Source organism: Triticum urartu, chromosome 6A, assembly GCF_056163025.1.
Source record: "Triticum urartu cultivar PI428250 chromosome 6A, HENAU_Tu73, whole genome shotgun sequence".
Taxonomy (NCBI): domain Eukaryota; kingdom Viridiplantae; phylum Streptophyta; class Magnoliopsida; order Poales; family Poaceae; genus Triticum; species Triticum urartu.
In genome coordinates, this window is record NC_141878.1 from 67,878,904 (window position 1) to 68,023,082 (window position 144,179).

Below are 144,179 nucleotides of genomic sequence, written 5' to 3' on the forward strand. Positions count from 1 at the left end.
GTACTAAAGACCCCCCCCCCTTTAGTACCGGTTTGAGCCACCACCCGGTACTAAAGGGGGTGCGCTGGCGCAGGTGCGGTGCGAAATGTTTAGTCCCACCTCGCTAGCCGAGGGGCGTCCGCACTGGTTTATAAGCCCCAGTGCGGTAGCTCCCTCGAGCTCCTCTCCAAAGCAGGCCTACTAGGCCTAAATGTTCTGTGCTGCCCTGTGGGCCTACTGGGCCTTTGCGGGCCTGCATCCTGGCCCAACAACAGGTTGGGTTTCTAGTCGTATGCAGGCCGCTATGGCGCAGTAGGTGGGCTTTTTTTCTTATTTTTTTGCTTTATTTATTTTTGTTTTATTTATTTTTGAGTTGTTTTTTGCTGTATTTAGAGTTTCTTTGTGAATATTTTTGCTTTAGGTACAAAAAATTACAACCTTTCTGTTAGTACCGATAGTTTACAAATTTGAATAGTTTAAATTTTGAATTATTTGAAATTTGTGTGAATCACTAGTTTGTGAATAACTTAACTTTGAAAATAGATTTTTCAGTGATTCTTTTTTTCTTATGTTTAATATTAGTGTGTTTTATCATTATATTCAATTTGGTAATGCTTAGGTTATTTAAAAAATGAAATGCCTTTGTAACGGATGAGTTTTTGTCCGAAACCCTGATACTTCGAAAGAGATTGTCCATTTTGTATACGAAGTGCATCCAGTTTTTGCGGTAACCCTCTCTACTTTTTTGCACATGCTATGTGCGTGAAATTATGATACCATGCCAACTTTCAACCTTTTCTCAGTTCATTTGAAATGCTTTTCAATTTCAGGGTCATTTAGCTAAAAAAATCAGTAAATGCATGAAAGAATTTGCTTGCACATAAAATTTCTTCGCATTTCAAATGCCAAAACACATAACTAGCTACCCTAACTATTACAGAGATTCCCTCCTGGGTGTGAAACACAGAAGAAAGTGATGATAGTGAAGCCGATCACATCCCAGATCTTTGGGTGTGAAACTTTTTCTTCGCGTGTGTCCCTTTGCGTCGTAGCCATGGAAAATCTTCATCATTTAACTGGATGCTCGGGTCAATATTCACTGTGAATGGAGCAATTTCATCAAACTTTTCATAATCTCCTGACATGTCTGTCTTGTCATCCACTCCCACGATGTTTCTCTTCCCAGAAAGAACTATGTGCCGCTTTGGCTCATCGTACGATGCATTCGCTTCCTTATCTTTTCTTTTTCTCGGCTTGGTAGACATGTCCTTCACATAGAAAACCTGTGCCACATCATTGGCTAGGAAAAATGGTTCGTCTGCATACGCAAGATTGTTGAGATCCACTGTTGTCATTCTGTACTGCGGGTCTTCCGTTACCCCGCCTCGTGTCATATCGACCCATTTGCACCGAAACAAAGGGACCTTCAAACCACGTCGATAGTCAAGTTCCCATATGTCCTGTATATAACCATAATATGTTTCCTTTCCTGTCTTGGTTTCTGCATCAAAGCAAACACCACTATTTTGGTTGGTGCTCTTCTTATCTTGGGCGATCGTGTAAAATGTATTACCATTTATCTCGTACCCTTTGAAAGTCATTTATTCGAAGATGGTAACTGGGACAGCAAGTATAGGTCATCTTCAATAGAGGCGTCATGCATGGTACGTGTCTGCAACCAGCTGGCGAAACTCCTGGTTTGTTCACGCGTAATCCAGTGATCAGACCGCTTCGGGTGTTTGGAGCGTAGCAAATTATTGTGTTCATCCATATACGGAGCCACCAAGGCGGAATTCTGTAGAACTGTGTAGTGTGCTTCAGTGAGAGAATGTCCGTCCATACATATTATTTGTTCCCCTCCTAGCGTGCCTTTTCCATCTAGTCTGCCCTTATGCCGCGATTCAGGAACACCAATCGACTTAAGGTCAGGAATAAAGTCAATACAAAACTCAATGAACTCCTCATTTTCATGGCCCTTGGAGATGCTTCCTTCTGGCCTAGCACGGTTATGAACATATTTCTTTAAGACTCCCATGAACCTCTCAAAAGGGAACATATTGTGTAGAAATAAAGGACCCAAAACGTTAATCTATTCACATAGGTGAACTAGGACGTGCGTCATGATGTTGAAGAAGGATGGTGGGAACACCAACTCGAAACTGACAAGACATTGCACCAAATCATTCTCTAACCTTGGTATGATTTCTGGATCGATTACCTTCTGAGAGATTGCATTGAGGAATGCACATAGCTTCACAATGGCTAATCGAACGTTTTCCAGTAGAAGCCCCCTCAATGCAACCGGAAGCAGTTGTGTCATAATCACGTGGCAGTCATGAGACTTTAGGTTCTGGAACTTTTTCTCTGTCATGTTTATTATTCCCTTTATATTCGACGAGAAGCCAGACGGTACCTTAATACTGAGCAGGCATTCAAAGAAGATTTCCTTCTCTTCTTTGGTAAGAGCGTAGCTTGCATGACCCTGATGTATGCCGTCTTTTCCGTGCATACGTTGCTGGTCCTCCCGTGCCTCAGGTGTATCTTTTGTCTTCCCATACACGCCCAAGAAGCCAAGCAGGGTCACACAAAGATTCTTCGTCACGTGCATCACGTCGATTGCGGAGCGGACCTCTAGGCCTTTCCAATAGGGCAGGTCCCAAAATATAGGTTTCTTCTTCCACATGGGTGCGCGTCCGTCAGCGTCATTCGGAACAGGTTGTCCACCAGGACCCTTTCCAAAGACCACCTTCAAATCCTTGACTATATCATGTACATCAGCACCAGTACAGTGGCGAGGCTTCGTCCGGTGATCCGCCTCACCTTTGAAATTCTTGCCTTTCTTTCTTACGGGATGCCTGCTCGGAAGAAATCGACGATGTCCCAGGTACACATTCTTCTTACAATTAGCCAAATATATATTGTCGGTAGCGTCCAAACAGTGCGTGCATGCGCGGTATCCCTTGTTTGTCTGTCCTGAAAGGTTACTGAGAGCAGGCCAATCATTCATGGTCACGAACAGCAACGCCTTTAGGTCAAATTCTTCCCCCATGTGCTCATCCCACGCACATACACCTGTTCCATTCCACAGTTGTAAGAGTTCTTCAACTAATGGCCTTAGGTACACATCAATGTCGTTGCCGGGTTGCTTAGGGCCTTGGATGAGCACTGGCATCATAATGAACTTCCGCTTCATGCACAACCAAGGAGGAATGTTATACAAACATAGAGTCACAGGCCAGGTGCTATGGTTGCTGCTCTGCTCCACAAAAGGATTAATGCCATCTGCGCTTAGACCAAACCATACGTTCCTTGCGTCATCTGCATACTCCTTCCCGTACTTTCTTTCGATTTTTCTCCACTGTGACCCGTCAGCGGGTACTCTCAACTTTCCGTCTTTCTTACGGTCTTCTCTGTGCCATCGCATCGCCTTGGCATGCTCTTTGTTTCGGAACAAACATTTCAACCGTGGTATTATAGGAGCATACAACATCACCTTGGTACGAATCTTCTTCCTGGGGCGCTCGCCCTCGACATCACCAGGGTCATCGCGGCTGATCTTATAGCGCAATGCACCGCATACTGGGCAAGCATTCAAATCCTCCTACTCACAGCGGTAGATGATGCAATCATTAGGGCATTGTGACGCCCGGATAATTAAGCTACAATGAAACTCCGCTAATGATGCCACGTCATCTTGATTACTGTAACTAATCTTGCGTTAATTCAAAACCGATTCAAATTCAAATTCAAAATTAAGCAAACAATAAAAGTTTTCAAATATTAAAACTAAAATGTTCGGAGTGAACCAAATATTGCAAATGTAATTATGGTGGAGAAACCACACCTTTATAAAATGTTTAAATACTATAAGATGAATGAAACAGTAGCAAGACAGCCCCAAATTAAATCATTTCATTTAAAGAAAATTCAGATGAAACTTTCTTGCCTCAAAACCTTTTCATGGCAGTGCTAAATATTGCAAAGTATTTATGTGGCACACTTCTATATTTTACAGAAGTCTTTTTGTGGCCTGGCAATTTGCAAAACAGAAAAGAAATTACAAAAAGAAAAGAAACAGGAAAAGCTATTGTGGGTTGGGCCTAAGTCCACAGTGCAGGCCCAGCCCACCAAGGGGTTTTCCCCTTCCTACTGCTCACCGGCGACGCGGTGGACGGCTGTGCGACGTCCATGGCTCAGATCGACCATGGGGCAGCCATCCGCCGCATCCCCAGCGACCTACAAGATCCCCTCGACCCCCTGGCGAACCCTAGATCGCCACTCGTCCCCTCCTTCGCTCGCCCCCTTTGTTTTCTTTGTCACCCGACACTGCGGCCGATGCACGGCTGTCGATCCCGCGGCCACCATGTTCCCCGGGCCTCGCAAGGGCGTCTGATAACTGCGCCACCATCGCCTACGTCGTCTGCGAGGAGCGATTTGAGCTGTAGCGATCTACTTCATCCCCATCGTCTCGGTCTTCTTCTTCGGTGACCACACGGCGTCGCCGTTGATTCGCAGCGCCTCGACCCCCTCCGGCTACCCCGAGCCACTCCTCTGCATCCACAGTGAGCTGCCTCCCCATCTCCCATTTCCTTTCCTGCTCGTGAATCCGTCGTTGTAGCCACCTACGCTCGCCGAGGCCACCATGGATGGGAGCTTCGCTCTAGTGTGCGCCTGCGATGCTACTGCTTGATGCACCATTGCCGCCATTTGCTGCAACTGCGCCCCTGCTCACCCGCGCCATCGCCCGCACTAGCGCTCGCCTTGCCTTCCCCGTGCGCACTTTTGCCTACCCCTTTCTGCTGCTCGGGGCTGTTGGCTCGCCCGCCGCTGCGCTGCTGCCGGCCACCCGTTGCGCCCTGGCCGCGGGGCCTGCAACGCCCGGCCACGCCCCGTGCCCGTCGCGCCCGTCCTGGCCTCCCCCTCACCCACTCTCGCGCCCCCTGCTTTTCCTCCCTCGCCGCTGCCGCTGGCGACCGCAGCCGTCGCGTCCCGCTTTCCCCCTCGCCACCCCGCCTCCGCCGAACCACCGCGGCCACCCTCTGCTTCACCTCCGGCCTCCCCTGCCGCGCCCCGCCAGCGCCGGCTCCACCGGCTACCGCCTGAGCCCGGCCCCGCCTGCTTCTGGCCATGGCCGCCGGTCCTCCTCTGCGAGGCCGTGCGTGCTGCCCAGCCACCGAAGGCCGGCTGTGACCCCCCCGCCCCCTCTTGCCAAGTGGGGTCGGCCCCTAAAAAAGTAAATAAAAGAAATATTAGTGAAATAATTAATTATTTTAGTTAATTAATTATTTAGGATAATTAGTCTAACTACCCTATGACAGTGGCCCCTCACTTAAATACCCTGTTAAAATAAAGGACAAGTCATTCTATCAATGACATGTAGGCCCCGCTGACCCTTTTGACCAGTCAATGTTGACTGGTCAACTGCTGAGTGTGCATGCTGGCTGGACCCCTTGGCCCACTGTCATACACTCTGGCAATTTCAGCACTAGGTGGAAAAACTTTATTCTGCTTATTATTTGAATTAAACAATTTCAGAAATTCTAGAAAATCATTAAAACTTTGATAAATCATAGAAAATAAACCGTAGCTCGGATGGAAAAACTTTGTACATGAAAGTTGCTCAGAACGACGAGATGAATCCGGTTACGCAGCCTGTTCGTCCGCCACACATCCCTAGCATAGCAAACACACAACTTTCCCCCTTTGGTTCATCTGTCCGAAAACGCGAAACACCGGGAATACTTTCCCGAATGTTTCCCCCCTTCGCCGGTATCACTTACTACCGCGTTAGGGCATACCTAGCACCGCGTATTGCCTCGTTATGTTTTGTGATGCTTTGTTTGCTCTGTATTTACTGTTTCTTCCCCACTCTTCTTCTCCGGTAGACCCCGAGACCGGCGCTGATGCCACCAAGTACGACTATGTCACCGACGACCCTTCTCCCTGTACAACAGAGCTCCCAGGCAAGCCCCCCCCTTTGATCACCAGATATCGCCTACTCTTCTCTCTACTGCTTGCATTAGAGTAGTGTAGCATGTTACTGCTTTCCGTTAATCCTATTCTGATGCATAGCCTATCATTGTTGCTACAACTATTGATACCTTACCTGCAATCCTAATGCTTAGTATAGGATGCTAGTTTATCATCAATGGCCCTACATTCTTGTCTGTCTGCCATGCTATACTATCGGGCCGTGATCACTCAGGAGTTGATCACGGGTATATACTTATACATAATATATGATACTTGTGGTGATTAAAGTCGGGTCGGCTCGTAGGAGTCCCCGCGAGTGATTCCGATGTTGGGGGCTGAAGGGGCAGGTGGCTCCATCCCGGTAGAGGTGGGCCTGAGTTCCCGAAGGCCCCCGGCGGTTACTTTGTGGCGGAGCGACAGGGCAGGTTGAGACCACCAAGGAGAGAGGTGGGCCTGGCCCTGGTCGGCGTTCGCGGTTATTTCAAAATAACACGTTTAACGAGATCTTGATATTTGATCTGAGTCTGGCTACTGGCCTATACGCACTAACCATCTACGCGGGGACAGTTATGGGCACTCGACGTCGTGGTATCAGCCGAAGCCTTCGTGACGTCAGCAACTGAGCGGCGTGCGCCAGATTGGACTAGAACGCCTGCTAGGCTAGGTCTGCTTCCGGCCGCCCACGCAACATGCAGGTGTGCTAAGGGCGATGGGCCCAGACCCCTGGGCGCTTAGGTTTAGACCGGCGTGCTGACCTCTCTATTGGTCTAGCTGGGGCTGCGACGTGTTGATCTTCCGAGGCCGGGCATGACCCAGGAAAGTGTGTCCGGCCAAATGGGATCGAGCATGTTGGGTTATGTGGTGCACCCCTGCAGGGAAGTTAAACTATTCGAATAGCCATGATCTTCGGTAACAGGACGACTTGGAGTTGTACCTTGACCTTATGACAACTAGAACCGGATACTTAATAAAACACACTCTTCTAAGTGCCAGATACAACCGGTGATCGCTCTCTCACAGGGCGACGAGGAGAGGATCATCGGTTAGGATTATGCTATGTGATGTTACTTGGTGAACTTACCATCTACTCTCTTCTCCTGCTGCAGGACGGAGGTTACCAGAAGCGTAGTGTTCGAAAGGACTAGCTATCCCCCTCTTATTCCGGCATTCTGCAGTTCAGTCCACATATGATAGCCTTATTCCAGTTGATACCAATGCATACATATGTAGTGTAGCTCCTTGCTTGCGAGTACTTTGGATGAGTACTCACGGTTGCTTTCTCCCTCTTTTCCCCTTTCCCTTCTACCCGATTGCTGCGACCAGACGTTGGAGTCCAGGAGCCAGACGCCACCGTCGTCGACGACTACTACTACTCGAGAGGTGCCTACTACTACGTACAACCCGCTGACGGCGACCAGGAGTAGTTTAGGAGGATCCCAGGCAGGAGGCCTGCGCCTCTTTCGATCTGTATCCTAGTTTGTGCTAGCCATCTTATGGCATCTTGTTTAATTTATGTCTGTACTCAGATATTGTTTCTTCCGCTGACTCGTCTATGATCAAGTTCTTGTATTCGAGCCCTCGAGGCCCCTGGCTTGTAATATGATGCTTGTATGACTTATTTTATTTATAGAGTTGTGTTGTGATATCATCCCGTGAGTCCCTGATCTTGATCGTACACGTTTGCGTGTATGATTAGTGTACGATTGAATCAGGGGCGTCACAAGTTGGTATCAGAGCCGACTGCCTGTAGGAATCCCCCTTTCCAACTCCTTGGCCAAAGTCGAGTCTAGTCATTGAAAAAACTTTTACTAACATGGCTGTGCGGCTTACGGCCCACGTGGCCATTGGGTGGTAGTAGGATCTTTTATTCCTCGACCTTTACTCTAGGACTCTGAACTCTCTTCTATTCGGGTTAAATGATTTTGCTAAAATCTAACTTTAGGTTCTCGAAAATACTTCCTCCCGAAGAGCCCCTTCAGGCTAGATGATCGCCTGCTGCACCAGAAGATTCTGGAGACACTCTCTGATGCTTTCCCGAGACCCTTGTGCCCTTCGTCATTGCGATCCCTACCACCGATAAAATCTTTATGGATAACTACATACACTTGTCATCCATAGCTTCACTTCCAATTGTTCTTGTTATTACAAGATACCCTGAAATACTTCGGATATTCCGAGAATACTTTGTGCCTACTGCCTTGCAGTTACTAGCCACATAAATACCCCTACAGATAATTCCTCGCACTTGCCGAGTATCCGCTCATCCCTAGCCGTTCATGTGTCTCACATAAGTCCTCGAAATACCATTCGATTTTCTGAAAATCGACAGCAGCCCATTGCTCTTAATTTCCTTGCCTTCCTGCATTATGGTTAATTCCATACTTCTAGTAATCTCCGTTGACATCCTCTGTCACTATCATTTCGAGTCACTTGATTCGATATGTTGCAAATGCTCGCAATCCTCAATCAGATCCTAGGATTCATCCTTCCGGCTCAGACGTCATTTTGAACATGAGCTGCTCCTCGACCAATCAAGTTGTCGTAGAAGGTACCCCTAAGTCTATTCAACTTATCAATTCTTAATCAAAGCGTTTGCTTCTGATCCCTTGGTGAGAAATCATAATTCCTTTACATTTGAGCTTTGAATTAGATAGTTGTTTCTATAATCTGATCTCCTTGCATTCTTTCTTCCTCTGGTTGAGTACCGATGCTCACATCAGATCCCTTGTGGACCACCAGACCCTTTGTCGTGTTTTATCCGACAACGTCCTTCATATTCAATAATCTTGTGAGCCTTTCCTTGGAAACATAATGCCTTTGGTAAATTCTATCCTCTGCTTGCTCAAGCATGCTCTACTATCGATCTTGTGTTATTTATTCTTGAAATTTGTGGTATATGATCCTAAGATGCCCCGATGGATTGAACCTATGCCTTCCCCGAACCATATGAACCCGAAAGTTTTCACAAGTCATACTCTTCTGTTGTTTCGCCAGATAAAATTTCTACACTACAGCTTCATCAAAAGCGAGAAGTAAAATGAAAGGTTATGCATTGAAGAAGTGGGAGTCGACCTTGAACCCTGTGTTCATGCCCATGGACATGATATATACCTGATCATGGAAGCTTCTTTTAAAATAATTATTCCCTTATTATAAGTTCATCTTGTATCTATGGACGTGGTTCCGACCATGTTCTCCCTTAAATACCATTACTCGTGCAAGTTTAAGCATTTGTCTTCTGTAGAGCAATACCCCAGTCCAACCTCCACTTCGGTCTGTCGTCGAGTATTACCCCATGGTATCTCGAGATATCATGGGACATCATAACTTCTTATGGGTTCTTCATCAACTATTATTACTCACCGGATCCAATTGTTCCTAGGTTCTTGGTTGTCGTCAACCGAGAACACCGAATAGTGAATCGAGTCTGCACTCCGATTCAATAACCCTAAATAATTTTCATTGCTTACGAGTTTAAATAATCCCTCAAGTCATTCCTAGCTTGATCGGCTATACCCTTATCGTGCTGCTCTTAACTGTGCTACCTGGTCCTTCTTCCCGAAGCACAATTTTCGATGATGAACTAAGCTTTCGTCAATTTCCTCGTCTTATTGTTTCACCTCGAACAACAAACTTGACCCCGAGTTTGTGTAATATCTCTGGCTCCAATAATCTTTTGCTGCATCAGTCCTTTTGCTTGATGCAGTCGCTGATCAGTTGCTTCTTCGTGGATCCTCTCGACAACAAATTGTCGTGATCATCATCAACATTTTAACTCCTTCCAGGATATCAATGGAATTCTTGATGATAAGTGCCATCCTCGTTCCTTGGTAATTTGAGTTACCATCGACAACATCCTTACCTTCCTTTCATCACAAACTTGATCATGTTATGGAGCTCCTTGCTAACCAGCTTATGTTATGTTCTACCTTGGAGTATTGCCATCTTTTATGTCAAGGATATTGTGAGAATTGCTCCACCTCTTGAGAATTCTTGATATGGTAATACTTCTCGCCATCTCCATTCGTTTTCTGATCCCCGTGTTGTTTCTAACCTGAATACCGACAATTGAACTATGATGCGTGAATTCAAAACTTCTAGCAATCCTATTGCTTTGGAGTTAATGGTCGATAGTTCATTCTTAGACTATTGGTTATCGAATCACCGTTCCAACATTGATCATGCTACCTAAGCCCATATTTCGAGTGCACCTTTCAACCAATGTTTACTTGCGTATGTTTTCCTCGGGCATACATCATTATATCATTTGATCTGACAAATGTTATCTCCTTGTTCACATGATTGTGGAAATCCATCTTTTTGGAAATCTCGAGGAATTGTCGCTGAGTCCATCAGCCACCCCTCATCCTCTCCTTGGTTTACTGATGAACTCTTGTTTTGGAACTCGCTTCCATAGTTCATTTCCCGAGAATCTTACAATGTCATCCCGTCAATTTTTGTTGCACCTTTTCTTCTCAGATATCCTGAGTCTGAGGTATCTTGATTCCAATCAGATCTGAATCTCGGTCAGATATGACGGTTGGAACATATTTCCATGAGATATAACATTGGTCTTTATATGACCCGGCAAGGTGATGTCATGCCTAGCACACCTGGCCGAAGGACCTATTGTTATAGTTCCATTTTGGTAAGGCTAACCATTCTTCCATGAGGAAATTGTAAGACTTATTCTATGAGTTGTTCCTGATGGATTGTTATAGTTCCATTTTGGTAAGGTTAACCATTCTTCCATGAGGAAATTGTAAGACTTATTCTATGAGTTGTTCCTGATGGATCATTTGTGTATCCAAAGTCTTACCTTTGCTTGAAGACCATGTCAATGCTATATCGAAGCATGTCTATGGTACTCCGTTTTTTTTTCAACAAGAACATTTGAAGCACAATGCTAAATGTTTCTTGCTCAATTAACCAAAGCGCTGTTGCCTGGGTAATGTCATGAAATTACTCTTCCCTTACCTAAAGGGTTTTCTACATTATATCATGTCATGGATATCATGCTCTGCTTGTCCTTGGGGAGGATATACCCCCAAAATATGTGTGTATACACATTTTCCTTTCTGTTGTTCTGTTTAAACATGATAATCACTTTTCCTTCCCATTGGTTTGTTTAAACCTTCTTGTGATCTATATAAAATAAGCAGTAATAATTCCCTGCTTATGTAAACACCTCGTTGTACCACTCTGTCAGTAAGACCATGTTACTATTGTTGATGACATCCCGGAAGCCACCGATGGACGAGAACTTTGCCTATTGGTCCGCCTCGTTCAACGAGCAGGAAAATGGTTCTCTTCCTCCCTCACCCTTGGTACCAACGTTGTTGCCAACAAAACTATCAGGCTATTCCCTGACATACCTTGATATCTTGACCATGCAAATGTTAGCGCCTTCCTGCTTTTAACCCACATGGTGGGCCCATAACCCACCGTTCCACAGGATCGAAACCAGACTCTCCTATACCCCTGTACCTAAGGTTGTCCCTCACGCGTGGCCTCATATGTAATTCATGAGCTACCTTCCGAGAGATCATCAATTTTGGTATCAGACACCACACTTATTCTCGTTGCTTTGAACCTCTGTCACGCCCTGTTTCAGGCATCGAACAATTGCCTGCCCGCTCAAAACTTCCCATGACACCTCCTTACTTTGCTCTCGATATTTTTGTAAGTTTCAATTCGAGAGTTACTTCCGCCACCTTCCTCGATGTTATCGACCAGATAGTCGACCTTGCAGAGGTCTGTTCTCCCGTAATGCCCACCCTTTTTTTCTTTCGTAAGTACGATTGATTTCCTGAAGAAAGGACGCCGACTTCATCATGATGACCTGAAGCAGAGAAATGAAGACATCAATGTATTGGACCGGCCTGAGAAGACCCGCTAGATTCGTTACCAAACCTTCCCCCCTTTCACTACCTCTTAAATCTCGGGACGAGATTTCTTATAGTGGAGGAGAATTGTGACGCCCAGATAATTAAGCTACAATGAAACTCTGCTAATGATGCCACGTCATCTCGATTACTGTTACTAATCTTGCGTTAATTCAAAACCGATTCAAATTCAAATTCAAAATTAAGCAAACAATAAAAGTTTTCAAATATTAAAACTAAAATGTTCGGAGTGAACCAAATATTGCAAATGTAATTATGGTGGAGAAACCACACCTTTATAAAATGTTTAAATACTATAAGATGAATGAAACAGTAGCAAGACAGCCCCAAATTAAATCATTTCATTTAAAGAAAATTCAGATGAAACTTTCTTGCCTCAAAACCTTTTCATGGCAGTGCTAACTATTGCAAAGTATTTATGTGGCACACTTCTATATTTTACAAAAGTCTTTTTGTGGCCTGGCAATTTGCAAAACAGAAAAGAAATTACAAAAAGAAAAGAAACAGGAAAAGCTACTGTGGGCTGGGCCTAAGTCCACAGTGCAGGCCCAGCCCACCAAGGGGTTTTCCCCTTCCTACTGCTCACCGGCGACACGGTGGACGGCTGTGCGACGTCCATGGCTCAGATCGACCATGGGGCAGCCATCCGCCGCATCCCCAGCGACCAACAAGATCCCCTCGACCCCCTGGCGAACCCTAGATCGCCACTCCTCCCCTCCTTCGCTCGCCCCCTTTGTTTTCTTTGTCACCCGACACTGCCGCCGATGCACGGCTGTCGATCCCGCGGCCACCATGTTCCCCGGGCCTCGCAAGGGCGTCTGATAACTGCGCCACCATCGCCTATGTCGTCTGCGAGGAGCGATTTGAGCTGTAGCGATCTACTTCATCCCCATCGTCTCGGTCTTCTTCTTCGGCGACCACACGACATCGCCATTGATTCGCAGCGCCTCGACCCCCTCCGGCTACCCCGAGCCACTCCTCTGCATCCACAGTGAGTTGCCTCCCCATCTCCCATTTCCTTTCCTGCTCGTGAATCCGTCGCTGTAGCCACCTACTCTCGCCGAGGCCACCATGGATGGGAGCTTCGCTCTAGTGTGCGCCTGCAATGCTACTGCTTGATGCATCGTTGCCGCCATTTGCTGCAACTGCGCCCCTGCTCACCCGCGCCATCGCCTGCACTAGCGCTCGCCTTGCCTTCCCCGTGCGCACTGTTGCCTACCCCTTCTGCTTCTCGGGGCTGTTGGCTCGCCCGCCGCTGCGCTGCTGCCGGCCGCCCGTTGCGCCCTAGCCGCGGGGCCTGCAACGCCCGGCCACGCCCCGTGCCCGTCGCGCCCGTCCTGGCCTCCCCCTCACCCACTCTCGCGCCCCCTGCTTTTCCTCCCTCGCCGCTACCGCTGGCGACCGCAGCCGTCGCGTCCCGCTTTCCCCCTCGCCGCCCCGCCTCCGCCGAACCACCGCGGCCACCCTCTGCTTTGCCTCCGGCCTCCCCTGCCGCGCCCCGCCAGCGCCGGCTCCGCCGGCTACCGCCTAAGCCCGGCCCCGCCTGCTTCTGGCCATGGCCGCCGGTCCTCCTCTGCGAGGCCGTGCGTGCTGCCCAGCCACCAAAGGCCGGCTGTGACCCCCCCGCCCCCTCTTGCCAAGTGGGGTCGGCCCCTAAAAAAGTAAATAAAAGAAATATTAGTGAAATAATTAATTATTTTAGTTAATTAATTATTTAGGATAATTAGTCTAACTACCCTATGACAGTGGCCCCTCACTTAAATAACCTATTAAAACAAAGGACAAGTCATTCTATCAATGACATGTAGGCCCCGCTGACCCTTTTGACCAGTCAATGTTGACTGGTCAACTGCTGAGTGTGCATGCTGGCTGGACCCCCTGGCCCACTGTCATACACTCTGGCAATTTCAGCACTAGGTGGCAAAACTTTATTCTGCTTATTATTCGAATTAAACAATTTCAGAAATTCTAGAAAATCATTAAAACTTTGATAAATCATAGAAAATAAACCGTAGCTCGGATGGAAAAACTTTGTACATGAAAGTTGCTCAGAACGACGAGACGAATCCGGTTACGCAGCCTGTTCGTCCGCCACACATCCCTAGCATAGTAAACACACAACTTTCCCCCTCCGGTTCATCTGTCCGAAAACGCGAAACACCGGGAATACTTTCCCGGATGTTTCCCCCCTTCGCCGGTATCACTTACTACCGCGTTAGGGCATACCTAGCACCGTGTATTGCCTAGTTATGTTTTGTGATGCTTTGTTTGCTCCGTATTTACTGTTTCTTCCCCCCTCTTCTTCTCCGGTAGACCCCGAGACCGGCGCTGATGCCACCGAGTACGACTACGTCACCGACGACCCTTCTCCCTGTACAACGGAGCTCCCAGGCAAGCCCCCCCCTTTGATCACCAGATATCGCCTACTCTTCTCTCTACTGCTTGCATTAGAGTAGTGTAGCATGTTACTGCTTTCCGTTAATCCTATTCTGATGCATAGCCTATCATTGTTGCTACAACTATTGATACCTTACCTGCAATCCTAATGCTTAGTATAGGATGCTAGTTTATCATCAATGGCCCTACATTCTTGTTTGTCTGCCATGCTATACTATCGGGCCGTGATCACTCAGGAGTTGATCACGGGTATATACTTATACATAATATATGATACTTGTGGTGATTAAAGTCGGGTCGGCTCGTAGGAGTCCCCGCGAGTGATTCCGATGTTGGGGGCTGAAGGGGCAGGTGGCTCCATCCCGGTAGAGGTGGGCCTGAGTTCCCGAAGGCCCCCGGCGGTTACTTTGTGGCGGAGCGACAGGGCAGGTTGAGACCACCAAGGAGAGAGGTGGGCCTGGCCCTGGTCGGCGTTCGCGGTTATTTCAAAATAACACGTTTAATGAGATCTTGGTATTTGATCTGAGTCTGGCTACTGGCCTATACGCACTAACCATCTACGCGGGGACAGTTATGGGCACTCGACGTCGTGGTATCAGCCGAAGCCTTCGTGACGTCAGCAACTGAGCGGCGCGCGCCAGATTGGACTGGAACGCCTGCTAGGCTAGGTCTGCTTCCGGCCGCCCACACAACATGCAGGTGTGCTAAGGGCGATGGGCCCAGACCCCTGGGCGCTTAGGTTTAGACCGGCGTGCTGACCTCTCTGTTGGTCTAGCTGGGGCTGCGACGTGTTGATCTTCCGAGGCCGGGCATGACCCAGGAAAGTGTGTCCGGCCAAATGGGATCGAGCATGTTGGGTTATGTGGTGCACCCCTGTAGGGAAGTTAAACTATTCGAATAGCCGTGATCTTCGGTAACAGGACGACTTGGAGTTGTACCTTGACCTTATGACAACTAGAACCGGATACTTAATAAAACACACCCTTCTAAGTGCCAGATACAACCGGTGATCGCTCTCTCACAGGGCGACGAGGAGAGGATCATCAGTTAGGATTATGCTATGCGATGTTACTTGGTGAACTTACCATCTACTCTCTTCTCCTGCTGCAAGACGGAGGTTACCAGAAGCGTAGTGTTCGAAAGGACTAGCTATCCCCCTCTTATTCCGGCATTCTGTAGTTCAGTCCACATATGATAGCCTTATTCCAGTTGATACCAATGCATACATATGTAGTGTAGCTCCTTGCTTGCGAGTACTTTGGATGAGTACTCACGGTTGCTTTCTCCCTCTTTTCCCCTTTCCCTTCTACCCGATTGCTGCGACCAGACGTTGGAATCCAGGAGCCAGACGCCACCGTCGACGACGACTACTACTACTCGAGAGGTGCCTACTACTACGTACAACCCGCTGACGGCGACCAGGAGTAGTTTAGGAGGATCCCAGGCAGGAGGCCTGCGCCTCTTTCGATCTGTATCCTAGTTTGTGCTAGCCATCTTATGGCATCTTGTTTAACTTATGTCTGTACTCAGATATTGTTGCTTCCGCTGACTCGTCTATGATCGAGTTCTTGTATTCGAGCCCTCGAGGCCCCTGGCTTGTAATATGATGCTTGTATGACTTATTTTATTTATAGAGTTGTGTTGTGATATCATCCCGTGAGTCCCTGATCTTGATCGTACATGTTTGCGTGTATGATTGGTGTACGATTGAATCGGGGGCGTCACAGGCATGCATGTATCTTCTGCACCTCTAACCCTAGAGGGCAGACAGCCTTCTTTGCTTCGTATGTACTCTCGGGAAATTCGTTGTCCTTTGGAAGCATATTCTTTATCATTACCAGCAACTTTCCAAATCCCTTGTCAGATACACCATTCTCCGCCTTCCATTGTAGCAATTCCAGTGTGGTGCCCAGCTTTTTCTTGTCACCTACGCAATTCGGGTACAACAACTTTTTGTGATCCTCTAACATGTGTTGCAACTTCTTCTTCTCCAAATCACTTGTGCAGTTTCTCTTTGCATCGGCAATGGCCCGATCTAGATCATCAACGGGCTCATCCGATGCCTCTTCTTCAGCTTCTTCCCGCATTGTCGGCTCAGCTTCTTCCCGCATTACCAGCTCAGCTTCTTCCCGCATTGGTGTATCATCGTATTCAGGGAACCCATGGCCAGGATAGCTGTCGTTGTCCTCTTCTTCTTCATTGTCTTCCATCATAACCCCTCTTTCTCCATGCTTGGTCCAAACATTATAGTGGGGCATGAAACCGGACTCAAACAGGTGGACGTGAATGGTTCTTGACGTAGAGTAATTGTGACCATTCTTACAGCCAGCACATGGACAAGGCATAAAACCATCTGCCCACTTGTTTGCCTCAGCCGCAAGCAGAAAAGTACGCACGCCATTAATGAACTCGGGACAGCATCGGTCATCATACATCCATTGCCAGCTCATCTTCAATACACAGCACCGAAAACACCAAATTAATACAATACATAAAGTTCATACATAAAGATCATACAACACTTAAATGCAACAAACAAATAACTCTCTAGCTAAAGAATTTAAATGCAACAACAAATGCGATCAAGATCGCAACTAAGGTAACAATTGATCCAACAGCATAATGATACCAAGCCTCACTATGAATGGCATATTTTCTAATCTTTCTAATCTTCAAGCACATTTTCTCCATCTTAATCTTGTGATCATCGACGACATCGGCAACATGCAACTCCAATTCCATCTTCTCCCCCTCAATTCTTTTCAATTTTTCCTTCAAATCCTCGTTTTCTCTTTCAACTAAATTTAACCTCTCGACAATAGGGTCGGTTGGAATTTCTGGTTCAACTACCTCCTACATACAAATATCTATGTCAACTTGATGGGCATAATTTGTCATAAATACGAAATGCAATGAATAGTTTTAAAACAGAATATACCACATCCGAATCATAACCCGGACGAGGGCCGACGGGGACGGATATCAAAACCATGGCACTATGTATAACAAACAACGTATGGGTAAGATAATTATACGAGTAACTATATATCCAAATCACACAAACATCAATTTTTTATATAAAACTTCATGAACAAGAAGCTCACCACAAGGTGGTGCCGGCGACGGGACGTTGCGAGCGATCGACGGTGGTTACGATGGAGATTTAGAAGGTACTAAGTAAACCACACCTACATATGCAAACTAAGTGTTATTTTTTACCTCAAATTGCATATAAATCAAATACTAGCACATATATATAATTCCTCTCAAATTACTAAACTCAAAAATCAATCACTATATAAAGCATTGCACGAGCTAATCTAGCAATGAGAGATGAAAGGACAAAGTTGCTAACCTTTGTGATCATTTGAATGGATGGGGGCCTTCAAATCTTGACAAATTTTGGGCAAAATGTGTGATGAGCTTGAGAGGAAGAGGGAAAAGAACAGAGAGGAGAGGGGAAAGGGGAAGAACAGAGTGAGCTCAGGTGGACGAAGGGTCTATGTAGGACGACCTTTAGTACCGGTTCGTGATACGACCCGGTACTAAAGGTGCTGGAGGGGCCCCGGACTGACAACATCCTGCCACCACTCACTTTAGTACCGGTTCGTGGCACGAACCGGTAGTAAAGGTTCGCCACGAACCGGTACTAATGAGAGCGGCCAGCTAGCCGTTGGAACCGGCACTAATGCACACAGTAGTGCCGGCTCAAATTCAAACCGGCACTAACGTGCTTCACATTTGACCCTTTTTCTACTAGTGGCTGCTTTACTGCACCACCCTTTCCTCTTCAAGGGAAAACCAACGCAGTGCTCAAGAGGTAGCATTTTCTTATATCTGAAATAAAGTATATTGTCATGGATCATCCAACATGTTGAGCTTGCCTTTCCCCCTCATGCTAGCCAAATTCTTTGCACCAAGTAGAGATACTACTTGTGCTTCCAAACATCCTTAAACCTAGTTTTGCCATGAGAGTCCACCATACGTACCTATGGATTGAGTAAGATCCTTCAAGTAAGTTGTCATTGTTGCATGCAATAAAAATTGCTCTCTAAATATGTATGATTTATTAGTGTGGAGAAAATAAGTTGTATACGATCTTGTGATGTGGAAGAAATAAAAGCGACGGACTGCATAATAACGGTCCATATCACAAGTGGCAATATAAAGTGACGTTCTTTTGCATTAAGATTTCGTGCATCCAACCATAAAAGCATAGGACAACCTCTGCTTCGCTCTGCGAAGGGCTTATCTTTTATTCTTGTCTTATACTTCATACAAGAGTCATGGTGATCTTCACCTTTCCTTTTTACATTTTATCCGTTGGCAAGCACAATGTGTTGGAAAGATCCTGATATATATAGCTAATTGGATGTGAGTTTTCATGAACTATTATTGTTCACATTACCCTTGAGGTAAAATGTTGGAAGGCAGAACTATAAGCCCTTATCTTTCTCTGTGTCCGATCAAAACTTCATACCCATAAATATTGCATGAGTATTAGCAATTGTAAAAGACTAAATGATAGTTGACTATGTGGATTTGCTGAAAAGCTCTTATATTGACTCTTTCTGATGTTATGATAAATTGCAATTGCTTCAATGACTGAGATTATAGTTTGTTAGTTTTCAATGAAGTTTCTGTTTCATACTTGAAATTGTGAATGAATTGTTACTTTAGCATAAGAAATCATATGACAATATATATATGTTGTTATAAGAATGATCATGATGCCCTCATGTCCGTATTTTATTTTATCGACACCTCTATCTCTAAACATGTGGACATATTTTTCGATATCGGCTTCCGCTTGAGGACAATCGAGGTCTAAGCTTGGGGAAGTTGATACGTCCATTTTGCATCATGCTTTTATATCGATATGTATTGCATTATGTGTTGTTACTACACATTATGTCACAATACTTACGCCTTTTCTCTCTTATTTTACAAGGTTTACATGAAGAGGGAGAATGACGGAGCTGGAATTCTGGACTGGAAAAGGAGCAAATATTAGAGAACCATTCAGCACAACTCCAAAGGTCTTGAAACTTCACGAGAGCACGTTTTGGAATATATAAAAAAATACCGGCGAAAGAATTAACTAGAGGGGGCCCACACCCTGGCCACGAGGGTGGGGGCGCACCCCCTGTCTCATGGGCCCCCTAGCAGGCCTCCGGTGCCCATCTTCTGCTATATGAAGTCTTTCGTCCGAGAAAAAATCATAAGCAAGCTTTCGGGATGAAACTCCGCCACCACGAGGCGGAACCAATCTAGGGCTCCGGTGGAGCCGTTCTGCCGGGGAAACATCCCTCCGAGAGGGGGAAATCATCACCATAGTCATCACCATCGATCCTCTCAGCGGGAGGGGGTCAATCTCCATCAACATCTTTGCCAGCACCATCTCCTCTCAAACCCTAGTTCATCCCTTGTATCAAATCTTTGTCCCAAAACCTCAGATTGGTACCTGTGGGTTGCTAGTAGTGTTGATTACTCCTTGTAGTTGATGCTAGTTGGTTTATTTGGTGGAAGATCATATGTTCAGATCCTTTATGCATATTAATACCCCTCTGATTATGGACATGAATATGATTTATGAGTAGTTACGTTTGTTCCTGAGGACATGGGAGAAGTCTTGCTATAAGTAGTCATGTGAATTTGGTATTCGTTTGATATTTTGATGAGATGTATGTTGTCTTTCCTCTAGTGGTGTCATGTGAACATCGACTACATGACACTTCACCATTGTTTGGACCTAGAGGAAGGCATTGGGAAGTAATAAGTAGATGATGGGTTGCTAGAGTGACAGAAGCTTAAACCCTAGTTTATGCATTGCTTCGTAAGGGGCTGATTTGGATCCATATGTTTCAGGCTATGGTTAGGTTTACCTTAATACTTCTTTTGTAGTTGTGGATGCTTGCAAGAGGGGTTAATCATAAGTGGGATGCTTGTCCAAGGAAGAGCAGTACCCAAGCACCGGTCCACCCACATATCAAATTATCAAAGTACCGAACACGAATCATATGAACGTGATGAAAACTAGCTTGACGATAATTCCCATGTGTCCTCGGGAGCGCTTTCCTTTATATAAGAGTTTGTCCAGGCTTGTCCTTTGCTATAGAAGGGATTGGGACATCTTGTTGCACCTTATTTACTTTTGTTACTTGTTACCCGTTACAAATTTTCACAAAACTATCTGTTACCGATAATTTCAGTGCTTGCAGAGAATACCTTACTGAAAACCGCTTGTCATTTCCTTCTGTTCCTCGTTGGGTTTGACACTCTTACTTATCGAAAGGACTACGATAGATCCCCTATACTTGTGGGTCATCATCCACCTTCACCACATCTTGCTCGGTGCTGCCATCGGAGAATCATATGGCATGGACCGGAGCACCATCTCATCTGAATGTACAGAGGCGGTAGTGTTAGAAGAGACAACACAAAGAGACAATGGGCAGACTCATTTGGTGAGGAAGAGGGATGAGAACTCGGTGGTGTTGGAGCTTGCTTGCCACCGGGGGAGATAGCCGGAGCTGGTAGGGATCGGAAGTGAACACGAAGGCGAAAAGGGGATCACAGCTTCAGAGTGAGAGAGAGATCGAGGGAGAGACGCAGTTGTGGCCGGTAAGCCTGTGGCTCCTGTCATCTCCACCAATCGAAGAAAGCACATATGGGTGTGGACGTGCATATGCAATCCACATCATCAATCCGTGGGATGGTCACTTCGACCAATCAGAAGGAACCATTTTGTCCATGCCGGGTCACGAAGGTACCTGTGGCGGGCTCTAGATTGTGGTCTCCACTCGGTATTACCTAGTGGCAGGCGAGCCAGTGCACCCGCCACTGCTATGTTTTTTTACTAAGCGGTAAGAGTGTTTAAGCCTGATTTAAGGAAGAGTCATGGACAACAAGTGAGTAAGACTCAGGCTCCAACTTGATGATTATTGGCATTTTAATTCTAAAAAATTCAATCGAAGTCCGAAAATCATGAAATTTGGCATGGTCCCATGATATGACCCCTAGAGTCTATGGTAGAAATTTGAGTATGTCTCGCAAAAGTGTTCACGCAGACTGCTTACAAACCAGACGACAATCTCTAAGAAAGAACTAGGTTTCGAGATGGAATGGGCTAGGTTTCCATGTGAATCGACCACTTCTTTACACTTTGGTCTTGAAACTTTTGCCACGCTCAGTAAACAACATTACATGTATCGTGTCGAAATTTGGCATTTTCTAGAGTCCGTTTCATATATTTAAGCCATTAAATGCATTTCTAGGCATTTGAAATAAACCAATTTGCATGTGAAGCGACCGCTCCTTCCTCGGGTAGGGTTCAAACATTCTCAACATACACAATTACATGTGACATGCCAAAATTTGGCATCGTTTCGGGTCTGTCTGCTATATTTAAGTCTTTAAGTGGATTTATGTCCATTAAATACCTAGAAACCTATTTAATGTCCTAAAAATAGTTAATTAACATTAAAATGTGCCAAAATCTTACATTAAAGTTTAAATGGTGTACCTTTAATGTAGAAAAAAATTGGCCCGTAAGACTAAACATAAAATACTAAAATGCTAATGTTACTGGAAAATGACAGAAAAAATACTAGTGGTTGGCACAAGATATGGCACGCCACTGACTATTTCCTTTACTACCGGTAAGTTTTGGACAGATTTTCGGCGAGGCCAAAAAATACCAGTGGCGGGCACATATTGCGCCCGCCACAGCTATTATCGTTAGAAGTGGCGGGCATCTGCTACCGCCCGCCACTGATAGTTTATGAAAGATTTGCCGCCCGACATGAAAGTCGTCTGAGTTGGTTGTACCACACTATGTGCAATCCCCGTCAGCCGATTCATACCAACTTTAGTAAAAAAAATTGAAGCTCACATTAAGCAAACATATCGGTCGGAACCGCTCAATACGAGTTGCCTCCTCCCTCTTTGGCAATGCTACTTGTGAGCTGTGTTGGGATTTCCCCAAGGAGAAGAGGATGATGCAATACAATAGAGATAAGTATTTCCCTCAGTTAACAACCAAGGTTATCCCCCGCAAAAAAAAGAACCAAGGTTATCACTCCAGCAGGAGAACCACACAGAACCTCGTTAGCAGCACTTGCACGCACAAAAGCAAATACTTGCACCCAATGCAAACAAGGGGGTTGTCAATCCCCTCAAAGGTTACTCACAAGGATTAAACCTCGTAGTGATACGTAATAAGATAAATTGCAAAATAAAATAAAATAAATAAAATTGCAGCAAGATATTTTTGTGTATTTTATATATGATAAAAGTGGACCCGGGGGGCATAGTTTTCACTAGAGGCTTCTCTCTCGAGCACATAGCATACGGTGGTTGAACAAATTACTGCTGGGCAATTGATAGAAATGTGCATAGTTATGACGATATTTCAAGGCATTGATCATGTATATAGGCATCACATCCGAGACATGTAGACCGACTCCTGCCTGCATCTACTACTATTACTCCACTCATCAACCACTATCCAGCATGCATCTAGGATATTAAGCATAAAACAGAGAGTAACGTCTTAAGTAAGATGACATGATGTAGACAAAGTAAACCCATGCAATATGAATAAACTCTGTGGTTTTATCCTTAATGGCAACAATACAAATACGTGTCTTGCCCCCTACTTTGTCAATGGGATATATAGCCCGTCTCCCCAGATGCCACTGCAAAGACATATAGCAAAATGCTAGGTTGCATCATGCGAAATAACGTACCGGTCGGTTGCAAGGATTTCAGCGGAGAAAAACAGAAGCTACTCAAAGTGTTACACCGGAGCTATGCATTTTCACCTGACTCTAAAAAAAGCCTGAAGAGTATGCCCTCTCGAAATGGCCGAGGATGTTTAGGTGCTAGAAGAGCAGTGCTCGTTGCAATCTCCTGGGTAAGAACTTCGAGACCGTTAAGGGGCTCAATCCCAATATGGATCTCAATGAATGGTCCAAGTTTCATGAATCATTAGAAAGCGAGTCGAGCAAGGAGGTCAACGATCATTTCCGTAATTTATGGAAACAGTTGCCAGGTGATCACCTTCTGGGCACTGGTGGTTACAAAGATGCAATACCCAAGTGGGAGAAGGAGGCGTGAAGTTTGAAGTTGTGGGTAAACCACCCCCATTCTTGGAACATCAAGATCATCCGCGTTACTTCCGTCTCCTCAGGGCCCGTGCAGTTTGAGACCTAGATACTAATGAGTTGGTCCTCCCGATGCTGCAACTTCGCTCGACGGAGGAGAACCTAGTAACGTCACTAAATACTAATAATTTAGTAGCTGCTACAATTATTACCATACTAATAATTTACCACAACTTATGTATTTTTTGTAGAGCAAAATGAAGGAGGAATTTGGACCCGGTCCTGAAGAATCTTCAAACGGCTATAGGTATGAAGACCATCTTACACAGGTTGTGAACGAGGGCTTTCGGGTTAACAAGAAGCCTAAGACTGGGCGTGTGTCGGGAGCGGGTAGGATGTTGTGGGACTAGGCCTATCCCTAGACCAAAGAGTTAAAAAATATAGAAGGAAAATAGGGTTGATGACAAGATCGACGCCAAAGTAGATGAGAAAGTAGCTGCAGCAATTCAAAAGAAGTTAGCTGAAATATTTCTGCAAGGCACGCCGAGTCCTACCCAACATCATCTGTATTGTAGCACCCAACAACCACGAGCATCACAAGAAGTTTCATGTTGGTTTCTAGCCAAAGTGAACGGCATGCCGATGAAGGTTCCCAAGGGGCAAATAATTCCGTTTACAGATGGTACTAGAATTATGTACGTGGTCGTCCTACCACTGGACATGACGAGGGTGCTGGTGCAGAACGTAATGTCGGGCTTTGAATTATGTTCATTGCCTCACCCCCTGAAGAAGGCATCATTGTGATAGAACAAGTGACATGGGGCCACCTGCTTAAGTGGACACTCGGTGATATAGAGAAGATTAGTCCACACGGATTCTCTGGTACTGACGGCGATCCCGTCTTCGCGAACCTTGCCCCCCTTTTCAACTTTGTCGACACCGGAGACATAGCCCAGGATATTCCGCAATCAGCGAAGAAGGATCTACGCACCGATTGCGGACCATCCGCAAAGAAGCCACTTGTGCCAGTTGTCTTCCCTGAAGGACATAAATGGGATCAGTATAAGCTCGGCGAACCGTCGCTATCAGACTCTACGTTGATGACCCTCTCGACTAATTTTAATGTTCTACACGACGACGTGGTACATAGATCAAAAGAAGGTCAACAAGGTTACAGGGCCAAGGTTGTACAAGGTTATAATCTTGTCGTTCAGTTTTTAGCTAATATAATTGATCTACCATTTAATGAGGTGATCCATGCAAATATCTTCTATGTGAGTGCACTCTCCCCGGAGTTAATGAGGCTTTGGGCACTTCATCGAGCTTTCGGATCCCCTACTCAGGCATAGTAAAGTGTCTTTACATGATCTTTTTACATGCACTGCCACAACCTGGAATCCGAAATTAGCCAGGAGCTCATCTATGACTACCTGTTCTTGTGCATGATTACGACTCATCCGAAAAAGGACACCTTTCTTTTGCCATACTGCAACAAGTTGTTAATGTTCACTCATTTAGTAGGAAACATATATAGTTGACCTTCTAGTTTGATCTCATCCATGCTAATTTCTTTGTTTTATTGTGCAATGACCGACATTAGATCATAGTCGCACTATTGCCGACGCAGGGCTTGGCTTATTTCTTCGATTCGAAGGGATACCCTCAGAAGCAATGGACAAAATTGAAGGAGGTTCTAAATGATGCTCTACGCAAGTGTAAGAACTTCAACAATAAGGCAACACAGTATTCAGAATTCATGTTCATCACTAGCGCTTGTTGCTATCAAGAACCAAATGTCAAAACCTCCCATATGTCTGGCTACTTTGTCATGGCCATCATGAACGACTTTTTAAAAAAAAGAAGTCAATATTTGTGAAATCATAGTCGGATCATCAAGTGGTATTAGAAGATGGAGGATATTGACATAGGGGAATTATTAAGTGAGCCTGAGCTCATCCAAAAGGTGTTGGCCAAAATTATCAACAAGGAGGTTGTAAATGAGCATGGGAAGTTCCACTGCCAGCCAAAGTCAGATGAAGAACGACTTCACCGAGTCAAAGACACATTTCGGTCATCGATTGCCAGCGACTAGCCAAGTCGAGACAATTTTTCAGAACAGCTTCAGAAACTATTGATTATGTGTTCAGACACGCATGTTTGTTTCCCCGCACTTCTTATACTCACTGCCTTGCTTCACTATTACTCTTATTTATTGTGGCCACTTGTAATAATGTAATGTATGCATGTGTGTGCATGATTGTTTGAATGCTGAAACAACATTCTGTATTTGTATTGTGTGTGATGATTAAATGCAAAAATACCGTAACCGCGTCACAAATTCTTCTATAGGCCTAGACCACTACCAATAGCTGGTGTCAAGAGTGCCTGCAACTACTGCTACGAACAACAGTGGCGGGCAGAGAGAATATTTGTGGCAGGCAATATTTTCGCCCGCCACTAAAATGCGCCCGCCCACCACTGATGCCATGATAGCAGTGGCGGGAGGTCAGTGATGGGCGACCCTGAGAGCCTTGCCCACCACTGTTGGGCTTTCCCACCCGCCACTGCTAGGCAATCCTGCAGTAGTGGTCAGCACATCGATAATACTTGTATGCACACTGCTTCACCCACTACAAGACAAAAGTTTAAGCATGTGTCCTTGTTATGAATTTGGCTCAACATTATACAACGCCTTCACTAAGATTAGAAAGCGCTTTGCTTTTGTCCATCATAATGTACCTCATGATCGAAGTAAGAAATTATGCAGATTGTTCTCGTTATTCCGCAGAAGCAATATTTAGTTATGATTAACATAAAAAAAGAATATGTTATGCGTCCAGTACGTAGTATCCAGGCAACAATGCTTGCGCTCAATCATCTAATAAAATTCAGCTATCCCACTCCTAGTCCTAGATTGCTTTGTTTGAATGACCAACCCAATCAAAAGGGTGCATGGATACATGAGTGAAGATCAATATGTACCGGACATGCAAGATCAACCAACCTACGTTAAAATTGCAGTGCTTTGTGAACAAAATTATGTGGGCATCATGACACCTAGAATAGGATCCTTTGAATAATCTTCAGCCTTAGGGCATGCTAGCAGCAAGAATAGGGAGTTCAGATTGAATGGAAATGAAAAAGGCAGCAAGCACCCAGTCAATTCTCTAGCTATAAGTGTGCAAAAGGATCAGATTTTTTTTTTATTTTGGCCTCAAGGTATCTCAATCGGTAATTTAAAAACAGTAACCTTTTTACGCTATCGTATTTCACAAAACTGGTCTGTAAAGTATGCTACATTGTGTAATGAGAGACAAGACGTGATTCTCTAGTGTGCATAGGGCTAGATTTGAAGTACGCGGAGGGTTTTGATGCTTGAGTCGAACACATATAACCTAAGCCTATTATATAAATGCATCATAAAGTAACCAAAATAGACTAGACAAACCCGGTAGGCTAGAGACCATATCAAGAAGGAGACGGTCCGAGTGTCCATGGCAAGGGGTGTCTGGTCCGGCCGTGGTGCTGGCCGACATGTGTCTGATGACCTCGGCCGACTTGACACCGATCTTACTATGTCGATTCAGTACATGGGAAAGAGTGTTAGTGATGGTGAACCTCATTAACAAATATCGTCTCTTTCATTTTCTTTCTACAATGATATATTCGCGTATTTTCTAACACAAAGGAAGAACATTCTTCTCTCTGCCCCCTTACTGTTGGCGTAGGTGGTCGAACGCTTGCGCCAGGGTTGGCGCGAAGCGGGTGGTGTTGATGCGGACGTTCTGCTTAGCAAGGTAGAACTCAAACATGTTGGTCCAGCCGCTGCGGTGGATGGATTCGGGGTCCTTGATCGCCGGGTGCTCCGGCCCCAACGTCTCCAGCAGCGAGCTCTCCTCCACGCTCACGCTGTAATCCAGGTACTTGAGCCCCATGTCCGTCACGGGCTCGCTGAACTCCGCCCTCGCCAGGACCTCTATGTTCCCGTACGGCACCACCTGGATCACCACGCCGCCCGGCGGCAGGTGCAACGCGTTCGTCAGCCCGGCTCCGTGCATGCCCAGCAGCACGTCGAACGAGTTCACCACCCGCGCCTGCTCCGCCTCGGACGCGTTGGCCCGCAGCTCCATCATCACCGTCTCGAACCCCGCCGCCTCCGCCGCTTGCGCTATCTCCGGCTCGTTCAAGAACAGGCGGTAGTGCCCCCGGTGGATCAGCAGCAGCCGCGGCTTCTTGTCCGGCTCACGGGTCAGGCTGACCGCCGCGCCGCGTGGGAGACCGTAGGTCTCGCGCAGGAATCGGGTGAAGTCCGCCATGGAGAGGGGGCCCCCCGGCACCACCTCGGGGACGATCGTCAGCTCCTTGTCGACGCGGAGCCCCACCGTGACGTGCGGGAAGCACCGCACCTCCGTGTCGCCCTCCATGTCCACCCACGCGTGCTTGGACAGCCCCCGCAACAAGGTCTTGTACTTGACCAGCCACTCCGGCCTATACTGGATGTTGCTGATCAGGAACGTGACCTCGCCGCGGTACCGCCGCGACGCGACGAAGAGTGGCACCAGAATGTCGGTGTAGTCATGCCAGTAGTTGCCCGCGTGCCCGGCGATTGCGAACAGGACGGCCGGCATGCTGTGGGTCACCGTGCACGGCGGGGCGGTGGCCCGGTCCTGCAGCTGCGTCACGGTGACGTTCTTGACGATGATCTCCGCTTTCGAGTATGGTGAGATCATCCACTCGCGGCGCTCCTTCCAGCTCGCCGGGACGAGGGTCACCGACAAGGCAGTGCCGTTGGTGCGGACGTCGCCGTCGACTTCGCAAGTTTCAGAGTGACCGAGGGTCTCGCTCTCCGTGGTACACACCACCTCGCCTTTCTCTGTAGCACACGCCAAAGAAAGGGGACATTTTACGATGGTTAAACAAGCTTCATTCATCGGCATAATCTGGCCATACTAGTAATAAAGTTAGCTCTAAGTTCTAGGCTAGCTAACACCTATCCTCATCGTCAAAAGACACGGTCCAACCAGTGCTTCCTGCACGGGCTAGCAATTCTACCGAGAAGAAGATATCTATTTTAACAGAGATAAAAAGTATTGTTAGTTCATTTTAATTGAGGCTTGGCTAATCAAAATCTTTTCTCTCTCGTATTCATTTCATCTTCTAACACAACGTCTATAGATAGTTTGTAATCTTTGTCCGGTTGTAATATGTATACCGTTTTTACCACATTCGTAGTATAGTATATTTTTCCCGTTGCATCAGACTTCACACCTACGAGTGAGTATGTGTATTATTTGCCCTTTGCCATCAGACTCCGCAAGTTAAGTTTGCATCCGAGACACCGTTTACAGTGTTTGCTCTTTCCTATGCATTGACCTAGATCCCATAATGCACATTTGTCTTTTATGAGCATGGGGCAAGCGTTCATGGGTTAAATCAATATTGGATAGCTAGATCAGTTGCCTAATTGACACTCAAGTCGTGGTTTGGTACTCAGATCTGTCAAACTTTTACGTCTATCTTACTTTTATGTCAACACAGTAATTAACACCAGATCTTGATAAAAAAACATTTCTCCGGTCGGCCCTACGCTCAAAACAAATGATTTTCCATTTTACTATTTCCTTGGATATTCGAACTAGCAGAGCATGTTCAAATTTGATCAATACAAAGAACAAGAGTGATCTGCTCACCTGAATCATGAATCGGCTCTTTGTCCGAGATCGGCTGCACGTCAGAAGCGACATCTGTAGGTTAAGCAACAAGCAAGAGTATGATCTTCAGTTTATAGACTACTCCTGTGTGGTAGGAGTACACATAATGGAAATAAGCAGGGTTGTTGGCATGCACAAAGCAACACAGATTGGTAGAAGTGCTCACGTATTAATTCACTGGCTAGGCAACACATGCCTGTGTGTATTAATTTAGCCATGATCAAGATCAGATGAGATTAGTTTAGTAGTACATCGATTTACACTGTTCGTTCTTTCCCATGCATTGACCTTTGATCCCATAATGCCTATCTTTTGGAGTGCTTTCATGAGCTTCTGCCAAGCGTCCATCGGTTAATTCAATATTTGCTAGCTAGATCTGATATTGACTTCACTGATTCGCAGTTACATCGTGATTCTCGGTCCGATCTGTCAGACATTTAAAGCTTAAGTCAACTCCCATAATTACTGTCACGATTCTACAACCCACTTAGAGCAAGTATAATAAGGTGACGTAAGCATGCCATAAGGATTTAGATATAATATTTGTGCTTAGTTAGAGGAGAGAGAAAAAAAGCGGGGCTGTAAGCTTGTAACCGGCTGTAGCACGAGCTCCAACATACTTGTGAGACAAAAGATGGGTCATGTATTAATGGTATAATATACTAATATGACTAACTATTGTACTAGCAGACTATTAAATTGACTCTAGGGATGTGGCAACTTCATATAGCCGGATGTTGATTATACTATTAATCATGCTCTTAGTAGTGCATCTCACGGCCGACAATAGAGGCAGAGATTTTATTTAGTTATTTTGTGGGGGGAAAGGGAAGTCCTCAAAACAAAAATATTTTCCATTTAATTTTCCTTTTTCCCATTTCATGATTTCCTTGGATACCCAAACTAAGAGAGCATGGATGCAAATTTGATCAAAACAACAGGAGTGCTAGCTCTCACCTGGATCTTGAATCGGCTGTTTGTCCGCGATCCGATGCACATCAGAAGCGACAACTGTAGATTAAGCAACAAGCAAGACTTGATCTTCAGTTTAGAGAGACCAGAGATAGGCAACAAAGATATATAGGTAGAAATGCTCACGTATTTCACCAGGAGCTTTAATCTGTTGTATTTCACCAGGGGCCTTGATCAGCTGTTTATCCGTCATCCATTGTGATACTGCCGCCGTAGTGGCAACTGCGTGCATATTAAGCGACAAAAAATAAGTGTTGCCGTCAGTCAGCCTATGTTATGTACTCCCTCCGTTCCTAAATATTTGTCTTTCTAGACATTTCAAATGACTACTACATACGCATGTATGTAGACATATTTTAGAATGTAGATTCACTCATTTTGCTACGTATGTAGTCACTTCTTGAAATGCCTAGAAAGACAAGTATTTAGGAACGGAGGGAGTACTACTCAAAGTAGAAACATGAACATAATTGTTGATAGATAGTATTTGTCTGATACATCCGTATCTAGAGAAATCCAAGACAAATAATTCGGGATGGAAGTAGTGAAGATAGCCAAATTGGTCACTAAAAGGACAAGGATCCACACACACACACACACACACACACACACACGCGTCTCATGGTCTGTCTTTTGCTAGTTCGATCCATAGTGGTGATCGATAGATCACAGCATCTCTAACAATCACAGGTACACTAACGTAATAACACTAACAATCACAGTAATTAGCAAGATAAAGCAGACGCATGAAAGGAATGCATCCTTACCGCTGAGGCTGCTGATCGCCTCCTGCTGCTGGACGAGGAAATAGACGAGGAGCACAAAGAGGACGCCGGCGACGAAGCCGACGTTGAGTGAGGACGCGATTCTGCTCATGCTCGTTGCCTCTTGCTTCTGCTTGCTGGACTGGTAGTAGTGCTAATGAGTGACGACGCGCCGTGAGGGTTCGGACTGGGTTTTATATTCTGGAAAAGTACCTAGTAGGGCACATTGTTTCTCGCCAGCGGGAAACCCACACTAGAATTGGTCCAACTCCGAATGCACGTTGCTAGAAAGGTCTTGCATTCTGGGAGCGGTGATTTGGTGTCCAAGTGCATCTACACCTGGATGTCCACAGTAAATTCAACAAATAGAACTGGTTTTCTTGGCATCAGAGATGCTCTAATGCATTAGCTGTGTGCAAAATTTCATGGTGATGGAAATTCGAGGAGCTCTAAAAAAAATTCAGGTCTCAAAGAAACTTAAAGAAAAAACTGTTCAGAACTGATTTTGTCTTTACTGCTGAGGACTCCTCGAATGTTCATTCACCATGAAATTTTGCACTAGAGCATCTTCGTTGCAAAAATAGATTTAGCTTTTTTACTATTTTTTTGGAATTTACTTGGGTGCATATGAGCCTGGGCTCAGACGTGGATTGCCCTTGGATTCATACTTCATTTAGTAGGATATTATAGAGTAAAAGATTCAAAAGTGTATCTTTAAACCCAAATGCCAAGCAACCTTTGAGTTATCTAGATATCTGAGTCCCACTACGCACCTTATCTTCAACAAGATACTTGTGCATTGTTCACTAGCACAATGATCCGCGCACGTGTTAATCATCTACTCCCTGGTGATCTAAAACATCTTATTTTAGTTTATAGGGGGAGTATTATTTAATTTTATGTACAATAATTATAATTTAGCTACATGCATCCTCGATGCCTCATGAGGCTCAATATTCTCTAGCACACTGTGGTTACCTATACTATTTTTTTCTTTTTGAATATTTACTGTAGAGCAACAACCCCGCAGTCCTTTATTAAAAACTGAACACCGAAAAGAGGTTCTGTACAAGAACTACAAACTATACAAATAGCAGAGGAAGAGAGGGGGGATGGTTACCTGTACTATTAGTACATATTCCATTATTTCAATAAAAATTTCGGTATTATGTGTTAATATTTAATATGTTATTCTATGAACTAGCCAGGTGGCCCTTGATCAAAAATTGCATTAAAATAAAGAATGAAGTAAGACAATCATAACAGGGTTATATCTAATTGTACTAATATTGGAACTAGCCATGTAGCCCACGCAAATGTGTGGGCTTCATCTTAAATGTGTCAAAAGTGTATGAAAACTAAATTATAATGTGCTAATATTCATATTACATGATTACAAATAATATCGTTCTAATCCCATTTTATTAAACTATATTTGACTAGCTTGGATTTGGAAATGCATAATTCTAGTGTTCCATTGGCAAAAATAACACCATAATTTTAACCATATGTGGTGAATGTCCGTGACATTTGATTAGTACATACTACATATAATTAAAGTTTAGATTACATGCTTGATCAGTCAACTTGGTAAGCTACCAACAAAAAAAATTGCAATCAAAGGTTACACGCTTGAGACAGTTCTTATCTGATGTTTAATTGGTTTATGAAGGAAAAACTTAGATTGCTGGTTATTCATAATAATAAATTAATGATGAGGGTACGAAAGTTATTTTGAAGATCTATCATTTTTCAGATATGTTAAGTAATGTTTTTCTTTTTATGTGGGGTTTCTAGTTTGATTCTCTTTTTTGGGTGGCCATTTGCTTTTACTATAAAATAAGTATGGTATGTCATCAAATATTTGAGCCATATATTTTGAGACTCCCATCCCACTTTGAGGGCGGCCAATCACCTATGTGTAGTAGTCGACATTCTTGTTCACTTTCCCTTGAATGATCCCTCATCGATGTTGGAGAGATGCCACACTGCGGGTAGTCGCGATGGGATGTGAATCAGCATATTCCTTGTGTTCATGATAGTGCTTGTGGATTTTCCCCCAATACTTATTGCCCTTTTGATCTATGCCACATGTAGGGTCCATGCTTGTGGCCAACCTTTGTCGTGCTTCTTCAAAAGTTGTCAATGTCATGCTTCTTGCCTTGGCTACCTTTGTCTTTCTTTTCTTGTTGGGGTTGGGGTTTTATGTTGGACAATTTGGATCCGCCAAGTCATAGTCCATTTGGGCAGTTTCTTGATTGATCATGTCCGACATGATATTGTCCTAAAATTATCATGAATTGAAATAAACTCAGTGTGTATGCAACTAATTGATCATGTCCGACATAAGAATGCAAGGTATTGATCGAAAACGAGCAATAAAATACATCATGTCCTGCTATGTCATTTCGACGAACAGGATGTGGGCAGGCCGGGTGCCTCTACTGCCCATGCTTGTTCGCGCCCATTGGGACTGCGGCGACTGACACACATTGTTCCCTAGCGCCTGCGTAGACGGAAAACCATCTGGAGTTGCCCAATCGGCAGTCGGATCAACCTCTGTCGCTGGTGGGCCGAACGGTGCCTTCCTTGTCAATGGCAGATGGACGGGGTTTGGGGGGGCCGAGCGCACTAGAGGGGATACTTCCTCCTGGAGGTCCACAAGCGGAACTCCCTTCGACGTCGTTTCCCTCTCGCGCTGCCTCCGTCGGCGGTCCCTCCAAGCGACGTTCTCCGTCTTGCAGGCTAGAGCCAAGGACGGGAGACCCAGGGACGAAGCCGAAGTAACATTCGTGGCGGCGGTTGGGGACACCCTGGATGACATCTAGGGCGGCGGATGGGGCCGGCGGCACGGATGGGGAGAAGGGTGGACGATGGTGATGGCTCAGACGTGAAAAATGATGGACGAGCGCGAAAGGAAGGCGGTTGGTTTGGTAGACTTGGTCATTTTGGTACAAAATGTGATGGGTCCGGCATATCTGGTCCGACGTGACGGACGCGCCCGAGCCTCCTCATACTCGCCCCGGATTTAAGCTGAACATCACAGGTGCCGGTCAGCTCAAACATTTAAGGCCGGTATGAGAAACTCGTCCAAGTCATATTTTTAACTGTTCAGTGACTGGACCATCCACCCAAGCCGAGTGTATAGGGGTTTGGGGCGTCCAACTATAAATGCTTCAAGCAAACATGGTGAAACGTAAGAGAAAAGTAACTAATGGGGACGGCGGCCGTGGCGAGAAGTTGGTCAGCGATTGAAAGGGGAAAACGTGCGTAGAGTGTTTCTATCTTTTTCTAATCACAAAAGTTCATAGGGGTTGCACATGTACAGTGTACTGACCAGCCTCGAGCGGCCCTGCTGTTGTTTTTGTGCTGGACGAATTCCGGTTGGCCGCCTAGATTGTCAATGGTCAGTCACATGTAGTGACCAACTATAAGATCATATGCCCAAAAATTCTGCACGCATGGCATGCTGCCACACGAGTAGGTGCCTGCAGAAGACGCGTGGAGCTCTTGTGCTTTCCTTAGTGGGGTTCTTTTCATCCAATTTGGACTCAAACACAATGCCGGAATTATGTAGAAAAACATATATTTTTTAACACAGTACAGACGCAGATATTTATCTATATGAATGCATGCACATCCTATTTGTATGAGTACCTTTGAGATACTGAGTCAGCACATCATCTTAAGATTGACGGACATCGCTGGAAGAAATAAATAAATTCAGAAAAATGCGAGCACCAATGGCAAATGTTGAACCCTGATGAACTGGGCATACCATTGTCCTCCTAACCATCCAACTACAGGTTGGTTAAAAAAAATCTTAAGGATCAATTCTTCTATGAAATTTAAGGTGTGGTATTATCTTTAAAAAATTTAAGGTGTGGTGTCAAGTTGAATTTCTTATTAGGCCATCGCACAACCTGGGCCCCTCTTATTTGCACGACCGTCATTATTGATTGGTACTCTTCCCTGACCCGCTAGCCCGCACTGCAATATCGTACTCGAGGGCGCCGCCGCGTCTCCTTGACTCTCCTTCCAAGTTCCAACCAGCCACTAAGCATGCCACTGTTAAATTCATTGAGTTCGATATATACATAGGAGAGCTCGCCATGGCCGACATCTTCCCTGGTTGCATCGCCGATGAGCGGAGGAGCTTCATGAAGGACTAGATCGTGATGGTCACACTCTATTTCCGGCAGGCCAAACAAGGTATCCGCAAGCTCAACCAGGATATATAGTATGGCTGGTAACTGTAAGGATGGACACTTATACGTATGAAAAAGATCATCAATAATCTTCATTCAGTCTAGGTAAGTCAACTACTACCCAGAATACGACCAGTCCTGTTTGGCGCGTAGGTCGCTAAATAGTGACCTCGCGCGTACCCCCTCGCGCGCCTAGCCCTCTGTTGGGCCAGCACATTCCGCATTTCTTCTACCACTAGTTTTTCTTCATTATTTCTTTTTCTTCCATTTTTTTCATCTTTATTTATTTTTCTTTAATTCATTTGCTTTGTTTCTTTTTCTGTTTTCCATTTATTTTCTATTTTCCTTTTTCCATCTTATTTTTCATTTCACGAAAATCTTTCAAATTCATCAATATTTTTGGAATTTGTGAACTTTTTCTGAAAATTGTGGATATATTTCAAATTTTCTATCGATTTTGACAAATTTGTGAATTTTTTTCGTTAATTTGTGAGCTATTTTTGAAATCATGAACATTTTTTAATTAGTGAATTATTTTTGAAATTATGAACACTTTATTCAAATTCTCGAACATATTTTACAATTTTCAATAATTTTCATAAAATTTGAACAGTATTTTAATACGTGAAACTTTGTTTTTAACAATTTTTTAACATTTTTTAAAATTGTGAATAGTGGATTTAAACTTATGAACATTTTTATAATTGGCGATTTTTTAATTTGTGAGCAATTTTTAAAATGCAAGAACATGGTGTTTTGAAGGAACATTTTTTGAAATGCATGGACATTTTTCCAATTCATGAACAGTTTTTGAAACGATGGATTTGGGAAAAAAGTTGAAGTTTGTGAAAAATAATTTAAATTTTGTGAACATTTAAAAAAATCCCTAAAAATTGAATATCTAATGTTATTAAAAATGATGAACATTTTTTATTCCCCAAATTGGTTTTTCAAAATCGTGAGTATTTAAATATGTGATCATTTTTTTCAAAATCGTGAGTATTTAAATATGTGATCATTTCACATTTGATGTAATACCAACATACTTTAAGAAAGAAAAAGAGAGAAATAGGAGGGGGTGCAAACTTGGTGTCTTTCCAACGCGTTATGTGCGAAATAGGAGGTCTCCCAGAATACCTCTAACGCTTTGATATATACTCACACGTATTTATTGTGTGGTATTTCCGCATCGGGGCGGTTAAATCGCAAAAATACATAGCCCAAGATGATTAGATGTAGAGGCAAATGCAATATTCGTGCTTGAACTTGCCACAGATGATCACTTTAATGCTTGCAGTTGTCGAATTCGAAAATTGGTCCAAAAACTTGGCTTTCGGGTGCAATACAGTGCACTCGTTGTTGGTGAATGTTAACTAAGCCGACATGGCACTGTATTTTCGTTGCATGCACACATGGTGTGCTAGCGTGGCGTGGCGCACTTACAGTGGCAGGACAGGCTCTCTGTGGCCGTTTGGTTCCTCGTGAACAATAGAAAAGGAAATGAAAAGTGATGCAAAAATTTGGCTTTGGGGGGCAATATTGTGCGCTCGCTGTCCATATACCTTAATTTGTAGAAAATATTCGTGTATTTTAAAAACAATAATCATGTATGTTTTAAAAAATATTAATGGAAATAAATAATATATGTGAATTATATAAATGTATGTATAATTTAAATAATATTCAGTTGATGATATGTATTCTAGGGCACACTAGGTTCGTAGTTACTTTTGCATACATATTTTAATTTAGTTTGGCTTAAAAATATATATTTTTCAAAAACTCAGGAACTTTATTAAGCTTATGGTTTTTCAAAACAAAATAAACATTTTATTAGATTATGAACACTTTATTTACTACATGATTATTTTCATAAAATGTAGACATTTTTAAAACTATATGAAAATTTATTTAAATTTATAATTATTTTATAATTATTTTAATATTTTTAGTAAATATGTGAAATGTTTTTATAAATTTTTTAAATAATTCGTAAGAAATATTATAATGATATGATTGTTTTTAAATAGTATTTGAATATATTTTTAAATAAAATGGTTTTTTAATATGTCATTTTATTTGAATGTATATTTTATTCCTAACACATGAATATTCTAACTTTATCTATTGCAATGAATATAATTTACATATTTCTTTAGAAGTTTATAAAAAGAAAAAAAATACTAATGTGTGAAAAATGGTTTGCACTTTGCAGCACATTTACGCCCGCTGCCCACGCACATGTCCTCAACTGATGGGATGATCACTTCAAAAAACCTTGGATGTAACCACATTGGTTTCATTCAGTTACAAGATTTATAGTCTACTTCTCCTATCTAGTCATAAGAAATCATCATCATCATCTAGTCGGGTGGCTTGCACGACGGGCGGGATAGTATGAGGTCGCCGGTTTGATCCTCATATGCAACCATTTTTTTATATCAGTTGTTATTTTGTATTGTTCACTGATAGGTGAGACCCAACGGTCACCTACCTTGTCTCATCACTGCAAGCGGGCACCGCACAACACTCGCACGCCGCATGCACATACTAACAGAAATACCCCCATAGGCAATCATTTTTATTCAGTTATTACTTTGTATTTGTTCACAGACAAGTGAGACCCGATGGTCAGCCAATACCCTCATAGTCTGACATTTTTCATATGAGTTATTACTTTGTATTGTTCACTTATAGGTGGGATGCAACGGTCAGCTAACATGTCCTCCCGCTACAAGCGTGTCCCACGCCACTATGGCACGCCAACAGAAATACCCCATAAGGTATAATTTTTCATATCAGTTATTACTTTGTATTGTCACTGACAAGTGAGACCCAATGGCTAGCCAGCTTATCCCGCCACTACAAGTAGACCCAGTGTCACACAGCCATGCCAACGAAAATACCCCGTAGGCTACCATTCTTCATATAAGTTATTACTCCGTACTGTTCACTGACAGGTGAGCCGGCTTGTCCCGCCGCTACAAGCGCGCCTTGCGTCACACTAACACGCCAACGAAAGTACCCTATAAGCTAACATTTTCCATAACAGTTGTTACTTTGTATGTGACCCAACAGTCAGCCAGCTTGTCCCTCCGTTGCAAGCGGGCCCGCGTCATACTAGCATGCCAGCGGAAATACCTCATAGGTTATCATTTTTCATGTCAGTTGTTACTTTGTATTGTTCACTAATAGGTGGGACCCAACTGTCAGCCAGCATGTCCTGCTCTTGCAAGCAGGCTCTACGATACATTGACACGCCACGTGCGACACGTGAACAGAAATACGGTGCCTTCTCAGCGAGCTTTTTTTGCATGATAATACATGTCTCATTAATAAAATAAAAAGTCAGTTACAGGCCATGTAAACATCGACATTATAAGACTGAAAAAAATAGGATAATCTTATGAAAAAACCAGCGTATGTCTCTCTCCATTAAGAAAAAGAAGACAGATCACCTCTTCACCTGAGCTCGACGCGGCTCCATCGCTGATCAACATTACAGACCTCTAAAGTAGTTTGCTTGAAGCGAGCTATGGGCGGCCATTGCGACATATTGCACAAGTTTTTGCACTACCTTTCTGTATTGTACAACCACAAGCTCGAAGGTGACCATTCTGTGGCAGGTTCAAGCGTCCATTCTCCTCTCTGATGTACCTAGAAGACTGAGAAACGGAAAGGAGTACTACCAGGTAGAGAGACGGCGACGACCAAACGACGGCTGACCGAAGCTGACTAAGTGGAGCTGTCGTGCAGATAGAGCTAGAAATGGCGACGACCAAACTACGGCTATCCTCCTTCTTCCATCCACCCACACGTACGCTGCTATAAATTTGCCCTGGCCGAAACACACTTGTTTCATCATGCAACAACCTAGCTCGTAAGCGTGCCACCACACCGGCCACCGGTAAACAATGGAGCTTGTGGCGCTGCCGTTGCTCGGTTTCCTGGTCTCCCTAGTCGTCTTACTATTCAACCTCGTCGTGAAGGTTCACCCTACCCCGCCGGCGCCAGGGAAGAAGCGGCTGCCGCCGGGGCCACGGCAGCTGCCGCTCGTCGGCAGCCTCCACCACGTCCTGCTGTCGCGCTACGGCGACCTGCCGCACCGGGCGCTGCGTGAGCTCGCCGGCAGGCACGGCCCTGTCATGCTGCTCCGCTTCGGCGCCGTGCCCACGCTGGTCGTCTCCTCCGCCGAGGCCGCCAGGGAGGTCCTCAAGACGCACGACGCCGCCTTCGCCAGCCGCCACCTCACGCCCACGCTGGCCGTCTTCAGCCGCGGCGGGCACGACATCCTCTTCTCCCCCTACGGCGACCTGTGGCGCCAGCTCCGCCGGGTGTGCGTCCTCGAGCTCCTCAGCGCGCGCCGCGTCCAGTCCTTCCGCCACATCCGGGAGGACGAGGCCGCGCGCCTGCTCCGCTCCGTCTCCGAGGAGTGCGCTCGCTCCGGCGACGCCGGCTTCGGCGCCGTCGTCGAGATCGGCGAGGGGATGTCGCGCATGATAAACGACGTCGTGGTGCGGTCGGCCGTGGGCAGCCGGTGCCCGCGGCGCGACGAGTTCCTGCGCGAGATCGACGAGTCGGTGAAGCTGACCGCCGGCTTCAACCTGGCCGACCTGTTCCCGTCGTCGGCGCTGGCGCGCTGGCTCAGCCGCGGGCTCCGGGAGACCGAGCGGTGCAACCGCCACGTGCGCGACATCCTGAACGACATCATCCGCGACCGCACCGGCCGCGCCGACGGCAGCGACAGCGAGGACGACCTGCTCGGCGTGCTCCTGAGGGTGCAGAGGGACGGCGGCGCGCAGTGCGCCCTCACCACCGAGATCATCACCACCGTCATCCTGGAGATCTTCGCGGCCGGGAGCGAGACGTCGTCCACGACGCTCGAATGGGTCGTGTCGGAGCTGGTAAGACACCCGCGCCTCCTCCGCAAGGCGCAGGCCGAGGTCCGGGAGGCATGCAAGGGCCAGCGCACGCCGACGGAGGGCGACATGGGAAGGCTGGGCTACCTCCGCCTGGTGATCAGGGAGACGCTGCGGCTGCACGCGCCGGTGCCGTTCCTGCTGCCCCGGCGGTGCCGGGAGCGGTGCGAGGTGATGGGGTACGAGGTCCCCGAGGGGACCAAGGTGCTGGTAAACGCGTGGGCCTTGGGCAGGGACGGGGCATACTGGGAGGACGCCGAGCGGTTCAAGCCGGAGAGGTTCGAGGCCGAGAGCGCCGCCGTGGACTTCAAGGGCGGCGACTTCGAGTTCATCCCCTTCGGCGCCGGCAGGAGGATGTGCCCCGGCATGGCGCTCGGCCTGGCCAACATGGAGCTCGTGCTCGCGGGCCTCCTCTACCACTTCGACTGGGAGGTCCCCGGCGGCGGGAGGCCGGAGGAGCTGGACATGTCCGAGGCGTGCGGCATAACCGTGCGGAGGAAGTGCAAGCTCGTGCTGCACGCTACGCAACGTATTCCACTCGCAAATTAGTGATCGAATCCTCCTCATCCACTTCTTCCGTTAGGGTGTAATACGTACATTATTTCGAAATTATACTTGAGTCATCAATAAGATCAATAATATGTGAGAATGATATATGTCATACAAATTACGCCACTGTAAAAGTCTTTTTAAGTACAATTTCTTTTTTTTTTGAGGATCTTTTAAGTACAATTTCGATGGTATGCTTTTAAGTACAATTTCGATGGTATGTTTTTTTGGTCAAATCAAATCTCAAAATAAGTAATTCAAGTCCGGACAAAGATTAGAACCCTCAAATCCAACCCTTATAACGGAATATTCCCCATGAACGACGTTGTCGTTGCGCGCGGGAGGTCGACGGGACGGCCGCCGGCGACAGGGGCGACTAGCAGCGGCGGTCGCGGGCGTTGACGCGGGAGTTGGGAGAATTTTTCCCTCCCGCGCGAGTATAACCGCCAAATGAGGGTTGGGGTAGGTTTTGCTCTCCAACCCTTACTTTTAAGGATTGGGAGAGGGTTTGAGGGTTGGACCTTTAAAAAAATTTGAGGGTTTAAGGGTTAAGTGGTTCTAGTCTACGGCTTTTTTTCAACGAAAACTGTAAAATAATCAGTTATTTTTAGGGGTTTGAGGGTTTGAGGACTCTACTAGTAATGCTCTAATGCTCTCTCTTTTTTTGGGTGGAGAAAACATGTACTTTAGCTGTAATTATGTACTCCACCCAAATACAACTAAATCAAATACAACTAAATGACTCAATCTATCAGTGGAGCTCCGGTATATGTAGTTGCTAACTTACGCATGGGAAAGCTACTTCATTTATAAGTCGATAATCCATGAAGCGTCGGTATTTATTTCACACAACAGCAAGATCACTGAGGCTAGTCGTAATGGTAGTATCATAGCTAGTATCATGCATGTCAACTAGACAATTTTGATGAGGTGTCATAACATTAAATAAAGAAAGAGAGGATGGAGTATCATATCATGATACCGTATCATGATAAATGTTATGCTACTTTGTGTCATGCATGGCAATAAATAGAGCACTACATGATACTAATATATGATACTATGCATTAGAAATGTAGTATCATACATTAGTATCATATGCGTGATACTAGTATATGATACTCCCCATTACAACCAGACTGATGGTGTTTGGCTTACTCAAACAATTGATGATTTCTGTCCTGGTGCGTGCACTTGTAACTTGTCACTCGAGCAGGTCAAGCTCACCTTTCAAGGTCCCACACACTTGCAACGGCTCCTGTGCGGCCTCCTGCACCTCTGTGTCCTTCTCGACCATGAGGCTGCACATCGTATGTGATCGGCATGTACAATGGTGGCATATGGATACATATGTCCCATGACAAAAAGTAATTTGAGACATCTACATTCATTTTTTCTTCTCAATGTAAGCTATCATCAGTGGGCCTCATTAAGAAATAGAAAATAAAGACTCTAGTATACATGCATCTCTACTTTCACTCCAACCTTTTCAGCTTTTTTCACCAGACCACACTTTTTCTCTTCAAGCACCCGCCTCCTGAAGAGGATCCCGCTTCTCTATCCGAACCTATTTTACGTCATATCCGATCCTACATGGCATACGAGGCATCACCTTGAGGCTATGCATTGTACATGCCCTGAAGTGTCAGGGCCATGCTATCTATGTTCTCGTTTATTGACCCCCTTCATTTTTTGTGCTACATGTTGATCTTAAATTTAACTAACAAAATGTTAATGTATGCCATAAAAATAATATAATAGGAAATTATGTTTAAATATGAATCCAAAGATATAATTTTGGTGGCATGCGTTAATTTTTTTTGTTAAATCTTTGGTCAAAATTTGACACACAACGCGAAGGAGACCAATAAATCAGGACGGAGGTAGTACTTTGTATGTATCTTCTAAATCTGAACCAGAGTTTAGCCAAAACCAAAAAACACCCTATATTATGATCATGAAGCAAAAGGTAACCAAAATGCACAATTTTTCAGTTAGTCCTATCCTCTCAATAAACAAACAGAGTGAGTCTTCTATGAAAGCACATACTTGAAGCATGAAGCACGTGAGAACCTATCTTCAGCGAGTGTGTTCTATAGCACAAATCATTAGTTGGATAATAAATGTTTACCTACCAGCCAATGCATGTGTTTTCACAATAGTTTACCTTTCTATTGTCATTTACGAAGTTTTTTTACATATGTATGAAGTAGTTTGAAGCTTATTGGTAGATAATATAAAATTATGATGTGATATGAAATATGAGGGGATGCAATAAACTAATTATTGACACACTATAAACATTATGCACACTAAGGAACATTATGTGTAATCTTTCTATAGTTATTCCTACATAAAAACCTTTAAAGAAATATTTTCATGATTGGCCTCATTTAAATGGTCTCCTCACATGGAACATAAATGCTGAAACAAATCATCAATAGAACTTCTGTTCATAAGCTATGAGAGTTTCAAATCTGGACTCAACTTAAAATGCATGGGTTGTATGAGGAAAGAGAGAACCAATGTCGGGTTAAAGGGTGGAGTAGGTGTGTTGGCTGGAACATAATGCATGAGAGAGGACGCAAAACAACACATGCCAAAATTTACACGAACTCTATCTTACGTGTAGGCCCTACCAACATCTGACGCAAAACAACTCATTGTCGTCCTTTTTAAATAATCATGTGCGACAATACACCACACACACCATAGGACCCAAAATAGAGCTTGTTTTTTTCACACAAGGCATACAATTTTTTTCTGCATTTAGTCACACATCCCTAGGAGACCCCTGGGAGGTAGTAGAAGGTGATAGTTGATAACCTACAAGTATAGGGGATTGCAACAGTTTTCGAGGGTAGAGTATTCAACCCAAATTTATTGATTTGACACAAGGGGAGCCAAAGAATATCTCAAGTATTAGCAGCTGAGTTGTCAATTCAACCACACCTGAAAACTTAATATCTGCAGCAAAGTATTTAGTAGCAAAGTAATATGATAGTAGTGGCAACGGTGGCAAAAGTAACGGTAGCAGTTTTGGTTTTATAGTAATTATAACAGTAGCAACAGAAAAGTAAATAAGCAAAGAACAATATCTGAAAAGCTCGTAGGCAATGGACCAGTGATGGATAATTATGTCGGATGTGATTCCTCATGCAATATGTATAACATAGGGCGACACAGAAATAGCTCCAATTCATCAATGTAATGTAGTCGTATATTCCAAATATAGTCATACGTGCTTATGGAAAAGAACTTGCATGACATCTTTTATCCTACCTTCCCATGGCAGTGGGGTCCTATTGGAAACTAAGGGATATTAAGCCTCCTTTTAATAGAGTACCGGACCAAAGCATTAACACTTAGTGAATACATGAACTCCTCAAACTACGGTCATCACCGGTAAGTATCCCGATTATTGTCACTTCGGGGTTAACAGATCATAACACATAATAGGTGACTATAGACTTGCAAGATAGGATCAAGAACTCACATATATTCATGAAAACATAATAGGTTCAAATCTGAAATCATGGCAGTCGGGCCCTAGTGACAAGCATTAAGCCTAGCAAAGTCATAGCAACATCAATCTCAGAACATAATGGATACTAGGGATCAAACCCTAATAACACTAACTCGATTACATGATAAATCTCATCCAACCCATCATCGTCCAGCAAGACTACGATGGAATTACTCACGCACTGCGGTGATCATTATGAAATTGGTGATGGAGGAATGTTGATGATGACGATGGCGACAGATTCCCCTCTCCGGAGCCCTGAACGGACTCCAGATCAGCCCTCCCGAGAGAGATTAGGGCTTGGCGGTGGTTCCGTATCGTAAAACGCGATGAATTCTTCTTCCTTATTTTTTTCTCCCTGAACGTGAATATATGGAGTTGGAGTTGAGGTCGGTGGAGCGTCAGGGGGGCCACGAGGCAGGGGGCGCGGCCCCCACCCTCATGGACAGGGTGTGGGCCCCCTGACGTGGATTCTTTCGCCAGTATTTTTTATATATTCCAAAAATATTCTCCGTTGATTTTCAGGTCATTCCAAGAATTTTTATTTCTGCACAAAAATAATACCATGGCAATTCTGCTGAAAACAGCGTCAGTCCGGGTTACACTACAGGAATCAGCTATTTTGCCGTCTGCCACGGCGGACGGCAAAGGCCTTTGCCGTCAGCCGCGGACGGCAAAAGGCTCCGGCAAAGTAGGCTACGGTAAACAGCTACTTTGCCGTCTGCTTCCTGGCGGCTGACGGCAAAGGCCCTTTGCCGTCTGCGGCGGACGGCAAAGAGAGCGGACGGCAATAATTGCGCTGTCAGTCCGTTAAGTGGCTAACGGCAGGCCTTTGCCATCCGCCGCTGACGGCAAAATTTCTAGTGTCTTTGCCGTCCGCCGTATGATGTCATCTACACGTCACTACATGGCAGGTTCTTTGCCGTCTGCCACTGATGGCAAAGTGCAGGTTCTTTGCCGTCTGCCACTGATGGCAAAGTCTTTGCCGTCTGCCACTGTAGGCAAACTGACCAAATGGGTCAGCTCCCAGGAAGCACAGCTGGATGCCACGTGTCTTCTTTGCCGTCCGCGGCAGACGGCAAAGAGCCCGTTGCCGTCGGTGGCAGACGGCAAAGAGCCTGCATATTGGCTCTTTTATCTATTTTTTATTAAATCCAACAATTTTCATCACAAATATATATGACATATATAGATATATTTCAAAAGGCCATTACAGAGCAAACATATAAGATATCCAACACATAACTTCATCATCCAACCATATATATTACATGCATAGTTCCATCATACATAACAAGTTCAACATAGAGGCATCCAACCATATATATTACAATAGTTTCATCCAACGATACATGCATAGTTCAACGATACAAAAGAAACAGAGAAAGGGATAAGGAGCACTCCATCTAAGCAAGCTTTCGTCAAGTGAATGAAATCTGCAAAATGAAAAATAAGAAAGTTAGAACAAGAAGAGTAGAACAAGAAGAAGACTAGAGCAAGAAGAGTAGAACAAGAAGAAGACTAGAACAAAAAGAGTATGTCATTTATGAGCTAACTTACGTGAAATGGATCATATATGAGCTAACTAAGTTGAAATGGGTCGTTTATGAGCTAGCTAAGGTGAAATGGATCATTTATGAGCTAACTTAGTTGAAATGGGTTGTTTATGAGCTAACTAAGGTCAAATGGATCATTTTTGAGGTAACTAAGGTGAAATGGATCGTTTTTTAGCTAACTTAGGTGAAATGGATCATTTATGAGCTAACTTAGTTGAAATGGATCGTTTTTGAGCTAACTTAGGTGAAATGGATCATTTATGAGCTAATTTAGTTGAAATGGATCTTTTTGAGCTAACTTAGGTGAAATGGATCATTTAAGAGCGAATTTAGGTGAAATGGATCTTTTTTAGCTAACTTGGTGAAATGGATCGTTTATGAGCTAAATTAGTTGAAATGGATAGTTTATGAGATAACCTATGTAAGATGGGTCATTTTGGAGTTAACCTAGGTGAAATGGGTCATTTTAAAGCTAACGTAGGTAAAATGGATCATTTAGGAGCTAATCTAGGTAAAATGGGTCATTTTTGAGCTAACTTGGATGAACTGGATCATTTATAAGCTAACCTTGGTAAAATGGGTCATTTTAGAGCTAACTTAGGTAAAATGGATCGTCTATGAGCTAACTAAGCTAATTATGCAATTTTTGACATAAGTAAGCTAAGTACAGATCGTTTTAGAGCTAACTTAGGTAAAATGGATGGTTTTGGAGGTCAGTAAGCTTATTAAGTCATTTTGGAGGAGAAGAAGCTAAGTCTAGGTCATTATGGTAAGCATTGGAGGAAATAAAGCTAAGTCTAGGTCTTTATGCATGTGTTAAGCAAAACACTAGATAAACTTACCAAGATCCAGGAGGTGTAGGAGCGGGGTGGCTCGTGTCGGTAGCTGGAGAAGGATCGTGCGATGCTTGTCTGGAGTGACGCTGCACCAAAGATCATTTCCAATGTCTTGTTAGCATGATGACACTCAAATGTTAAGACTAGCAAGTAATGTCCATTCAAATAAAACTCACCGTGGTCCCAGGAGCAATCACTGGCATCGGCGGAGCGGTCTGACCTGTCTTCTCGCACACAGACTGCACATTTGGTTTTGACGACTCAGTCATACTAGTTAGTAATGAGACAAACACTACATGAATGTTTTGGCTAATCTGCAGAAGAAACTTACCACAAGGAGCTCGTACATGGCCCTTGCCTGCATGTCATTCCGTGCCCTCTCCTCCTCCATCATCTTTGTCGTCCTCTCCTCCAACTCCCGCTGCCTCTCCGCCGCCTCCGCCAGAAGTTTCTCCGTTCTATCTCTCTCACTCTGTATAGCAGCCTGCAACACCACTCACATGACCATTTGTAATCATTGATGGAAGCGCACACAATGTAATGGAGAAAGATAATTGAGTACGTATCACTAACCTTGATGGCGAGTTGCACTGGCCGTTCACGAGGCCTTATCTCAGGAGCGGAGCTCGACTGGCGCGCCTTGATCTCCGGGAGAGTGCTAGGACAACGGATAAGTCCATCTCCAATGGCTATGGAGCCATGGGACCTCCCACCACCAGATATCATCACCAGCTCTGGATCAATGGGACCCTGGCTCGGGTTAAAGTTCTCCCCTTTCCTCGCCTTCCCCTCATCTCTATATCTCACGAGCTTGTTGTGGGAGGAGATGTTGGTGAAGTTGTTTGCATCATCGAGGTCAGACTGAGAAAAAGCCTTGACTTTCTTGAAAGAGGCAGTGTGGGCCATGGCATACAGGTCGTACACCTCTGGCACCTTATCCGCCTTATTGTAGCGTGCCTGAAAGAGAGAAACAATGAAAATTAGTAATTAAAGGGCTCAAGCTAGCATGATGAATGAATTGCATGAATCATTAAGCAAACCACATACCCAGTTGCGCCCGAACTGATATAAGTTGGAGCTGCCTTGATGGTGTGGCACACCTTCCATTTGGGCACATTTGTCCTTGGCCTCGTTGTGGAGGGCTAGCCATTGTTTTGAGCACCACTCATCGACCAACACCTCCCAACAATCCATCCGATCCGCACACCATCTCGGAGGCGCCTAAGTTAGCAAATAGAAACTTGAGCGCTACGGCTAAGAATTACTAAATGAAGGAACTTAAGTAGAGAAGGCCTTAAGAATTACCTTCATGTACTGCTCCTTAGTCAGGAACTTATCGCGGCACGCCGGCTTGGTCTTCTTGATACCACGCAAGGCGTAGTAGTCTCGAACAGCCTGCACCCGAGCCTCGTGCCGTAAGTTCTGGAGTAGGCGCTTGCAGACGTTCTCGATAACATGTGTCGCGTCCTCCTCGTATCCCTCCTCACACCTGTAGAATGTCTGCAATCAAATGAGACAATATTGATTAGTACAATTAATAACTAGCTAGTTGAAGATTTTTAAATGTGTAAAGGAGAAATTACCCAGAACTTTCTGATCACCATGTCTGCCCTCGTGTCGCACACGACACCGTCGATAATCTCATCCGGCGGGGCCGGGGCAGCCACGTAGTGCTCCCAGCTCAATCCAAGCTCTGGAAGCCGACCCTCACCAGGCAACGTGACAAACCCCAGGAAGTTTTGCCGGCAAAGAACTCCAAGGATGGAGTTGGGCCGGCGGACACTATGATGGTGGTCCCAACCCCTGCAGCATGACAAGGCCAACGCATTAGTTATTTGAAGAAACGTGAATGCAGAAGGTACAAAAATATTAAATGCACTTACGTACCTCTCCCCATCAGGGAAAATCAACCACCTCTGCTCGCGGGTCACCGGCACGGACGGGAGCCGTGTAGCACCACGCTGGTAGACGTTGCCCCCCTTCTCCCCCTCCTCATCAGTCGGCTCCCCGCCATCATCAGCATGGCCACTCGGCTCCCCGCCATGCTCAGGCTGACCCGACCAGGTACCCCATCCAGACGTGTGCTCCTCCGGGGTCTCGTGGGCCCAAGTCTCGTGGGCCGAAGGCCCGTCGACCCGAGGCTCGTGGGCCGAAGACTCGTGGACCGGAGGCTCGTGGACCGGAGTCCGTGCAGCCTCCTCCTCAGACGAGTCCACCCTAGCAGTCACGTGCTCGGGTGAAACAGCTGGGGCCGGTGGCGAGGAAGGCGCCGTAAGAATCACCCTACCTCCTCTCCCGCGACCACGTGCTCCACCTCCTCTCTTCTTCTTACCTCGTCCCCTGCTGGGCACCGCGGTCGACGAAGAAGGGCCCGGCGGTGTCGCCATACTATCCAGCAACGCTCGGCGGAGAGGTGCGTGTGGAATGGAAGACCTCGCACCATGCGCCGACGAAGAAGGGGCCTCGGCGCGCTCCCGACCAGCGCCCACCATCTTTCAACACCTGCCATGACAAAGAATAAACGAAATTAGTACAACATAAAAAAAGTACCGACATGAATAATAATATGTATATCACTTAAGTGTATCATCATCAAGTACAACATAAAAAAATTGAATACCTGACACTACTAATAATCTCGATCAGTATCATCAATAAATGCATAATCATCATCATCACTATAATCAATGATGGGCTCATAGGGTTCATTGGCATCAACATGTGCAAGGCTACCTTGACGTAATCGGTCAAGCATTGACAGGTCATCCGCAGCAGTAACCTCTTCTTGTTCCGGCTCTTCTTGTTCCTCCTCTGGGGTGATGTCGGATTCATTGTCGCTGTCTACTTCAATGTTTTGGGGTGAAGTATAGCGGTTCTTGAAACGCTTTTTGGAAAGACGTGTCTCTTGGAAGAATTCTCCTTCATATGTGTCTGGGTTAATGTGAGGTTCATAATCCTCTTCCTTTGGGGGAGAAAGTCTAGCACGTGGGGGCACTTCATAAACGACATCCCAACCTTTCAGATTTGGATTAGTTTGGCAGGCCCACGATAGATAGAATACTTGGGTCGCCTGTTGAGCCATAATATAGACATCAGGAACATCTAAATGAGTGCTTTGGTTGATTTCAACTAGCCCTATATGTTCATGAGTCCTTCTAGTCTCCTTCGGCTGAAACCAATAACATTTGAAGACTACGACATTCGGTGGGTTTTCACCATAGAACAGAAGTTCATAAATTGCTTCAACTCTCCCATAATACTCAGTACCTCCTTCGCCGATAGCAGATACACAACAATTTGTAGACTTTCGGTCGGCCATAGATAGCTCTTTGCCATAGGTACGAAAGCAATACCCGTTGATGTCGTACTTGTCAAATGAACGGACCTTATAGTCAAAACCATTAGCGACTTGTCTCAATTCGGCGTCCATAGACTCTGAATTAGCCTACAAGTTTAATATGAAAGGATTGTTGCATTATGCACAAATTAGCGAATGAAATGAAATTGTCTAATAGAAATTACCGTTTGTTTGAACCAAGAGATGAAACCGGGATAGCCACCTCCTTGCTTTGCGAGAAGCTCATACTCTTCGACGGAATCCTTTTGGATCTCCGCTCCATACAAGAATATGGCGACGTATCGACTGTATGACATATCCAGGAATAAGAGTAGTTCAAAGGAAATAGAAGTTGCGAAACAATGTACCGAGAACTTACTCGATGTACGGCCGCACTTCTATCAGGTTGTTGAAGATATACAACGAAATGGTCCGCCATTCTTCGTTATCCAAAGATACTGGATGTGAAACACTAGCTGGTGCGAGATTCCCTTTGAATAGGCTAAGGTTGGATCCACCCTTTTTAGGCTCGTCAGCATTGTACCGAGGCTTCGGATTATGCAAATGACGATTTTTGGCTTCGTAGTGCGCTGTTACGAAGTTTGCCGCCTCCTCTATGATGAATGCCTCAGCCATCGATGCTTCAATTCTACGTTTATTTTTACATTTTTCTCGAAGCGTCTTCTGCATCCTCTCAGTTGGGTAGCACCAACGATTTTGCACGGGCCCCCCCAATCTTGCCTCGGTCGGGAGATGCAAAATCAAATGCTGCATTGGATTAAAGAAGCCCGGTGGAAAGATCTTCTCTAACTTGCAGATCAACTCCGGCGCCAACTCTTCCATTTCTTCTAGCATGCCAGGCGATAGTTCTTTCGCACAAAGAACATGGAAGAAATAGCTGAGTTCTGCCAGTACTAGCCATTCATCCTCAGGGATGAAGCCACGCAACATCACCGGCATTACCCGCTCAATCCATATGTGCCAATCATGACTCTTGAGACCAAATATCTTCAGTTTATCAAGATTCGCTCCCCTCTTTAGATTCGCTGCATACCCATCGGGGAACATCAACTGTTGTTGCACCCACAAGAGAATTTCCCTCATAGCTGGCCTTCCAAGATTGAGCCATGCCTTTGGCTTCGTCCAGTTCTGCTTTCCTTTCGGTTCTTTCATGTTTTGTAACGGCCTATCACATAGCGCCTCCAGATCGACTCTAGCCTTAGTATTATCCTTTGACTTCCCATCTATGCCGAACAATGTACCAAAAAGTGCCTCGGCGATATTCTTCTCAGTGTGCATCACATCGATGTTGTGTGGGCAAAGGAGGTCTTTGAAGTAAGGCAGATCCCATAAGCATGTTTTGTGAGTCCACGCGTGCTTAGTATTATACCCCTTGAAGTACCCTGGACGTTGTGGATCTGGCTCGAGAGCGTTTAACTGATCCAGGGTCTGTTGGCCTGTCAATGCAGGTGGTGTAGAGTTTTTGACAACTCTACCCCTGATGAAGTTCTTCTTGTCTTTCATGAACTTATGGCGAGGATCCAGGAACTGTCTATGCATGTCGAAGCAAGAAAACTTGCGACCGGCCTGAAGCCAACGAAACTCAAGAGCTCCCTTGCATGTGGGGCACGGGAACCTTCCATGCACACACCAGCCAACGAATAGCGCATACGCCGGCAAGTCATGCGTCGAGTACATGTACCAGACACGCATTATGAAGTTCCGTTTGCTAAAGGCGTCGTATGTCTTGAAGCCATTATCCCAGGCTTCTTGCAATTCGTCCTTAAGCGGCTGCATGTACACATTCATATTTTTGCCCGGATAGTTGGGTCCTGGAATTATCAACATCAGGAAAATGTTCTTTCTTTGCATAATCTGTCCGGGGGGGAGATTGAGTGGAAAGACAAATACGGGCCAACAACTGTATTGGGCTGCCGTCATACCAAACACACTGAACCCATCCGTGCTGATGCCGACTCGAGGATGCATCGGATCTGCCGCTTTGTCAGCATGTAATTCATCAAATTTTTCCACGCAACACCATCCGATGTGTGTACCATCATCAGATTCCCATCTGCATCTAGTTCGGTTCTTTTGCCTGTTTTGTGCCATGTCATCTGTCTGGCCGTCTCTTCGACCATGAAAAGACGTTGAAGTCTTGGTACGGTTGGCATATACCGAAGAACACTAACGGGGATTTTGGTCTGTGTCTTCTCACCCATACCGTTGTCTACCACAATATACCTGGAAGACTTGCAAATGGGACAATAGTTCAAGTCCGCATAGTCAAGCCTAAATAAGGCACATCCTTTCTCACAGGCATGTATCTTCTCATAGGGCATCTTCAGTGCACGGAGGATTTTGTCCAACTGGTACAGGTTTGCAGGCATTACATGGCCTTTGGGTAGAAAGCGTCCAAATACTGTCATAATTGCGTCATAGCATTCTCTGCCCAAGTTGAACTGAGCCTTCAGAGCCATTACTTGTGAGATGGCATCCAACTGACAAAGCTCAGTGTGCTCGTGGAGCGGACGTTTCGAAGACTCCAACATTTCATTGAAGGCCTTTGCAGATTCCTCCATCTCCTCGTCCGAATCCCGAGCATCATCATAGCCTTGCACCATGTTTTCCATCCCGGTACCATGCTCGTCGGTGCGACGACGATCCACCTCAGCTCGGTCACGTTGGGCAGACTCACCATGAAATGTCCACACCGTATAATCGGGCGTAAACCACTCTTCTACAGGTGTTTGCCCATTTTAGCCTCTGTCTTCTTTTCCCAATTGCCGCACCGGAAACAGGGGCACCAGGTTTTCTTTTGGCCATTTGCAAATGCGGCTTGCACAAACCCCTTAGTTTTTGTGAACCATTCAGCGCTCCATTTGTTCTGACCAGTGTGACCGGTATACATCCAAGCACGGTCACTCATCTTGACTTTCAGAGCTACTGGACACACAACAATTATATATGTAATTCACCATGTATATATTCATCAGTTGATCTACTTTGTCAATTTTATTACGTCCATGCAACCTACACTCTAATAGGTAATGATAGGTCCTAATCCCACCAGTGTATGTGTAGATTGGGTTCATTTTCCCATGCTATGCTCCGGATCCGACGCAAAATTTCGGCAGCACCTCCCCGCTGTTCTCCTGATACACGTCTCTGCAATAAACAGAGAGGATGTGTACCCGGAGAACAACAGGGGAGGCACTGACAAAATATATGCGTCGGATCCGGAGCAAAGCATATGGGAAAACGAACCCAATCTACACATACTCGGGCTGTCCATGGATAGCGTTGGACAATTCGAAAGAATCAAGGTTATAAATATGCAAATGCATGCATATTTATAACTATGACGCTTTCGAACGGGAGACACATATTGGTTACGCATACTGATGATTCAAGACACATATATAGCTAGCTATCAAGTTTCATCGGAATAGATCAAATAATTAATGGGGGAGGAGGACTTGTCATTTGTGCTCACCCACGAACGAAGGGGCAGAGCTCGTCAAACGCACGGCGAGGTCGTCGAACACCAAACCTCGCAGCGATGAAACAACTGCACATTTAAAACTACACGATCAACACAATTATATATGATGTTTTTCATAACAAAATCGAAAAATATATGACCTAACTAATAATTCACAAATATATGACCCCGTCGGCCTCTGGAAGGCCAAAGAACACCTTTTCGGGAGGTGTCGGTGGTCGAGGTGTCCTGTCGGTGTCGGGGTGCCGTGTCGGGGTCGGGGTGCTGTTTCGGGGTCGGGGGGTCGGGGTGTCGTGTCGATGTCGGGGTAGTGCCGTGTCGGTGTCGGGGTGTTGTTTCGGGGTCGGGGTGTGGTGTCGGGGTCAGGGTGTCGGGTCAGGCTCGGGGTCGGGGTGTCGGGTCAGGCTCGGGGGGTCGGGGTGTCGGGGTCGGGGTCGGGGTGTCGGGTCAGGCTCGGGGGGTCGGGGTGTCGGGGTCGGGGTCGGGGTGTCGGGGTCGGGGTCGGGGTGTCGGGGCCGGGGTCTCGGGGTCGGGGTCTCGGGGTCGGAGTGTCGTGTCGGGGTGCCGGGTCGGGGTCTGGGTACCGTGTCGGGTCGGGTTTTTTTTCCTTTTCTTCTTCTTCCTCTTCTTCCTTTTCTTCCTTTTTTTCCTTCTTCTTCTTCTTCCTCCTCCTTTCCTTTTTCCTCTTCTTCTTCTCCTCCTCTCCTCTTTTTTCTTCTTCTTCTTCCTCTTCTTCTTTTTTCTTCTCCTCCTCCTCTTCTTCTTCTTCTCCTCTCCTCTTTTTCTCTTCTTCTTATTTCCTAAAACTAAACTAAACCTAAAACTAAAACTAAAAAAACATAAAAAGGAAAAAACTAAATCTAAACCTAAAACTAAACTAAAACTAAACCTATAAACCTAAAACTAAAACTAAATCTAAACTAAACATAAACCTAAAACTAAAAAAACAGAAAAAAGGAAAAAAAGGAAGCAGAGACTCACCTGGGTGGAGGAGGGGGGCGGTGTGGCCTGGGGCGGCGGAGGAGCGGGGCGGGGCGGCGGAGGAGGGGGGCGGGGCGGCCTGGGGCGGCGGCGCCGGGCCCGGCCGGGGCGGCGGGGCGCGGAGGTGCCGGGGCGCCGGGGCGTGGCGGCGCCCAGACGGCAGGGCGGCAGGGGCGACGGGGCGGGGGGGCGCCAGGGCGGCGGCGGGATGGTGGGGCGACGGGGCGGGGGGCGCTGGGGCGGCGGCGGGGTGGTGCGACGGGGCGGTGGCGAGAAGTGGGAGAGAAAGAGAGAGAGAGAGAGAGAGAGAGAGAGGGGGTGTGGGGCGCGGCCGTTAACATTACGTGGGGCCCTCCCTCTTTGCCGTCCGCCACCCTTTGCCGTCCGCCTTCTTGCTCTTTGCCGTCCGCTAGCGGACGGCAAAGAGGGGGGCCGTTAGGTTTTTTTTTTGCAGCTCGTCAGTGGGGCCCCTCCCTCTTTGCCGTCCGCTAGCCGACGGCAAAGAATCTTTGCCATCAGCCAGTTCTTTACCGTCTGCTTTTTGGAAGCTGATGGCAAAGAGCTTCTTTGCCGTCTGCTAGCGGACAGCAAAGAACTGGCAGATGGCAAAGTAGCTGATTCCAGTAGTGTTAGTTCCATTCAAATCATGCAAGTTAGCGTCCAAAACAAGGGCAAAAGTGTTTGGAAAAGTATATACGTTGGAGACGTATCAACTCCCCCAAGCTTAAACCTTTGCTTATCCTCAAGCAATTCAGTTGATAAACTGAAAATGATAAAGAAAAACTTTTACAAACTCTGTTTGCTCTTGCTATTGTTAATATGTAAAGCTAGCATTCAAGTTTTCAGCAAAGATTGTGAACTAACCATATTCACAATAACATTTAGGTCTCATGTTTACTCATATCAATGGCATAATCAACTCGCGAGTAATAATAATAAATCTCGGATGACAACACTTTCTCAAAACAAACATAATATGATATAACAAGATGGTATCTCGCTAGCCTTTTCTGAGACCGAAAAACTTAAATGCAGAGCACCCCTGAAGATTAAGGGCTGACTGGAAATTGTAATTCATGGTAAAAGAGATCCAGTCAAGTCATACTCAATGTAAACTAATAATAATACACGAAAATAACAGCCGCTCTCCAACTGGTGCTTTTTAATAAGAGGATGATGACTCAACATAAAAGTAAATAGATAGGCCCTTCGTAGAGGGAAGCAGGGATTTTAGAGGTGCCAGAGCTCGATTTTGAAATAGAGATGAATAATATTTTAAGCGGTATACTTTCATTGTCAACATAACAACCGAGAGATCTCGATATCTTCCATGCTACACACATTATAGACGGTTTTCAAGCAGAATGATAAAGTTTATACTCCCCCACCACCAACAAGCATCAATCGATGGCTTGCCCGAAACAACAGGTGCCTCCAACTAACAACAATCCTGGGAGAGTTTTGTTTGCAATTATTTTGATTTGATCTGAGCATGGGACGGGGCATCCCGGTGACCAGCCATTTTCTCGTGAGTGAGGAGCGGAGTCCACTTCTTTTGAGAATAACCCACCTAGCATGGAAGATACAGACAACCCTAATTGATACATGAGCTATTCGAGCATACAAAACATAATTTTTATTTGAAGGTTTAGAGTTTGGCACATATAAATTTACTTGAAACGGCAGGTAGATACCATATATAGGAAGGTATTGTGGACTCATATGGAATAACTTTTGGGGTTTATGGAGTTGGATGCACAAGCAGTATTCCCGCTTAGTACAAGTGAATGTGTAACGCCGGATAATTAAGCTACAGTAATCCTTGAGGTCAAGCTAATCATTTTGCCAAAACCGTGCTTAGTCACTTTGATCAATTTCTCATTTGAAACTCCATCTGTTTTCAAATTCAAATAATATGTGAAATTTAAAACATCTCAACCAATAAAACTAAAATGTCCAAATTATTGTATAACTCCCCCTGATCATTTTCATGTTGCAACCAACATCATTTGAATCACCAAATAATTCCTAGGAAATTAACAAGTGGTCCAACAACAAAGAAAATGACCTTTTCAAAATAAACCATTATTTACTTAACTCCAAACTGCCTCCAAACTTTGTGTGCTAGCTCTGAATAATACACAGTATTTATGTGTCACTTTTCATAAATAACAACATTCTTTTGGCAACTATTTAAAATATAAAACAGGTGAAGTAAATAAAATAGTATAAAAAACAAAGAAAAGAGAAGAACCTAATCTACTGAGCATTGAGGCCCATATAGCAAAATGGAAAGCCCAGCCCACATCCACCACTTGTCTCCCTCCTCTGGCTACAGAAGACAGGCAGGGGATCGTGGCGGCCATCCCATGGCGCCCCGGTCTCGTGTCGACCATCCAACGATGCCCTAAGGGCATCTCCAGCCGCGCCCCCAAGAAGGCCTCCCCAGGCGATTTTTTCGCGCCGGCGCCAAAAAAACGGCCCAGTCGCGCCCCCAAGAGCCCGATTTTCGTCGGTCTGGGCCAAAAACAGCGCCGGCGGACCCAGGCCGAACCCGGCGCGCTGGGGGGCGCCCGGGGGCGCCGGGGCGAACTGTTTTGGCACGAAACAGCCGCAGGCCCACCGCGTCAGCGACACGGCGCCTCGTCTTCCCCCAACGGCCTCGGTTCCCGCGGGGAATCAATGCCAAGGCTGCCGCCGGTCAGCCTTGTCATTGATTCCTCACGGGCGGCGCGTCATGGGATGGCGTGCCGACGCCTCCCCTCCCTCGCACGCGTACACACGGGTGCGGCGCGGCTATATAGCCGGTGGCCTGCACTCGCCTGTGCCCACACCAGCCCCGCCCCTCGCCGCCGCCCAGCTCCTCCCTCTCCCTACCTCTCCCGAGCGCCGCCGCCCAGCCCCTCCCTCTATCTCTCTACCTCTCCCGAGCCCGTCGCCATGGCGGAACGCTACCCCGGAGACGAGGCGGCGGCCAACGGCTTCGGCCGCCGTTCGCTCCGCGAACAGGAGTCCTGGCTCCTGTTCCAGGCGAACATCCCGGCGCCGCCGGACATGCGCGCCGGGCCGACGAGGTGGAGGCTCAGCGCCGGGGGAGTGCCCATTCCCCCGTTGCCCGACGCCGTGGTGAAGCCGACGTACTTCGCCGAGGAAGTCGAGGTCGTGCGCGCCTCCCTCACTGACGCCCAACTCTCCCTCCCCCAGTACGCCGCCGACAACCACGCGGCTTGGGCGGCGTATTTCAAGCGCCGCCAGCAGCAGCGCTTGGCGTCCATCAACGGCGCGCCGGTGGTTGGCGGCCGGCAGAACAGCGAGGGGCGCCACCTGTGGTGGGGCGTCCCCGGCCGCACACTCGAGAGCGTGCTGACGTACCTCGAGGGCGGCAACGACCCGCCGTTGGCGTACCCAGCAAGGGTGGCCGCCCCGGCGCAGCACCGACGCGCTGGGCCATGGGAGCCAAGGAGGTTCGGGTCCTCCTCCTCTTCTTCCTCCTCCCGATCTTCATCGCACTCCTCCGGCACTCCGGCCCTGCTCGGCGTCAAGGCCGAGCCCGCGGCGGAGACGCTGCTCGGCCGGCGCACCCGCAGCGCCGGCATCGTCACCAACGAGGGCGGCCGGCGTGCCTCCTCGTCGGCTCCTCCTCCGCGCTTCGTCAAGCCAAAGACGGAGCCGGGGCTCGTGCCGGTGAAGAAGGAGCAGGCCGCGCCGGTGACGACAAAGCTCGACGACGACGAAGTGGCCCTGGAATGGGCGCGCAGGAACTCCATAGCGATGGAGAAGGAGCGCCTGGAGAAGGCGAAGGAGCGCCAGCGCGCCGCCCTGCTTCGCTTCGCGGAACGTCGACGCGGCCGCGACGAAGGCGGAGTCGTCGTCATCTGCGACAGCGACGAGGACGATGCACCGCCACTAGTCCGCCATGGCGACGCCGGGCAGGGGACCAGTAGGGGCGCCCGCGTCAAGGAGGAGAAGGCCGACGACGACGATGGCGGCGACAGCGGCGACTTCAACCAGTTTTTCCTTTAGATTAGTTTATGTATATGTGCTATGTAATGAAAATCCGCGAACTTCGCCGAAATGTGCCGAAATTTATCGTGTTTGGCCGAATTTTATCGTGTTTAAGCCGAACTTCGCCGAACTTCTTTTATTTTAAAACGTGCCTGGGGGCGGCCCTGGGGCCGGCGGCTGGGGACCAACTCGCCCCCAGGCCCAATTTTTGCGCCGACTCACCCCCAGGCGGCGATTTTAGGCGCCCCCTGGGGGGCCAACGGCTGGAGATGCCTAACGTCCACAAGACCCCCTCCTCGACCCCCGAAATCCTAGCCTCTGAAATTTCCCCTCTCCCTCTCGCGCTTCTCCTCTGGACCTCGTGCCCGAGCCACCGTCTGCGCGTCATCGCCGTCCCTGCGGCCACTGGCATCCCCGGCGACTGGGAGGTCGTCCAGGGCTTCCTCGTTGACGACTCCATCACCCCCGTGCATTCGTTCGACCGGAGCTGCACTGTACGCTCGGGATCGAGCTGATTTTCCGCCACGACCGTCCTCTCTCGTCGTCGAGCTCGTCGCATCCGGTCGCCCCCGCGCCTCCAATCCACATCTACGAGCTTCGCGGTGAGCTCCACGGCCGATTCCACCCATTTCCCCCTTCGATCCGTGCCTCGTTACGTTGTTGTATGTCGTGTCCCGAGCTCCTGTGTATGTGTGCGCTCACCCCGGCCTCTGGCTGCGACCGGCTCCCCATGGTCGTGCTCGCGCGCCCTGGCCACTCCCTGCGCCCCGACGCGCGACCCCGTGCGCTCCCTGCCCTTGCGTACACGGCGCCCCGGCCGTGCCCAGCGGGCTCAAGCAGTGGCCGCGCGCTGCTCTACCTGCTGCTGCTCCCGCATACTGCTTGCTTGCCGCTGCTACTTCCTCCTGCTGCCGCTACGACTTAGCTGCTGCTCCTTGCGCTGCCCTGCTACTTGACTACTTTACACTGCTGCTACTTTGTACTGCTCTAGCTACTGCGTATTGCTGCTGCTACTGCTTCTTGGGCATGGCCGCCAAGGCCCTGTACTCGGCCGTGTGTGCGTAGGTGTGTGTATGAGCCGGATCTTGTTTAGTCTAGTTTAGGATTAAACTAGTGCTAAGTGAGTCTAGTAGTAGATGACATGTAGAGCCCCCATTTAAATAAGTTAGATTTATTTATTTGTTTAGGGATAGCCTATGACATGTGGGCCACACCTTCTCTATATGACCAGTCAATTTGAGTTAGTCAAACTCGTATTAAACAATTTTAGAAAATTGTATAAACTTCGAAAAATCATAACTAATTCATACTAACCCGAATGAAAATAATTTATATATGAAAAATGATTAGAAAAATAAGATGAATCCGAATACGCATTTCGTTCGTTCATCATGCGCCTCTAGCATAGCGAACACGCAATTTTTCCCCTCCAATTAATCTGTCCGAAAACGCGAAACCCCGGGGATATTTTCCCGGAGGTTTCCCCCTTCGCCGGTACCACCTCATACCGCGTTAGGGCACCCCTAGCACCGCGTATTGTCTTGTTATGCTTTGTGATACTTTGATTGCTCTATTATTTATTGTATTCCCCCTCCGTTACTTCTTTTCGGTAGACCCCGAGACTGCCGGCGCCCCCAGTTCGACTACGGTGTCGACGACCCCTCCTTCTTGCCAGAGCAACCAGGCAAGCCCCCCCCCCTTGATCACCAGATATCGCCTATTCTTCTCTATACTGCTTGCATTAGATTAGTGTAGCATGTTACTGCTTTCAGTTAATCATATACTGCTGCATAGCATGTCCTTGCTACTACTGTTGTTACCTTTACCTGCTATCCTACTGCTCAGTATAGGATGCTAGTGTTCCATCAGTGGCCCTACACTCTTGTCCGTCTGCCATGCTATACTACCGGGCCGTGATCACTTCGGGAGGTGATCACGGGCATATACTATATACTTTACACTATTACATTACCTGTGATACTGTTCGGAGATGGGGGCTGAAGGGGCAGGTGGTTCCACCCAGGTAGTGGTGGGCCTGGGTTCCCGACGGCCCCCGACTGTTACTTTGTGGCGGAGCGACAGGGCAGGTTGAGACCACCTAGGAGAGAGGTGGGCCTGGCCCTGGTCGGCGTTCGCGGATACTTAACATGCTTAACGAGATCTTGGTATTTGATCTGAGTCTGGCTACTGGCCTATACGCACTGACCATCTACGCGGGGACAGTTATGGGCACTCGACGTCGTGGTATCAGCCGAAACCTTCGTGACATCAGCGACTGAGCGGCGCGCGCCGGGTTGGACTGGAACGCCTACTCTTGTATAAAGGAGGCTAGGTCTGCTCACCGGCCGCGTACGCAACGTGCAAGTGTGCAATGGGCGATGGGCCTAGACCCCTGCGCCATAGGATTTAGACCGGCGTGCTGACCTCTCTGTTGTGCCTAGGTAGGGCTGCGACGTGTTGATCTTCCGAGGCTGGGCATGACCCAGAAAAGTGTGTCCGACCAAATGGGATCGAGCGTGTTGGGTTATGTGGTGCACCCCTGCAGGGAAGTTAATCTATTCGAATAGCCGTGATCTTCGGTAACAGGACGACTTGGAGTTGTACCTTGACCTTATGACAACTAGAACCGGATACTTAATAAAACACACCCTTCCAAGTGCCAAATACAACCGGTGGTCGCTCTCTCACAGGGCGACGAGGGGAGGATCATCGGTTAGGATTATGCTACACGATGCTACTTGGTGAACTTACCATCTACTCTCTTCTCCTGCTGTAAGATGGAGGTTACCAGAAGCGTAGTCTTCGATAGTACTAGCTATCCCCCTCTTATTCCGGCATTCTGCAGTCCAGTCCACATATGATAGCCTTTTCCATTTGATACCAATGCATACATATGTAGTGTAGCTCCTTGCTTGCGAGTATTTTGGATGAGTACTCACGGTTGCTTTACTCCCTCTTTTCCCCCTTTCTATGCTCGATTGCTGCGACCAAACGTTGGAGTCCAGGAGCCAGACGCCACCGTTGATGAAGACTACTACTACTCGGGAGGTGCCTACTACTACGTGAAGCCCGCTGACGACGACCAGGAGTAGTTTAGGAGGATCCCAGGCAGGAGGCCTGCGCCTCTTTCGATCTGTATCCCAGTTTGTGCTAGCCTTCTTAAGGCAAACTTGTTTAACTTATGTCTGTACTCAGATATTGTTGCTTCCGCTGACTCGTCTATGATCGAGCTCTTGTATTCGAGCCCTCGAGGCCCCTGGCTTGTAATATGATGCTTGTATGACTTATTTTATTTGTAGAGTTGTGTTGTGATATCTTCCCGTGAGTCCCTGATCTTGATCGTACACGTTTGCGTGTATGATTAGTGTACGATTGAATCGGGGGCGTCACAGAATGCTATTAAGAGACTGGGAAGCGACCAGCTAGAGAGCGACAACAGTCATGAACATGCATTAAAATTAATCAACACTGAATGCAAGCATGAGTAGGATATAATTCACCATGAACATAAATATTGTGGAGGCTATGATGATTTTGTTTCAACTACGTGCATGAACATGCGCCAAGTTAAGCCACTCGAATCGTTCAAAGGAGGATACCACCCTATCATACCACATCACAACCATTTTAATAGCATGTTGGCACGCAAGGTAAACCATTATAAACTCCTAGCAAATTAAGCATGGCATAAGCAACTATAATATCTAATTATCATTGCAAACATGTTTCATTCATAATAGGTTGAATCAGGAACGATGAACTAATCATATTTACAAAAACAAGAGAGGTCAAGTTCATACCAGCTTTTCTCATCTCAACCAGTTCATCATATATCGTCATTATTGTCTTTCACTTGCACGACCGAATAATGTGGATAATAATAATAGCGCACGTGCACTGGACTAAGGTGGAATCTGCAAGCATTCAATACAAGGGAGAAGACAAGGTAATATGGGCTCTTTGTTAGATCGACAATAATGCATATGAGAGCCACTCAACATTTTTATCGTGGTCTTCTCCTCTCGATCCCAAGGAAAAGAAAGGAAATAAAACTATTTACACGGGAAAACTCCCAACAAGCAAAAAAAAGAACAAGAAATCTTTTTGGGTTTTCTTTTTAATTACTACTACTACAGGCATGGAAAGTAAACTAGCTAAAATCTACAACTAATTTTTTTGGTTTTTCTTAAGGTTTTTCAAACACACAAGAAGAAAGCTTAAAAAGAAAATAAACTAGCATGGATTATACAATGAAAAAGTATGAGCACCGACAACTGTCATGAGTGTGTGAACATGAATGTAATGTCGGTGAGAAATACGTACTCCCCCAAGCTTAGGCTTTTGGTCTAAGTTGGTCTATGCCCATGGATCAAAACTGCCCTCTCCGGTGTACTGAGGAGGGTCTTCGGGGTGCCACTGGTTGGCGATCTCCTCCGGATCCCACTGATAAACAGACTGACGGTGAGGATCAGATAGTGGCTCCGGCTCTAGAGCTGATGTCAGGCTCTGGTATGCCTGAACGGCCTCCGGCAAAACAAGGTACGTGCCTGGAAATATGTTGAACAAAGAAGGAGCAGGCAAGGTAATAGTCTCAAAATGATTCTTACCAAACATCAGTCTATAGTTGAGCATCTTCTTCTTATTCTTAATAATAAAATCATGTGCTACCATGCTTTTATAATCTAGAAAAATATGAGGCAGTAACTTTTCCTCTTTCTCACAATGCCTAATAGGTATGTTAAAGTGTGCAGCAAGGTGCGAGGCGAAGATGCCTCCTAAGACGGGACCCTTTGTACGGTTCAGATTTAACCGTTTAGCAACAATAGCGCCTAAACTGAAGGTGGTATCACGAAACAAAGCATGGCGCAAAATAACAATACCAGGGGCACTAAGATTTCCACAGTTCTCGCGACCACTTAAGCATATAGTAGCAAATATTGCAAAGTAACGTAGAACAGGAAAATGTATGCTAGTGATTCTTACATCAGAAACTTTCCTCGTTTCCCCTACAGCAATTATATCAATAAATCCCTCCACATCATTATAATGTGGTTCCTCTATGCTGCCCTCAAAGGGTATCCTACAAACCCGACAAAAATCATAAAGTGACATCTCCTTATGCTCATCATATAAATAAAATTCCACCGAAGGTGGTGATCTCCTGACATGGAAATGAAAATTTTGCACAAAATATTGGTGAGTAAGAGACACTATTCGCGCTGGTCGTGGAGGAAGTCGGTGAGGCCTCCGTAGCACGAGGGAGATTATACTTGGGCTTCTTATTTTCTTCACTTTGCTTATCCTTAGAGCTTCGGCTCGATGAGCCCCTCAAAAATCTCTTCATCTTTTTCTGAAAATTTCTGAAATTTTTAGTAACTTAAAATAAAAGTGAACCAAACTCAACAAAATTGATAGCAACTACTCCTACAAGTGTCTAGAGGCTATATCATGCATTAAAACTACTTTTGACCACATAAATTTAACATGCAAGCTCAAGAATAGGGTCACCTAAGCAGAATTTTTTTACAATAAATAAAGCACTAGAACAAAAACTAATTGAACCATTGGAGGAGTCACATACCGAAGAACAATCCCCCAAAGCAGTTTTGTGAATGGAGCTTTGAGCAAGGAGATCGAAAATGGCAGCAAGATGAGCTAGAACACGGGTTTGAGCTGGTGGATGATTTTTTTTGAGGAAGACAAAGTGTGTGGGTGCAAGAATAAGTGGAGGGGACCCACGTGGGGTCCACGAGGCAGGGGCGCGCCCTCCACCCTCGTGGGCACATGGTGAGGCCCCTTGGTGTGTTCTCAATGCCAATAATTCTTAAATATTCCGAAAAAAAATCATATTTCATTTTCAGGGCATTTGGAGAACTTTTATTTTTGGGGTATTTTTTATTACAAGGATAATTCAGAAAACAGGCATAAAATACTATTTTTGCTTTATTTAATATAAATAACAGAAAGTAAAAAGAGGGTACAGAAAGTTGTGCTTTCTAACTTCATGCATCTCATGCTCATCAAAAGGAATCCACTAACAAGGTTGATCAAGTCTTGTTAACAAACTCATTCCGAATCGCATGAAACCAGAGAAATTTCGAATACACTAGGTTACCTCAACTGGGATATGCACATCCCCAGCAATAAGAGTATCATAATTCTTCTTGACAGTATGAAGAGAAAATTCAAAACTTCCAATAATAATCGTTGAAATTTTTTCAATAGAATTGATACTATGGACTTGAGGTTGTTTTCTCGAAAAGTGTACCGTATGCTCATTACCATTAACATGAAAAGTGACATTGCCTTTGTTGCAATCAATAACAGCCCCTGCAGTATTCAAAAAGGGTCTACCAAGGATAATCGACATACTATCGTCCTCGGGAATATCAAGAATAACAAAGTCTGTTAAAATAGTAACGTTTGCAACCACAATAGGCACATCCTCACAAATACCGACAGGTATAGCAGTTGATTTATCAGTCATTTGCAAAGATATTTCAGTAGGTGTCAACTTATTCAAATCAAGTCTACGATATAAAGAGAGAGGCATAACACTAACACCGACTCCAAGATCACATAAAGCAGTTTTAACATAGTTTCTTTTAATGGAGCATGGTATAGTTGGTACTCCTGGATCTCCAAGTTTCTTTGGTATTCCACCCTTAAAAGTGTAATTAGCAAGCATGGTGGAAATTTCAGCTTCCGATATCTTTTTTTTATTAGTAACAATATCTTTCATGTACTTAGCATAAGGATTCATTTTAAGCATATCAGTCAAACGCATACGCAAAAAGATAGGTCTAATCATTTCAGCAAAGCGCTCAAAATCCTCATCATCCTTTTTCTTGAATGGTTTAAGAGGAAAAGGCATGGGTTTCTGAACCCATGGTTCTCTTTCTTTACCGTGCTTCCTAGCAACAAAGTGTCTCTTATCATAACGTTGATTCTTTGATTGTGGGCTATCAAGATCAACAACAGGTTCAATCTCTACATCATTGTTATTGCTAGGTTGAGCATCAACATGAACATCATCATTAACATTATCACTAGGTTCATGTTCATTACCAGATTGTGTTTCAGCATCAGAAATAGAAATATCATTGGGATTCTCAGGTGTGTCAACAACAGGTTCACTAGGAGCATGCAAAGTCCTATCATTTTTCTTTTTCTTATTCCTAAAAGAATTAGGTGCATCAACATTAAATCTCTGAGAATCTTGCTCAATTCTCTTAGGATGGCCCTCAGGATACAAAGGTTCCTGAGTCATTTTACCCCCTCTAGTCATAACTCTAACATCATTATCATTTTCCTTATTATTTAATTCATTGAGCAAATCATTCTGAGCTTTAAGTACTTGTTCTACTTGAGTGATAACCATAGAGGCATGTTTACTAATAAGTTTAACTTCATCTTTAACTCTAGACATATAATCACTCAAGTGTTCAAGCATATCAGCATTGCGTTTCAATTGTCTACCAACATAAGCATTGAAGTTTTCTTGTTTAACAATAAAATTATCAAACTCATCTAAGCATTGGCTAGCAGAATTATAACGAGGAATATCACCTTTATCAAATCTATAGAGAGAATTTACCTTTACTACCTGTGTCGGGTTATCAAGACCATAAATTTCTTCAATAGGTGGTAAATTCTTAACATCTTCAGCTTTAATACCTTTTTCTTTCATAGATTTCTTTTCCTCTTGCATATCTTCAGGACTGAGAAATAAAATATCACTTTTCTTCGGAGTTGGCTTAGGAGTTGGTTCAGGAAGTGTCCAATCATTGTCATTACTCAACATATTATTCAATAGCAATTCAGCTTGATCAACAGTTCTTTTCCTAAAAACACAACCAACACAACTATCCAGGTAGTCTCTGAAAGCATCGGTTAGTCCATTATAAAAGATATCAAGTATTTCATTTTTCTTGAGAGGATGATTAGACAAAGCATTAAGTAATTGGAGAAGCCTCCCCCAAGCTTGTGGGAGACTCTCTTCTTCAATTTGCAAAAAATATATATTTCCCTTAAGGTAGCTTGTTTCTTATGAGCGGGGAAACATTTAGCAGAGAAGTAATAAATCATATCCTGGGGACTACGCACACAACCAGGATCAAGAGAATTAAACCATGTTTTAGCATCACCCTTTAATGAGAACGGAAACAGCTTAAGGATAAAGTAATAGCGAGTTTTCTCATCATGAGTGAATAGGGTGGCTATATCATTTAATTTAGTAAAATGTGCCACAACAGTTTCACATTCATAGCCATAAAAAGGATCAGATTCAACCAAAGTAATTAACTCAGGATCGACAAAGAAATCATAATCCTTGTTGGAAATAAAGATAGTTGAAGTAGCAAAAGCAGGGTCATATTTCATTCTAGCATTCAAAGTTTTTTAAAGCTTAGCTAATAATTTCTTAAGATCATATTATTAGCTAAGCTTGCAATTACTTTATCCTTAAGAAATTATTAGCTAAGCTAAGAAGTCTCTAGCAGTTTCTTCATCCATAACATAACCCTCAGGCACAACAGACAATTCATATCTAGGGGGAGAATCTTCATCGTCACTTTCATCAATATTATCAGTTTCAATAATTTCATTCTCTCTAACCCTAGCAAGTTGTTCATCAAGAAATTCACCTAGTGGCACAGTATGATCAAGCATAGAAATAGTTTCATCATAAGTATCATGCAAAGCAGAAGTGGCATCATCAATAAAATGCGACATATCAGAATGAATAACAGGAATAGGTGTCGCAAGTTTACTCAAAACAGAAGGTGAATCAAGTGCAGAGCTAGATGGCAGTTCCTTACCTCCCCTCGTGGTTGAGGGAAAAATCTTGGTTCTTTTATCTTTCAAGTTCTTCATAGTGATTAGTAGATATAAATCCTAAGTGACTCAAAGAATAGAGCTATGCTCCCCGGCAACAGCGCCAGAAAATAGTCTTGATAACCCACAAGTATAGGGGATCGCAACAGTTTTCGAGGGTAGAGTATTCAACCCAAATTTATTGATTTGACACAAGGGGAGCCAAAGAATATTCTCAAGTATTAGCAACTGAGTTGCCAATTCAACCACACCTGGAAACTTAATATCTGCAGCAAAATATTTAGTAGCAAAGCAATATGATAGTAGTGGAAATGGTGGCAAAACTAACGGTAGCAGTTTTGGTTTTATAGTAATTATAACAGTAGCAACAGAAAAGTAAATAAGCAAAGAACAATATGTGAAAAGCTCATAGGCAATGGACCAGTGATGGATAATTATGTCGGATGTGATTCCTCATGCAATAGTTATAACATATGGTGACACAGAACTAGCTCCAGTTCATCAATGTAATGTAGGCATGTATTTCGAATATAGTCATACGTGTTTATGGAAAAGCACTTGCATGACATCTTTTGTCCTACCCTCCCATGGCAGCGGGGTCCTATTGGAAACTAAGGGATATTGAGGCCTCCTTTTAATAGAGTACCGGACCAAAGCATTAACACTTAGTGAATACATGAACTCCTCAAACTACGGTCATCACCGGTAAGTATCCCGATTATTGTCACTTCGGGGTTAACGGATCATAACACATAATAGATGACTATAGACTTGCAAAATAGGATCAAGAACTCACATATATTCATGAAAACATAATAGGTTCAGATCTGAAATCATGGCCCTCGGGCCCTAGTGACAAGCATTAAGCCTAGAAAAGTCATAGCAATATCAATCTCAGAACATAATGGATACTAGGGATCAAACCCTAACAAAACTAACTCGACTACATGATAAATCTCATCCAACCCATCACCGTCCAGCAAGCCTACGATGGAATTACTCACGCACGGCGGTGAGCATCATGAAATTGGTGATGGAGGAAGGTTGATAATGACGATGGCGACGGATTCCCCTCTCCGGAGCCTCGAACGAACTCCAAATTAGCTCTTCAGAAAGAGATTAGGGCTTGGCGGCGGCTCCGTATCGTAAAACGCGATGAATCCTTCTCCCTTATTTTTTTTCTCCCTGAACATGAATATATGGAGTTGGAGTTGAGGTCGGTGGAGCGTCAGGGGGCCCACAAGGCAGGGGGCGCACCCAGGGGGTAGGCGCGCCCCCACCCTCATGGACAGGGTGTGGGTCCCCTGGCCTTAATTCTTTCGCCAGTATTTTTTATATATTCCAAAAATATTCTCCTTTGATTTTCAGGTCATTTCAAAAACTTTTATTTTTGCACAAAAATAACACCATGACAATTCTGCAGAAATCAGCGTTAGTCCGGATTAGTTCCATTCAAGTCATGCAAGTTAGAGTCCAAAATAAGGGCAAAAGTGTTTGAAAAAGTAGATACGTTGAAGACGTATCAATAATGTGCACAGTCTCTTACGTGCATGATAGGAAAATCACTCTCGACTATACATAAGATGCATTCTCTAGTGGTTACATAACTCACGCAGATCAGGACAATGAGTCGAATGGTACAACAATAGAAAGCATGTGAGTGTATTATTCTCCTGTGGTCTTTTGTTCGCCTCATATATATTACATAGTGTGTCCTTTCTTGTTCCTTCATTCGGGCTTGAGAGGCATCAAAAATTCAGAGTGTGCATATAAACTATATAAAACTTGTAGTACACCTCCCGAGAGTATCTTTGTTAGCACTTTGCTTTGTGTTTACTCTATCTAGAGTAAACAGATTGAAAAATAGATAGCTAACTATCAGCAGAACCAAAAAGAAGAGTATTTAGCATGATGTTCGGATTTCCTTTGCTGTTGGTTGAATTAACCACATGAATCGCACTACTTAACTACAAATACTCAATTGCTTGATGCACCTCTAGATCGAGCATGTACTTCTTTCTTGGACTCGATCTCCAGTGTGAGCGGTTGATGAAAATTTAGGCAACAATGCCAGGTAATTGGATGATCATGTGGCGGCGCTAAAGATGATTTATTCAATGTATCTTCAAGCAGTTGCTTGTATTAATTTCTCAGTTAAATCTGCTCGTGCAACTTAAAGTACTTGGCTGATGCTATTCTCTAATTTCTTTAGCTCGATGTTGTTGTTCGTAGCTTGGTTTAGTCGATCTTCTATCAACGGATCGAGCATGTACTTATTTCTTATACCCGATATCCACTGTTAGCGAACAATGCAAAGGACGAGAGGTTGATCCTTCCTTTTTTGAAAAAGTAAACAAAACAAATATTGAGAGAATAGTGCGAACATTTGATTCGTTGGTTAAAGCTTATGACTTCTAGATTTTGGTTTGACGGCTCCGATGGGAACGACGACTAATGATACAACACATTTGTTGCTTTTGGAGTTCTGTCTTGTTTTATCATCAGCATGCTGGGTTGGTTTATCCAAGGCTAGCTCTGGGCCATGGCGATGAGTGTGATGGCCTAGGGCCAACTCGAGCAGGGACCACACCCAAGAGATGCAAGACTGGCCCATTAAGAAGGAAGCAAGTCACCATGAACAACAATCCTTAATCCTCCGCCTTCGCTCGCTCCTAGCAACACACCCTTATTTGTCTCTTGGTCTCCATCTTCTTCTTGCGAAATTGACTGCCTCGGGTTCCTAAGAGGCCAGGACCCCAACTCCCAAAGCTATTTAGTAATTTTTTTCCGAGTTGTATCACTAGTAGTATCACACTCCGATGGATTTCCTTGGTTCCATGCATCCTATAAACTGCGAGCAGAGGCAAGCTAGCGACACACCCTGGTCCCCTGGCAATAACATGAGAGTAGCAGCTGATAGTGTGGCCTTCCATAGTCTGAGTCATTGTCAAGATCTAAGGGTAGGTGATGGAGACATGGAGTCGAGGCACTATTCATGTGAAGCACCCAAGCCATTTCCCATTCATGTAATTATTGGATTTCAATTATTTGATCCTTGTCTATTTTTTTATATGATGAGTGGATGTAATGATGTTTGACCTACTTGACTCCTCCCTTTTTTGTAAGAATCACAAGTAGGTAAATTGTGCTGGTTGTGGCATTGCCTGAATTTGGATTATTGGATAGCTAGAGTGTGGAATTTCTTCTTATTTACTCCAAGATCATGGAGCGTGGGATTTCTTCTTATTTACTCCAAGATCAAGATTCGAGAATCCAGGTGTTCTCTTCTCTTTTTTCAACAATGTTGCCAAAAAGTACGTAATTAACTACTCCCTCCGTTCCAAATTACTCGTCGCAGAAATGGATGCATCTAGAACTAAAATACATCTAGATACATCCATACCCATGACAAGTAATTCGGAACGAAGGGAGTAGTTGTGAGAAAAGAAAAAAAAGAGCTAACATCTAAATATCTCCAAATGGTGTTGCATCCTTAACTGAAAGAAAAAAAATGATTCTATTATGAGGGCCATTATACGAAGTTCGCAGAAGGGCCTCTAATCATGGGAAAGTTGGCATCTCACACAAGGATTCCATTGAACCTGATGTTGTTTTTCCTGTTATTTATTGTGAACTGATTGAAGGGGTCCTCCTATTTAGTGCACAACATGTTGGGTGACGTGCAAACGCGCAATGTGCGGGCGCCTGGTGCCCCTTTTCCGTGTTTCCCTTTTTAACTTTGAAAATATTCAGGATCTCAAAAAATATCGATTCCAAAAAATTCAACTTTTTTCGAATTTCAAAAAGTTCATGAAATTGAAAATTGTTTTAGGATTTCAAAAAGGGAAAACTTTATTTTCGCCACTCTAGTTTTTGCCAATTTTGCTTATGCCACTTTAAAATTTGACATATCACTTTTGCTACTCTTAGCTTTTGACAATGTATCACTTTTGCCATTCCGTGGCAAAAGCAAAATTTTCATAGTGACAATTGTGATACGTTGTCAAAAGCTAACAGTGGCAAAAGTGAAATGAAAAATTATCGTTTTTGCCATGGAATGACATTTGTGATGTATTGGCAAAAGCTAAGAGTGGCAAAAGTGAGATGTCAAATGCTAGAGTGGCATAAGCAAAATTGGCAAAAGCTAGAATGGCAAAAACAAAGTTTTTCCTTTCAAAAAATGTTGGGCCTGCTGTTGCCTTCTCCCGTTTCGGCCCGTGCGCCATGGCCTCGTCGCCGCAGCCCAAGGAGGGCCCATCTCATCTCATTGGAGAATCACGGCGGACCAGCTGAGCGGCCTGCCAGTCTCCACTAAAAAAAAGAAACTCAAGCAGCCAGTCCCATGCTGCGCAGGGCGGTCGCCGCGGAGGCGCGGCGGCGCATCTCCCTTGCCCCGGCGAGACTCGCGCACGAGCTCGCGCAGCCGCAGGCTGAGTCGGTAGTCCCCGAGCGGCGCGGCCTTGAGCCGTCGTGGGTCCCGCTCTACAAGAGGATCTCGAAGGTGTCCCACGGCAGGCCGCCGGGGATAGTGGCGGCGGAGATGGACGAATGGCTCCGCCAGAGGCTCCGGCTCTCGCAGGACCAGGTCCTCGCGTACGTCCGCGAACTAACCAAGTTCAAGAAGAACGAGGGCGCGCTCGAGGTGCCATCCCCCTCCCCCAAATCTCTTCCTTTTGCTGGTTCGATGCTACATTAGCGGTAGCGTATTTTCGATAGGCTCGTGCGGAAAGTAGCGGGCTTGAAGTTTTCTTCGGGATAAGCGAGGAAAGGGGACGGATTGATATACTAGGGTTTTCATTCAACCTCTATGTCTGTTTTCTTTGTGGATCATTTTAATTTAAGGTCACTACTGGAAATGAACGGCGCAAACTTGAAGTTCCTTTTCAACTGAACTACTGAAGCGTAGGACAGGGTCAACTGATTGTGTTGCCAACCGCCATAATGGTATTTTGGTGTCTGATGCTAAGTGAAAATAGGTGCTATATATTGCACATTGCTTTGGTCATAACATGATCGTAATTATGATACCCTGTTCTGTTTTTCTGTATCTTTATCGAAGATGGTGCGCAGTATCTTGACCCCTGTAATTTTTGGAATATATGAAGAGATGCTGCAGCTTCCTATTCTTTCTAAATATTACTCCCTCCGATCCAAAATAAGTGTTGTGCTTTTAGTGAGTATAGCCTATATGTTTTCACTTCTCACTATTTGATAGTCATAGGATATAGTCTATGAAGAATTGAAGACAATGACTGCATATAAGGCCTCTTTTGGTTCATAGGATAGGATTATCGTAGGAATAGGAAATTTGTAGGAAATGAGATGACATGTATCTCAAATCCTATGAGCAGGAATAGGAAATGAGATGTCATTTGGTTCACATCAAAGGAATTTTTCCATTGAGTCTAGGCTCATTTTTATTTTCCTATAAAATGTGGAGGATAGGAACCAATCCTATATAGGAATAGGAATCCATTCCTATGAACCAAAGAGCTCTTAAGGAAAAAAATCCTATGAGAATCCTATCCTCTAGAATTCCTATGAAATTCCTCCAAACCAAAGGAGGCATGTTTTGAGCCTCAGACTCGGTGTATTGAGGTGAATTTTACTAAAGTGGCTTAATAATAAACATTTGAAAATTTTCTACTTAAATGATCGTAGTGAGTCAATGACTTAAGGTTCCATTGCTATTACGTTAATCTGCATTTGGTTGAGATATGAGGTCATGTATATTGATGCCTATCTATCTGCAGAGATTTAGCAATTGAGTTGAATTATGAAAACCCCATGTTTTGTTATGTTTACTTGTGGAAAACAACACTGGCATTTGTGATCTATTTGTTTCACAGCTCCATCCCCACCTAAATAGCAACATGAAGATGTGTTTGCCATGATCTATCATAGTAAATGTCATTATGATAAAGAGATAGTATGGGAGCATGCTTTTTCCTCCCAAAAATGATTCTTGTGCTAGTACTATTTGCAATCATTGACATACTCAATTATGATTTATAATCATGAACGAAGTTGCTGAAGGAAAAAATGATAAAAAATATGCATTTGCCATGAGCTAGTTCAGTTGGAACAACGAATGTTGTACTGTAGTTAACAGGGTTTATTGTTTCTAATAGACAATTGCAGGAAAGATTTTGATGGATAATTTGTCTCAAACAAACATGTCTTTTCATGTTCTTTACAAATAACCGCATATCAAACGTATACAGTCTGAGGTTTGAGCAATTAGGTCTACCACAAAAACTGCTGATGGTTAAAAATGGTCTTAAGCTGAGTTAATCTCCAATTTCTCGGAATTCATCTGTCATTGGTTGCTTGCCCATAACATACTCTACTTCTTAGTCGGGGATCTTGATTCTCGCACGTGAATAGGCAAAATCCTGGAGAACAAATGTTCTAGAGGGAAGAAAAGTAAGACTTCACACCAGAAAATGAAGGTTCATGTTCTAACATTAGAAGGTTCAGATGGTGATAACATTCGTCTCTCCTAAGGATCTTTTTATATTCACTGTAATATTGTGGTACTAAGTGTTCATCTGCTGTTCTGGTGCAATCTCTTTCTGAGCAAAGTATCTTTTCATGTTCACTGTATAATTTTCGGCCATGTTGTTTTGTACCCAGTTGCTGGACTGGATGGAAGCTCATGGAGCAAAGTTGAGGCTTGGGCATCACGCACTGCGGCTTGACCTCATTTCAAAAGTGCGTGGGATACAGGCAGTTGAAAAATATTTCTGGAGCCTTCCAGATATATGCAACTCTGTGAAAACTTATTCCTGTTTGCTGAACTGCTATGGTAAACACGGGTTGGCATACAAAGGTCTGGAGCTCTATGAGAAGATGAAGGCCAAAAACATTGTTCCAGATAAACTGGTGTACAACAACTTGATGGTTTTGTACCAAAAGGCAGGCCAGCCAGAGAAAATTCTCTCCACATTTGAAGAAATGCGAGGAAGTGGTGTAAGTGCTAATAAGTTTACATACTTCACCTTGATAGAAAGCTATATCACAATGAATGACCTGGACGCTGCGGAGAAGGTCCTGGCAGAATTGCAGAAGGTGGCTCCAGTTCACTGGTCCTTGTACACTCGGATGGCAAACAATTACATTAAACTAAAGTTGTTTGGCAAGGCAGAAATTGCCCTAAAGAAAGCTGAGGAAGTTATGGACAAGGCTGACTTGCGCTCCTGGTATGCCCTCCTCTCCTTACATGCCCATTGTGGCAATTCAACCGAGGTGAAGAGGATCTGGAAGTCTTTGAAGTCCACATTCAAGAAATGCTTGAGCAGAAGCTATCTTGTGATGCTTCAAGCTCTGAGTATGATTGATGACTTTGAGTCTTTGCAGCAAATATTTCAGGAGTGGCAATCAAGTCATGAACATTATGACACAAGGATAGCAAATGTTATGATCAAGGCTTACCTTGATAAGGGTATGATAGATGAAGCTGAGGCTATCCGTCAGAGCACAATGGCTCAGGGTCATTGCGACGAGGGGATGGTTTACATATTTGCTGAGTTCTATCTGGATAAATCTGATGTTAACACGGCACTGGAGATCTTAAGAGATGCAAATAACATGGTGACGACACACAAATGGGTGCCATCGAAAGAGCTTGTGAGCAGATTTCTGAAGCACTATGAAGAGTCAAAGGATGTTGCTGGTGCAGAGTCTTTCCTTGAGTGCCTGAAGAAGTTTGAATGCCTTGATCCAGACGCCTATGAGGCCATGATGCAGACCTATGTAGTTGCAGGTAGAACCTGGGACGATTGAAATTGCTGAAAGTGCCTCTGGCATTTGAAATAGAAAGAGGAAATTTTTGGCTGTAGAATTAGAGGCTGCCGTAGACCTTTTCCTAGAGCTGTTCTATAACTTGTCGAAGATGTGATTATGTCGTGAAAGCCCGGGAGAAAGCATCTGGTGTACATGATGAAATTGATGATCTTTGTCACCCCTTGCTGTCACCGGATTTCCGTATCATATGTACATTGCAAGGTCTTTTGGCATTTTACATTTGATGCCCTGCTAGCTCTTCCTGACTATTGTGTAACATCTATCTATACTGCTAATTTGATGCAGTTATTTGCAAAATAAAAAATTCTCAACTGCTTCTAAGTTACTCATGCAGTCGTTTGCTCGACTTGATAGTACAATATTCCATATAAGTTCTAATTACACATGAGTTAAGACTAAGTGTTAACTACCTGATAGAACTTTCGTTGTGGTTATGTTATTTGTCCATCCAATAGAATAAACCTGTCCATCCAATAGAATAAACCCTGGAGAACTGCTAGGCAGGACCAAGGCCTCCATGTCGCCTTTAAATCGCTATGAACGGTACTCGTGCCACCGCCCGTAAATTCCGTGCCCCGCCAAGGGCATTTTAGTCATTTCACGCGCAGGGATATAATACGCAGCCCGCTCGTGGAGAAACCCTAGCCGCTGCCTCCGGCCGCACTCGAGCCCGCACTCGCGCCCGCACCCACCCACTCTGCTCTCTTCCCCGATCCCCTCCCACAAACCCTAGCCTCCTGGTGCCGCCACCCCTTCCTAGGCAACCCGCACTCTGCTTCGGCTCACCTTTGCCGCGCTCTACTCCGGCTCGTCCTCGCCGCGCTCTGCTCTGGCTTGTCGCCGCCGTGCTCTGCTCCGTCTTGCCACCGAATAGGCTGTGCTTTCGGTCCAAGGAGCTGATGGGTCGCCGGATCCGTCGGCCACCCCATGGACTTCGCCTGGAATGCGGGCTGGGAGGCGGCGCCGCCAGCCTGCAACGCCAAGTCCGACCCCGACCAACCCGGCGCCACATGAGGTGGAGGCGGAGTCCATGATGCTGGTCTCCGGGCCGCGCGTCGCCGTCTCCGGGCTGAGGCGAGCCGACTGCCGCGCAGGTCGTGCTCTCCGCCATGTCAAGTTACCGTCCTTCGCTGATCTTGCCGTGGATTAGGCTGTTGCGGTCCGTGAGTTGACAAGTGGATTCATAAGGTCGGATTGATAAGAATTTGGATAGGAATCCTTGAGTTGGCTCGGATTGATAAGCACTAGGAATCGTGCAGCCCCCAAATCCTTGAGTTGGTTTAGAGTTAGCCTTGGCTGCTCCCCTGCTTGAAAATGGCCCTGATTTAGGTTTAGAGCTAACCTTCCTTAGGCTATTTCACACGCTATGACTGAAGTTTTTGTTCCCTGCTAAAAAGCCTTCATTTTTGTTACCTCCGATTCAGGTTCCCCTGATTCAGGTTCATTTTTGTGTACTGCTCCCTGCTAAGAAACCTTCATCTTACAATGCTTTTGTTAGCTCTGTCTGAACATTTTCTTATTACCCTTTCAGTGCCTGCTCTCATGAAGATGAATGTGTCCTGTTCGTCAATGCCAGTGGGTATATCTGAGAAAACTGCAAAGGAAGCAGAAGAGAATGTGCTCCCGAGAGAGATGGTAAGCAATGCCATCAATCTTGACAATTAATTTGCTAGAATTATCGCAAGACTTGTCAAAACTGAAAATTTTGACTGCATCGGGTAAGATTGACTGAAGAAAGCAACTAAAACTTCAGAGAATATATTGTTGTTTATATAAACTGAATACTGGTGTACTGTCAATATTCAGTAGCAGAAATTAAACTTCTGAGTATATTGTACTGTCAATATTCAGAAGTAGAAATTCATTGTACCACTAAAACTATGCTGGTTCCTCTTTGCTGTGCAATGTTAACATCAGATTATCCAATGTTCCATATCTCAGTACAATATTCAATACTCTTATGTCCCGCACAATGCACCGCACAAGGGGCCTGCTGAAGGAAATATGCCCTAGAGGCAATAATAAAGTTATTATTTATTTCCTTATATCATGATAAAAGTTTATTATTCATGCTAGAATTGTATTATCCGGAAACATAATACTTGTGTGAAAACATAGACAAACTAAACATCACTAGTGTGCCTCTACTTGACTAGCTCGTTAATCGAAGATGGTTATGTTTCCTAACCATAGACATGTGTTGTCATTTGATTAACGGGATCACATTAACCATCTTCGATGACCCATTCTATTAGCTTAGCACCCGATCGTTTAGTATGTTGCTATTGCTTTCTTCATGACTTGTACATGTTCCTATGACTATGAGATTATGCAACTCCCGTTTGCCGGAGGAACACTTTGTGTGCTACCAAACGTCACAACGTAACTGGGTGATTATAAAGGAGCTCTACAGGTGTCTCCAAAGGTACATATTGGGTTGGCGTATTTTGAGATTAGGATTTGTCACTCCGATTGTCGGAGAGGTATCTCTGGGCCCTCTCGGTAATGCACATCACATAAGCCTTGCAAGCATTGCAACTAATGAGTTAGTTGCGAGATGATGTATTACGAAACGAGTAAAGAGATTTGCCGGTAACGAGATTGAACTAGGTATTGAGATATCGACGATCGAATCTCGGGCAAGTAACATACCGATGACAAAGTGAACAAAGTATGTTGTTATGCGGTCTGACCGATAAAGATCTTCGTAGAATATGTAGGAGCCAATATGAGCATCCAGGTTCTGCTATTGGTTATTGACCGGAGACATGTCTCGGTCATGTCTACATTGTTCTCAAACCCGTAGGGTCCGCACGCTTAACGTTACGATGACAGTTTCATTATGAGTTTATATATTTTGATGTACTGAAGTTTGTTCGGAGTCCCGGATATGATCACGGACATGACGAGGAGTCTCGAAATGGTCGAGACATAAAGATTGATATATTGGACGGCTATATTCGGACACCGGAAGTGTTCCGGGTGATTTCGGAGAAAACCGGAGTGCCGGAGGGTTACCGGAACCCCCCGGGAGAAGTAATGGGCCTTATGGGCCCTAGTGGAGAGAGAGAGGGGCGGCCAGGGTGGGCCGCATGCCCCCTCCCCCTCTGGTCCGAATTGGACTAGGAGAGGGGGGCGGCGCCCCCCTTTCCTTCTCCCTCTCCCCCTTCCTTTCCCCCTCCTAGTAGGAGTAGGAAAGAAGGGAGTCCTACTCCTACTAGGAGGACTCCTCCTTGGCGCGCCCAAGGGCCGGCCGACCTCCCCCCTTGCTCCTTTATATACGGGGGCAGGGGGCACCTCTAGACACACAAGTTGATCCTCGTGATCGTTTTCTTAGCCGTGTGCGGTGCCCCCTTCCACCATACTCCTTGATAATATTGTAGCGGTGCTTAGGCGAAGCCCTGCGATGGTAGAACATCAAAATCGTCACCACGCCGTCGTGCTGACGGAACTCTTCCCCGACACTCTGCTGGATCGGAGTCCGGGGATCGTCATCGAGCTGAACGTGTGCTAAAACTCGGAGGTGTCGTAGTTTCGGTGCTTGATCGGTCGGGCTGTGAAGACGTACGACTACATCAACTGCGTTGTCATAACGCTTTCGCTGTCGGTCTACGAGGGTACGTAGACAACACTCTCCCCTCTCGTTGCTATGCATCACCATGATCTTGCGTGTGCGTAGGATTTTTTTTAAAATTACTACGTTCAACACCTGCTCCCTTCCCTGCTGCAGGTAGCACCCTCCCTTTTGTTCAGTTTCAGTATGCAAGCGAACATGTGCAGTTCATGTGCACTGATTCTCAAAACTGAAGCATTTACATGGCCATGTTGGTTTCTTCAGTGAGGAGACGAGAGAGGAGATTGCTGGATCTGGAAATGGAGGTCAGCACCACCTACAGGACAAGAGCGCCAGTCCTCTCCGACTCTTCAAGGTCTCTCATGCTCTGCTCTTGCTCTGGCTGAATTAGAAGGTTAGGTGTGACAAAAAAACTGAAACTTTATCTCCTAATATCCCTCCATTTTTGCAAAATCAAATTTGTGTCGGTTATGTGACCAATGACCATACACTTGTTTCAAATAATCATACGCTTATCAATTTCCACAGACAGGTTAATGGTGTATACCTGCTTCTGAGCCGCCATGCAAAGGCTCTGTTATCTCTTGAATTTATCCACTGCCAACTTTATCCTGCAGTCATGGATAAAGTTTGCATTAGTCTTTGCCAGCGAGGTTCCCAAAACTACAGGTTCCAGTCCTTTTATTCTGCCTTGGTCATAATGTTAAATGTTTTGTCATATGTAAGCCATCAGATAACTTGTGTATGTTCATCTAGCTGCAAAAGAAACTTATGACTTGTGTCGTCGGTAAAAAAAATAGTAGACCAGTTTACAGTTGAAAGGACCAGGCACTGCCATTTGCTTGCTGTGTTATACTCAATGAATCTTAATCATTTCTGATATGTTTCAGTTATTTAATTCAACAAATGACAAGACTAATCTGTCATTCACAATGTTTTTGCAGTTAGCATTAAAAGCTGGTGTGTTTTATGACAGAGTGACAAATATGACTATTTGGGGAAACCATTCAATAACTCAGGTGAAGATATGATTACAAACATGTCTACTCTGCTGGTAGTGCTTTGGAGTACTGATTTGATGATTTCCACTTGAGTAGGTTCCTAATTTCTTGAATGCCAAAATTAATGGGAGGCCAGTAAAAGAAGTCATCAAAGATACAAAGTGGCTAGAAGAGGATTTTCCTATAATTGTTCAAAAGGTACACAATTCCTGATTGATTGGGACAACTAAGAGAATATTGTGTACTGATTGATTGATTGATTTCTTGAATATTGTGTATTGGCTTGAGGTCATGCAGCTGCTCTCGTTGCTTACGCAGGTAGACGGAGAAGGTGGTGATGCCGCCGAGGCTGTTGCTCCCGGTGTCAGAGAGGGTGTCGCTGACCGATGCCGCCGGCTTGCCCGAGGTGGCCTGCACGTCTTCATGACCAGCCATCTCTCCAGGTGAATCCCTTCCCTTTAAGAAAATCTCTCTGGCTAATTTGTTTGTTAGGATTGCAGAACGTGAATCTTCCTTAGTCATCACCAAATTGACATGCTTCGACTAACTGAAAAACAACAAAGTATTGAATGGTGCTACTCAAATGGAGTATGAAATGATTTAGTAATCACTTGTATGCAAAAAGAGGTGCACAATTTGGTGTTGTGAGAATTGAACTAGAATGGAATTTTCATGCCTATATTTTTTTCCTGTCGACCTATCTCCACTCATATGCAGATCCACAGTGGATCAAGCGGAATTGGCACATTTGCTATACAGATTGCAAAGCGCCTTGGAATCAAGGTTTTTGTCACTGCAGGTTTATTAGTTCAGATAGATACAGTATATATGGTACAAAGATGTTTTCCGAAAGCAACTCTGTTATGCCGCTCTAGAAAGCCAAAGAGAAACTAGCCGCTTGCGACGTTTAAGGTGTGGATATATGCAGAAACTACAAAACCTTTGTAGCACGTATCGAAGAAGAAACTAATGGAAATGGTATTATCCTGCCATCCTCTTGTGACGCTTGATGCCCTGATGCAAAAGTAAAATAAAATTATTTGGCTTTACCAAGTTATACCCGTCAATTTCATATACATTCTAACTGTAATATGTGGAATATCTCTACCAGACCTTGATGTCATAGGTTGTATTGATTTATCTATATACAACCACGCCTCTTTCAGTTTTATGTGTTTTTTCCTGGTAACACATCTTACTCTCTGAACACAATGCTCATAGGACTGTTGATGCTTTTCTGTTGTTAGAATTTCATGCCTTGTTTTTCGGCAACTGATTATGCAGTGCTATGATGTAGATTTGTGTCTTCTGAATTATTTTTTACTCTCAAATAATTTATTAGACAACGGAAGAGCTAAATGTGTACTTTTTGTGTAGACTTACCTCCATTCACGTGATTTCTATTTCAGCATCTCGCACAATGTATTCAGAGAGATGCTGCCACTGGTGATACATCTGTGCGAAGCCAGATCCAGAATGAGTCGACAGAGTTGGGAGTAGCGATACAACATCTGGGGGCTATGCCTTTTGAGCTTGGACGGACAATGATGACGCTTAGAATGGGGCCTTCTCCTGTATGCATTTTTCTACTATGTCACTATCACACAAGTGATTCACAAGGTTTAAGTATTCTGATAGCTTTTTTATTTTGTAGGCTAATGCTTTTGTAAATGCTGGGCATGCTGTTTATACAAACCCCACTGGACCAAGTCCAATCATGGTTCAGGCTACCTGTATAGCTTTGCTTTCCTATCATGAACTGCTGACAACTTTGTTTTGGGCTATCATGCTAGCATGCACTGTAACATATATCACTATGTATTAACATGCTACCTAAGTATCTATTTCTTTATACTTTAAGGATCTTATTATCAGTCCTTAAGCAAATCTTACGTGCATGATTTGAATGCTTGGTTTGCTGTCGCCCTTTGCACCATCGGCGCAACGGGTGGTTAGCTGCTTTTTTATGTGTGAGAATGTCAGGAATGTTTTTATATGTGCCCAGATTTATTTGGTGTGCCTGCTATGTTTCACTTTCACTGCTCTTTGTTGAATAAATTGAGAAATTCTTGATTCTTTTTATGTTATTTCTTTACATGAAGGATCCAGATTAAAATCTAATGTGTTATTCTTGCTGGCTTAGTTTAAACAAATGCATTTTAGATCACCTACTTCTCAGTTCATGCATTTTGGATCCAAAGCCTCCGTTAGGTTTTTGGATGTGCTCTCTTAGGTAGGTTTTCTTTTCTCTTTCTTTTCTTCCTCTTGGGACTGTTTATTCTCTGTCTGTATATATTTGCTTCGATTGAAATAAAGGACCATGGGGCTTTTGCTCCACATTGGATAGTGGAAAAAAAGTAACATGTATTTGGTTTAAACTGTTTGAAGTTAACAAGGACCAAGTAACATACTATGTGCTTGCTCTGTTTGGTCATGGCATATGAATCTGATTAGATCATCGCAGTTGAATAATTAGAAACCTTGGGGAGGAATATGATGTGTGTTTCTGTTTCAGTTACAGAGACTTGGTCTCGTGTTATGCCTCATAAGGTCGAGGCATGTGTTACAGAGGCTAGGAAGATTATTTTGCTGTTGTTGATTAGGTTTTTTTGATAATGCAAAAACACCTATGTACTAATAACCTATATACTGATGTTGTACTAACAATAGTTTCCTTCTTTTCCATTGCAGTAAGTAGAAGTTATATTTTTTTCTGACCATTCCTTTCTTCTCCTAGGCCAGCGATTTGCTTTCCGCTCGGATTACACTGCCTGCAGCCTCCTATTTGTGACGCCGTGGAACCAAAGGTATCCTTCTCTCTGTACCGGATCTGATTCTTTTTGCCTGCTCTATTTGCGCTCAATCAACATATGTATCTGCACTGCTAGAAGTGAAATAGAAATTCAGAGGGAGATAAAAAGGCTACGTGCTCACAACAGGGGTGGTTAGTTCTTCGTATTCCTCTCTATCATTGGTTGGAATGTACCACTGGTTTCTCTATGTAAGCTTCCCACCTTCTTGTTCTACCTGATGCAGAACACGTGCTTTCATCACCTACAATAGTCAGTTGTTTTTGGCACTCTGTGCAAGCGGTACATCATCGATAGGCATTGGATCGCTGTTCTCTTACTTCAACGATTTTTGTTTCAGCTACCCAATTTTTGTCTTGATGGTTGTCTAAGATGAGTTTCACTTCCTTGTTCAAGTCATCCCTGCAGTAGAAGCCATGCAAGAGCCATGTAAAATGGTTTTGAATCGGAACCGAAGCCATCTGTTGGAAGTAACATCTGTAGGGACTGAACATGTATGTCACTCCCAGTAATATAGAGTGAAGGCAATAATAACAACATTGTTTGTTGTTGGTTTATAATGGGTGAGTTCCTACTCCTTGGATTCACCTGTTTATCGCCTGCACACCTTGGCTAGGATATGTTGTTTCTTAATATTACCTGCAAGTCTGAATCTTTTAATTATTTGTACAATATTTTTCATTATAGGAGTATTGGCCATCGTTTATTCTTGGTATGCACATCAAAGTTTCAGATATTCTTAATTGTGGATGTACCTTTAGGATTTCGTGAAATAGATATGCATCATATATTGATGCGTGTCCTAAGCAGCAGATCATTACTATAGTTTATGTAGTGTCTGAACCTTACATTATGTTCCTTCTTTTGAGTTTTCACATAAAGCTAGGGTGTTCCTCTGTTTAGAGAGTTTAGATAGAAGGCAATACTAAACCACCTCCGTTTATTGTCTCGATATGATCTTTTAACATTGTTTCTCAACTGTGTTCAATCTGGCTTATCAATAAAATATACTCACTGTCATGCATTCTGCCTTTATCCGTTGGCTACATTTATTTGGTTGGGTTAGTGCGGGTATCTGGCCAAGCTACTTGGCTCACTTTCGTTGCCTTTTGCGGGTCCTTTTGTGGGATGTTGTTGTTATTCTGGGCCTTAATGCTCGGAGGAGGGTCAGGGGCATTTCCTGCACGGGAAGAGGGGCATCTGTGGGGGTATTGGCCAGAAGTAGGCAAGGTGAAAAAAACTAGCTTCTATCTCTGCTACATCTGATCAGGCAACTAAATTTGGTCCCCTTACTCATTTCTTTTTCACTTACTGTATGTGAAGCGATATAATTTTATTTTCATTAACGCATCTTAATATGTTTTATCGATTGGTGAATGCACAACTTTAGCTCGGCAAATGCTAATTCTGATGGGGCTTTTGCCACTTATTGTTTTATGGTTGTTTAGACAGATGATGGCATGCTTCTTTCTTGCTAATTGTCAATTCTTTTGTACAGGGTCCCTCAGCTACTTATGATTTGCTAGACAATGAGGGTATGTAGGTAGCATGTATGGTTTTTACATTGTTTTGCACAGGTTGAGATGCATCACATGATGTTTTCTTTTTACATTTATGTGTATTACAAAGTCCTTTTTCCACAAGGGGCAGTAGCTGTGCCATTCGATTCAAAGGACAAAGAGTTGATCACAAAGGGGTAGCATTCAGGATATATACACAAAAGAGTATAGAACCAAATTATATGATGTAATTGACCATTATTTCTATTAACTTCTCCTGTACACAATGTTCACAAGTTCATGTATTAAGTACATTTTATTGTGTCACTTGTGTTTACTCCTTTTTAATGCAAGTTTACAGCTACTCGGAGTTCCTAATTGCAGACTAATCTCCACTCTCTGGATTTTCTTTGGACTCAAATTTACTTGTGGTTCTTTGGAATTAACTCATGCAAAGTTTTGCAACCATTTCTCTTACTCAAATATGGTGAAGTCAAACTAGGCATATCTTCCAAGACAGTTCACATATTTTCTTTCCGACATTCACCTTTGAGAATATGTTTATTTTCTTATTAAAGAAAATTCCTCTAGTTTAACCTCCTTTGTTAAGGAACACCTTTTTTTTTCTTCTTCTCGGATAAATCCAAAGAATATCCTCGTGGTATCCATAGTTCAGTATTTTCCCTCGATAAATATTTGAACTTTCTGGCCTAAACCTTCCAAAAATGGAATTATATATCTTGGCTTGTCCTTTTGGCTTGAAACTTTGTGGAGGCCTTGTATGCATCATAGGACACCTAAGCAATAGGCCATGATCAAAAGGGAATTCATTTGATCCTTGTTTCCCTCCAATGTGAAATAAGTGCACTCATGAGCATGAGCCATGTCAGTGTGGTGAAGAATCTCCTTTTCTCCCACTCTCACCTTTGTTGGGCTTACGACACCTAGAAACACACTCGTGTGAGAACTCAGCTCCAGGACTGACCCAGAGCAATCCATGCGATGTGCTAATGCCGACATTGGCATGCTAGCTCGTGGTCATGGAGTGTGATGGGGAGACATCAGTGCAGTCACAATGCTCCGGCACAATAGTGCCCATGTCGTGCACTTGCTGCCCGTTGCTGCACACGTCATGCACCCTTGCAACCGTCCCCCCCCCCCCCCCGTGTCACGCATCATCTATGCCGGGTGCTGCGACGCCGTCACATCGTAGACATGCACACGACATTGTCACGCTTGTCGTTTCCTGGGACCAAATCACCATGAAACTCTTTCCCTACCTACCCCGGGCCTATCCTTGTTCGCCTTGCCCTCTCTTGTGACCCCTGTTACGTCTTCAACGTATCTACTTTTCCTAATTCTTTTTCTCTTGTTTTAGACTCTAATTTACATGATTTGAATGAAACTAACCCTAAATTGATGCTGTTTTCAGCAAAACTATCATGATGTTGTTTTTGTGCAGAAATAAAAGTTCTCAGAATGGAACGAAACTTTGTGAGGATTTTTTATATCAATAAAGAGAATTTCTGGAGCCAAGAGCCACCTGAGGGGGGCACCTGGGTGGGCACAACCCACCAGGGTGCGCCTGCCCCCCCAGGCGCGCCCAGGTGGGTTGTCCCCACCTGGTGGCCCCGCGGACCCTGAAACCGATGCTATAAAATCACATATTTCTAGAAAAAATCAGGAAGAAAGAATTATCGTGATCCACAAGACGGAGCCGCTGTCACCTTATGTTCTTCGTCAGGAGGCCAGATCTGGAGTCCGTGTGGGGCTCCGGAGAGGGGGATCTTCGTTCTTCGTCATCACCAACCCTTCTCCGTCGTCAATTCCATGATGCTCCCCACCGGGAGCGAGTAATTCCTTCGTAGGCTCGCTGGTTGTTGAGGAGTTGGATGAGATTCATCATGTAATCTAGTTAGTTTTGTTAGAGCCTGATCCCCAGTATCCACTATGTTCCGAGATTGATATTGCTATGACTTTGCCATGCTTAATGCTTGTCACTTTGGACCGGGGTGCCATGATTTCAGATCTGAACACCATTATATCCATGTTCTAGATCCGATCTTGCAAGTTATAGTCACCTACTACATGTTATGATCCGGCAACCCTGGAGTGACAATAGTCGGGACAACTCCCGGTGATGACCGTAGTTTGAGGAGTTCATGTATTCACCTTGTGTTAATGCTTTGTTCTGGTACTCTATTAAAAGGAGGCCTTAATATCCCTTAGTTCGCAATTGGACCCCGCTGCCACGGGAGGGTAGGACAAAAGATGTCATGCAAGTTCTTTCCATAAGAACGTATGACTATTTACGGAATATATGCCTACATTATATTTATGAACTGGAGCTAGTGCCATATCGCCCTAGGTTATGACTGTCACATGATGAATATCATCGAACAAATTACCGATCCAATGCCTACGAATTTTTCTTATATTGTTCTTGCTAAGTTACTACTACTATCGTTACTGTCGCACTTGCTACAAAACCACTGCTATCACTGTTACGTTACTATTGCTGCTGCTACTATTATCAAAACTATCATATTACTTTGCTACTGATCACGTTGCTGCAGATAATTAATCTCCAGGTGTGGTTGAATTGACAACTCAGCTACTAATACCTGCAAATATTCTTTGGCTCCCCTTGTGTCGAATCTATAAATTTGGGTTGAATACTCTACCCTCAAAAATCGTTGTGATCCCCTATACTTGTGGGTTATCAAGACCTTTTTCTGGTGCCATTGCCGGGGAGCATAACTATATTTGTTGATGAAGGAAATATGCCCTAGAGGCAATAATAAAGTTATTATTTATTTCCTTATATCATGATAAATGTTTATTATTCATGCTAGAATTGTATTAACCGAAAACTTAGTACATGTGTGAATATATAGACAAACGGAGTGTCACTAGTATGCCTCTACTTGACTAGCTCGTTGAATCAAAGATGGTTAAGTTTCCTAGTCATAGACATGAGTTGTCATTTGATTAACGGGATCACATCATTAGAGAATGATGTGATTGACTTGACCCATTCCGTTAGCTTAGCACGATGATCTTTTAGTTTGTTGCTACTAATTTCTTCATGACTTATACATGTTCCTCTGACTATGTGATTATGCAACTCCCGTATACCGGAGGAACACTTTGTGTGCTACCAAACGTCACAACGTAACTGGGTGATTATAAAGGTGCTCTACAGGTGTCTCCGATGGTGCTTGTTGAGTTGGCATAGACCGAGATTAGGATTTGTCACTCCGATTGTCGGAGAGGTATCTTTGGGTCCTCTCGGTAATGCACATCACCATAAGCCTTGCAAGCATTGTGACTAATGAGTTAGTTGCGGGATGATGTATTACAGAACGAGTAAAGAGACTTGCCGGTAATGAGATTGAACTAGGTATTGAGATACCACGATCGAATCTCGGGCAAGTAACATACCGATGACAAAGGGAACAACGTATGTTGTTATGCGGTTTGACCGATAAAGATCTTCGTAGAATATGTAGGAACCAATATGAGCATCGAGGTTCTGCTATTGGTTATTGACCAGAGACGAGTCTCGTTCATGTCTACATAGTTCTCGAACCCGTAGGGTCCGCATGCTTAAAGTTTGGTGACGATCGGTATTATGAGTTTATATGTTTTGATGTATTGAAGGTAGTTCGGAGTCCTGGATGTGATCATGGACATGACGAGGAGTCTCAAAATGGCCGAGATGTAAATATTGATATATTGGACGGCTATATTCGGACACTGGAAGTGTTCTGGATGATTTCGGAGAAAACCGGAGTGCCGGAGGGGTTACCGGAACCCCCCGGAGAAGTATTGGGCCTTAGTGGGCCTGAGGGGAGAGAGAGGGCTGCAGCCCAGGAGGTGGCGTGCCCCCTCCCATGGGGAGTCCGAATTGGACTAGGGGAGGGGGGCGCAGCCCCTCTTTCCCTCTCCCTCTCCATCTCTTTTCTTCCCCCTTCCCTCTTCCTAGTTGGACTAGGAAAGGATGAATCCTCTTCCTAGTAGGAAGAGGATTCCTCCTCTCCTTGGGGCGCACCAAGGCTGGCCGGCCTCCTCCCTTGCTCCTTTATATACGGGGGCGGTGCGGGGGGGCACCCAAAGACACACAAGTTGATTATTCCAAGCCATGCGCGGTGCCCCCTCCACCATAATCCACCTCGATCATATTGTAGCAGTGCTTAGCCGAAGCCCTGCGTCGGTAGCAACATTATCACCGTCATCACGCCGTCGTGCTGACGGAACTCTCCCGTGAAGCTCTGCTGGATCGGAGTTCGTGGGATGTCATCGAGCTGAACGTGTGCTGAACTCGGAGGTGCCGTGCGTTCGGTACTTTGATCGGTCGGATCGTGAAGACGTACGACTACATCAACCGCCTTCTCATAACGCTTCCTCTTACGGTCTACGAGGGTACGTGGACGATACTCTCCCTTCTCGTTGCTATGCTTCACCATGATCTTGCGTGTGCGTAGGAATTTTTTTGAAATCACTACGTTCCCCAACAGTGGCATCCGAGCCAGGTTTATGCATAGATGTTATATGCACGAGTAGAACACAAAGGAGTTGTGGGCGTGGGTATATACAAATTGCTTGCCGTCACTAGTTGATTCTTGATTCAGTGGCATTGTTGGATGAAGCGGCCCAGACCGACATTACGCGTACGCTTACACGAGACTGGTTCTACCGACGTGCTTCGCACACAGGTGACTAGTGGGTGTCTGTTTCTCCAGCTTTAGTTGAATCAGATTCAATGAACATGGTTCTTTCTGAAGATCAAAAAGTAATCACTATACCGTGTTGTGGTTTTTGATGCGTAGGTAAGAACGGTTCTTGCTCAGCTCGTAGCAGCCACGTAAAACTTGCAACAACAAAGTAGAGGACGTCTAACTTGTTTTTACAGGGCATGTTGTGATGTGATATGGTCAAGACATGATGCTAAATTTTATTGTATGAGATGATCATGTTTTGTAACACAGTTATCGGCAACTGGCAGGAGCCATATGGTTGTCGCTTTATTGTATGAAATGCAATCGCCATGTAATTGCTTTACTTTATCACTAAGCGGTAGCGATAGTCGTGGATGCAATAGTTGGCGTGACGACAACGATGCTTCGATGGAGATCAAGGTGTCAAGCCGGTGACGATGGTGATGATGACAGTGCTTTGGAGATGGAGATCACAGGCACAAGATGATGATGGCCATATCATATCACTTATATTGATTGCATGTGATGTTTATCTTTTATGCATCTTATTTTGCTTAGATCGACGGTATCATTATAAGATGATCTCTCACTAAATTTCAAGGTATAAATGTTCTCCCTGAGTATGCACCGTTGCGAAAGTTCTTCATGCTGAGACACCACGTGATGATCAGGTGTGATAAGCTCTACGTTCACATACAACGGGTGCAAGCCAGTTTTGCACACGCAGAATACTCGGGTTAAACTTGACGAGCCTAGCATATGCAGATATGGCTTCGGAACACTGGAGACTGAAAGGTCGAGCGTGAATCATATAGTAGATATGATCAACATAGTGATGTTCACCATTGAAAACTACTCCATCTCACGTTATGATCGGACATGGTTTAGTTGATTTGGATCACGTGATCATTTAGATGACTAGAGGGATGTCTATCTAAGTGGGAGTTCTTAAGTAATATGATTGATTGAACTTTAATTTATCATGAACTTAGTCCTGATAGTATTTGCATAACTATGTTGTAGATCAATAGCTCGCGATGTAGCTCCCCATTTATTTTTGATATGTTCCTAGAGAAAAACTAAGTTGAAAGATGTTAGTAGCAATGATGCAAATTGGATCCGTGATCTGAGGATTATCCTCATTGCTGCATAGAAGAATTATGTTCTTGATGCACCGCTAGGTGACAGACCGATTGCAGGAGCAGATGCAGACGTTATGAACGTTTGTCGAGCTCGATATGATGACTACTTGATAGTTTAGTGCACCATGCTTTACGGATTAGAATCGGGGCTTCAAAGATGTTTTGAAAGCCACAGAGCATATGAGATGTTCCAAGAGTTGAAATTTGTATTTCAGACTCATGCCCATGTCGAAAGGTATGAGACCTTTGACAATCACCTTTCCTACAAGATGGAGGAGAATAGCTCAGCTAGTGTGCATGTGCTCAGAATGTCTGAGTACTACAATCACTTGAATCAAGTGGGAGTTAATCTTCCAGATAAGATAGTGATTGACGGAGTTCTCTAGTCACTATCACCAAGTTACTAGAACTTCGTGATGAACTATAATATGCAAGGTATAACGGAAGCGATTCCCAAGCTCTTCGTGATGCTGAAATAGACGAAGATAGAAATCAAGAAAAGCATCAAGTGTTGATGGTTGACAAGACCACTAGTTTCAAGAAAAGGGCAAAGGGAAGAAGGGGAACTTCAAGAAGAACGGCAAGCAAGTTGCTGCTCAAGTGAAGATGCCCAAGTCTAGACATAAGCCTGAGACTAAGTGCTTCTACTGCAAAGGGACTGGTCACTGGAAGCACAACTGCCCCAAGTATTTGGCGGATAAGAAGGATGGCAAAGTGAACAAAGGTATATTTGATATACATGTTATTGATGTGTACTTTACTAGTGTTTATAGCAACCCCTCAGTATTTGATACTAGTTCAGTTGCTAAGATTAGTAACTCGAAACGGGAGTTGTAGAATGAACAAAGACTAGTTAAGGATGAAGTGACGATGTGTGTTGGAAGTGGTTCCAAAATTGATATGATCATCATCGCACACCCCATATACTTTCGGGATTAGTGTTGAACCTAAATAAATGTTAGTTGGTGTTTGCGTTAAGCATGAATATGATTTGATCATGTTTATTGCAATACGGTTATTCATTTAAAGTCAGAGAATAATTGTTGTTCTGTTTACATGAATAAAACCTTCAATGGTCATACACCCCAGGTGAATGGTTTATTGAATCTCGATCGTAGTGATACACATATTCATAATATTGAAGCCAAAAGATGCAAAGTTAATAATGATAGTGCAACTTATTTGTGGCACTGCCGTTTAGGTCATATTGGTGTAAAGCGCATGAAGAAAATCCATGCTGATGGGCTTTTGGAATCACTTGATTATGAATCAGTTGATGCTTGCAAACCATACCTCATGGGCAAGATGACTAAGACTCCGTTCTCCGGAACAATGGAGCGAGCAACAGACTTGTTGGAAATAATACATATTGATGTATGCAGTCCGATGAGTGTTGAGGCTCGCGGCAGGTATCGTTATTTTCTGACCTTCACAGATGATTTGAGTAAGATTTGGGTATATCTTCTTGATGAAACAAAAATCTGAAACATTTGAAAATTTTAAATAATTTCAGAGTGAAGTGGAAAATCATCATAACAAGAAAATAAAGTTTCTATGATCTGATCATGGAGGAGAATATTTGAGTTACGAGTTTGGTCTTCATTTGAAACAATGCTGAATAGTTTCGCAACTCATGCCACCTGGAACACCATAGCATAATGGTGTGTTCGAACATCGTAATCGTACTTTATTAGATATGGTACAATCTATGATGTCTCTTACCAATTTACCACTATCGCTTTGGGGTTATGCATTAGAGACAGCTGCATTCACATTAAATAGGGCACCATCTAAATCCATTGAGACGACGCCATATGAACTGTGGTTTGGCAAGAAACCAAAGTTGTCGTTTCTTAAAGTTTGGGGTTGCGATGCTTATGTGAAAAAGTTTCATCCTGATAAGCTCAAACCCAAATCAGAGAAATGTGTCTTCATAGGATACCCAAAGGAGACAGTTGGGTACATCTTCTATCACAGATCCGAAGGCAAGACATTCATTGCTAAGAATGGAACCTTTCTAGAGAAGGAGTTTCTCTCGAAAGAAGTGAGTGGGAGGAAAGTAGAACTTGATGAGGTAACTGTACCTGCTCCCTTATTGGAAAGTAGTTCATCATAGAAATCTGTTTCTGTGACTCCTACACCAATTAGTGAGGAAGCTAATGATGAAGATCATGTAACTTCACATCAAGTTAGTACCGAACCTCGTAGGTCAACCAGAGTAAGATCCGCACCAGAGTGGTATGGTAATCCTGTTCTGGAAGTCATGTTACTTGACCATGACGAACCTACGAACTATGAGGAAGCAATGATGAGCCCACATTCCGCAAAATGGCTTGAGGCCATGAAATCTGAGATGGGATCCATGTATGAGAACAAAGTATGGACTTTGATTGACTTGCCCGATGATCGGTGAGTCATTGAGAATAAATGGATCTTCAAGAGGAATACGGACGCTGATAGTAGTGTTACTATCTACAAAGCTCGAATTGTCGCAAAATGTTTTCGACAAGTTCAAGGTGTTGAATACGATGAGATTTTCTCATTCGTATCAATGCTTAAAAGTCTGGCTGAATCATGTTAGCAGTTGCCGCATTTTATGAAATCTGGCAAATGGATGTCAAAACTGTATTCCTTCATGGATTGCTTAAAGAAGAGTTGTATATGATGCAACTAGAAGGTTTTGTCGATCCTAAAGGTGCTAACAAAGTGAGCAAGCTCCAGCAATCCATCTATGGAGTGGTGCAAGCATCTTGGAGTTGGAATATATGCTTTGATAAAGTGATCAAAGCATATGGTTTTATACAGACTTGTGGTGAAGCCTGTATTTACAAGAAAGTGAGTGGGAGCACTACAACATTTCTGATAAGTATATGTGAATGACATATTGTTGATCGGAAATAATGTAGAATTTTCTGGAAAGCATAAAGGAGTGTTTGAAAATAGTTTTTCAAAGAAAGACCTTGATGAAGCTGCTTACACATTGAGCATTAAGATCTATAGAGATAGATCAAGACGCTCGATAAGTTTCTTCAATGAGTACATACCTTGACAAGATTTTGAAGTAGTTCAAAATGGAACATGCAAAGAAGGAGTTCTTGTCTGTGTTGCAAGGTGTGAAGTTGAGTAAAGACTCAAAACCCGACCACAGCAGAAATTAAAAAGAGAATGAAAAGTCATTCCCTATGCCTTAGTCATAGGTTCTATAAAGTATGCTATGCTGTTTACCAGTCCTATCGTATACCCTAGCATCATTCTGGCAAGGGAGTGCAATAGTGATCTAGGAGTAGATCACTAGACAACGGTCAAAATTATCCTTAGAGGACTAAGGAAATATTTCTCGGTTATGGAGGTGATAAAAGAGTTCGTCGTAAAGAGTTACGTCGATGCAAGCTTTTTACATCGATCTAGATGACTCTAAGTCTCAATCTGGATACATATTGAAAGTGGGAGCAATTAGCTAGAGTAGCTCTGTGCAGAGCATTGTAGACATAGAAATTTGCGAAATACATATGGATCTGAATGTTGCAGACCCATTGTCGGTGTCAAAACTGGCGGATCTCGGGTAGGGGGTCCCGAACTGTGCGTCAAGGCCGGATGGTAACAGGAGACAAGGGATAAGATGTTTTTTACCCAGGTTCGGGCCCTCTCGATGGAGGTAATACCCTACTCCTGCTTGATTAATATTGATGATATGGGTAGTACAAGAGTAGATCTACCACGAGATCAAGGAGGCTAAACCCTAGAAGCTAGCCTATGGTATGATTGTTGTGTATGGAGTTGATTATCTATCGACTAGCCTGGCCTCGGTTTATATAATGCACCGGAGGCCTAGGATAACAAGAGTCCTAGCCGAATACGTCGGTGGGGAGAAGCCCTTGTCTTGATCGCCAAGTCTTGTGGAATCTTCCTTGTATGCGGTAGCCGTCCGAACTGGCCCATGAGTATACGGCCACGGGGGTCCTCGGCCCAATCTAATAGATCGGGAGACGACGTGGTGAGTACCCCCTAGTCCAGGACACCATCAGTAGCCCCCTGAACCAGTCTTCAAGTTAGGGACGCTCCTCGATTCTTTCGAACTGTTCTTCATCTTCGGTTGCCGGTCTTGAAAACTGGTTCAACAAATCTTCTTTATCTTCGATCTTGAGGATCGCCGAAATGCATTCGACGAGTTTACACGTCGGGTATCCGAGGAGCCCCTTTAAGTTTCCGGCCTTTATCAATGCCTTGTTTATTTTTATGCCACACCTCGGGTTTGAAGTTGTTCCCGGGAGGCAGGGTCCTCTTGCGTCCGAGCTCCAATGCCGGACTGCATTCGAGGTCTCTTTTGCAGCCGAGCACCAACGCCGGACCGCTTCCCAGCTCTAGCGCCGGAATCTATCCGAGCTCCAACGCCGGACTATGTATCCGAGTTCCAACGCTGGACTGTATATCCGAGCTCCAACGCCGAAATATATCCGAGCTCCAACGCCGGACTGTGTCCAGGCTCCAATGCCGGACTATATCTGAGGTGTCATATCACCTTGGTTCAAAAAAGTTGAAGGAGTTTAGCCGAGCTTAATGCCGGAAATGCCCTCTATGGAGCCAGCCACTAGCGCCCGAGCTTTATGCCGGACTGTTTCCGAGGTGGTGCACCACCCCGACTATGGGCCGATTTTTTTTCAATATTTTTTATTGGTGCAATTTATTCTCTGCCGAGATATATAGCCAGTAGCCCTCAAGGTGTGTATCGGTCTAAAACCCGAGATGCACATGAAGGATGACATAAGACCGCTGATCCCAGTAGCCACTGAGACTCAGGTTGATTTGCAAAATCGGCCTGAGGATCAAGTCCTAGCTCGGCAGAATACTTCGGGACACAAAAGCGGCGTGCTCAGTCCTCAAGACTCAGGTTGGGTGTGGCCGACCAACCTGAGGATCAAAATCTCCTCGGAAACTATATCGCACATAAAATTTTCTGCATTGGACAAGCAATGCAGTATCCCCCGAGACACTAGTCGGGTGGCAACACTAGATCAGGGGATCGATGTGCCCCTTTAATGTTTGTAAATAATAAGCCCGAAGCCCAGTAGCCCCCGAGCCTTAATGCGGGCACGGGTGGTCGAATTAAGGATCAATATCCATAGTAAAATCACAAATTATGTGTAATGACTCTATGTATCCAAGTACTTTACGTCATTAATGCTCGGATCTGCATTGTACAAAACTTTGTTGACCGACCATCGGCTTCCACCTCCTTGGCCAGTAGCCGAGGAGTGTTTGTCCTACTTTATAAAGCCTTTATGAGGGCAAAGATTTACGACAAACAAGGCAATCTGGCCACACGGTTTTATAAACAAAGGTACACAGAGAGATATGTTATATTACTGTTTAACAGAAGAAATGTATTCCAAAGAAAATAGTCCCGCTATCGGTTCCTTTCTTTGGGTTGTCATGCTAAGCATGATCATGAAACCTCAGCTCGAATGTAAGAGCAAAATATCGAGGATTTAGTTTGGGAGGCCAGTTAATAGCCCCCGGTAGTGTTCGACGACAGTCGGGGTCAAGCCGTAAACACTTCGGCCAATGTTATGAATGGCCCGTCATAGTCATCGGATCGCTGACCAGTTTACGCTTATTGTGACAGTCAGTTTTCGGCTTTCTCCACTAAGGTGCTTAACCATGTGAGCTAGAAGCACAATCGCAGTGGTTCTCCCTTTGCACGCCTAGCCGAACAAAACGGAACGTAGGAAGCAAGTGCAGGAGCCGGGCAACCCAACTATTGACCGAAGACACGATTCGAAACCGATGCATATATAGCAATATCTGAGAATGTTTTTGCCGAATCCCTAAAGGTGTCCGGCGTTGCACTGTGAGACTAATGCTGGAAAAGCATAAATAGTTTAAAAGTGCCAAAAATCTTGGAAAACCAAGAAACGTCAGTAAAAACATGACGTCCGAACAAGATCAAGTGTTCGGTGCCAATCCGAAAATTGGTCTTAGAAAAAAGAAGTGCTTCTGTCGTCCTTTAACATGACACATCCTATCTCAAGACTCCGAGCGGGTCAGCCTACGGCTTCAACCTCCTATCCCGAGGGCGGAGTACTTCTCATTAGGCTAGTTTAGCAAACTAAACTCTAGCGGCTTTGAGAGAGAAATTAGGCTCCCCGGCTAGTGACCGCACACTCGCGTCGAAAAAAGGAGTGATAAATAATAATAATAGAACTTTGCAACGACTGAGAAGAAGAACACTTATTATAAAACGGCTCAAATAAACTTAAGAGACCCCAAGTGACTTGGGTAGAAGAATGATTGCATGTACCGAAGTACTTATATCATATCTATGTTCAACCGAACTTCAAACGCGTCTTAACCGACCGTCGGCTTCTCCCTCTTTGGTTAAGGACCGAAAAGTGTTATGTACTCCATCGGTCGAGAATATCGACGGTGTTTCCAATACCCAGGCAATCAGGCCATAAGGCTGTAACAGACAAAGCGCGCTCAGGGAACTTATGCTATATTACTACGAAGAGTAAGAAGCATCTTCGAAGAAAATAGTACCCCCACCGATACCTTTCTTCGGTGCTCATTGTTATTATGAGACTTGTGCAATAGATTTTTTGTACTCATGAGTTCCGTTGTGTGCCGACCATCATTGAATAACTATAAGAGCGCTAGCTTTCGGCTTCACCCAGTCTGAGGTCCGGCTCGGGTGACCCGATCGTGACAATCGCAGAGGTGCTCCCTTTACTCCCTAGCCGAACGATCGGGAACGTAGGGGTAAACACAGGAGCGAGGCAACCCAGCTTGCAAATCGCTTAAGTCAATGTGGTGCATATTGTGGCGTAATACACGAACAAGGAACGAAGCCGTACAAGTATAATGATATGCAACAGAAAAAGCTTCATAAAGGAAGCCCCCAAGTAAACGGGGTATTTGAATTTATGCATCACAAACAAAGTTTGGACAAGGAAATTTTTTAGAAGCAACTTTTTCCCAAAAAAGTATAATGCTTGGTCGAACCGAACGCAAGTTAGAAATTAAAGCTTTGAGCATGAAAGCGACTTAGCTGGTTAATGTGTTCGGTATTGATGACGCGGTCCGAGCTTGATGCGGGGCAAGGTTCCATCCCTCAAGGCGGTCCCGAGGTGGCGGAGTGGAGAGCTTGACACGTCGAAGTGGTGACATAGCACGATCAATGCAGACCGGCAGAGTGACGCCGAAGTCCCCGGATCATTTTCCTGTGCACAAAAAATAGTGCAAACCGGAGATAATAGTAATAATGATAATAAAAAAATAAAAAAAATCGTTGCATAGTAAATAATTTATGCAAAGTGAGTAATAGAAGAAATATGGCCTGGCGCCGAAGTCAATGTCGATGCAGGGCGTCGGCGTGATGCAGTAAAGGCGTGGCAAAGCCTGAATTCACAGGTCGGTCCGAGCTCCGGAAGCGGCGTTCGCCGGACTATGCACGGAAACTGCTCGAACCACCACGCGACCGTCGTTAATGCGGCCACCATTTGATAGACCTGTGTACATATGATGGACAAACCAGAGTAATAATTCCTTCGGAAAAATGAACCCAAACAAGCAAAAAATACTGGGATTAATAGCACCTGGTTTATTTGTTGTAGCAATCCGAAGGAAGGTGATTCCAAAAATTGGGACTCGCTCCGCACACCCATTTCCTGATGGGCGATAAAACGACGGCATGGCAATGCTGGTAAAGGTTGGCTCGCCGAGGCAAAGCCCTCGGCCCAGCTAACGTGACGGAGCTGGTCGGCTAGTGACGCCGAAGTGTCCGGAGTAGGTTGATGAAGAGATGGCGAAGCCCCCGTCCAGCCGAGATGTCGAAGCCTCGATGTCAGCCGATGAGTCGAAGTAGGGCGGCGTGATGGACACCAACTTGAAGAAGCAATAGTGCGGCCCTGTCGATGCAGGTCGTGACGTGGTCGATGCCGGCTTGATGAAGCGACCGTGCGGCGATGCCGGTATGCCCGCTCCGTGTAATCCGTGGGGCGGCGATGTTGGTGATGATTGATCCTTCGCGATGCCGGGCTCTTGTTCGGCTTGCCGAGATGATGATCTGAAGAAGTTGAGCTCGGCTCAACAAAGTGACGCCGTGTCTAGCGCAGATCGGCAGTCGTGGAGTAATATTGCCGGACTGGTTTGACACCAGCATGATGTTGGAGATCATGTTCAAAAGATCTTACAGTTAGTGGGGTGTGTTTGGGAACAAAACACAATACCCCATACAAAACTTCCTTCAAGAAGGATGTCCGAAATCCTGTTCATAAAAAAGATGAACTCGGGTCGGATTCGTTTTCGCGCAGAAAACAGATCTGAAAAGTGATGCACTAATCGGAAGGTTCCCGAAGTTTGGACGGTCGGATCGAGCCGAAATTTTGAGAGGTGGTAGATATAGGAATTCCGCAGCCGATCAACGGTTGGATATTTCAAAGGACGTCCGAGCTAGAAGCTGGACACCACGCCCTAAGCTCATCCAAATTCCCGTCCAGATTTGACAGGGCTCCGGTATATCGTGGACTGCTAGAGATTCCTCCATCGGAACTCGACGAAATTTTCCAGGGTTGTTGTAGACTCAATTCCACACAATTCCACCAAAGCGATCGTCAAAGCGATACTCAAGGAGGTGGTGGTGGCAGATACGAGTTCGCTGTCCAGAAAAACAGCACGGTCGCTTGAGGGCAATGTTGACGTTGAGCCCCCGAGCTCCATAGATGATTCCTCCGTGATCTTGATAGAGATCGGAGTTGATGTTTGATGAAGGCCCTCGTCCGGACATGATGATCCGAACACGGGGCGCAATTCTTGGTCGAACCAAGGTGACCAGTCGAGCTGGTGATGAAGATGCCGAAGTCGCAGTTGATCTGCAGGCGAGCCATCGATCTTTTTGTCGATCACACAGCGGAACTCTCAATGAAAGCACCAATGTTGGTGTCAAAACCGGCGGATCTCGGGTAGGGGGTCCCGAACTGTGCGTCAAGGCCGGATGGTAACAGGAGACAAGGGACAAGATGTTTTTTACCCAGGTTCGGGCCCTCTCGATGGAGGTAATACCCTACTCCTGCTTGATTAATATTGATGATATGGGTAGTACAAGAGTAGATCTACCACGAGATCAAGGAGGCTAAACCCTAGAAGCTAGCCTATGGTATGATTGTTGTGTATGGAGTTGATTATCTATCGACTAGCCTGGCCTCGGTTTATATAATGCACCGGAGGCCTAGGATAACAAGAGTCCTAGCCGAATACGCCGGTGGGGAGAAGCCCTTGTCTTGATCGCCAAGTCTTGTGGAATCTTCCTTGTATGCGGTAGCCGTCCGAACTGGCCCATGAGTATACGGCCATGGGGGTCCTCGGCCCAATCTAATAGATCGGGAGACGACGTGGTGAGTACCCCCTAGTCCAGGACAGCGTTACCCGTAGGCTAAACTTCTCTCACAAGCAAAACATGATCATTGTTTGGGTGTTAATCACATAGCGATGTGAACTGGAATATTGACTCTAGAAAACCCTTTGGGTATTAGTCACATGGAGATGTGAACTAATCACATAAAGATGTGAACTAGATTATTGACTCGAGTGCAAGTGGGAGACTGAAGGAAATATGCCCTAGAGGCAATAATAAAAGTTATTATTTATTTCCTTATATCATGATAAATGTTTATTATTCATGCTGGAATTGTATTAACCGGAAACTTAGTACATGTGTGAATATAGACAAACAGAGTGTCACTAGTATGCCTCTACTTGACTAGCTCGTTGAATCAAAGATGGTTAAGTTTCCTAGCCATAGACATGAGTTGTCATTTGATTAACGGAATCACATTATTAGAGAATGATGTGATTGACTTGACCCATTCCATTAGCTTAGCACGATGATCGTTTAGTTTGTTGCTACTGCTTTCTTCATGACTTATACATGTTCCTCTGACTATGAGATTATGCAACTCCCGAATACCGGAGGAACACTTTGTGTGCTATGATACGTCTTCGTCGTATCTACTTTTCCAAACACTTTTGCCCTTGTTTTGGACTCTAACTTACATGATTTGAATGGAACTAACCCGGACTGACGCTGTTTTCAGCAGAATTGCCATGGTGTTATTTTTGTGCAGAAATAAAAGTTCTCAGAATGACCTAAAAATCAACGGATAATTATTTTGGAATATATAAAAAATACTGGAAGAAAGATCCACATCAGGGGGGCCTCCACCTATCCACGAGGGTGGGGGGCGCGCCCCCTGCCTCGTGGGCCCCCCTAATGCTCCACCGACCTCAACCCTGACTCCATATATTCACTTTTGGGGAGAAAAAAATCAGGGAGAAGGATTCATCGTGTTTTACGATATGGAGCCGCCGCTAAGCCCTAAACTCTCTCGGGAGGGCTGATCTGGAGTCCGTTCGGGGCTCCAGAGAGGGGAATCCGTCGCCATCGTCATCATCAACCTTCCTCCATCACCAATTTCATGATGCTCACCGCCGTGTGTGAGTAATTCCATCGTAGGCTTGCTGGACGGTGATGGGTTGTATGAGATTTATCATGTAATCGAGTTAGTTTTGTTAGGGTTTGATCCCTAGTATCCAGTATGTTCTGAGATTGATGTTGCTATGACTTTGCTATGCTTAATGCTTGTCACTAGGGCCCGAGTGCCATGATTTCACATCTGAGCCTATTATGTTTTCATCAATATATGAGAGTTCTTGATCCTATCTTGCAAGTCTATAGTCACCTATTATGTGTTATGATCCATTAACCCCGAAGTGACAATAATCGGGATACTTACCGGTGATGATCGTAGTTTGAGGAGTTCTTGTATTCACTATGTGTTAATGCTTTGGTCTGGTACTCTATTAAAAGGAGGCCTTAATATCCCTTATTTTCCAATAGGACCCCACTGCCACGGGAGGGTAGGACAAAACATCTCATGCAAGTTCTTTTCCATAAGCACGTATGACTATAATACATGCCTACATTACATTGATGAACCAGAGCTAGTTCTGTGTCACCCTAGGTTATGACTATTACATGATCGATCACATCCGGCATAATTCTCCATCATCGATCCAATGCCTACGAGGTTTTCCTATATTGCTCTTCGCTTATTTACTTTTCCGTTGCTATTGTTACAATCACTACAAAACCCAAACATATTAATTTTGCTACCATTACCACTACTATCATATTACTTTGCTACCTAACACTTTGTTGTAGATATTAAGTTTCCAGGTGTGGCTGAATTGACAACTCAGCTGCTAAAACTTGAGAATATTCTTTGGCTCCCCTTGTGTCGAATCAATAAATTTGGGTTGAATACTCTACCCTCGAAAACTGTTGCGATCCCCTATACTTGTGGGTTATCAAGAACATTTTCTGGCGCCATTGCCAGGGAGCATAGCTCTATTCTTTGAGTCACTTGGGATTTATATCTGCTTACCATTATGAAGAACTTGAAAGATCAAAGAACCAAGATTTTTCCCTCAACTACGAGGGGAGGTAAGGAACTGCCATCTAGCTCTGCACTTGATTCACCTTCTGTTTTGAGTAAGCTTGCGACACCTAAACCTGCTTCTACTATTAATTTTAATATGTCGCATGTTACTGATGATGCCACTTCTAATATGCATGATACTTATGATGAAACTACTTCTATGCTTGATACCACTGTGCCACTTGGTGAATTTCTTGATGAACAACTTGCTAGGGCTAGAGAGAATGAAATTATTGAAACTGATAATATTGATGAAAGTGATGATGAAGATTCTCCCCCTAGATATGAACTACCTATTGTTCCTGAAGGTTATGTTATGGATGAATAAACTGCTAGAGACTTTCTTGCTTGCAATGATAGGAGTGATCTTAATAAACTATTAGCTAAGCTGAAACAAAAATCTCTGAATGCTAGAATGAAATATGATCCTGCTTATGCTACTTCACCTATCTTTATTACTGATAAGGATTATGATTTGTCTGTTGATCCTGAGTTAATTACTTTGGTTGAATCTGATCATTTCTATGGCTATGAATCTAAAACTGTTGTGGCACATCTTACTAAATTAAATGATATATCTACCCTGTTCACTAATGATGAGAAAACTTGCTACTATTATATCCTTAAATTATTTCCATTCTCATTAAAGGGTGATGCTAAGATATGGTTTAATTCTCTTGATCCTGGTTGTGTGCGTAGTCCCCAGGATATGATTTACTACTTCTCACTACAACAGGAACCCCCCTTCAGCAACGCATCAATGCGTTGTCGTATGTCCATACATGCGTTGCTAAGGTCTACACCAACGGATTATTATGTGTTGTCGTTGGTGGCGTTGCTAGGGTCTACAACAACGTATATACATTCGTTGGTAAACGACATGTAGAAGCGTTGTAAGGTAGCAACATATAGAGTTAGAGCCTAACAACACTTCTTATGCGTTGGTGGATACCCTGCACAATGATGTAGCATATCATTGTAACGACTAATGCTTCGCTACATAGCATGAATAATGGGTGATATTTTGTACGTCACCATCCAGAATTATTAGGTCAATATAGATGATTTATAGGAGTCACAATGTAATAAATAGAAACATCTCATATATTAAATCAACTATGTTACATTACAAAGAATATGATTGAAAGATTACAAGATGTGAAACTATCTATAGTAATAGCCAAATTCTCAACCAGCAATCGCTATAATGTTTTTATCTAGTACTAGCCAAATTCTTGACCTTACAATCAACTATTGAAACATTGTCCTGAAAATGACAACTCTAATTATCTAATAGTAGCCCATTCTCAGCCTTGCAATCAACATCTGAGCCATGCACAATCCATTTATGTTGCAATCTACAAAAAAATGAGATGAGTAACTTACGGTAGAGAAAATTAGGTTAATAGAGCAGCAAAATATAAAGGAGGAGCAACATAAAATTTTTGAGGGCCATGACAGTAGGTGCTTTGCATGAAGAGGAAAATAATAGCCTACATCCGACAAGTGCTTTTGATCCTTGTTTTCTTATGAACAAATCTGCTATCTGTCAATTGAGTTAACATAAACTTAGAATAGTATACAAGAAATGACATACTTTGTTTGAAAAAAACATGTGCTGACATACCACACATCATTCTTTTTCAAAGAAAGATGTGCAGTTCTCTAGAAAATACAAATAGATGCAAGGTTTCAACAATTTTAAAATACTTTAGGTTCAAAGAAAATGATTCATATGTCATGCAAAATATGGATGTACCTAAATTAGGTACTGTGTTACATGCTCACAAATATGATTTACCAAGACTTTTATTAAATATACTAGGAAATTGCCAGTGTGTTGCAACCGGGGTGTAATTATTCTAGTGCTTCAACATTAACTATGTCAAACATAAATCTTTTTGGGGATCCACATGTACATCGCTTGACATATTTTAATGAAACAATATTAAAAATTTGTATCACAAAATCATTCATCTTCACCCACTATTTTCGCCTACTAAATGCAAGCAACTACTGTGAAAACAAATGACTGAATTTTGATAATGCGCCCAAAAAATGAACATAACTAAATTTCATCATATATAATTCAAACCAAACCAGTTTCCTGAACAAGTTTAAGAGGAACAATATAGGCATCAAGTACAATCTAGTATATACAGTTATGTAACTGGATGTCATGTGTCTGGTGCAATTCTATCATGAATAATGTACTGGTTAGGATTTCTGAGTTATTTGAAGGTCACATCCAAGTAGATTTTGACTTATGTTCTCCTGAGTACTTCTTTCTCATTATTTGGCTCCCATGAGCTATTCCTGCCTACTCATGGTTAAATTTTAGTACAACAGCAAGGAAAATTCAAGTACAACAATGCAAAAATGTAGTAACAATGTAATTTAGTAAAACAAGGTAAAGTTTAGTACAAAAGTAATAAACTATAGTACAAGAAGTCTAAATATCTTGACAAAATGGTGTATTAGCCTCTCCAAGCAACAAGACCCTTAGAAACTCTGTATTCAGTTATATGGATCAGTTTAGTACAATATTTATATCAGTATAAAATCTACAGGTAATGCTAGAAGATATCAGGCATAGCATTGCATCAAAATAGCATTAGTAGTAATGTAGAATGGGAAATTACACACTTTTTTGCTCAAATATCATCAACACTTGATCTATAAAAGGATATGTGAGACATTTGAGAGATGGTCAGAAGAACATACACAAACTTTTCAGCATCGCAGCTGCATAGATCATCTTGGCATCATATTTTATTTTCTAGACTGGGAAACTTCTCTGTAATCTATAAGCCAAAGTAGGTCGTGACATCATCTTTAGTTTATCAAAGATGCTTTGCATTCAAAATAGCTCTATATGGTTTATTATGCAAAGTAGGGTGTATTACCTTTAGCATATTGATGTTTATCTCAACTCCTAATCTGAGAAATTAGCCAATGGAGAACCTGTGAGACATATTGATGTCATGGTCTTGTGAAGAATCAGATGCTGATTGAAGGAAGCTGAGAGCGAACAACATGTAGAATACCATGAGTTCTGACTGAGCAATTGGAGCAAGGTGAAATCGTACAAGTTTCTGACTCGAGCACTGAAGTTCTTACTGAAACAAATCAAGAAACAACAAAACGTCTTACCGTCATAGTAAACCATAGTTCCTACATCCAGTAACTTCACCATCTTAAATTCTATGGGAACACAAAAGCTTACAACTTAAGAAAGCAGTACCATAGATTTCTCTCACGGAGTTGGCATGATCGGGGGCGGCTCAGGCAGGTCTGTGGCTCCACAACGTGTGGGCACGACGAAAAGATCTGCAATTTTGCTCGTCGTCACTGGTTTGTGCAGTTCTGCGGCTACACCATTCTGCAAGCACCGCAATGAAAAGGTCAAACCAAAACTCCACGCCGAACTTAGTAGGCGGATCAACGATTAAAATGAGTCTGCGATTAGTTAATTAAGAGAAACATTGTCTTTGCAACTCACAACCATCCTGCAGCCTCGCGTGGATGTTCATTGCAACGGATTGAATTACAACTACGATGAGTATGCAATCAAACAAACAGACACACTTTGGCTGAAGCAAGGTCGGTTTCAGACTTTGTAAGGAAAGATCAAATTAAGGATTATATATAAAATAAATAGGAATATTAGGACGGATGGAAACGTGTGAGACATATTCCTATAGTATTACACAATGTGTGACAAGGAAATGAGTAAGAATTCATCCATGAACATAGCAGCATGAAGAACTATTGAGAAAAAAGTAGCGCATTTTCCAGAATTAACACATATGTGCAAGTGGTAGATCACTCGACAATACATCCAAATAGATCAACCTAACTAGAAATAACTCGTGTGCAAGCACAAAACTCCCTAGAATGGTGAAGTGAATTTTTGAGCCTCCAGCAAGGCCACTGATCGTGACGGGGTTTTATTGTGTTATTCAGCCGTTATGTACGACATTACGACAGCTAACAAGTAACAATAGGTAGCGTAGATCACAATCGCCATTTCTGACAAAGAATTGACCATGGCACGAAGGCCATGTCACCACAAAGCATCTTAGAGGGTATGAGCAGAGGAGGGAAGTGTCTTACTAATCAGTCAGTGATGGAGGCGGGGTAGCCGAGGGGGAGCAACACCTTCGAACCTATCCGGCAGCGGCGCGCACAGAGACGTGGGGTAGAGGACCTACGCGGCAGTCGCACCGGCCACCCATGGTGGCTAGATGCAGGGCATGTGTAGGGGTCCAGAGGAGGCAGCGGTGGCGGAGGATTGGAGGAGAGGTCGAGGGGCAACAGGGTTGGTGAGTGACGTCTGGGAGAGCGCCGGAGCTAGCAGCAATCGGCAGTGTCGGTCAGCGTCATGCCATTGATCTTGGGTGAGAGGGGAATCGCGGAAGGAGGGGGAGAAATACGAGGGATAGGAAAATCTGTATGGAGAGGTGGGTACGGCCATACGGGGAGATTAGACTTTTAGGAGAGGAGGTTAGCGCTAAGTAGGGGGGGGGGTGGGATAAGTAGGAGAAGTGGGATGTTTTTCTTTCGTTTGACAACTAGGAGAAGTGGTAGGCTGAAATAGACAACACATATTTTCATATCGTTGGTAGATATGTGTTGCTATAGGCGGGTTCTTGTTGTAGTGTCTCTGCTAAATATTTCCCCGCTCATAAGAAACAAGCTGCTTTACGGGAGATATATAATTTTGTGGAAATTGAAGAAGAGAGTCTCCCACAAGCTTGGGGGAGGCTTCTCCAATTACTTAATGCTTTGCCTGATCATCCTCTCAAGAAGAATGAAATACTTGATATCTTTTATAATGGACTAACCGATGCTTCCAGAGATTACCTGGATAGTTGTGCTGGTTGTGTTTTCAGGGAAAGAACGATTGATCAAGCTGAAATTCTTTTGAATAATACGTCGACCAATGAAAATAATTGGACACTTCCTGAACCAACTCCTAAGCCAACTCCGAAGAAAAGGGGTATTCTATTTCTCAGTCCCGAAGATATGCAAGAGGCAAAGATATCTATGAAAGAAAAAGGTATAAAAGCTGAAGATGTTAAGAATTTACCTCCTGTTGAAGAAATACATGGTCTTAATTCATCACCTATTGAAGAAACACACGGTCTCGATAACCCGACACAGGTAGTAAAGGTAAATTCTCTCTATAGATATGATAAAGCTGAAATCCCTCCTGCTAAGTTTGCTAGCCAATCTTTGGATGAATTCCATAACTTTATGATTAAGCAAGAAGATTTTAATGCTTATGTTGCTAGACAATTGAAAAATAATGCTTATATGATTGAACACTTGAGTGATTATATGGCTAGTGTTAAAGGACAAGTACTTAAGGCTCAGAATGATTTGCTCAATGAATTAAATAATAAGAAAAATGACTATGCTGTTAGAGTTGCAACTAGAGGAGGTAAAGTGACTCAAGAACCTTTGTATCCTGAGGGTCACCCTAAGAGAATTGAGCAGGATTCTCAGAGAAATAACGTTGATGCACCTAGTCCTTCTAAGAGGAAAAAGAAAAATGATAGGACTTTGCATGCTTCTAGTGAACCTGTTATTGACACACCTGAGAATCCCAATGATATTTCTATTTCTGATGCTGAAACACAAGCTGGTAATGAACATGAACCTAGTGATAATGTTAATGATGATGTTCATGTTGATGCTCAACCTAGCAATGCCAATGATGTAGAGATTGGACCTGCTATTGATCGTGATAACCCACAATCAAAGAATCAACGTTATGATAAGAGAGACTTTGTTGCTAGGAAGCACATTAAAGAAAGAGAACCATGGGTTCAAAAACCCATGCCCTTTCCTCCTAAACCATCCAAGAAAAAAGATGATGAGGATTTTGAGCGCTTTGCTGAAATGATTAGACCTATCTTTTTGCGTATGCGTTTGACTGATATGCTTAAAATGAATCTTTATGCTAAATATATGAAAGATATTGTTACTAATAAGAGAAAGATACCGGAAGCTAAAATTTCCACCATGCTTGCTAATTACACTTTTAAGGGTGGAATACCAAAGAAACTTGGAGATCCAAGAGTACCAACTATACCATGCTCCATTAAAAGATACTATGTTAAAACTGCTTTATGTGATATTGGAGCCGGTGTTAGTGTTATGCCTCTCTCTTTATATCGTAGACTCGATTTGAATAAGTTGACACCTACTGAAATATCTTTGCAAATGGCTGATAAATCAACTGCTATACCTGTCGGTATTTGTGGGGATGTGCCTGTTGTGGTTGCAAACGTTACTATTTTAACGGACTTTGTTATTCTTGATATTCCCAAGGACGATAGTATGTCTATTATTCTTGGAAGACCCTTTTTAAATACTGCAGGGGCTGTTATTGATTGCACCAAAGGCAATGTCACTTTTCATGTTAATGGTAATGAGCATATGGTACACTTTCCGAGGAAACAACATCAAGTCCATAGTATGAATTCTATTGGAAAAATTTCAACAATTACAATAGGAGGTTTTGAATTTCCTCTTCCCACTGTCAAGAAGAAATATGATATTCTTATTGTTGGGGACATGCATATCCCCGTTGAGGTAACATAGTGTTATTCGAAATTTCTCCGGTTTCATGTTACTCGAAATGAGTTTGTTAACAAGACCTGATCAACCTTGTTAGTGGATTCCTTTTGATGAGCATGAGATGGATGAAGTTAGAAAACACAACTCTCTGTACCCTCTTTTTACTTTCTATTATTTATATTAAATAAAGCAAAAATAGTATTTTTCTGTCTATTTTCTGAATTATCAATGCAATAAAAAATACCCTGAAAATAAAAGTTCTCCAAATGCCCTGAAAATTAAATATGTTTTTTTCTAGAATATTTGAGAATATCTGGCACTGAGTACTCATCAGGGGGAGCAAGCACCTGGCCACGAGGGTCCAGGGCGCGCCCACCCCCTGGGCGCCCCCCTGCCTCGTGGGCCCATGGTGGCTCCCCTCCACTTATTCCAGCTACCACACACTCCTTCCTCCCACAAAAATCACCAACCAGCTCAAACCCGAGTCCAAGCTCATTTTGCTACCATTTTCGATCTCCTTGCTCAAAGCTCCATTCACAAAACTACTTTGGGGGATTGTTCCTTGGTATGTGACTCCTCCAATGGTCCAATTAGTTTTTGTTCTAGTGTTTTATTCATTGCAATTTTTTGCTCCTTAGGTGACCTTGTTCTTGAGCTTGCATGTCAAATTTATATGGTCCTAAGTAGTTCTAATGCATGATATAGCCTCTAGGCACTTGTAGGAGTAGTTCCTATCAATTTTGTTGAGTTTGGTTCACTTTTATTTTGAAGTTACTAAAAATTTCAGAAATTTTTCAGAGGAAGAAATATGTTTAGGAAAATGTACCAAGGTGGTTCTTCAAGGAAGCAAGGACCCAGGCCCTCAATACGCGATGCAGACGAGGAACCACCAAGAGACGCTCAAGTGCAGCCTTGTGAATGGCCGTCAGAGGACTTCATGATCCAAGCAGCAATTAAAGAGGAATTTGATACATATGTGTGTAATGCTGATCTGGAGTGCTTCGAGGCAGATAAGTGCCGTCAATACCTCTATTTAATTGATTCATTTGTGAGAAGGTTTAAATTCTCATGATCACGCAATTCTCAAACTGTCATGTTTGATCTTTATGATAAATCTTATACCATGGACTTAGAAGATTTTAACACTGCTTGTAAACTCCCTCAGTGGGGTGATGTTAGTGAACCTCGCAAATCTGAATTTAGAGATTTTCTTACTAGTATAACTATGGGAGAGTATAGAGATATAACACAAGCTACCATAGGGAGCATTCATTTTCCTGCTATACATTATTTTGCTCTCTTCATAGGTAGGTGCATCAATGGTAAGGATGAAGCATGTCACATGTGTGTCCCTGATCTCAGTGTTCTCAGGAGTGCTGTATTAGGAGATAAACATTATAATTTGGGAGCCATTGTTGCACGTAGGTTGCATAATAATCGTCTTCATGGAGATTTCTTTGGTGGAATTTATGCAACTCGTATAGCTAACTTTCTTGAGATACCCATATGTGGAGATGATATTGAGTTGCCTCCTTCTTATTTAGATTATGAGGCTATGGTTCGTCATCAGTTTGTTTAGAGGAACGATCAGTTCCTCCAGTACCGACTAATCTTTGACAGACGACGCACCTATCACGTCGCCCTCCCTGCTCCTACTTTCTTTGACTTTCAGGCAAATGGGCGATATTTTATAACCAGGGAGGAGGCGACCGAGTATGAGAGGAGGGCGGAGACAGCTCCCCTCCAAGCTGCAGCTCATCACGCAATTGCCGCTGCATCTCAGTATGACCCCAACTACAACTTTGGATATCCGCCAGGCCAGCCGTGGCCAAAGACCAACTTAGGCCAAAAGCCTAAGCTTGGGGGAGTACGTATTTCTCACCGACATTACATTCATGTTCACACACTCATGCTAGTTGTCGGTGCTCATACTTTCTCACTGTAATATCCATGCTAGTTTATTTTCCTTTTTATGCTTTCTTCTTGTGTGTTTGATAAACCTTAATAAAAAACAAAAAAAATTAGTTGTAGCTTTTTAGCTAGTTTACTTTTCATGCTGTAGTAGTAGTAATTAAAAATAAAACCCAAAAGATTTCTCGTTCTTCTTTTTCTTGTTGGGAGCTTTCCTGTGTAAATAGTTTTATTTCTTTTCTATTCTTTGGGGGTCGAGAGGAGAAGACCATAATGAAAATGTTGAGTGGCTCTTATATGCATTATTGTTGATCTAACAAAGAGCCCATGTTACCTTGTCTTCTCTCTTGAATTGAATGCTTGCAGATTCCAGCTTAGTCCAATGCACATGCACCATTATTATTTTCCACACTATTCGGTCGTGCAAGTGAAAGGCAATAATGATGATTATATGATGAACTTATTGAGATGAGAAAAGCTGGTATGAACTCGACGTCTCTTGTTTTTGTAAATATGATTAGTTCATCGTTCCTGATTTAGCCTATTATGAATAAACATGTTTGCAATGACAATTAGAGATTGTAATTGCTTATGCCATGCTTAATTAGCTAGGAGCTTATAATGGTTTACCTTGCATGCCAACATGCTATTAAAATGGTTGTGATGTGGTATGATAGGGTGGTATCCTCTTTTGAATGATTTAAGTGGCTTGACTTGGCACATGTTCACGCATGTAGTTGAAACAAAATCAACATAGCCTCTATGATATTTATGTTCATGGTGCATTATATCCTACTCGTTCTTGCATTTGGTGTTGATTAATTTTAATGCATGTTCATGACTGTTGTCGCTCTCTAGCTGGTCGCTTTCCAGTCTTTTTCTAGCCTTCACCTATACTAAGCGGGAATACTGCTTGTGCATCCAACTCCATAAACCCCAAAGTTATTCCATATGAGTCCACCATACTTACCTATATACGCTATCTACCTGCCGTTCCAAGTAAATTTGTATGTGCCAAACTCTAAACCTTCAAATAAACATTCTGTTTTGTATGCTCAAATAGCTCATGTATCAACTAGGGCTGTCTATATCTTCCATGCTAGGCGGGTTATTCTCAAGAGGAGTGGACTCCGCTCCTCACTCATGAGAAAATGGCTGGTCATCGGGATGCCCAGTCCCATGCTTTATGCAAATCAAATCAAAATAACTGCAAACAAAACTCCCCCGGGACTCTTGTTAGTTGGAGGCACTCGTTGTTTCGAGCAAGCCATGGATTGATGCTTGTTGGTGGAGGGGGAGTATAAACTTTACCATTCTGTTTGGGAACCGCCTATAATGTGTGTAGCATGGAAGATATCGATATCTCTCGATTGTTATGTTGACAATGAAAGTATACCGCTCAAAATATTATTCATATCTATTTCAAAACCGAGCTCTGGCACCTCTACAAATCCCTGCTTCCCTCTGCGAAGGGCCTAGCCATTTACTTTTATGTTGAGTCATCATCCTCTTATTAAAAAGCACTAGTTGGAGAGCGCTGCTATCATTTGCATTCATTACTGTTAGTTTACATTGAGTATGACTTGACTGGATCTCTTTTACCATGAATTACAATGTCTAGTCAGTCCTTGATCTTTAAAGGTGCTTTGCATTTATGTTTTGCGGTCTCAGAAAGGGCTAGCGAGATACCATCTTGTCATATCATATCATGATTATTTTGAGAAAGTGTTGTCATCCGAGATTTATTATTATTGCTCGCTAGTTGATTATGTCATTGATATGAGTAAACATGAGACCTAAGTGTTATTGTGAATATGGTTAGTTCATAATCTTTGCTGAAAACCTGAATGTTGGCTTTACATATTTACAACAACAAGAGCAAACAGAGTCTGTAAAATTTTTTCTTTATCACTTTCAGTTTATCAACTGAATTGCTTGAGGATAAGCAAATGTTTAAGCTTGGGGGAGTTGATACGTCTTCGTCGTATCTACTTTTCCAAACACTTTTGCCCTTGTTTTGGACTCTAACTTGCATGATTTGAATGGAACTAACCCGGACTGACGCTATTTTCAGCAGGATTGCCATGGTGTTATTTTTGTGCAGAAATAAAAGTTCTCGAAATGACATGAAAATCTACGGAGAATTATTTTGGAATATATAAAAAATACTGGAAGAAAGATCCACATCAGGGGGCCCTCCACCTGTCCACGAGGGTGGGGGGCGCGCCTCCTACCTCGTGGGCCCCCTGATGCTCCACCGACCTCAACCCTGATTCCATATATTCACTTTCGGGGAGAAAAATCAGGGAGAAGGATTCATCACGTTTTACGATACGGAGCTGCTGCTAAGCCCTAAATTCTCTCGGAAGGGCTGATCTGGAGTCTGTTCGGGGCTCCGGAGAGGGGAATCCGTCGCCATCGTCATCATCAACCTTCCTCCATCACCAATTTCATGATGCTCACCGCCGTGTGTGAGTAATTCCATCGTAGGCTTGCTGGACGGTGATGGGTTGGATGAGATTTATCATGTAATCGAGTTAGTTTTGTTAGGGTTTGATCCCTAGTATCCACTATGTTCTGAGATTGATGTTGCTATGACTTTGCTATGCTTAATGCTTGTCACTAGGGCCTGAGTGCCATGATTTCAGATCTGAGCCAATTATGTTTTCATCAATATATGAGAGTTCTTGATCCTATCTTGCAAGTCTATAGTCACCTATTATGTGTTATGATCCGTTAACCCCGAAGTGATAATAATCGGGATACTTACCGGTGATGACCGTAGTTTGAGGAGTTCATGTATTCACTATGTGTTAATGCTTTGGTCCGGTACTCTATTAAAAGGAGGCCTTAATATCCCTTAGTTTCCAATAGGACCCCGCTACCACGGGTGGGTAGGACAAAAGATGTCATGCAAGTTCTTTTCCATAAGCACGTATGCACTACAAAAAAAAGACACATCCGTGACATTTTGGGCCGAACGAATTTTTTTTGTCATACATATGACCCTTATATGACGATAATTGTGACAAAACCTGGTATCATCATAGATGTGGTGGGCTCCTACTTCTATGACAAAAAATCATGATAGAAAATGGGCTTTTCCTCCTGGGCGGGCCGGAGACGCAGCTGCATGACATTCTTTGGGCCGTCCATGACGGAAAAAACCGTGGTAGAAGCGAGGGCGAGGAAAATTTCGGCGAGTTCCCGGTTACGGTGGGAGATCGGGGGCCGAGCGATGCACGTTTCTCTCGTACACGTACGGCGTGTGTGTGAGGCGTTGGCTCTAACTGAACCCGAGCGAGGCATTGGGATCTAACTGAACCCGAGCGATTGCACTGCAGGCTATGCGTTACTAAACTCGAGTGATCGATCGATGGCTGTTAACTGAACCCGATCGAGCGATTCCTTCGCTACTGCTGCTAACTGAAGCCGATCGATGCTGCCTCTGGGATGAACAGTGAGCATTGCGGGGGGTTTGGATGAACAGTGAGCGGTGGCATCGCCTCTGGATGAACAGGACCCCGTGGTGTGGTGGAGGGCTGGATGAACAGTAGACGGTGGAGGGGTGCCCGTGGAGGGGTGGTTGAACAGGACCCCGTGGTGTGGAGGGCTGGATGAACAGTAGACGGTGGAGGGGTGCCCGTGGAGGGGTGGTTGAACAATAGCCGATGGAGTAGCACGCGGTGGAGGCTGGATGAACAAGAGCCCATGGAGGCTGGAGGAGGTCGACGGTAGCCCGTGGAAGCTGGAGGAGGTCGACGGTGGAGATGAACAGTATCCCGTGGAGTCCCGTTTTGCGGTACGCCACACCCCTCCCGATGAACAGGACCCCCGTTTCGACTGTAGGAGGTCCGTTTCGTCCGTTTTGCGGTACGTCACACCCCTTCCCGATTAACAGGACCCCCGTTTTGACCGTAGGAGGTCCGTTTCGTCCGTTTTGCCGTACGCCACACCCCTCCTGATCAACAGGACCCCCGTTTCAACCGTAGGAGGTCCGTTTCCTCCGTTTTGCGGTACGCCACACCCCTCCCGATCAACAGGACCCCGTTCCGAACGTAGGAGGTCCGTTTCCTCCGTTTTGTGGTACGCCAGGCTTCATTTCCATCGCCTGTTCTGTCCAAGCCCTCTCGATGAACATGACCACGCATTCCGTTCCGACCCAGCCGGTTGGCTCCCACGCGTTCCGTTGCCTCCTGATGAACACGACGCATTCCATTGCCTCCCCATGAACACGACGCATTCCGTTGCCTCCCCATGAACACGACGCATTCCGTTTCCTCCCCATGAACACGACGACGATGCTGTTTGTCCGTTCCAGCCCAGCCATGTACACGAGCCCTGGCCGTACGTATGCGTGAGTAGGCGTTCGAGACCCCGCCCGCATGTACACATACGTGGTCGTATTTTCTTTCTTGCACCCTGGCCGCTGTACATACGTGTACATGCTACGTGCGCGCCTCTACTACGACACGTGCGCGCCTCTACTACGATACGTGCATGCCTCTACATCCACCAGTATATATGTACATACATGTTCGCGACCAGAATGACAACGCTACATACGCTTTGACCAGGTGGGTCCCGACTGTCAGGCACTTCCTTGCATGCGAAGATGTAGCTGGTGGGTCCCAACAGTCAGGGGGGTTATATTTTTTTCACGAAATACGGTGGCCCGTCCGGTGGGTCCCTGCTGTCAGGTGGAGGAATAATTATTTTGCACGTAATAAGGAGGCACTTCCTTGCTGCGGCCGTGGACCCCGCTGCCAGCCTCTCCACGTATAGTTCACGTCCGATGGAAGCCGTTCCTTGACCACGTTGACCACGCCGCGCCGAGAGCACCAGGATGGTGGACGACAGCGAGGCCTGGGAAGGGGACGACGCGGAGCCGGGGAAGACGCAGCAGTGGATGCCCACGCGTAGAGGAGTACGAGGGTTCACTGGTTCGTTGCGGTGTGAGGCTGCCGTCGCCGCAGAATAACAGGGGGTGTGGGTGAGTAGAGGGATGGCCTGGCCAACAGTGGGAGTAGTAGGGGGCGGTGAGGCCTCCGCCGCATCACAGCCGGCCACAGGAGGCAGGAGCACGAGGCATGACCGGCGCTGGTTTGGGCGGCTGGAGCAAGAAGACCAGAGGTTGAAGAAGCACTATGGCCGTTGGATGGACATCGTACGGTCACTGGAGCTAGAATCGTGCATATTGACTAAGTTGACAAAGCCCTCCGTCCCCGTCAACTTAGTAGGCCCACAAGTCAGCCTGCCACTATACTAGGTCCCAGCTAACAGGGGAGTATTCATTTTTTTGTGCGTAATAAGGAGGCACTTCCTTACGTGCGAAGATATAGCTGGTGGGTCCGAGCTGTCAGCGGCGGTAACGTTTTTTTTGTGAAATACAGAGGCCCTTTCGGTGGGTCCCTGATGTCAGGTGGAGGAATCATTATTTTGCGCGTAATAAGGAGGCATTTCCTTGCGTGCGGCCGTGGACCCAGCTGTCGGCCTCTCCATGTACAGTCCACTTCAGATGCATGTCGGTCGTTGACCACGTTGATCAGGCTGCGCCGAGAGCACCAGGGCGGTGGACGACGGCGAGGCCTAGGAAGGGAACGACACGGAGACAGGGAAGACTTGGTAGTTGTTTCCCACGCGGAGGGGAGTATGACTGTATGAGGGTTTACTGGTTCGTCTGCCGTCGCTGGAGAATAACAGCAGGTGTGGGTGAGTAGAGGGATGGCTTGGCCAGCGATGGGAGTATGGTGGGGCGGTGAGGCCTGCACGGCAGCAGAGCCGGCCGTGGGGAGGAGGGAGCAGGCAGTCCCGCCGGCGCTTGTTTGAGCGGCTGGAGCAGGAAGAGCAGAGATTGAAGAAGCACGACGGCCGTTGGATGGCCATCCAACAGTCACTACTTGTGCGTCAACCTTTTTTTAGGAAAGCTTCAAATCTGTGGAAAACAGCATACAACCCATCTGCCATTATTTCTAATAATTTATAGCCCATTTGCTAATTATTAAGGTTTTTTGGAGCCCATATTCTTTTTGTTAGCATTACAGCCCATATTGTGGCCACGGTTAAAAAATTATACAAAATTTTGCATATTTTGGTGCGGTCCGAACTGTTTTTAATCCCGAAATTTCGACTCACATTCAAACTGATTTTAAAAATAAATGTATATCAATATAAAATCCAACAAATTCTCCACGCATAAAAATTAATGTATTTAAAATCTTGAAATGAAAAAAAAGATATTTGAAACTAATTGCCGGTTTGATGTGTTTTAAAAATGTACAACCCATTTCTCATTATTGATGGGCCATTTTCTCGGCCAGCCGAATGAAAGCTTTCCTCGTCTTGAAAGATTTGCAGCCCAATAGGCCTGACAAAGCGACTTACTTGGCAAATCACAAAAAAACTGGGCTATGGCCGTGGACCCAGCTGTCAGCCTCTCCACGTACAATACTCTTCCGATGGAATGTCGTTGACCACGCCGCGCCAAGAGCACCAAGGCGATGGACGACGGCGAGGCCTAGGAAGGGGAGGACGCGGAGCCGGGGAAGACGCAGCAGTGGATGCCCACGCGGAGAGGAGTACGAGGGTTCACTGGTTCGGCTGCGGTGTGAGGCTCCCGTCGCCGCAGGGCCTGGCTAGCAGTGGGAGTAGTAGGGGGCGATGAGGCCTCAACGGCATCACAGTCGGCCACTGGAGGCAGGAGCAGGCGGTCTCCCCGACGCTGGTTTGGGCGGCTGGTGCAAGAAGAGCAGCGATTGAAGAAGCAGCAGGACCGTTCGATTCAAATCCAACGGTTACTGCTGCTAGAATTGTTTGTTGACTAAGTTGACAAGCCCTGCGTACGCGTCAACTTAGTAGGCCCACAGGCCAGCCTCCCAACCGGTGTGCCCTAGATGTCAGTGGGAGGAATCATTGTTTTCGCGTAATAAGGAGGTAGTTGATTGCGTGCGGCCAGGCCAGCGGAGGGAGTAGGGTGGGCCGGGGAAGCCTGCGCGGCATCACAGCGGGCCACAAGAGGAGGGAGCAGGCAGTCCCGCCGGCGCTAGTTTAGGCGGCTGGAGCAGGAAGATCAGAGATTGAAGAAGCATGTCGGCCGTTGGATGGACATCCAACAGTCACTGCTGCTAGAATCGTGTGTTCACTGACAAAACCTTGCGTAAACAAGTTAGCCTCGAAATCTGTGGCGTGTACAGCCCATTTGCTATTATTTTTATAATTTTTACTCATTTTCTAATTCATATGGAATTTATTGCAGCCCGTTTTCCATTTTTAGAACTGCTGTCCATTTTCTGGTCAGTACCAGGGTTAAAAAATTAACTAAATATGTGGGAAATTTTGAAAATTCGCAAAATTTTGCTGGGGAACGAAATATTCTTAATCCAAAAATTAATAGCCATACTAAAACAAATTAAAAAACAAATTAGTACTATGTCATGTTAAATCCAATGAAATACGTATAAGATATTAGTGAAGAACAAAAACAAAAAAGAAACTTATATCCCATTTGCTATATTTTTTTTTTGGAATTTTCAACCCCTTTTGATATTACTTTTAACAGACATTGACCATACTCTTAAGCCAGGCCAGAATGCATCCCTCCTCGTGTTGAAAGATTTGCAGCCCAGTAATTCGGAGAAAACAAATAGGCCTAGCTTGGGTATTCTTCAAAAAGAAATACCGGGCTACCTATTTTCCCAAAGAACTGGTGCATGAGCATTTAGCTTTATTTTCTTATTTATGTTTAGGGGACCATGAGCATGTACCTGGGATGGATTCATGTGAGAGCCTCCCTTCCAGTTAATTATGGGCTTCTCTATTGGGCCTTCATCAATGGGCTGCATGTTATCAACAAGTGGAAAATGTGTTCCGTACGAAAAATAGCATGCGCTACGTACGATACGGGGCACTAAAGGATCGAACCGTGCACCGACTTCCAAAACATTGTGTTTGTCATTCTAACAACACATTTATTCAACCAACAGACGAAATATACTACTGATTGTACATTGAAAATAGCAGCAGCAGCAACCAGGGCTGGGGGTGCAACAGAAGCAGTAAGCAGGCCAGAAGAGTGAAGACGCAGCTCTCTCTTCCAAACCAAACATCAGCCATCATTACAAAAGGGCTACCAAAAAAGAACAAGTGTATGCATCAAACTAAATAAAGATCCTACTACACCAAGTGTACACATCTAACTAACAGGCTCAGTTAGACGTTACTATTTATTAAGCTGTGGAGATTGGCTGACGGCTTGAACCAGATGGGTGCCTGACGGGGTAAACTCCAGCCAGCAGGTCGAAGTCTGATACTTGCGACCCTCTCTCCTACTTTGGGCTGCAGAGCGTGGCGACACATATCAGGGTATGGTGCATGTAGAGACGCATGGTACGCTGTGTACACACAGTTTTGCCTGATGAACGAAACTGTGCTGCCATCATGATCCTTGTCGTCGGTTATCTCCTAGTTAATCGGATAATTCAGTCCGACAAACAGAGAGCGTGTACCAAGGCTACTTACCAGCCTCCAGTCAAAAATTCCTGAAGGCCCAGAGAAGCTGGGATCCTGCTCAAAGACCCTGTAGTGACTGTGATTGTATTCCGCGAAACAACACATCTGGTACATGCGAACGATCATCAATCTTTCGCCGTCGTCTGATCGAGCCAGGAACAACCTGCAACTGCCATGCCGCTTTTCTTTGAAAGGTTCTAGGATTAGGAAGGGTAGGGACACCAGGCAGCCTACAACATCATATCAAGTTGGAGTCAAATAAAAAAGGGCTCTTGATTTAGTCAATCTTAAGAACAGCATGTTATGAGCATGAATATTTTTTCAGCAAATGTTGACAGTAATATAAGCAAGCCATCATGATATCATAGGAAAGTAACATACTGCTGTAACAGCCGTTTGTAGCGATGACCGGAGTAGGCCAGCAATACGTCCAGCCATAGAAGGAGTCGACAGCGTAAATGAAGCCCTTGTGTTCAATGGCATCAGAGAACCATGGAGGATGTATGATCTTGCGATGGACGTGCAGATTTATCCACTTACCGTAGTGACCTGTCAGATAGGCGAGACCGCAGTTGAAGAACGCAATTATCCTGAAGTCTTTATAATTCGTAGATCTTGTGGGCACTTGGCAGATTACAACCTTGAGCAAATCAAACTTGGTATCATGTTGGCTACTGTAAGATTCCGAGTATTCTGGGCCGCAGTGCCAAAGCAGTGCAGTGTTAATCGAAGGAAGGGGGATCAATCGCCGGGTGTAGACCTCCACGAGCATCCAGCTGCCGCGACCGTCGACGAGCACCATCCAAGACGTGTTCATGTCGACCCAGTACATACCGTTAATGTAGTTGAGGCTGACAGGGATCTGATCGCAGTCAAGAGGGTTGATGCTCGCCACCCTACGATCGTTATGCTGCGTGACACGCCGTTTTTGAAGATCAGGCGGCATCAGCAAGCAAGGAGCTGGCTTAAAAAGCTCCATCCTGAGGGCTTTGAGTAAACGGTACATCCTCGACGAGCACGCGGCGAGCGGCATGGTACTGAGATTGTCCACACGCGAAACAATGAGCTTGATTACCTCTATGGGGAGCGAATTCCAGCCACTCTTTCGGCGGACGCTGCTCAGTTCTGCCATTGTTAGTGCTTGGGTTTCGGACGAGGGGGGAGGCGCCTTAGTGGGGATGGAAGATTGGACGAGATTATGTGCGGAAAAAGATGGAGAAGCGAATATGTGCTGCGGGAAGTGGACATGTGATGATGACTACAGCACGCTGCTTGACTTACGAGACACATACTGGCAGCGTAGGGTCATGTCAATGCCACACAACTTGCTTGAGTGATCACAGTATTGGTACTCCCTACAGTGCTATGCCCTAACTTGCTTGAGTAGAGTAGTAGAGTAGGACTCTGCTCTACTACTAGCACCGGAGGAGTAGTGTATTCTAATCTAAAATAGTTACAAACTTGAATGCCCGAGCGTGGAACGACTACGAACCGTGCTCAAAGACCGTGTCTACGTGGTGTTTGGACATGGGCGACAACCTCAACGCCAACGGTGCTGCTCCCCTTGCACCGCATGTGTTTCTGTCTTTCCTGTTCGAAATCGTGGTAGAAAACATGATTTATTTTGTGCTTGTTCGGATTAAATCTCGTAGTAACTTGCTCATATATTCAACTGGCGCAACGTCCCCTATAGCCACTCCCGTTTCATGGACGGCCTGGTCGATGCCTCCAAGGAGCCCTTCGTCCACTGCTATGAGTGCCCGATGCCGTTTTGTGGCTCGCCGGCAGACATGGTGCATCACCTCACGGATGCGTGCAGCGGTCACTGCTGGCCCTTGGCGGAGAACATCAATTACGAGACGTGCTACCCGTTCACCATGCCGGAGTCGCTGGAGGATCACCGTCGCCTGCTAGTCTCGGAGGAGGACGGCAGCGTCTTCCTCTTGATCATGGGCACCGGCGAGGCCCGCGCAGGCCGCCGCCCCGTCTCTGTAATGTGCGTTAGGGGTGACGCCGCTGACGCTGACACTGACACGAGGCCGATGTACGGGTGCGTGGTCAGTGTTACTACCCCTCCGGGTCGCGTGGGCGGCGACACCGGCCTCATCGAACGGACTTGGACTCTGGGGAGCTGGGACTATCCCGCCAATGTGGACATGGAAAACCCATGGCATCCTTTACCCGCCGACGCGGTGCACGGGGACTCCAAGGAGGTTCACCTGGACATACGCATTACCAAGTTAAATGTTGACCATTAGTCTTCGCTCAATGTAATCCGCTGTCTAAGCATGTGGAGACTTCCATGCAGGATCTTGGTCTATTGGAGTATCGCGCATGAATAAAAGTGTATCCGTTTATGGTTTAGTCTAGAATCTTCCATGTATGAATTTTTACTACAGTACTGGTGAAAGACTTACGATGAACCATTTCTTACATCTCCTCTGCCCGCTTGCAAGTCATCTTGATTTAATCCCTCCGTCTAGGTGTATAAGGGCATGGTTAATATTACTTAATAGTATAGCCAACTGTTGACTATAAGAAAGTGCCATGTCATCTATAGCCAACATGTATAACAATCGATACTCAAAAACTAATTCTTAAAGATCATTTCTTGCAAAGCACAATAAGTGTTATTTCTTCACAAAGTTTTGGATGCAGGTTGAACAGTTGAACGCTTTTGTTTGCAAAAGATACCTTTTTATCTATTTCACCCAGATGTTTGTGAGCTCTAGAGATGAAATAATATCCGAAGAAACCTATCGATACCCGTTACACATGAGATGACCCCCACATCCTTTGTCAAAATAAAAAACTCCCCGATCAATGCATTTCACTCTTCGGTGCAACGCACAGGCACCTTACTACTATAGATTAGTACGACCAAAAATTGAACTAACATTATATATAGTACGATAAATGCTGATGCATGTCACCTAAAATTATATCATTCAAAACTATGTTCAAATACGAATCCGGCGATATAGTTTTTGTTGACATGCACTAACATTTTGTCAGTTAAATCTTCAGTCAAATTCAATGGGGGACTAATAAACCACGACCGATGTAGTACAAGTGTAGAGGGCGGCGCTGCACGGGAGTCTCACCTCTCACCCTGCTCGTGGCGCGACAGTAAAGCCGTCATATCACAAAACCCAACCACTCCCAGTAATAAGTGGCCTGGTAAAATAAATGGACAAGCAACCATCACATCCCTCCGTCTTTTTTGCATTTCATCTCTCTGCATTTACTTTCTTGGGAGAATCTCGCACACTCGATCCCTAGCTACTACTCCTAGGGCCAGTTCTTTTGGTGGCTTCCCCAGCTTTTCCCACAAGACTAGTCATAGTGGAGAGTAACAATAAGGCACCTCACTCATTTATTTGGGCTTCTAAACTACTACTCCGTCCTGGTTTATTCCCCACCATTGTAATTTGTGCTAAATTTTGACCAAAGATTTAGCTGGTTTATTCCTCACCATTGTAATCCCTCCGTCTAGGTGTGTAAGTCATCTTACGAAAACCAAATAATCCCAAAACACTTAGGCGTGGTGCATTAACTTCTACCTCGTTTCTTGTTTCTTGACATATCAACTAATAAGAGATAAAGAGTGTGCATGCTTTTAATGACTTGAGATATCAAACACGACATGCAGTGGTTAGTTCATTGCATGCAATACTATTAATTAGCAAATAAACATTAACGTTTCTCGTTTTCTCCTCCTCCTTGGTCACGGTGCACAGCCTAAGATGACTTACTCACCTAGACGGATGGAGTAGTGCATGTGACATGCACTAACATTTCATTAGTTAAATTTATGATCAAAATTTGACACAGATTACAATGGGGACCAATAAACCAGGACGGAGGTAGTAGTTATGGGATTACTAATCTAGAAGCCTAAAAGAACTAGCCCCTGGTACTCCTACTAGTAGTAGTACTCAATTTGGAATTCCAATTGCATGACACCACTTGTTAGGCAAAAAATTCGATACATGGTGTAGGAAGCGGTTTGGGAATTTGCATGCCTTTCCAACCAGTGAGATACTCCGTAAAAAGTACGACAGAGAAATAACCACAGAGAAGGAAGCTAAAAGTAAACAATCAAACAAGCATTTTTGCATTTGTTTTGCATTGAATCGTTTCACAAGCTTGACTAGTGCTGTTTTTCTACTTTTACAAAAACCGCATCGTAATGTTAAAACATGCATTTGCACGTACCAAGTAATAGTAGTACTCCCTCCATCTAGGTGTATAAGTCTTCCCTCCTTCTTGGTCACGGTGCACAACCAAAGATGACTTATTGACCTGGACGGAGGGAGCAGCACAGTCTGCAAGCATATATCGAGAGAGACGTGTAGTGCGATAGTATATAGTAAAGTTTGTGCTATATGCACGTACTTGCAAAATGCATACGAATACACAAGGTTTCCAAACTTTCCCTTTTACATACTTAATTAAGTACGCTAAAAATTCCTGAATGTTCGGGATTTATCATTTGCGCCCCAAAACTAATGAGATCGCCTTACGAAAAAAAAATTATACTCCTCCTAAAAGCCACGGCGCTCGCAGGAGTGCTTGCAGCGCGCCACGAGTGCCCTAGTGCGCGGCCGTTTCCCAGCGCGCCGACACAACGCCTCTTCCTCAGCCTTGCAACTCGCGAGGTGCTGATTGGCGGCTTGCCGGCAGGCGAGAGTGATCTCACCAGTGTGGTGATCCGGTGCCAATAGGTACTCCTCCTCGCTGGAAGCGTGCACCCGGTCCACGTACTGCCAAGCATAGATGAGGCACTTGGGTCTGACTGCACTCGGGGCGTCAGCACGGGCGTCCTCTGCCACCCTCACGGACCTCGCACGAGCCTTCTGCCAAAGAGCCAATTGCCTGCCTCTCTCGGACGCGACATAGGCCTCCCAGGCAACTTGTTCCGTGGTGCACTTCTCTTCCTCGGCCTTCTTCTCCGCCTCTATTTTGGCGCGCTCTGCTGGAGGCAAAGCCTCCCACAAGGAGACATCCATTTCTTTCCAAAGCTCCTCAAGGCTGGGGGGCTCGGCAGGTGGCACGACGTTCTCCTCGTAGCGGGGAGCCGACGCGTCCTCCGGCGCGCATGTTGGCGAGATTGGGAACGCCGACGCGTCCACCTCGACACGTCACGGCGAGGAGCGGAACACCGACGCGTCCTCCTCGACTAGTGGTGGCGAGGAATGGAACGGCGACGCGTCGAGGAGCGGAACACCGACGCCTCCTCCTCGACTAGTGGCGGCGAGGAACGGAATGGCGACGCGTGACCGTTCGCGCGGTGCAGCGAGGGGATCCTAGGGCTTGGGAGGGGCGATGCCATGGTGGTCGATGTGAGAGGGAGGGGGAGGAGATAGCGATGAACGTGAACGTGAGGGGGAGGAGATAGTGATGTCGTGGGAGGCGCAGTATTTATAGTGAGCAATGGCACACCTACCTAAGATATGGACTGAGCTGCACTGACTTAACTGCAGGTCCAGTTGCGTCACTGACATGTGGACCAGACCCCTGTTGGGCCCATATGTCAGTGACCCAATGCACCTGCAGTTAAGTAACAGCTACGTGGGCATATTTGTTGGAGTAAATTACGGGGGAGCGAAGGGGTGGAAATATTGCTGGTCACAACGGATTGGACGAGCGTGGGGGGAGGAGAGTCATGCATGCAGATTTTTTCACACGGGCTTCCTGCGGGTATGGGGAACGGTGCATAATAAGTCATCTTGCATGCCGGTCTAGGTATAGTCTCAAGTCATTAAAAACATACACGCACCACAGATGTTCATATTTCAAGGTGCACTAAATTATTGCATGCGATGATTAAGGCTGGCCATAATGGTGGTATCTTAGTTGGTATCATGCACACGGGAATATCAAACATGCTGATGTGGCAAATAATTAAAGAAGAGAGGGGGGTTAGAGTAACTAGTGTTCATGCATGCATTGGTAAACACATTTTTTTGTGAAGAACGACAACACTAGTTGAGTACTTTTGCAGACTTCAAAAACTATTCCACCGCCTCTACTATCTTGCTAAGAGTAGGTGAAAATTTTGAATCGAGCCCTTTAAACTAGAAGAAAGGTAGTGGTACTCTAATAGCTAACCTTGTTGTGATGACAAGATAGGACATGGCACACACCCGGATGGAGGAACTAGTCTGATTGTGCATTTAAGTTTTGTCTGAAGTCAATGTACCTCTACTTTCACCAGACTTATAGAAAAATGTGTCAACATTCACAATGTCAAATCAATATTTTTACACTCATTATAAAACGTAGTTCTTATACTCATTATAATCAGTATTGTAGATATTGATATTTTTAGTATAAATTTGGTCGTGGGATTTCATTGATGCCTGTCAAAGCGTGGAGGAAGCAGAGCTTAGGGCTTGCATTGCCGGTCTCTACATAGGTATTTCTCTTCACAATCCTGTAATTTTAGAGACTGATTGCGCTTTTGTGGTAGCGTCTCTTGCATCGGGGGACTATGACAGGTCCGCTATGCCTGACCTGAAGATGAAAGCGTTGAGCATCTCGAAGTTGATCAACAATCTTCAATTGTCAAAGATTAGCCGTTCGGCCAATAAGGTGGCACACTTAATCACTAAGTATAGCTTTGACAATAGATTAGATGGTATTCTTATAAATAACGTACCGCCCTGTGTGGTGAATATTGTATCGAATGAGTGTACTGGTGTGGCTGGTTAATTAATATAAGGTGGTGTTCAAAAAAAAGTATAAATTTGGTCAAACACTTTGCAAATGGTTGACGGGAGTAAAAAGGACCAGATGGAGTATCATGCATGCGGAGTAGGCAAAAAAATTGCTTGTCTAAAAAAAGGCAAAAAAAATGCTCATTTATAGCCGGTCGAAGTCTCAAAGGGCGCGACCGCGCGAGGGAGGCGAAGGTCGTGGGAGGCGCGATGTTTGACCGAATTAAGTGAATGCACCGACATGGCGTGCGGACAGGCAGAAGCTATACCGTCAGGCCTAAGATATGGGTCTAGTAGACATGACATCTAGTGGGTCCCGCATAGTTCTCGAGAACTCTTTGGGGGCTTGCAGCCGTTTATCCACCGGGCAAGCCAGCAACCCCACGCCGTTCGCACGCCCTACTCGTCCCTGTCTTCTACCTTACAATAGTTCGCTCCCAGTCGTCCCATCCTTTCACATTAGTTCGCTCCTAGTTTTTTTTGCAGGGTACAATAGTTCAACTTCTCCTAACCCTCCTCCAAAATCCATGGCCTCCCAAATCTCCATGGTTGCTGCTGAGTACCAGGTTAGAGCCATCATTGGCAATCATTTCATCGTCATCTACACACGTGGATCCGAGACAGTGAAAGCATGGCTTGCTCGCTTCCTACGCATGTTCAACAGTTCAACGGATGAGTGGGTCGCTGGGCTAGATGTTGAGTACACCACAGTCCTGGGACGAGAGAAGGATCTAAAGGACGAAGAGAGGAAGAAGCCCGCCGTGATCCAGGTTTGCGTACATAACGTTTGCTTGGTCTATCACATATGCCATGCCGACGTTGAGTGCCAGGATTTTAAGAACTTCCTCAAGGACAAAAGAGTGAAATTCGTTACTATAGGCTTTAAGAACGACAGGGATGTCCTGCGTCAGATAGGTCTCGTTGTAGGCCAGCCCTTCGATCTCCAGAAGGCAAGCCTGGTGTCCTCCTCTCAACCTTCAATGCTGACCCTGGCAGCAGCCATGATTGATCCTTCATACGCTAAACTGAAGAAACCTCATCACGAGTTTCATCATGCATGGGAGTCGAAGACATTAGATGAAGATCACATCCTGTACGCAGCAATGGATGCCTACCTTTGTTTAAATATCTACAAGGGTTGGATGAAGAAGCATAGCCCAGTGTCCGGTTCAAGCAAAGAAGCATCGGCGAAGAGGAGGAGGGACGAGGACGAAGTTGAGGACGTGGACTCAGACTCCGAGTAGGTGGCAGTGCCATCGGTCATGCTGGTTCTACTGCAGTGTCAAGTGGACTAGTTTCTTAGTTTATTTTCAAGGGTGTGTTGTGCTGTGGCCCCAGCAGAACTATGTTTATGTTCTTTCTCGTTATTTGAACTCTTTAGTACATACAGTAGTACTAGTACTATGTCTTACTACTGTTCTTCTCGCAGTTGGTACTACTGCTCGTATCTTCGTGTTCCTACTGTACTTAATACGTTCGTACTAGTAGTATAATTTGGGTCAGTCGATTTGTGAAAGAAGTTCAACGGAGCGAAGGAAGAAGACGGCAGAAGAGGTGGAAGAAGCCCTTCTAGCCATCCATGTTGCATCAAACGGCTCACATGAGTCGACTGACCCAAATTGCTCCTTCAGATTGCAGGATCCATGTGGCATTCAAGGTCTCGAAGGTAGATTCCGCTTCCGCACCCGGTTTGCGGGCTCGACGCGCGCGCGACCGGCTTCCGCCGCGACAGCCACCATGCGCGCCTCCTCTGCGCGGGCGGAGACGACAATGACATGCTAGTTCCTCCTCGCCGGCGTGCTGGAGCACGCGCTCGTCCTCCTCTTCGTACGCTGCGTGCATAGATGCGGCTCCACCAACTGCTCGCGTGCTTGGCAGTGCGGCGGCATTGCGAGGAGGGACTGCAGACGACATGAGCGGGCGAGCCTTCGGCTTCATGGCACAGGGATGGCGGTGACATGGCGGTGATGGGCGAGAAATTGCTGGCCGAAGCAGGCGGGCGCCGACATGCGTAATAGCGGCAGCGTCATATTGATGAGTGCGTGTGTGGGAGCTTACTTTACTTTAATATATAAGGTTGGTCAAACTTAAAAGAAAACCGTACTAGTACCCGTAAACATTAGACTTAGGCAGCGCTTTTATTAGTTAGTACCACAGCCACGATACGGAATCCTGTGCAAGCGCGTGAACCGCGGCCGCACGGTCGATCGAACGGTGCGTCACCGTGTCACGCTCGAAGGACATCCACCGAACCTTTTTGTGTGTGTGTGAAAACAATCCTCGAATATTACTCAAGTTTTTTTCCTGTGAAAGTTCTTGACGCTGCAATATTTCCATATATTTGAATTTAGCTCTGGTTTGTGTTTATTTGGATTTGGACGTTTTAGGTGCGCCCTAGTTTTTTTTAATACTGATTTTGTGTGTGTGACTGAGAGAGAACGTGTGTATGTGTCCATATGTGTGTTGTGGCGGAAGGGTAATGTGGAGACGGTGTGCGTGTGATACAGACATAGAGAGGTGTGAATGTGCAAATGATCATGCATGAGTGAGACATAGACATATGCCGATACGTTGTGTATACATGAGAGAACGGTATTCTAGTTTACTTGTGTGTGTGAGAGAGAGAGAGAGGGAGAGAGGGAGAGAGAGAGAGACAGAGAGAGGAGCATCCGTAACACAACAACCATCTCTCTCGATTCGTCCGTCCCTCGCACGGTCGCATGCAACACATGCATCAACGCACACATTTTGACACCCTCACCCGGCCCCTGCCCACCTCAAGGCCCGCACAATCTCTTCGTGAATACCCATTTCTCTCCTTAGGTTTGTTTTCTCTCAATATCTGACACACACACAGAGAGAGACACACACAGCACAACACACACACACACTCCCCCGAGCACACAATTCATCCCCATCCAAGGTTATACGGCGACCACTCTCGCTTGTGCTTCTTTGCACCCCAACATGCATAACACCTCAATCTTCAAAGAGGGCATCGAGCAGATCAAAGACGGCGACCACACCGCGCTAGAGAATGCGGGGTCATTTGGAAGCAGGGTGATGTGACGACGGCTGACTGACTCCTCCCCCACCCTCTCTCTCTCTCTTGCAGAAAATTACCAATCCCTCTCTCCCCCGCACAAAATTGTCAATCCCTCAACCCACGAGATCCTTCCCCTCTCGTCCATGTTTTTCCAGCTCTCTCATCAAACATGTTGTCTCTTCTCCTTCCACGTATACAGAATCTAGATGCACACGCATCTCATGTATATTACATGTATCCATCTTTCTCACAGACCTAACTTCTTCCTCTCTCTTTCTCTATCTATCTCTCTCTCTCTCTGTATCGTTAGGTTTGTCTCCTACTCTCTCATCCACATACATACAATCTTTCCCGCCCTATCTGCTCCATCTTCAAAATCTCTCTCTACACGTTTCATCCACACATTGGGATATGTCAAAATGTTGCTTCTGTAATGGCTGATGTAGAGTTATGGTTGTTTTTGTTGCATCCTACAAAGTAATAACTATGAAATGCATTTAGATTCTCATTTGACTGGGATTATGTGAGTTTGAGCATGTTGTGAAGCACTATAGACCTTGTATACATCTTGGGATTTGACAATGGTTGTAACTATTGAATTGTATAGACCATTACATTCGAAGTCAATAGCCTAATATATTTATTTCACAATTTCAACAAATGATTAGTTCACTACAAACTAAGAAAACAAATGTGTACTCCCTCTGTTTTTATTTAAGTCCGCGTATTAGCATTGGTCAAAGTCAAGTTTTGTAAACTCTCATAAAGCTTATAACAAAAAATATTAACATATACAATAACAAATAAATACCATTAGATTCATTATTGAATGTACTTTCACATCATACATATTTGTTATGGTAAATGTTTATATTTTTCTATAAACTTGGTCAAACTTTAGGAAGTTTGACTTCGGTCAAACCTAATATGCAGAGTTTACTACTACTACTCGCTAGTTGCTTAGCCGAATCACTCAACACGCCACACAAGGAGTCCAGTGTCACAAAATTTTGAGGTCGGCGGGAAAATCTCCTGCGACCCTGATTCGAGCAGTGCGAAGTTACCATCATAGCCTTCAGAACAGGCCTACGGATGTCGCTTGGTAGGGTGCTATTTTCGTAACTTCAGGTTCACCCTACCCAGCCAACCCCACCCCGGCACCCAGAGTAGTACACCTGAATACTCCCCATTTTCTATCCCCACCGCAAAATAGACTTCTCCACGGCACCGCAGCCTTCGTGCTCCTCCCCTTTACATCGGCACACTCTTCCACCGCAACGCATCTTCCTCATCGACGACCTCGTACGCCGCACTAGAGCCGGTCCACCGTCGTCGTCGTACACGGAGCCTCTTCCCCGACATCGTCTTCCACGGTCTCGGACCTGCTTCCCGGAAGCCGACGCCAAGCGCAGAAGTACCACTGTCGTGGACAATGAACTGACTCCCATTGCCGACCATGACTTACAGAGGCCGCCGCGACCATCGTTCTCCTCCTTGATTGGTAATGTGTGTATTGAATCACTTAGCAGTACATGTGCAGTTCCAATTTGGTTCATACCTACCCTTCAAATTTCCTGGGTGCTATTGTTCCCGTAAAAGTAATTGGTTATAGCCTCCATTGTCCAACAAAATATCAGCTTGTAATTGTGCGTCGCTCCTGTATCGCGCTGTGCTTGGGTAGGTTTTTCATCTACAACCAGTAGTGTGGCAAATGATGGAAATGTTTTTACAACTAGCAAGATGCCCATACGTTGCACGCATCAAGATGCATTTGTATGAGTAGTTTATCTTGTGGGAGAAAAGGATGAACGAGGGAAGGCCTTATTTGCAAATCTGGAGAGGGGTATGGGTATCTTTTTGCAAAATTCCCATTTGTTTCCTTCCTATCTATCAGATATAAATCGTACGGCCTATATTGCAAGAAAAACAAGTATAGAGAAAAAAAGTAGACAGTAAAGGAAGTAGAGATAAATATTAAATATTATATAAATATAACAGTAGAGAAGAGAGTAGAGATAGCATGTTGAGATTTTTAAAGTGCCGCGCATTGCGATTCTGTTGGAGATGCTCTAACATGGTAGACGAGTGCTTTAATGTTGCCCACAAGATGCGCGAGTATTACTAGTAGTATATTTTTCTTGCCATGTTGAGATTTTAAAACCACGAGTGCGAACATGCAGAGGAGCAATGAAGACCAAACACGGGATATTCGGGACATCTTCAAGGAGCGTGGCAAGTTAAAGAGGAGCTGCACCGAACCTGTAAAACGAGCTCTGTTAAGTAACACCCTTTCAATTACTTTCGTGTAGCCTCGTGTTCCTCGATGTGTATATGTTGTAGTTCTGTTTCTCTTAAGCGTGGTGTTCTTCGATGTGTAATAAGAAGATTCTTAATCGTCCTAATGCTTTCATTTTTAGCTTGATGTAGGAAGTGGGTGTTCTCACCTTGTAGTCTTTTTTTATTTTTAGCTTGATGTAGGAAGTGGGTGTTCTCACCTTGTAGTCTTTTTTTATTTTTTTCTTTTGAATTCACTTCTCCGAGTTATGTTTATCTGGCTTCTACTAAATGGGTCTAGGTTGCTCTGAGTATTGATCTAAAAAAGAAGTAACTTCATGTCAGGATGTAGTTCCTGCGAGGAGGGAAGTATGGTCAACCTCGAGATCATGTTTCCAAAATGAGGCTGGATTACACACAAGGTGCCAGTTCCCTAATGATTGTGGATTAGACACAAGGTGCAAATTCCCAGATGATGCTGGATTACACACAAGCCAGGTGGAGTCGTCAGCTGTTCGTGTCCTCGTGGCATTAGTAAAGGCTGAAAGAAACCGTGCAGCAGCCCTTGAGAATGTAGCTGAGTTCCCGAAGAAGCGAAAAGACCAATCAGATGCTCTCTTCACCCAAGCCAAAGAAGAGATGGAAGAAGCCAGAAATAAGCTAGCAGAGGCAGAGCAGGCTAGGCGTCTCCTGCTATCTAAAACTGTTGTCAATACAAAATTTCCTTCATAATAGCTAGGTTCAAATGTTTATCCAGTCAGCATGCCTGTTGTGATGTCCGTGCATCTACTGATGTGGCACACAATGTTTTTTTCAGGTCATGTAATAACAGCAATTACTTTCCAAACAATAACAGACGAAGCATTGGACATGGTATAGTTCACGCGCAAGCCCGACATTCCAAGTTCAACTTCCACATCAAACTCATGTTCACAGATATCTGCACATTCATACATAATGTCCACAACCATGATTCACTTCAAATCCCCAAAAGAAATGTGAGGAGAGTTATAAATAAAGAAAATCCTCTACTAGTTCCTGCTACCAGTGCGAGCACAACAAGTCAAGACCATGCGTAAATTAATTATATTTTAGTCATTTTTTGTGTTCTAAAATGCCTGCCGGATCACGGAAGGACGTGTTGCTGGCACACGCATGGATTCAATGAAGGCAGGCGGGGCAGTCTTAAGCTGGTTGCACGCGGCAAGGAGGCGTGCTCAGCCGGGCCTGCAGCAAGTGCGGCCCTCTTGCCCGGCGCGCCGGTTCAATGCCTGCGCTATGAGAGGTCGCATCCGTGTCAGAGCAATCACTCCCTCCAGTCTTTTTTGTTTGGGTATAACAAAATCTCGTTTTCCATTCACATTTTACAAGTAAAATTCGTGGACAAACTTTGACCCAAAGTACGATGGGGACTAATAAACCAGAATGGAGGTAGTAGTTTTTTTAATCAAAGAAGGGTTTCCCCTTATGATTTTCATTACTGAAAACCAGCATCTAAATCTAAACCATAGTATTTGCCCTAGAACTACCAGGTTCAACATCTCGCAACATAAACCCATACAACCTCCATCGCAAAAAAACCATACAACCATACGCCAAGGAGGTACGTAGTACTATGAATTCCATTTTCGCTCCATACCAATCGTTCTAAAAACTACTTACTACTTATAACGCGCCATTGAAAATCGGAACTCTTAACCCCGCTAAAAATGATATTTCAAACGTGGCTACTCGATCTGTGGCAACTAGTGGGCCACCGCGCTCCAAGTCGTTCACCTGTGGTCCCGACCATCAACTCCTACGGATCAAATTATCATGCGAGCTGACTATTCCTACAAAGGTGCTCCACCACGTACCCTGTACCCGCGAATGCAGCAATTGTGCACCTAGGGTTTTAGGGTTTATTTCTTAACGTCGCCTTTACTTAACACTCATGTGTGCGAGACAGCGAGAGGCCGACTGTGTGTGTGCGCCTCTTCTCTTCGTATATGTACTCCACCGTTTTTCTAGTGTCCAAAAAATTATAATAACTACTAGCAATGTGCCAATGCGTTGCCACACGATCAAAGTAGATTAATACATATTCACCAATTTGATAGAAAAAAAGTCTAGTTTTGAAATATGTATATCACTAAAAATATGTTATGTTTCACTCAAAATATATTCCATTGGCGGTTTTGATGAGATAAGGGAGGAATGTTGTTGGTTTCAAGATTCGAGAAGTGGTATATGTCTAATTTCTACTCTTACTAGCAAGATGCCTGTGCATTGCACGGAACATCAAGATCTTGTGGGTGAAAAGGATGAACGAGGGATGGCCTTATCTGCAAATGTGGTGAAGAGTGCGGGTAAATTGCCATATTTTCCTTCCTATCCGTCAGATATAAATCAGACGACCTACATTGCAGGATGGCAGGCCCACCATCATCACCAACTCTATTTTTTATCCCTACTCTTATAAAAAGCATTCTCGGTGATGATCGTGTGCCTGCCATCCTGCAATATAGGCCGTCCGATCTATATCTGATGGATAGGAAGGAAACTATGGCAATTTTGCAAAAAGATACCCACACCCCTCTCCACATTTGCAAATAAGGCCTTCCCTCATTCATCCTTTTCCCCCACAAGATAAACTACTCATACAAATGCATCTTGATGTTCCGTTCAACGCATGGGCATCTTGCTAGTTGTTGCAAAAAGCCCATGTGTGTGTGAGAGAGAGGGAGAGTGGAGGAGGACGGAGTGCATGTGTGACAAAGACACAAGGAGTGTGTGTGCGATAGGTATCAGCTTAAAATGAGGCGATAGTGTGTGTGTGCACGATCGAGAGGGCGTGTCTCAGGAAGGGAAGAAAAATCTACATAGATACAAGGAGCGGGAGAGAGACATGTATGCGATGGTGGAAGCACGAGTGTGCGGGTGTATAAACCTATCTAGAGGCTAGCTAGTCGATAAATGTTTCTAAGAGAAATACGAGTCGGGGTGCGAAAGCGAGAGTTTTGTGTGTGTGTGAGAGAGACAGTAGTCGGGAAGGGGAGTGGAAGCAGGAGTTGTGTGTGTGTGTGTGTGAGAGAGAGAGGAGACGGTAGTCGGGGTTGTCTGATTGGTAAACAAATGAATAATGTCAGTCTAGGATGGAGACGAAAAGGAGACCGCAACAAATGTCGTGTCTACAGGAGAGAGAGAGAGAGAGAGAAAGAGAGTAATTTTAGTGGTATGAGTCATATGTAGAGACATATAGGGCGTGTGAGAGAATCCCATAGAGAGAAAGACAAAGTGAAAGACGAGTGGAGACTGTGTGTGTGGCGGTGAAAAAGAAAGCTTAGGTACCAAGTGATACCAGAGAACAGTAGAGACGTGAGAGATAATGAAAACCGTGTAATGTATAATGATAGGGAGAGTGTGACACTTCTCAAGGGAGACGACGAGAGACCATGTTTGCGAGGATAGGAGAAACATGAAGTGAGCGTGCGGGAAAGCTGGAGAAAAGAGAGTGATAGCTACCTGAAGGAGCATGCATGCGAGAGAGATGGGCGTGAAAGGAGTGAAAAAAGGGATTCAAATATTTGAATTCGAGATGATGATACATGTAATCCATACTCGAACCAAAATTGATCTATCAAACATGCATACTCATATGAATTCACGCACATCTATGTTATTTAATATGTAGATATTACTGATCCATACATTTTAGTAGAACATAATTTGGTTAAAAAAATTCGAATTGAACCTTAAGATTTCGAGATCGTTGTATTTGTAAATCATATTATACATATAAAGAAGCAGGATTCTTTGCTGTGCTTTTGAAAGTATATATAAAAAAATGATGTATATAGAATGTAATTCCAATTGAAAATGGATCCCGCCCGAAAAAAATAGAATACAAACGGGATTCGAATTGAGTTGGCACGGTAAACGTGCACTCTACAAAATTTGAACTAAGCGGGGAAAGTCGCAGTAACCGCCCAAAACAAAAATCTGCGATATGGAAATCACTACTACCTATCCCTGCCACGCAAAGCCTATCTGTTGGATTTTTATAGGTTTCGATAGGGGTAGGTTTGTAATTTCACCCAAACGTGACGTAACTGCCTCTCACCCGGATTCATACACGGTGGGCGCCAAAACACAGTGTGTCCTCGGCCGAAATCAACCCCCTCCCCGATTCATATTCATACACGATGGGCGCCAAAAACAAACTCTCATCGGCAAATATTCGGTGTATGCGAGATTACCGTCCTATCCCCAACCGACTAATGTTGTTGTGATGTAGTAGAAATTTGAAACGGGGGCTAAGTTTGTAAATTTCCTCGCATTTGAGACAAGTGCGCCCTGAATACATGGTTCCCCCTTCCTCTCTACCTTCCTTTTCCCCATTCATACTCCGTGGGCGCCAAAACACCCTCTCCACCCCACCCTCCTTCGTCCGCCGCCGTCCGCCACCCCATCCACCGCCGTTATCCTCCACCATGCCGGAGCTGATACCTCGACGCCGCCGTCCATTACAAGAGATCGACCTCTCTCATCCACGGCTTCAGACCAGGATCCTTGCATCCCGTCCTCTTGCTTCATCCCCGCCGTCGTCCACCTTGCCGGTGCCACTCCTATGACCGTCTCGTCCACCACGCCCCGCCGCCACCGTCTACCCTACTAGATCTGCTTCCACGCCGCCGACAGCCATCGCTACCGCAGCACCGTCAAATTCTCAGCAGATGCGTACACGACGCTGCACCAGAGGCGGTACTCTTTCGTATTTGCTCAACTTATTTATCGCAGCAAGAAAATAGATCGCCACTGCTTTACTCTGATTTCTTGTCTTTGTTGCGAAGTTGCCTTTGTCCGGTTTGCACCTTCAGATCCGCCATCGCACGCACAACACTATACTCCCAATGCTTATGGTTTTCCCCTTTTATATTCCACACTTATGGTTTTCCCCTTTTATAAATCGAAGGGGCTCGGGTGGTTGTGGGGCCTCGCCGAACGAAGAAAACTCGACGTGGGTGGGGGTTGGGGCGGGAGTGGGGGTGGGGGAGGCAGAGGAACACAGGCGGTGGGGCCGGTGGTCCGGCCGGTGGCCCGTGCGGTGTTCTGTATGGGAAGAATCAGAGACGAGGAAGAAGTAGGGTTAGGAGACATAGGATCTTCATCCAACCGCCTGAAATGGTCGAGAGACAGCTGGGAGTTGCATTCTTAATGCGCTCTGGTTCATCATGTGTGGGCACTACGCAACCACCATTTTATTATCCAAAATCTGCTTGCTCTTCTTTACCATGTTCCTCTTCCGTTCTTCTTTAATATGTACTCTCTCCGTTCCTAAATACAAGTCTTTGTATATATTCCACCATGGACTACAAACGGAGCAAAATGAGTGAATCTACACTCTAAAATGTATCTGGATACATCTGTATGTGATCCATAGTGGAAATCTCTACCAAGACTTATATTTTGGAACGGATGGAATATGATAGTAGTACAATATGTTCCTTGTACTGAAGATGAGTAGGGACATTTGCAGTGTAGAGGTCTATACGGTCGGTTGTGATGGACACTTTGAGCCTCTTTGATTCGTAGGATCTTGTAAACATAGGAATAGGATTTGTAGTGGCCTACCCACTTGAATCCTATAAGAATAGCAAGGAAATGCGGGGAGCTGTGTTGCCTTTGAGAGTTACACTGATATTAACAGTACCGCACCTTCACTTGAAGAGAGCTGGTATCCGAAGCCTTTCTAGCCGTACCGACAATACTAGCACATATATTCCAGCAAGTTCCACTATGCTGATTTTACTCTGATGCTTAAGGTTTTCCCGTTATATCTACACTATGATCTGTGTAGCTGCTTTGTGTCGCACTAGCAGCAGTCCACTCTTGAAGCTAAACACTGCAATGACTTACAAAATTGGCACCAAGGCATTGAGTGCCATTCTGGATGCAATGAAACTCATACGCTCCCCACATGTTGATTCTTGTTCAGAATTTGATCCTAATGACTATTCTAACCTCGAGGAGTCAAAGGAAGATGGCATGTCCTGTTCACCCATCAAGGTGCCTGTTCTAATTTGGCAATGTTTTATTGATTGCGGGTATCTTGCATATGTTGTATTGCATTTCTTCTACTTTGTTGCACCGCCATCTGCTTAGTTTACTCATCATATATGTCGAGATGCCATGCCCATCCATTATCAATACATATTCCATCTGTCATCATACCATGTTTTTCCAATCAAATGATGTTCTTGTGCATCAGACATCAAAAAGAAAGAGGGTGACTGCCGAACCTGAAGGAGCACTAGCAAAGTCCTTGAAAAACATGGTGGTGCCAGAGAAATCAGACAACACCCCACTTATATTGGTTGTACAACCAGTGACACAAAACATAGGACCGACTCCAGCAGACTGTACCCATACTTCACTGGCCACACCACTAGCCCCACCACACAGGACCTGCACTCCAGCAAAAGGTATACCGATTTCATTTGCCATAGCACCAGCTGTACCACAGAAAAATCCCACTCCAGCAAAAAGTACAGCAAGTCCACCGGCCGAAGACCTATCCCAACTCCAGAGACGGCCATTTCCTGCAGATTGGAACCCCATTCCATTTATTCCCAGTTTAAAAGACAATGCTTTCAATGTTGTTAGGGACTATGTGCATATATTCCCATCATGGGAAGATTATTGTTAAGACAAACACCATTTTCACATCTTCCTGTCCAACTTACGTGTAAGTGCTATTATTCATGGTTATTATTTTCCTGTTTTCTGCTGATTGAACACATCAATGATTTACATTACATTGTTGTAACTAGGCGAGGGTCAATATGGATAGTCATGACGAGCAAAGCTTGCTTGTGCTTTTCAAGGAAGCATTGTAGCAGTATCGGTGTTACCTGAGGAAATCACACTTTGATGGCAAGTCTATAAACGAATTTCCGGTGAAGTCTCCTGTGCTAAATTTAGAAGACATTGAATGGAAAAACCTTGTTATGCACTGGTCTTGTTCCGAGGATGAGGTACTATCTATGAAATCACATGACAATTTGAACTTCTACTTTTCTGCATGTGCCTTACGGATCTTTTTTGCAGGAAATCTGCTCGAAGAAGAATTCCGGTTTGACAAGAACGACATGATATCGCAAATATGCTGCCCACTGCTTTGCTCTTGTTAGTACATGTTGTCCTGTATCACTGTACTTGCATACATACCTGGTTCATTATGTGACAGCAGTATGCATGATAGCTTGCTTATCAATTGTTCGCTCCAAATTATCTGATTTGTATGAATGGTTACATTAGTGTAGAATATATATCCAATGCCAATGTTTTTTTAGCTCTGCATTGTTCTTGTAAGTACATGCTATCCTTTATCAGTGTACCTATAATGACAGGTAGTTGTTCATGTACCATCACTCTGCAGCTTATTTTTCCTTTGCCCTCCATTTTCTACACATCAGATCTATATTTACTCTTACCATAAGGTTGGTACTGAAGAAGTTTAGCTATGCATTGCTCTTGGCTGTACCTTTTGCCTGTATCGCTGCACTTACATTTATAGCTACTTGGTTATGTAGCATCACTCTTCATCTTATCTTAAATATTCTCCATTTTTTCGTATATTATCACATCTATATTTACTCTTAACAAAATGTAGAATAAAGGCAATGCTTTTGAAGAAGATTCTGTGGTAAACTTCTTGAATTGCCCCCCATCAGCATAGACAAGGCCTTTATAGAGCCTGTCTTCATCAATAATGTAAGTTTGTCCATCTCAAGCCTTCAAACTTTGTTGTATATATTTGGTTAGGCATGACTGCAACAGCTGTTTATTTTTGGTGTTTGCATCAAATTTCTTGTTTAAAGTTTATTATGTAGTTCATAAAAAAAAGTTTGTCCTTTCTCAATTTAAGTTTTCAGTTGTACAACCAAGTTCCTTCTTCATACCATGTAAATTAAACTATACAGAGCAAGTGATCTTCTTTTGCACTGCATGTATGCTTCTGTTCTTCATCCGTAATCCAGTGGTGTGGTGAACCTACCCACTACAACATAATGTCATATTCTGCAATGTCTTAACTGTGAACAATGTCATATCATTCTACTATTATTTAAACCGTCTCTTTATTTGCCAATCTGAAATGGTATAAATTGACAGCACACTAATCATTGATACTTATGAGTTCTTGATCTGTAATCTAGTGGTGTCGTGAAGCTGCCAACTCCTTCACAATGTCATTTCCTGCCATGTCTTGACCTGAACAATACCATATTGTGTTAATGCAATTTTAAACTGTGTCACTTTATTCGTCAGTAAGAAATGTGATGAATTGTTAGCACTAATACTTCTATGTGCAAAACCTATCATCTGTCTGCTTGTTTATCTTTCAGGGTGAGGAAGATATAAGTGTTGAACAAGCGCAGTCTCATCATCTTGCTCAGCTGCTTGCGCTGCAGCTCCCCAGCAGGGCTAACCTTTCTTGAACTCTATTGAAGTGCTGTTGGTTTTGTATATTATTTTGTCGGCGTGTTTATTTGCACTGGTGGCGATCTTTGATGCCTAGTGTATGTAATCTGCTGTAATTTCTTTATTGTATAGTCTAGGTTTTTTCTTATTCACGATGCTGCAGTTATTTTACTGTATATATATCCTGTCTTCGCAGTAAACCGGCCAAACCGTAAAATTACGGTACATAATCGGGCCGTCATACAATCACGATGTAGGTTGGGCCTGAAACGTGCCGAACAGCTCACGGGCCGGCAGCAGCCCGAAATGAACCACGGCCCATGGTTGTGCAAATCAAATCACGGGCTTTTAACATGCCAAAATTGTCTCGGTCCTTGTTTGGCCCAATCAGATATCGGCTGCGAGCAGGCCGGATGCAGACCGGGCCGTAGTTAGGCCCAACTATATGACGGGCTTTTAACAGGCCGAAATTAATATAGGGCTGAAATGTTAAACGGGCCCTTAACAGGCCAAAACTAATATCAGGCCGAATTACTAAGTGGGCCTTTAGCAAGTGGGCCCAAAAGCATAGTGTCCAGTTGACGGGCCGAATCTGATATGGGCCATAATTGAGCCCAAAGCCTCTTAAAGGGTCGGACCTGATCTGGGCCGTAATTTGGCCCAGAACATGGTAGGCTTTTAACGGGACGGATCTCATATGGGCCACTATTAGGCCCAGAGCGTGGCAGGCCATTAATGGACCAGATCAAATATGGGCCGGCATTTGGCCCAAAACATGGCAGCCAGTTAATGGGCCGGCCTACTAGGGTCCTCAAAATCTTGTGGGCCTATAGCTGGGTCGGCCCATTAATGTCGGTGAAATCTCGTGGGCCTTTAGCTGGGCCGGCCCATTATGATCCGCAAGAATCTTGTGGGCCTTTACCTGGGCCGGCCCATTATGGCACACAAAAATCTTGTGGGCCTTTACCTGGGCCAGCCCATTATGGCCCACAAAATCTTGTGGGCCTTTAGCTGGGCCAACCCATTATGGTCCGCAAAATCTCGTGGGCCTTTAGCTGGGCCGGCCCATTATGGTCCGCAAAATCGTGTGGGCCTTTAGTTGGGCCGGCCCATTTAAACTTGATGGGCCGGTCCACGTGTCAACATATCATAGGCGCATCTCGACCATTGGATGAGTGACACCTGTGCCAACGCGGACCTGACACGTGTCTCCTCCAGCCAATGATGATTTTACATGTGGAAAATCCCCATTGGTCGGGGCTGTTAACGGGTTATCGGATCCAAAACTCGACCCGATAGCTTAATGGCGTTCCGTTACGGTGGATGCCACGTGTCGGTCACCCTTGACGAAAGCACTTCTGTGACGCGCGATTTATCGTCATGGAAGTGGACACTTCCGTGATGATAATTTTGGTAATGTCATGGAACACTTCTACGACAGCACATGTATGACTATCTTGATTCTGTCATAAAATCGTCATGGATGTACATGCATGACAGAAAATGCGACCTATTGTGACAAACACATATCATCACGGAAGTGTATTTTTTGTAGTGATGACTATATTCGGAATACATTCCTACATTACATTGATGAACTGGAGCTAGTTCTGTGTCACCCTAGGTTATGACTATTACATGATCGATCGCATCCGGCATAATTCTCCATCACCGATCCAATGCCTACGAGCTTTTCCTATATTGTTCTTCGCTTATTTACTTTTCCGTTGCTATTGTTACAATCACTCCAAAACCCAAAAATATTAATTTTGCTACCATTACCACTACTATCATATTACTTTGCTACCAAACACTTTGATGCAGATATTAAGTTTCCAAGTGTGGTTGAATTGAAAACTCAGCTGCTAAAACTTGAGAATATTCTTTGGCTCCCCTTGTGTCGAATCAATAAATTTGGGTTGAATACTCTACCCTCGAAAACTATTGCGATCCCCTATACTTGTGGGTTATCATGCTACCAAACGTCACAACGTAACTGGGTGATTATAAAGGTGCTCTACAGGTGTCTCCGATGGTGCTTGTTGAGTTGGCATAGATCGAGATTAGGATTTGTCACTCCGATTGTCGGAGAGGTATCTCTGGGCCCTCTCGGTAATGCACATCACTATATGCCTTGCAAGCATTGTGACTAATGAGTTAGTTGCGGGATGATGTATTACGGAACGAGTAAAGAGACTTGCCGGTAATGAGATTGAACTAGGTATTGAGATACCGACGATCGAATTTCGGGAAAGTAACATACCGATGACAAAGGGAACAACGTATGTTGTTATGAGGTTTGACCGATAAAGATCTTCGTAGAATATGTAGGAACCAATATGAGCATCCAGGTTCCGCTATTGGTTATTGACCAGAGATGAGTCTCGGTCATGTCTACATAGTTCTCGAACCCGTAGGGTCCGCATGCTTAAATTTGGGTGACGATCGATATTATGAGTTTATATATTTTGATGTACCAAAGGTAGTTCGGAGTCCCGAATGTGATCACGGACATGACGAGGAGTCTCGAAATGGTCGAGACGTAATGATTGATATATTGGATGACTATATTCGGACACCAGAAGTGTTCCAGATGATTTCGGAGAAAACCAGAGTGCCGGAGGGGCTACCAGAACCCCCCGGTGAAGTATTGGGCCTTAGTGGGCTTGAGGGGAGAGAGAGGGCAGTAGCCCAGGAGGTGGCACACCCCCTCCCATGGGGAGTCCGAATTGGACTAGGGGAGGGGGCGCGGCCCCTCTTTCCCTCTCCATCTCTTTCCATCCCCCTTCCCTCTTCCTAGTTGGACTAGGAAAGGATGAATCCTCTTCCTAGTAGGAAGAGGATTCCTCCTCTCCTTGGGGCGCACCAAGGCTGGCCGGCCTCCCCCCTTGCTCCTTTATATATGGGGGCGGGGGGGGGGCACCCAAAGAGACACAAGTTGATTATTCCAAGCCGTGTGTGGTGCCCCCTCCACCATAATCCACCTCGATCATATCGTAGCAGTGCTTAGGCGAAGCCCTGCGTCGGTAGCAACATCTTCGCCGTCATCACGCCGTCATGCTGACGGAACTCTCCCGTGAAGCTCTGCTGGATCGGAGTTCGTGGGACGTCATCGAGCTGAACGGGTGCTGAACTCGAAGGTGTCGTGCGTTCGGTACTTGGATCGGTCAGATCGTGAAGACGTACGACTACATCAACCGCGTTCTCATAACGCTTCCGCTTATGGTCTACGAGGGTACATGGACGATACTCTCCCTTCTCATTGCTATGCATTACCATGATCTTGCGTGTGCGTAGGAATTTTTTTGAAATCACTACGTTACCCAATAGTTGAGTCACTTGGGCTTATTATCAATTTATCACTATGAAGAATTTGAAGGATTCTAAGACTAACATTTAACCCTCTTAGACGAGGGGAGGTAAGGAATTGCCATCTAGCTCTACTTTAGATCCACCTTCTGTTATAAGTAAACTTGCAACACCACCACATGCTATTAATCCTGATATGTCGTAAGTTATTGATGATACTACCTCTGCTATGAATGATACTTATGATGATGCTAGTACCTTGCTTGATGATGATGATGTGCCACTAGGTGATTTTCTTTATGAACAAATTGCTAGAGTAAGACAACATGATGTTGTTGAAACCAATGATGAGCTTGAAACTGAAAATCTTGAAACACCTACTAGAACTAGCCCTCCTAGATATGAATTGCCTAAGGTACCGGAAGGCTATGTTATGAATGAAGAGACAACTCGAGATATTCTTGCTTGTAAGGATAGAGATGATCTAGAGAAATTGTTATGCAAGTATAAAGCAAAATCTCTGAATGCTAGAATGCAATATGATCCTAAGTTTGCTACTTCACCTATCTTTATTGATGATAAGGATTATGAATTCTATGTCGACCCAGAGTTAATTACTTTGGTTGAATCTGATCCTTTCCATGGTTATGAAACTGAAACTGTTGTGGCACACCTTACTAAGTTGAATGACATAGCCACCCTTTTTACTCATGATGAGAAAACTCGCTATTACTATATTCTCAAATTATTCCAGTTCTCATTAAAGGGTGATGCTAAAGCTTGGTACAATACTCTTGCTCCTGGTTCTGTGTGTAGTCCCTAGGATATGATTTATTACTTCTCTGAAAAATATTTCCCTGCTCATAAGAAACAAGCTACCTTACAGGAAATATTTAAATTTGTGCAAATTAAAGAAGAGAGTCTCCCACAAGCTTGGGGGAGGCTTTGCCAATTGCTTAATGCTTTGCCTGATCATCCTCGTAAGAAAAATGAAATACTTGATATCTTCTATAATGGACTAACCGATGCTTCTAGGGATTTCCTAGATAGCTATGCTGGTTGTGTTTTCAGGGAACGAACTGTTGAGCTAGCTGAAGAATTACTTAATAACATGTTGAAAAATTATGATGATTGGACTCTTCCTGTACCACCGCTTAAACCCACTCCGAAGAAGAGGGGTATCTTATATCTCAGTCCCAAATATATGCAAGAGGCAAAGAAATCTATGAAGGAAAAAGGTATTAAAGCTGAGGATGTCAAAAATTTACCTCCTATTGAAGAAATACATGGGCTTGATACACCACCACTGCCTAAGGTGGTAGAGGTAAATTCTTTAATGAAATTCAATGATAATGACAATCCTCAAAATATGCACCATAGCCACTGCCTTTATGAGTTTGAAAACTACATTAGAAAACAAGATCAGTTCAATGCAAATGTTATGAAACAATTGAAATACAATTCAGATATGATTGCTTGCTTAAGTGACTTGTTATTTAGAATCTCAAATGATGTTAGAGATGTGGAAAAGCACACTTCTATGGTTCCAACTCAGTTAGAACAAGTTGCTAAATCTCAAAGAGAGTTGCTTGATGAAATGAATAATAATATCAATGATCATGATGTTAGAGTAATGACTAGAGGAGGTAGAATGACTTAGGAACCACTTTATCCTGAGGGACACCCAAAAATAATTGAACAAGACTCTCAAAGAGCTAACACTGATGCACGTAGTCCTTCTAAAAAAGAAAAAGGAAAAATAATAAGACTTTGCATGCTTCTAGTGAACCTGAAGTAGAAAAACCTCCTGATAATGATAATGAAACTTCTATCTCTGATGCTGAAACTCAGTCTAGTAATGAACACTCACCTTCTGATAATGAAAAAGATAATGATGAGGTTCATGAAAATATTTGAAGAAATAGTAAAGAGCCAGACAATGATGTTGAGATAGAACCTGCAGCTAACTTTGATAACCCACAACCCAAGAATACTAAATATGTTAAAAGGGACTTTATTGCTAGAAAACACGGTAAAGAAAGAGAACCGTGGGTTAAACAACCTATACCTTTCCACCTAAATCAACTAAAAAGAAAGATGACGAAGAATTTGAACGCTTTGCTGAAATGATGAGGCCAGTCTTTTTGCGTACTCCCTTGACTGATATCCTTAAAATGCCTCCTTATGCAAAGTACATGAAAGACATCATCACCAATAAGAGAAAAATATCGGAAGCTGAAATCTCCA

The 144,179-nt window shown here is 44.6% G+C and overlaps 4 protein-coding genes and 1 pseudogene across 49 annotated transcripts; 3 read left to right on the top strand and 2 right to left on the bottom strand.

Annotated features, from left to right (window-relative positions):
- Positions 1-26,984: 26,984 nt before the first annotated feature.
- LOC125514963 (alpha-1,3-arabinosyltransferase XAT3) lies at positions 26,985-31,001 on the bottom strand. 2 transcript variants are annotated; one of them, XM_048680352.2, is made up of 5 exons: positions 30,813-31,001; positions 30,172-30,267; positions 30,031-30,084; positions 29,053-29,106; positions 26,985-28,235 (listed from the first exon to the last, which is right to left on the bottom strand). In XM_048680352.2, the coding sequence occupies exons 1-5, from the start codon at positions 30,919-30,921 to the stop codon at positions 27,076-27,078; spliced, it is 1,473 nt and encodes a 490-aa protein (XP_048536309.1). In that variant the 5' UTR covers positions 30,922-31,001; the 3' UTR covers positions 26,985-27,075. The 2 variants fall into 2 exon arrangements, with proteins under 2 accessions (XP_048536309.1, XP_048536310.1); XM_048680353.2 differs by lacking the exons at positions 30,031-30,084; positions 30,172-30,267; positions 30,813-31,001 and adding an exon at positions 29,240-29,465.
- Positions 31,002-38,764: 7,763 nt separating this feature from the next.
- On the top strand, positions 38,765-40,606 carry LOC125515196 (dolabradiene monooxygenase pseudogene; annotated as a pseudogene).
- Positions 40,607-41,689: 1,083 nt separating this feature from the next.
- Positions 41,690-57,993, bottom strand: LOC147963969 (uncharacterized). Its single transcript, XM_087529776.1, has 5 exons — positions 57,892-57,993; positions 48,291-48,436; positions 47,987-48,206; positions 47,737-47,903; positions 41,690-41,786 (listed from the first exon to the last, which is right to left on the bottom strand). The coding sequence occupies exons 1-5, from the start codon at positions 57,991-57,993 to the stop codon at positions 41,690-41,692; spliced, it is 732 nt and encodes a 243-aa protein (XP_087385902.1).
- A 13,374-nt stretch (positions 57,994-71,367) lies between these two features.
- On the top strand, positions 71,368-75,201 carry LOC147963970 (pentatricopeptide repeat-containing protein At4g01990, mitochondrial-like). The gene is made up of 2 exons (XM_087526612.1): positions 71,368-71,708; positions 73,703-75,201. Exons 1-2 carry the CDS (start codon positions 71,409-71,411, stop codon positions 74,849-74,851), a joined length of 1,449 nt encoding a protein of 482 aa, XP_087382738.1. The 5' UTR covers positions 71,368-71,408; the 3' UTR covers positions 74,852-75,201.
- A 311-nt stretch (positions 75,202-75,512) lies between these two features.
- On the top strand, positions 75,513-84,083 carry LOC147963971 (uncharacterized). 45 transcript variants are annotated; one of them, XR_015607276.1, is made up of 12 exons: positions 75,513-75,966; positions 76,404-76,507; positions 78,266-78,489; positions 78,711-78,801; positions 79,391-79,465; positions 79,544-79,645; positions 79,766-79,890; positions 80,857-81,067; positions 82,190-82,254; positions 82,336-82,448; positions 82,654-82,820; positions 83,756-84,083. XR_015607276.1 is itself a non-coding variant. In XM_087526613.1 (8 exons), the coding sequence occupies exons 1-8, from the start codon at positions 75,816-75,818 to the stop codon at positions 80,945-80,947; spliced, it is 963 nt and encodes a 320-aa protein (XP_087382739.1). In that variant the 5' UTR covers positions 75,513-75,815; the 3' UTR covers positions 80,948-84,083. The 45 variants fall into 45 exon arrangements, 1 of the variants encoding a protein (XP_087382739.1); XR_015607270.1 differs by lacking the exon at positions 82,336-82,448 and adding an exon at positions 81,102-81,180 and having other exon boundaries at positions 80,857-81,021; positions 82,185-82,254; XR_015607268.1 differs by lacking the exon at positions 82,336-82,448 and adding an exon at positions 81,102-81,180 and having other exon boundaries at positions 80,857-81,021; positions 82,598-82,820.
- Positions 84,084-144,179: the final 60,096 nt, after the last annotated feature.

Excerpts from the sequence above, each read along its gene's own strand:
- LOC125514963 (XM_048680352.2), bottom strand. The coding sequence starts at position 30,921 with ATGAGCAGAATCGCGTCCTCACTCAACGTCGGCTTCGTCGCCGGCGTC. Across the intron at positions 30,268-30,812 it reads GGCGATCAGCAGCCTCAGCG|TTGCCACTACGGCGGCAGTA; the intron begins GTAAGGATGCAT and ends ATATGCACGCAG. Across the intron at positions 28,236-29,052 it reads AGAGCCGATTCATGATTCAG|AGAAAGGCGAGGTGGTGTGT; the intron begins GTGAGCAGATCA and ends CGTGTGCTACAG.
- LOC147963969 (XM_087529776.1), bottom strand. The coding sequence starts at position 57,993 with ATGGAGTTCCTGCGCGCCCATTCCAGGGCCACTTCGTCGTCGTCGAGC. Across the intron at positions 48,207-48,290 it reads ATTTTCCCTGATGGGGAGAG|GGGTTGGGACCACCATCATA; the intron begins GTACGTAAGTGC and ends GTCATGCTGCAG. Across the intron at positions 47,904-47,986 it reads TGGTGATCAGAAAGTTCTGG|ACATTCTACAGGTGTGAGGA; the intron begins GTAATTTCTCCT and ends ATTTGATTGCAG.
- LOC147963970 (XM_087526612.1), top strand. The coding sequence starts at position 71,409 with ATGCTGCGCAGGGCGGTCGCCGCGGAGGCGCGGCGGCGCATCTCCCTT. Across the intron at positions 71,709-73,702 it reads AGAACGAGGGCGCGCTCGAG|TTGCTGGACTGGATGGAAGC; the intron begins GTGCCATCCCCC and ends TTTTGTACCCAG.
- LOC147963971 (XM_087526613.1), top strand. The coding sequence starts at position 75,816 with ATGCGGGCTGGGAGGCGGCGCCGCCAGCCTGCAACGCCAAGTCCGACC. Across the intron at positions 76,508-78,265 it reads ATGTGCTCCCGAGAGAGATG|GCGAAGCCCTGCGATGGTAG; the intron begins GTAAGCAATGCC and ends AGCGGTGCTTAG. Across the intron at positions 79,466-79,543 it reads GAAACCATTCAATAACTCAG|GTTCCTAATTTCTTGAATGC; the intron begins GTGAAGATATGA and ends CCACTTGAGTAG.